Genomic DNA, 106013 nt, shown 5'->3' on the forward strand with positions numbered 1-106013 from the left:
TAGATGGCTGCAGTGATATATATCTCGTAAGTATTGGCCAAACAAATTGAGACTTGTGATCGTTGGAAAAGTGATATTCCGCAGTAAAAAAAATTCTTTTACGATTTTCTGGCTGGTCGATTCGGCTGTGAGTTATAGGGTGTAAAAGATGGAAGTTAACAAAGAGATTTCACGATTTCTGCTTTGATAAAGGCGAAAGTGCAAGTGACTTTTGGTTTCGTTGATTTTGTTTCGGTATTTTCGATGTTAGAGATGCACCGTCGTTGGAAATGTCGATAAAATCATGGAAATGATCGAAGTAGAGCGACATGTTAGCAGTCGTAGCACCGTCTAGGAGCTAAAGATCGACCATTTATTTTAATCAGTGATTAAAATATAATCATTGGTTTTAATCATTGATGATTTAAGCCATTTGCATAAAGCTAGATTCAAAGAGAAGCTCGATGTTTGGGTGCCACACGAATTGGCGCAAAAAACATGATGGATCGAATTTCCATCTACGAAGTCTTTGTCAAACAGAACGAAACCAACAAATTATAAAACAAAACGGTAGATATTTGAACATGAAAATAATGGATTTCTTTTTCCCCAACCTAATATTTGGAAAAGGAAATTTCCAAAAATCACCAGGTACCAGAAGTCTTAATTTAGGAAGAGGAATTATTCAATGAAGATATTTCTCGTTGTAAAAGAATCGCTTTCGTTTATTTACGTGTCGCGAGCCGCACGAACTTTTCAGCCAATTTGCTTTTAATTATTGCAAAAGGATATTTCGTTGTTCGATCGTTTACGTAAGTATTGATTTGCGATGTACGAGGCGATCCAGTTTAATTAAAATACGATTTGATAAGAGAAGTTTTGGGATCCCAGAAATTTAAAAAATTATGAAACTTTGCGTAGAGTACACTATCCATAACACATCCCTATTTTTCGTTTTTCCTATAATTCGATTTTGGGGGATGAAATCAACCTTTAAAGAATGATAAGTGATATTGGAAAAAATTTTCTAACAAAGGCTACCTATTTTTGTTTATGTTCATAAGATCACTTGAATTTTTTGATTTATCGAATTTTACGATACTCGTCTTTGTTTAATTTATTCTACCTACTCTACTTGTACGTAACGTTCCATAATTTCAAGAATTTCCCTTGTCTCGTGTAACATCGAAAATACAAAGTATCGTATTGTTTAAACAACAAATTTTCTCGCCGAGGTAATCCCCACAGTCTTAAAAGATTGTGAAAATAATAAATTTTATTTTTTTTCATGTTGTGGTTAACACTAGATTTACGGACTGAACCAATTTGACTCATTAAAAATTTGATTACTATACATACAGAGTGTTCGGCCACCCCTGGGAAAAATTTTAATAGGGGATTCTAGAGGCCAAAATACGACGAAAATCAAGAATACCAATTTGTTGATGGAGGCTTTGTTAAAAAGTTATTAACGTTTAAAGTTCCATCCGTACTGAATTTTTTTCTCGCAAATCCGCAGGATTTCGGGGGTATGTCTATTCACCAAAAATAATTATAATTGATCCCCATACCTAACAATATTTTTTTCAGAACGATTTGAAATATTTTAATTTCGACGACAAATTTCACACCTTCTCGAATTTTTTTCTAGAAAGTGGGTAGGATTTCGGGGGTATGTGTAATGGCTAAAAATGCTTGCAATTGACTCCTGTAATTAAATACAATTTTTTTGGAATGATTTGAAAATTTTTTTTCCCGTCAAAAAATTTCACACCTTCTCGAATTTTTTTCTAGAAAGTGGGTAGGATTTCGGAGGCATGTCTATTCACCAAAAATGATTGAAATTGACCCCCGCAACCGAAAATAATTTTTCCAAAATGATTTGAAATTTTTTTTTTTCGTCGAAAAATTTCAGCATCTACCCCCTGTCGATTTTTTTTAAAAATTCGTTTTTGATTTTCAATAATTTTGCTTGACGCCCTACAGAAAAGTAGTCTAATACTTTTTTGTAGGTACCCATGAGCTCTACTTCAGAAAAAAGTTTCATTGAATTATATTCACTATTGTAGGAATTATAGCTGTTTGAAAATTGGACCATTTTTATGGGGTTTTCCTAAGTTTACGGGGTCAAGGACCAACCTTTCGAATATTTTTGCGATTTGTACATATTCTCTACCAAAATACGCGTAGTTTGCTTTTTTAAACATTAAAATCGTCCAATCCGTTCAGGAGTTATGGCGTTTTAAAGATTCGCATGAAATTTCGGGGAAGTATTTCTGACCAGAAATTATATTTTCGGTAAGGAATTTTTTTCTCGAAACTGAGTAGGATTTCGAAGGTATGTGTAATGACCAAAAATGATTATAATTGACCCGTGCAACCGAAAATAATTTTTCCAGAATAATTTGAAATTTTTTAATTTAATTTTTAATAACTTTTTAGCGAAACTTCAGTCAAGAAATTAATTTTCTTGATTTTCGTCTTATTTTTGCCTCTAGAATCTCCCATTAAAACTTTTCCCAGGGGTGACCGAACACCCTGTATGTAAAACTTAAATATTATTTTTTAAAAATTTATGTTAGTTTTTAGTTACCTAATGAAATATATGTAAATGTTGATTCGTCTCACCCGCAGACCCCTTTATTTCGCATTATCGAATGTCGTATACTTATTTTTACTGTTATGAGCCAATTTGACTCATAAAATAATTTAACAGTTAATTGTTTTAAACACATCAAATGTATGATTTACATGAAGAAAGTTCTTATCAGAATTCTAAAAACGCCAAATACGTAAACATTCATGTTCAATCTTGTCAATTTATTAGTTAGATGAGACCAAGAAAAGCTCATTCATATTTCCGACTTATACATTGCGCGTTAATAGAGCATTTTTAGTGAAATAATATAATTTCATAAAATCAATTTTTTGTCAAATAATTTGGTCCACCAAGGTAATTTCGATATTTATTTGGAAAAGGTATTTCTGTGGCATGCTTATGGCTGCACGATGGCGTTTTACGTTGGAGTACTGGTCGACTGTAGGGGAATCCCCAAGTAAAGCTCGTCAGTCGGTCGCGGGGAATACCCGTGCTTGTGTATTACTATCGAAACAATCTTATAAAACATCTCTTCTTCGCTACCTTTGTAATTTCGCTGTATGGTTTACTAGACCTGAATAAATTACATTTTATATTACTATCGGATCACAATTTCAATTGATATTTATTTTACATCTAATTACGCAGGGTTGTCATTGTTGGAAAAAATCAGAAAAAATTTCTTTCGCTAAATGTATTTTAAAAACAGAGTGTATACGTAAAAAATATTTTCAATGAAATTTTTAACAATAAATCCTTCATTTAAATTGATTTGGGCCTGTTTCTTTTTACGAACAACTTGAATTTTGTTATATGAGTCAAATTGGCTCACTTCAGTAAAAGTAGGTATATAATCACTATCCGTAAATCTAGTGTTAATAAAGGGTTCATTGTCGAATTACAGGGCGGAGTAGTCCTACTTTTAATTAAAACTAGTCTCGAGATGGGCGGCCATTTCCATGTGGAAAATCTCCCCGATGGTCTTACGCTGATACATTGGAAAATGCAAACTCCCCATATTTTCATTAGCGGATAAAATTTGAATTTCGAGCACGTGGCTGTTGCCTCGAGCTATCGGACACGCGAGTCGAAAGGTCGATTGTGCTGAATAAACAAAAACAGCGACGAGGATGGCCTCGATTTATTTATCGATGGCGAGAATTAGTTCATGTAACGAGGGAATACTGCGCGCATTTCGACGTCCGTTCGTTATTTATTCCTGTTGTCGATTAAAGTCGTGGCCGCAGTTAATTTAACCGTTTCCAAACTAATTCGCTATCAATTTTACGCCAGAGAGTTATGGGTAGTTTGTTTTATATGTTTCGTTTGAACTCGACACTCGGGCGCTTACAACTTTCAGAATTCGACGATAAAATCGTAATTCGATCGTCGTTTACGTTTTCGTAATAGAGAAGCATCTCCATCGAACGTTCGATATTTATTATAGGCGTCGCGTTTGTTTTCATTTACCCCTCATTACACGTAATGGTTGCACCGGTTTACGGAGACGTTGTTCGAAGCGAAGGAAATCGTTACGGATATCGTGTTGCTTTTAACTTCAATTTGAAATTTGATACGTCGGCATGCAAGCCGTCATTATCGTAAATTGCGTAGTACAATACGCTGTGAACGCTGGCGCATAGATTGCTATGTGCGCATTCGAATCAATAAAGGTAAAAGTTCGTAACACCATGGTTACCTGAGAACATTGAAAATCATTGTTTCCACTCGAGAATCTTTCGAAACGGATGAGGGACGATTTCTCGTATGTTCGATTAACTGAAAAAAATTTCGATTGGAAGTTGTAGCACTTTACTCAAAGCTAGTGTCATTCGTTTTGTAAAATTTGATATTCGATGGGAAAATGGCGTCAAAGCCATGAGCAGATCGAGTCTAGGTATAAATTTTTGTATATTTTTAGGTCTTCCTAGACACTTGTAAGTAACAATTGAAATAGAAATAAAATACATGTACACATTACTTATTATATTTTATTTTGTGTATCGAAGAACTAAGTTACGAAATAATGTTTGAGTATATTTGATCGCAGGTTTTGCTATACTAGAAAAATTACAAATAAATTAACGTGATTGTTAATATGTACAGAAAGTATACACGGTGTTCGACCACCCTTGGAAACAATTTTAATGGAATATTCTAGAGATCAAAATGAGACGAAAATCAAGAATATCAATTTCTTGACTAAGGCCTCATGAAGAAGTTATTAAAAAATTAAATTATAAAAATTTCAAATCATTCTGAAAAAATTATTTTTGATTGCAGGGGTCAATTACAATTATTTTTGGTGAATACATATACCCCCGAAATCCTACCCAGTTTCGAGAAAAAAATTCGTTACCGAAAATATAATGTCTGATCATGAATGAATGATTCCCCTGATATTTCACGTGATTCAAATCGTTCTAAAAAAATTATTTTTAGTTGCAAGGATCGATTACAATAATTTTTAGTGAACAGACATACCTTCGAAATCCTGCGCACTTTTGAGAAAAAAATTCCTAAACGAAAATATAATGTATGGCCAGAAATGTACCCCGGAAATTTCATGCAAATCTTTAAAATATCATAACTCCTGAACGGATTGGACGATTTTAATGTTTTAAAATACAAACAACGCGTATTTTGGTGACGAATATGTGGGAATTTCAAAAATATTCGAAAAGTTATTCCTTGACCTCGAAATTGAGAAAACCTCCATAAAAATGGTCCAATTTTCAAACAACTATAACTCCTACAATAGTGAATATATTTCATTGAAATTTTCGGGGGAACTAGAGTTCATGGATACTTACAAAAAAGTATTAAACAACTTTTCTGTAGGGTGTCAAACAAAGTTACTATAAATGAAAAACGAATTTTTAAGAAAAATCGACAGGGGGATAGGTGCCTAAATATTTTAACGAAAAAAAAAATTTCAAATCATTCTGGAAAAATTATTTTCGGTTGCAGGGGTCAATTATAATCATTTTTGGTCAATAGACATACTCCCGAAATCTTACTCACTTTCGAGAAAAAAATTTAGTATGGACGGAACTTTAAATGTTAATAACTTTTTAACGAAGCCTCCATCAACAAATTGGTATTCTTGATTTTCGTCCTATTTTGGCCTCTAGAATCTCCCACTACAATTTTGGTGGTCGAGCACCTTGTATAGTATCTCTAGAAGGTTTCAAAATAAAAATTTACGATGAAATGTCATTTATACCTAATTCAGAGCTGCTTATGGCAGAGTTCGATGCCATATTAAAAAAAACTAACGAATATCACATTTTTCCTCGTTATAGTGTCGAGTATTACAATTCCTAATGGAAATTTTTTCAAACCTAACCTTGGAAGCCTCTTTTGTGAGATATTATAATTCTCACTAAAACAATATATACTCTAATATATTATGTATTAGATTATATTATATTATTTTATATCATATTCTTATATATACTTTTTAATATATTTTCATACTCTTCCAATATATTTTAAAAGACACGAAGCATAGGTCTTGCAAGTACCTAATTAAATTCTATTTCTCAAAATATAGATCATTTTCAAACGTAAAGAAATTTATAATTATATACATAAAAAAATACTAGAAATTCCAAGCTAATGAATTGAAGTCAGTTATGTGTAATATAAGAATGTACGATTTAAGTTAACGTCATAAAACCTTAATAAATGATTATAATTGAGTTTACTATTAATGCATGAATAAATTGTACGATCTTTAATGCACACAATTTTCCATGCTCATACAATCTGATCTTGCATCATTCTTTATTCATGAAAAATATTTGAACAAAATGTAAACAATTTCGTTTATAATTATAAATTACATCAAACTGTACAATGAATGCTTGCAAGGCTTATAATCCTTTTATTATTTAAAAATAGAAGCGAAATTACTACCATTCTTGACATACTTTAAAAACATTCATTAACCGTAAACAAATTCTTTTTACACGAAGCAGCCAGAACACAGTTTTCTGGCATTCGTAAAAATAGGTAGATTTTTAAAAATAATTTTATCGGAGGAAATAAGCCATACTTTTAAAGTAATGCTCTCGTTTTATTGTTCAATGCGATTGGACCACACTGAAAAGATATTTCGAGACTGGTAAATACACAGGGTGAGCCAAAATTGCGGTATACGTCGAAGTGTGCGTATCCGGCGTGTCAGGAACAATAGAAAAGCTACGGACTGTTTTATAATCTGAATATTCGTTTCCGACGTAAAAGCAATAAAAGTTTCAGAGTTTGACTTCCGGCTCGTACAATTGAAATATTGAGTGGCGGAGCGCGTGTCTACGCTAACACATATTTAAAGTCACATTCTCACTCGTAAACACAGTCCGTTTCTTTAAAAACACGTCGTAGATTTTTTCAAACAAATAACATTCGACGTTTCTGTGTATTTATATTTATGGAAACTGATAAAGTTTCCATTTTTGACACGCAGATAACAGAAGTCATCAACAATTCTTTATTTGCTAATCTTTTCGTTTCACTAATATTCAAGACCATAGAAGGAAAATTGCAATTATTATTGAATAAATAAATTTGTCTGAGAAGAGAAATAAAAATTCAGCGGATTTATGTTTCGGGAACGAGTAGACCAAGGCAGTATGTCTTCTGGTTCCATTTCTAATTAAAAACTGGTTAACACATATTAAAATCACATTCTCACTCGTGAGCACAGTCTGTTTCTTTAAAAAAACGTCATAAATTTTTTTCAAACAAATAACATTCGACGTTTCTGTGTATTTATATTTATAAAACCGATAAAGTTTCCATTTTTGACGCGAAAATAACAGAAATCACCAACAATTAATTATTTGCTAATCTTTTCGTTTCACTAATATTCAAGACCACAGAAGTGAGATTACAATTATTATTGAATAAATAAATTTGCCTGAGAACGGAAATAAAAATTCAGCGGATTTATGTTTCGAGAACGAGTAGACCAAGGCAGTATGTCTTCTGGATCTATTTTTAATTAAGAACTCGTTCGTTGGGGATGTATTTGGCTATCAGGCTAAAGTATAGCGATGCAGCGTGATGTTTAAATTAATTACGACGTACAGCATCTAATGGAACTTCTTCCGATAATTTGTGCAATTGATTATTCAAGAAATTGACACGAGATTGACTCGTTAATCTCCCATCGAGGAAAGCTGGTCCGATTACGTTATCGTCAATTATCCTTGATCACGCATTTACATCGAATATCTATCGGTGACCTAATCAAAGGGCAGCATTAGCAATGCAAATAATAATTATAATTATAATAAATCGATATAATTTTTACTTATTCGAGTACGAGCAATTCAAATGATTCGGTTGTATGTATGGCTACGATTATGATTTGGGAACAAAAATTAAATGGGGCACACGTTTATCGGTACATTTTTAATTGGATTTGTATTTCCAGTTCGAATGAAATATCTTCCACTTGCCGTGGTACACCATATGTGTTTAATTCGATAATATTTTCTCGTACGCGAAGAATTATAATTGGTATATCGATAAGTTCCACTTTGAGAAATTGTATACAGGATGTTCGGCCACCCTTGGGAAAAATTTTAATGGGAGATTCTAGAAGCCAAAATAAGACCAAAATCAAGAATATCAATTTCTTGACTGAGGCTTCGTTAAAAGGTTATTCAAAAATTAAATTAAAAAATTTCAAATCATTCTGAAAAAATTATTTTTGGTTGCGGGCATCAATTACAATCATTTTTGGTGAATACATACCTTTCAAATCCTATTCACTTTCCAGAAAACGAATTCGAGTAGGTGTGACATTTTTCGACAAAATTAAAAAATTTCAAATGGTCCTAAAAAAATTATTTTCGGTTGCAGGAGTCGATTAAAATCATTTTTGATCAATAGACATACTCTCAAAATCCTACGCATTTTCGAGAAAAAAATTCATTACCGAAAATATAATGTCTGACCGTATCTGTCTGGTTACCCTACAAAAAGACAATATCAAATCGTTCTGAAAAAATTATTTTTAGTTGCGGGGGTCAATTATAATCATTTTTAGACAATACATATACCCTCGAAATCCTAACCACTTTCGAGAAAAAAATTTCTTATTTAAAGTATAATCTTAGGCCTGAAATGGTTCCCCGAAAATGCAAATCTTTAAAACGTCATAACTTCTGAACGGATTGGACGATTTTAATGTTTAAAAAAGCAAACTACGTGTATTTTGGTGGAGAATATGTAGAAATTCTAAAAATATTCGAAAATTTGATCCTTGACTCCGCAAAATGAGAAAAGCCCCATAAAAATGGTCCATTTTTCAAACAACCATAACTCCTACAGTAGTGAATATATTTCATTGAAATTTTGGGGGGAACTAGTGTTCATGGATACCTACTAAAAAGTATTAGACAAATTTTCTGTAGGGCGTCAAACAAAGCTACTAAAAATGAAAAACGAATTTTTAAGAAAAATCGACAGGCTGTTGAAATTTTCCGGCAAAATTGAAAAGTTTTAAATCATTCTGAAAAAATTATTTTCGATTACAGGGGCCAATTACAATCATTCTTGGTGAATAGATATATCCCTAAAATCCTATCCATTTTCGAGAAAAAATTCAGTAATTGGACACATTTTTCGTCGAAATTAAAAAATTTCAAATCTTTCTAAAAAAATTATTTTTAGTTGCAAGGGTCAATTGCAATCATTTGTGGTGAATAGACATACCCTCGAAATCCTGCGCATTTTCGAGAAAAAAATTCACTACTGATGGAACTTTAAACGTTAATAACTGTTTAACGAAGCCTCCATCAACAAATTGATATTCTTGATTTTCGTCCTATTTCGGCCCCTAGAATCTCCCATTACAATTTTTCCCAGGGGTGGTCGAACACCCTGTATAAAGTGAAAGATTTCTCAAACTTTCCACAGACATTTTTAGTCAAAGTCTATAAAATTAAATGCTTGTTCGTTTAACATTTCTTAAACTGTTTCAAAAAAATATATATGTGTATATTTTGTAACAATTTTCATTTAATTTTGATTCCATACCCTTCGAATTCAAATTTTATTCTATGCTGTTTATTGCAAAGATGCATAGAAATGAATAATAGAGACACAGTGTATTCGCCATGAATTAAATCTTATCGAGTAGTATTAAAGTAAGCAATATTATTTCTTTCACACGAAAAATCTGATAGAATTTACCAACTTATACGCGTATAATGTTCCCGATAAAATCTAAATACAACGAGATAGGAATAAAATATTGCAGTTTTCACGTTACACAATTAAAAACGAAGTTTAAGCAGCACTGTTTTGGATTAATTATAAAATTAGCATGAGACGTTGTTAATATGAGTGAAAATGTGCATATGGAACAGTAACTATGGACGATAGTGTGCCAGGTGTCTCGGATGAGCTCAGCCGCTTGATATTTCAATCGGCTTTGCAGGTAATTGAACATCGAAGTTTTAATTGCTTTCGACTCGAAGGTTGAACCCACGACTTCAAAATATTAAATGACTTCTGGATCTCGGTATTTGCATATTCCAGCCTACTACACGGTTTGGGACACCCTGTATATTGTACGGATGGGGAAAAATAATTAAAATGTCGGTTTGACGTAAACTCAAGACGTAAACTCAAACACGTAAACGCGCGACGCATGCCTACGTTAATAAATATTTTGGCGATATGTCAATATGCGTTTAACTCTTTCGGTCACGATATTATTTCTTTGAGATTATTATATCACAGCAAAATATACTTTTATAATTGTCGAACATGAAATCAAATAACAAGGTGTTGTAATTCGATTTCATCGAATGGAAAGTTTGTTTAAAATTAGAAATTTCGTGGAAAACCGCAGAAGAAAATGGGAATTTAATCCTTCGTAACTAAAATTATATTTGGATAACTATAAAAAGGCAAGCATAGCGGACGATTTTAAATATGATTTAGGGTACACAGATGTCTGAAATTTTTATAAACATAATTCTCCAACTGTACCAATCCTGACATGGGAAATACTATTCACTTTATAATAGTTGTTACACAGAGATTATTTATTATCCGTAGGTACTATTGTTTTAAAACTATGATAAGATTAAGTCGAACCTTTGAAATGTGTGATTTCAGTGACGTATGAAATTACAAAGGTTTAACAGAGCAAACTATCAATAAAACGTAAAATATAAACAATGGAGGAGTTTGAAATTCCTTTATGTCGAATATAGTAGATATTTACGAGCATAAGTGCCGAAAGGGTTAAAGATTACACGTAACTTCGTTATGGTAGTAGATGGGACCTGCAAAAAGAGGATACAAACTATTTTTCCAGGTATTTTATCATTATGTAATAGGAGTATATATATATTTAATGATACTTATCAGTATTGTGGACTTATGCTGTTAATTATCAAAGGGCATTCTATTAAAAACGACGCCGATAAAAATTAGTCGATGGAACTAGTAGTTTGAAAATTGACCAAGAAAATTTGTGACTGAGATATTTCACTCTTAAATGCAAAGTGATTCGCGTATTCATTATGGTTACTTTTTGCGAGGATACATTAGACGTAATGTAATTTGCATGTTAACTGTACTGCAACGAGAAATGTAATCTGCATTAATAAATTCATGGTAGGTTAGGCACCATACACAGAAATTAATGAGACGATCCATGAAATTATAATTCGTGTCAATCAATTTAATCATTGCTCGATAAACTAAGTACCAAAGATTTTAATATTTTACGGTGAAAGTAGGAATAGATATTAATTCTAATATGAATATAATAATAGTTAGTATATTAGTCTGAGTTTTAAAATTAAATTTGATATTTCATTTCCGGGTATATAATTTTAGATAATTTTATTCGATGGAATTTTGAAATATTTTTAATGTATCCGCGTGTATACTACAAATGAATTCATGTATTCTTTTACTTTCTATTTCTTCATTTGTTCAATATGCAATTTACCTATTTATTCATTCAAGCATATTGCAGTCGCAGCCTATAATAATTATTCTAATAACAAATTATTTTTTCACAGAATATATAAATATATACAAAATCTAAATTATCTATTCATGTATTCTTTTACTTTCTATTTCTTCATTTGTTCAATATGGAATTTATCCATTTTTTCATTCAAGTATGTTGCAGTCGTAGCCTATAATAATCCATTGTTCTAATAACAAACTATTTTTTCACAGAATATATAAATATATACAAAATCTGAATTGTCTATTCATGTATTCTTTTACTTTCTATTTCTTCATTTGTTCAATATGCAATTTACTTATTTCTTCATTCAAATATGTTGCAGTTCCATATAATAATTAATCCATTATTCTAATAACAAACTATTTTTTCACAGAATATATAAATGTATACAAAATCTAATTCAACCATACAATTATATAATTTTAAATTTTCAAATGAAAATGTAATTTTTTTGAAATACTGGTAAAATTGATCTATTTTATATTGTAAAAAATATGCAAATATAATATACAAAATACACGTAAAATAAATCCATCGTACCAGCATATAATATGAATATAATATATATATGTATTTCATTTGAAAATATAAAATGACAGAATACACATTAAATAATCCCACTAAACAAGCATATTATACTCTTTTCGAAGTAAAAATTATATTTCTCACATGTAAAGGTTATTATTATGTTCTATTCTTACTTTTTTTCTAGGGGTAGTAATTATAGTATGTAACGAGTAGGGTTAAGAATACTGAGTCAATTGTCTTTTACTATGAAATCTAAAACACAAGCGGGCGATGCACCGAGGAGTAATGTTTGAGTTTAGTCAGCCGAGTTTATTCTTAGGACGATTGGCATTCGAGTGCAACGGCCTCAGAAAATGCTATCGATCTAAAATTAGTATCTTTGGAAGTGAAACTACAACTTTAATTGATGTTGGAAACGGTACGTAAACGGTATTATAAACATTGATGTTGAAAATACAAATTCTTTACTGCAATGATTGAAATTCCTTTTACCATATCAAAATTATCTCCAGTCGAATTAATTAAACTGTCATCTTCGTCAAAACTACATGTTTATATTAATGTATACGATTTGTTTATTTAATATCGCATTAGCTTGAAACCCATTAGTGAATATTGTGATACTCTTGTTTACAGTATTTCCATCCTTAATAAATCGAATTGTCATTTTCATTTTAAAATTGATTCAATTTATCCAGTGATTTAAAATAGATTTCATATTAAAATTTCTCGTATATTATGCTATTTCCTTTCAATAAGTTTACTAAAAATGTATTATTAACCTGACATTTAATGTACAATACTTTTGATACCTGCAATTAACTATGTAAAAATGTTTCTATTCAAATTTGATTTCTGTGAAAAATTACAGAATAATATCAATATTTTTACTAATCATTAATGCTAAATTAGAGCTCTAATAAACTGAAATTACATCTGGTTGTAAAATCATTTAATATTCAGCCATAATGAAAGAAAGTCCAGTGAAATTCGTTTGAAATTTTTTAATTGACAATGTTTTAGCCTAGAAATTACGCTGCATTGTTGCAACGAAATAATTGACGTTGCAGTATAATTATTGGATTTCGTCGCGGAATCCTCGATTCAACGTAACTTAAATCGAGCGAATTAAAAGCAGTTTACTCGAAAGTAGCGGCATCAAATTAGCCCGGCAGAAACGCAATTACAGAATTCATGATAATGTACAGCGTTATCTGAACAAAATGGAACGCAACTTTCCAACGAGTCACAGTATTTGCAATAATTTAATTTTACCTGATTACCGCGCAGAAGTTTACTTTACGTTAATGTGATTTGTTTTCCTCCGGAACTCGTTACGATCGAGTTTATTTTAACATTCAGAAATTTGTTCGCAAAATCAAAGCATTCTTTAATGGAGAAACTATTCGCAAATACGTTTCGTATCGTCAGAGGAAAGTTTTTCATTGGAGTAGCGTTAATTATCTTCTCTCAGTGCGTCGCTGCGATGGCGGGGAACGACAGTCTGGGGAATTAATTCAGCTACGCGGCGAAGAAAAATGGGGGGAAAAGTCATTTATCGATTCTCGATCGCCTTTTCAGAGATTGAAAGGACGGAAACATGAAAGGAGCAAAATACGAGGTGCATTGGAATCCGTTGCATTGTACAAAAACGTGCTAGCACTCCTAAAACAAAACAGAGAAAAAAGAAACAACAGCAAAAGAAAATCTACTAATGATCGCGTCGTTTTTTTAAGAATGGTCATATTTTTAATACAGCAAAGTCTCGTTGTTAAAGAAATGTCCAATCTTCTACCTCTCTTACTAACATTTCTCCGCTCTCTTACTCTCATAGACCTAACGATAAGTATATATAATTCGATTCTCCAATTTCCAACCTCTCTCTATTCAACATCTTCACTTCGTTAGAGATAATAGGTGCAACTTTGTTCTTCGAAGGCGATCGACGACTCTTACAGAATAGTTCCCCTTAGATATAAGAACCCTTGAAATTCTCGATAAAGTACAATATAATGTTATAGTTAAGGAGACCATTTGTTAACGCACTCGACTCGTTTGGTTTCTACGAGTGTCGGCCATCGGCATCGAGCAACGAATCGATAGTTGAAACGAGAGGAAAAAACCATTGCATGCTCAGGGATTATTCGAAAAATCTGTTCCATAGCACCATTGTACAATATTATGTTCGTACGTAACCCTCTTCAAATATTAACGGTTTATAGATGAAACCTACAGACGTCTGTACGAATAAAGAACACTACATATTTTGAAAGCTCACCGTGTTTTTATTTATCTACGTACAATCCACGAGAAATAATTATAAATGTTAATGAAAAATCATCAGATTTTTGGCGGTTCTCAAATTTTGAGGGAACCTCTTTTTTTATATGGCACCATTTCAGAGGAATTATAATATTATAAAGTGGAGAAAGGATTTCGATCGATCGTGACTTCCGAGACGAATACATGCAATTGAAAGATTTAAAGAACCCACAGAAATTGTGATTTTCGTTTGTTTTGTGGAATAATTTTCTCCATACGACGATGGAAGTTTAAGTCAGGTGGAACGATAATTACGATGATGTATAAAAAATTTTTAAAGGAATATTTTCAAACGAAGCTCGCGATACGCCGAACAGTCTTTAATTATCTTCGGATCCTTTAATTACGAACTTCCGACCTAGAATACGAGGCGAAGCAAGCCATTTTTATCCGAAACACTGAAACTTTTAATTCTGGAAAAAGACGAAACGAACAAAGATCCGTGGAATAGAAAAAGAAATAAACGAATCGGATATGGAAGTATCGAATTAAGTTTCCCCAGCTTCTTTGGTTAATTATTTAATTTTGAACGAGTTACGTATTCTTTAATCACATTACGTCGTTTTAAAATTCTTTTTTTGAACTTATTGGAAAATTGTATAAAACAGTAACGTTACGCCATTTTTAAATGCGTTGAAACAATCTTGGCCAATTTTTAAACTAAAAGTGTACTTTTAACTAACTTTTGCTTTAATATTAAACTGTAGAGACATGTGTTATTACGATCGAGCAATGTTTAATTTAAAATTCTGCAATTCTAGGAGAATCTCGAGTCATATTGCAGTGTAATTATGCCTAATTTTATCGTGGCAAATCGGATTACATTTTGCTCAACTCTGAAGGATTAGTTTCAGAAGAAATTGCGAGTGGAATTGGGCGAGACGTTTCAGTCTTCGTATGGTCTGTGTCTGACAATGAGAACAAATTGCTCGAGACTGTCCACATTGTACTTACTGATGGCACCGCATTTCCCTTAAGAGGACTTTCTACCTTATTGAGTAGAAAGAATCGATATGGGGAAGAAAAGTATTGCAATCGAAACGAATTTCGGAAAACACATTTTCAAACCACATCACTTACCTTCTCTATCTCTAGAGAAAGAAAATTATTCCAGAGAATAGTATTATAGAATATCACTATATTAATAATTACATAAGCGTCCTATAATTTATATTTCTTTTTTCTCCATTATTTATCTTTTCTATAGGGTGTTTGGCCACACCTGGGAAAAGTTTTAATGAGGGATTCTAGAGGTCAAATAAGACGAAAATTAAGAATACCAATTTGTTGATGGAGGCTTCGTTAAAAAGTTATTAACGTTTAAAGTTCTGCACGTACTGAATTTATTTCTCGAAAATGCGTAGAATTTCGGGGATATGTCTATTCACCAAAAATTATTGTAATTGACCCTCGCAACTAAAAATAATTTTTTCAAAATGATTCGAAATTTTTTAATTTCGTCGAAAAATTTTACACCATCTCGAATTTTTTTCTCGAAAGTGGGTAGGAATTCGAGGGCATGTCTAATGACTAAAACTGATTGTAATTGACCCCACAACCGAAAATAATTTTTCTAGAACGATTTGAAATTTTTTAATTTTGTCAAAAAATTTCACACTTTCTCGAATTTTTTTCTAGAAAGTGGATAGGGTTTCGGAGGTATATATATTGACCAAAAAATAATTGCAATTGACCCCCGCAATCGACAATAATTTTTCCAGAACGATTTGAAATTTTTGAATGTAATTGTTAATAACTTTTTAACGAAGCCTTCATCAACAAATTGGTATTCTTAATTTTCGTCTTATTTTGGCCTCTAGAATCCCTCATTCAAATTTTTCCCAGGGATGGCCGAACACCCTGTATACCTTATACCCTGTATAAAGCTATCAGCTCGTTGAAAATAAATAATATAAATATTCTACCATACCTAAATTTCAACCTTTAAATTTATTCAAATTATATTCAAAATTAAATAGTGGTGATTATTAAATTATATAATTAGGTGGACGGTTCTTAATACAGCACTCTCAGTAATTTTATATATAATATAAAATAAAATTTTGTCTGTTGTGTGGTTAGAGTCATGTCGATATAAAAATCGAGGTTGATACGGAATAAACAAAATTAACACTAAACCTACCGGCACTGCATGTATACCCATTTCTACCATGACCGGTCAAATGACCAATCTTTCTTTTTCTCTTTTACGAGGCAACATACTTCTAATTTTTACATTATATGTATAGAAACTTGTGTTTTGATGTTTATTCGTAAGATGTTCTTTTCTTTTATGTGAAAAAATTTTTTAATATTCATTGGAAAGAAGATAAAACACCCTTGAAAACGAATTTTGTTCCAAGTCGATACCGTAGTTAGTTCTAGAGAAAAGAACTATTTAAGAAAAAGTGCTGCCTAGTAATTACGCAAACATCCTGTATTTAAATTCATTTTCAATTAAATAAACAATTTATGGTCCAGTTTTATCGTACACTAGTCGTACGATCAGTAGAAATTGCTGAAACTTCTTTGGGTATGTAGCGTCAAAGTAAATATCAAAATAAACATAGAAGATAGCAAAAATTATAGTAGGCGATATGATCATTAGGTAAAGGATGAAAAGCCCTTTAAAATGAGCGTTTGTACGAGTCGATAGCTTCATTAGTTCCGGAGATATAGCGATTTTAATTTCAAGTCGATGCGGTGGCTAGTTTCGGAGATAGGGTTTGTTTACGTTTCGTTGCGCGCTCGCGAGTTCATTGATAACGCGCGCGTAACAATAGTAAATAGTGCGTAGTAAATTCTCGGAAATACTACGCCGGACTAGGTCACGACAGTCACGTACGCGGGGTAGGTCAGCACCAAGCACGTGCGACAAAGAGGTCCGACTCCGTTAGACGAAGACAGAGATAGTCGAATTAAAAAAATTACCATTTACATAAATTACGATATCTCTAAAACGGAAAGTCGGATCGACAAAATTCAAAAACCATTTTAAAGGGGAAGGTTTGCCGCCGCTAACAATGGCTTAATAATTAACAAAATATTAGTAGTTTCGGAACTGCACGCGTCTAAAGTTTTTAGTATTTTTAATACGCGTGAATAGGCTTTCGTAAGGCGGAGAGTCAAACGTCGCGGAATTTTAAAAATTACGATTGTCTTTACACGATGATACCTCCGAAACGGAAAGTCGGATCGAGAAAAACCAAAAGCCATTTTAAAGGGGAGGCTTTGCCGCTTCTAACAGTGGTTCAATTATTAATAAAACACTAGTAGTTTCGGAACTGCACGCGTCTAAAGTTTTTAGTATTTTTAATGCGCGTTAATAGCCTTTTCTAAGGCCGAGAGCGGAATTTTAAAAATTACCTTTTACATAAATTACGATATCTCGAAAACGGAAAGTCGGATCGACAAAAACCAAAAACCATTTTAAAGGGGAGGTTTTGCCGCTTCTAATAATGCCTCAATAATTAATAAAACACTAATAGTTTCGAAACTAAACGCGTCTAAAGTTTAACTATTTTTAATACGCGTTGTTAGACTGTTCTAAGACAGTGGAAACTGTAAATTCTCTCCTTTCGTCTTTACTATACATATATTTCCTATTTACATCGGAAGCTAACCAGAATTTGGTACCAAATGTCCAGCTTTTTACAAAAAAACATAAATCGTTCAACCGGTTAGATGACCGATCGTGGTAGGCAAGACAGATTACATATTTTTCTCCGAAAATAAACAATAAGATTAGAAGTGAATATTGTAAAATTCATTGTACGTATACTATAAGAAAAGTCGTCAAGTTAAATGGCGCTAAAATAATATTGTGTGTTAGAAATTCTAAACGAAATTTTAAAAACGGTCATTTGACCGGTCGCGGTAGGTTTAGTGTTAAGAGAGGCCTCTGCCATAGTAAAAACGACTGCTTTCATCTCGTTCTGTCGTTTTGTTCGACAGTTTCCAATCTCGTGACAACAAGCATTTTCTCTATAGCAGCGAGTGTATTTTCGCACTGTCATCAATTCCGTATCTGCAATAAAGGAAGTCTTCAAGTTCGATAGCTATACTTTGCTGGCACTGGCAAGGCATCTGTAACCTCTTTGAAAGTCTGCGTCTTGATGAAAAATACGAAGACTTTGTCGTACAATACTCACAGAACAAAGCCAATTATAGAGCGTTCTAATTTCTAAATGTATTCTTTGTGGCGTGCTAGTAATCATGGTACAACTGTAAAGGGGATGATTCCACGTTAAAGAATAAATCTAAAACTTGGTTTCCATCGAATAAATCTTTTACTATATGATACAAGTAAAAATCAGACGAGGCAAGATCTGATAAATATAATGGTTAGGTTAATCGATCCCGATCAAGCTGCAATAATTTTTATCCCGTCGTCGAACAGTATGGGATGTAATTTATCCAGTTGTGAACAGTATCTTTTACTACCAATCGTCTGATTAACACTTTTCAATGCGTTGTAATATACGTATACTCGAAAGTTCGTATTGAAACTATACCTATATTTGAGCCGTTTATTTTGAAAGTGGCGTAAGTCCATTTTCCAAAAAAATCGAGTTAGCTACCTTAATAGTCACATGCTTACATGATCGTTTCATTCTGAAGCAACTTGTTACTAATATATTTAAAATCATTAAGATTTTGTAACACGAAAATTTGCTGGTTAATGAAGTGATGAAAAAGTTTATTTTGAAAGTGGCGTAAGTCCCATTGTGAGAGTTTGAAGTTGGATATGGAAAATATTATGCAATAAAATTTTATGAGATCCCAGCTTTTTTATTTTGTTGCATAGTGTTATCAAAGTAGCAGTTGAATTATTAATGTGCAATGAATTTGTTATAAACGCAGAACAGTGCCTGTCCACAGAAAGACAGAAACGCGACTTTTTAAAGACTAAAAAATACTAACGGTGAATGAGTAAATTGGTTTAAAATATGTTGGATGAGATTTTTGAAAAGCGATCCATATAAATTATTTTACAAAACGACAACAAACGAGGATGCACCATTCAAAACATTGGATTTACTATCGCAACGGGAAGCCCGAAAAACTTTAATAATATCAAGTTGGCACCACTATACAAAAATAACGAGACCACTCACAAACCTAAAATACAAGGACTTAATGAATTTATTACATTATATACCACCATAGTTATTTTAAATCCCTCCCTTATACACAAATTGGAGAAGACTGAATAATAATTAATAAAACAATATTAATTTTAATGTAAAAATTATTTAACAAACAATTAAAGTTGAATATTTTTTTGATTTTATAACATAAAAGTGTATACATTTATTTTTATTTCAAGAGAAATTTACTTTTCTTATGGATTTGTGCTTTCTTAAAAATTGAAAACGTCATTTCATTGATTTTTAAAGTGGCGTAAGTCCAATCATAGCCATCAAAAACATATTATTTCTTAAATAATGTTAATTATGCTAGTTGGGATAATAAATTTGACACTCTTAGAAACCCAAAAACATTATTCTACTATGACATTTGTTACCCATATTTTTAAATTTAAGGGAGTATTGCTGTCTAGGCTGTCATTTCTTCGGCCTTTATTTATGATTTTTTTTTTAACGACAGGTAGATTGTTTTGTAGTGACATTTTGCAGATATATTTATTCGTTTTATAGGTATGTACAGTATTTTTTTCATCAAAAAATATTAAAAACTGCGGGAGATATAGCTTCTTATTTAAAAAAATGCATTTAAACTGGCTTACATGATATTTCAAGATCTAGCAGATCGATTGACTTCAAATTTGGAGAGAATATTCAGCAGACACGCCTTTATAGCTGGAACTAGAGATTTAAAAAAATATTGAGTTTTACTATTTTTTTTGAAACGCTGAAGACAAAAGAACGATTAACAAATAGAAATTCGAAACTTGAAGCGTCGTCATTTCTTTATTTATCAGGATTTTGACTTCTCCCTAGTTCCTGCTATAACTACAACCTTCCTTATGAAGATGCTTTAACCCCCTCTGTTTCAAATTAGCGGCTCGATTGGAATCCTGGAAGCCATTGGAGCACCTTTTCCAAAAGAGCCATTAAATATGAAGTTATAATTCCCACGATTTTTAATATTTTTCCATGAAAAAAATTTTGTACGTGCTTATAAGATGAATAAATATATCTACAAAGTCTCAGTACAAAACAGCCTACCTATCGTTAAAAAAAAAATCACAAAAAGGGCCGTGAAATTGACAGTCTAGACAGCAATACCTCCTTAATCCAACGCAAACCCTTCAATATCTCGATTCGAACATAAATGGATTTACGTCACTTTCAAAATAAACAGCTCATTTAGTGATAACTGTCAGCCATCTTGGCATAAGTCCCAATTTATGGGCATTGCCAAAGTACGTGATTGAGATCGTACTTGATTTCATTTTGAATAGCAAATCGTGCTATAGTTACTGGAATATATTCTCAGATGGTTCTCGATAGCGATCGAGGAAGCAATAAATAAGATTAGAATTGTGGGATAAATGCAGAATCACTTCTACAACGCCATCTTCGAATCGGTCGATAAGAACGATCGATAGCGTCGTTGCACTTGTCGGAGCGGCCGTCTTGTTCCCGGAATAACATTTTAGAGCTTCCTACCTGTTGACATAACCGTTGGCGAGCTTGCAAGGGCCAGCAAATTAATAGCATAACAGCTTTCCTTGCTCTAACGCTGTTCGGCTCGTTTACTTCTACGCTTAATCATAAACATCGCTTGGAAGGGAAGAAACAGCAATGAGGAAACTTTGAGAGAACTAATTGCGAGAAGAAAAAAGAAAACTTAATAATAATGAAATGAAATGTTAGCTCGTTTGCTTCTGTGCTTAAATGTAACATCGCTTGGAAGGGAAGGAGCAGCAAGGAAAGAAACTTTAGAAGACTTAATTACAAGAAAAAGAAGAGAAAATTTAATAATAATGAAAAAGAATGGTGGAACTGTTCGAAATTTCTGACATAATATTCCCTTGAAACAACGTGTACTTATAAGAAGAATTAAAATCCGTATTTTTATTTGTAATTTTTATTACAGCATTTACTTATAATGTGTCTTCGAGAATTATAGTAACCATGAAACATACATACTTTGGCTCCAGAATAATTCGAGTTTCCTGCATCTTCAGCGAAGGTTTTGACTCAAGCTTACAGGTAATAATTACTCATGGACATAGCAATCGCCAAGGAAACCTGTAATTATGCTCAACGTCGCGAGGAACGTCGACTATACTACGTCGAAGGCCATGTCGATGTCGTCAAGAGAAAGACGAGAGAATTCTTAGCTTAAAGAAACAGGTTCAAAATGATAGATAAGGTGTCGAACAAACCTGATAAATTTTTGATTAATTGTAAGTTTAAATAACAGAAAGACCCATCGATGTAAACTTCGAATATCTCAAAAATAGTTTCCTAATAAGTGAATTAACGTAAATAATTTTTTTAAATAACTTGGGAAGAGGATAGAAAGGTCGAAGAATATTTCTGCTCCCAAGTGATATTCTTGATTCTTAAAATTGTTGGTTTCACTAATGTAAATTAATAATATTTAATTTTATTATTGCCTTCAACGTTACTGGTAGTCGATTTTCACCCAAATATCTATTCTTAAAAACCCTAAGATTTCATCGGAGACAGATGCTCGGTATTATGTGACAATTTTGGGGTAAATAGAATCGAGAGAAGTTTCGTCCTCATTCTCGTGAGTGCTGCTTTTTGTCAAATGGACCGTGGCATTAAGAATATTTTTTCCAAATCGTCCGGGGCCATTTATCAAGACCGTCTGCCAAGACCATACGTCGAATCTTCAGGGACAGTCTGTTTGATATATTTCTTACATGTCGCCAACGTGACCAAATGATAGATGATGGTCGAGAAATATATATATATATATGGATAAAAGGATCAAAGATCATTACGTTTTATCGACTCCAGTCGAGGGATGTTCACTGTGAAGAAAAACCTCTATCCATCGAAGTCTTGATGGTTTTTTCGTATTGACCTTTTATTATCTTGAAGTTAAAATCTATCTTTGGTCATATTTCGATATTAAAGCATCCTAGAAATAGAATATTTTCATTTCTACGAAACAGTTACGCGAGCATTTTATTGAACGCTTTATCAAAACAACTCTGTATCAAAGAATTTGGTGTGAAATAAATTTAGTTTTTTGGGTTAAATACGTGTAGCGTAAATTTGATTGGTCATGGATTCAGTTATATTTCCAGTTAATGTGTTTCGAAATATTGGAAATTATTTAAATTGATTTCATTTTATTTTGTAGACGCAGATCCTATTTTTGGAAACTTTATTAATTTGATTGTGTTATTTTTATAATGCACAATAGAGAGATTAACGTATTCCTAAATTACTTTCAGTAGAAATTCCTGATGCTGACTTGTATTTGAGATAATTAGTAAACTGTTGTTTCGTAGGGAATATAAATTTATCAGGCGATCTCATAGGTTTGATGAATTAAACTTTGATCCACAAGTATGTAAAGGTTGACTTTACAAGCAATTGCAATTGTAGAAGTTCCGGAAGGTGAACCACAGATTAATTTTCGTCACCACAGACTGGCCACGAATGGAGATTACTTCCACATTCACTTTATAACACTATCGATAGTTAATTACAGTAAAATATCGATTATCCGAACTGATGGGAAGACAAACACATCCGATAATCCGTTTTTCAGACAGCCAGCTTGGGAAAATCAAAGTTGAAGCTATAGATTGAATAAAACATTCGTTATTTTGTTATTCCCTACATATTTATTATTATCCATGAATTCATGCATGTTTCAAAATTATTTTACTTTTTATTATTTTCTTATACAGGGTGTTCGGCTACCCATGGGAAAAATTTTAATGAGGGATTCTAGAGGCCAAAATAAGACGAAAATCAAGAATACCAATTTGTTGATGAAGGCTTCGTTAAGAAGTTATTAACGTTTAAAGTTTCGCCCGTACTGAATTTTTTTCTCGAAAATGCGCAAGATTTCGGGGGTATGTCTATTCACCAAAAATTATTGTAATTGACCCCCGCAACCGAAAATAATTTTTCCAGAACGATTTGAATTTTTTTTTTCCCATCGAAAAATTTCACACCTCGAATTTTTTTCTAGAAAGTGGGTAGGATTTCGGAGGTATGTCTATTCACCAAAAATAATTGTAATTAGTTCCCGCAACCGAAAATAATTTTTCCAGAACGATTTGAAATTCTTTTTTCGTCGAAAAATTCAGGCACCTAATTAGATTTTCGGAAAGGAATTTTTTTCTCGAAAGTGCGTAGGATTTTGGGGGTATCCGTAATGACCAAAAATGATTATAATTAACCCCCACATCCGAAAATAATTTTTCCAGAATGATTTGAAATTTTTGAATTTAATTGTTAATAACTTTTTAACGAAGCCTCAATCAAAAAATTGATATTCTTGATTTTAGTCTTATTTTGGTCTCTAGAAAATCCCAGTAAAACTTTTCCCAGGAGTGGCCGAACACCCTGTATAGATAAAAAAAATAACTTAATTACCTGGAAATAGAGAAGTATTTAAGGAAAGAAAATTATTTAGTTCAAATGGAAAAATATTGTGGTGATCAAAGATTTTTCTCACGGTCATATTTGTCACGATTTCAAAATAATAAATGTTTTTTAACACTAGGTTTACGGACACTCGTTGCGCATATTTTTATTATAATTCGCTACGTTGACAGTTGCATTAAAATGCAGTTTTTCTCTTAATTAGAGGATACATCCATATCATTACATCAATTCAATTCAACATAAATTGCTAACAAATAATATTTATGAGTCCTATAACGTTAAGTTTAGAATCTGAATGCGTCAAATTGACGCGTACCGTAAACCTAGTGTTAAATTGGGGATACTTTTATTATCAGGACATGATAGCTATGGCCAAGATCAATTCGATGATCTATGTTGCCGTAATGTAAATGATTAAATAACAGTTACATTGGAAATGCTGTAAAATATTAAATGAATTATTTCCTTGTTCGATATTTCTAAAATTCCTCCCCAATTTTCATCATCCCCGTCGTCCGAAAATCCTGTCCGTCTAACTTCGTTTCGCAGACCGGAAGTCTTCATCGTTTAATATTTCACAACGAGCAGTCGAATTGGATTTATCATGCTCTGATTTTGTAATTCTTTCGAAACTCCTCGGTAATGAGATAAGCGTCTTTGCAGGACTCTTTAAATCTTTCCTGAAGGATTCGTCTAACTGAAATAAAACTCCGATATTTAGGTCAAAACTGTCCCCTATTTCAAAGAGTCCAAAGTTACACTTCTAAACTCGATCTCATCCCCTTTGTTAAGAATCTGGTCTTTAAACAATTCTTAATTCACATTTGTATCTTCCAATAATTATCTAAATGATAAATCTATTATGCCATTTGGCTGGGTTCTATATCTGCAAATGGGGAACAAGCCTACTCTAAAATTCAATATAAAAAACAAAATATATTAATGTAATACGAGTTATGGACCTGTTTTTCAAAAGAACTCCCCTATTAATATAATTTTGTCAATATACAGGGTGCTCGGCCACCCATGGGAAAAATTTTAATGGGGGATTCTAGAGGCCAAAATAAGACGAAAATCGAGAATACCAATTTGTTGATGGAGGCTTCGTTAAAAAGTTATTAACAATTAAATTCAAAAATTTCAAATCGTTCTGGAAAAATTATTTTCGGTTGCGGGGGTCAATTACAATCATTTTTTATGAATACACATATCCCCGAAATCTTACCCTCCTTCGAGAAAAAAATTCGGGTAGCTGGTGAAATTTTTCGACAAAATTAAAAAATTTCAAATCGTTCTAAAAAAATTATTTTTGATTGCAAGGATCAATTATAATCATTTTTGGTCAATAGGCATATCTCCGAAATCCTAACCATTTTCGAGAAAAAAATTCCTTACCGAAAATATAATTTCAGGCCAGAAATGCTTCCCGTAAATTTCATGCAAATCTTTAAAACACCATAACTTCTGAATGGATTGGACGATTTTAATGTTCAAAAAGCCAAACGCCGCGTATTTTAGTGTAGAATATGTAGCAATTATAAAAATATTCGAAAAGTTGTTCCTTGACCCAGTAATGTTAGAAAAACTCCATAATAATGGTCCAATTTTCAAACAACTATAACTCCTACAATAGTGAATATATTTCAATAAAACTTTGTTCTGAAGTAGAGCCCATAGGTACCTACAAAAAAGTATTAAACAACTTTTCTGTAGGACGTCAAACGAAATTATGATAAATCAAAAACGAATTTTTAAGAAAAATCGACAGGGGATAGGTGCCTAAATATTTCGACGAAAAAAAAAATTTCAAATTATTATAAAAAAAGTATTTTCAGTTGCGGGGATCAATTATAATTATTTTTGGTGAATAGACATACTCTCGAAATCCTACCCACTTTCGAGAAAAAAATTCAGTATTGGCGGAACGTTAAACGTTAATAACTTCTTAACAAAGCCACTATCAACAAATTGGTATTCTTGATTTTCGTCTTATTTTGGTCTCTAGAATCCCCTATTAAAATTTTTCTCAGGGGTGGCCGAACTGTATATATTTTTTCTGTAATTTTAATCCAAATTTTGTTAAATCAATTCCATGTTAATTTAATATTTTGCCAATTATAGTTTAATTCGAAACCGTGAAATGGTTTGACCGAAATTAATTAACAATTTACACTCGACCTTTGTCAATTTACGTTTTCTTCTTTCACACGAGTTGACTCAATGGCGTTAAAACCGCAGGAATAGCTGCATTATGCGTGTTATACCCTACCTCAATGGTACAATGATTATGTCAGGAAGAGAAGCTCGTATTACGGTGCACCGCATATACACATGACATACAGGGTAAACCACACGACATGGCCATCCAAATTATTTTTATTGTTACGAAACGATAAAATTATTATTATTATATGAACATGGTATTCAGTTTTTGAAATTACCTTCCATTTCTATTTGCATCAATTTTGTTTTATTAAAAAAATCGTTTGCCTATCATTTTCTAAACTTCGACAAGAAAGCAGCGTAGTAATGATGCGACCTTCGAATGATTTTTAATTTCCATACTGAAAGGTTATTTGAAGGTCATATTGTGATAAAAACATTACAGACTTAATAATTTAGGTAAAGAAATCGATACAAGATTTTTTCTATCAAATAGTAACTCGATAATTATTTAATCAACGGTAACTATTAAATATAGTTCTGAGAAAGAAATATTATTCTTGAGTTATTAATAATATTAAACTTTCTACAGTGGTGAGATTGAAACTTATTTCGAAAATTTACAACATTTTGATCGTATTGCCTTGAAGTGTCTCTTGAAACCACTTTGTCCACTATAACAAATTTTTTATCGGATCGTTAACAACAAAAGTAACGTGGCAAGTATGTGGTTCGTCCGGTACAAGTGCCAAGTAGCATTGACAGGTTATTGAGTTACGCGGCTGCGAGGAAATTGAATCAACACTTAAACAAACAAACGTATTTCCGTTACTATAGTAAAACCACCGTTATCCGAACGTATAGGGGGTCACGTCTGTTTTGTTAAGGATATTTTCAGATAATAAAATACTTACTTCACCGACATTTAATCGAAATAACAAAAATATTGACAATAAACGATTCTCATCGAATCAAACCAGAAGAATTAATTTTTTTCCAAACGAAATGATACCAAAATAACTGTAGTATTTAATCTTGAATTAAAAAGAAACAAAAGTGCAACTATATTAAATATTTATTCCCCTAAGAAAATTCTTTTGTCAGTAGTTTACAGTTTATAGTTTGTACAATTTTTCTAGTTCGTTTGAAATAATTTCTTTGCCTCGAAAATGGGAAGACTTTTGCTTTAAATTATTAAATTTATTTTCTCGATTTGTTTAGAATTTACGAACCTTGTATTTTTTTAATTACTGAACCCCATAAACTTCTTTGTAATAGTTAAAATTTTCAACAGATCAATAGTTTGACGTTAATAAAATTAAATAATTCTTGAATACAGTATTAACTTTCTCGAATTCGGGGAATAGAATACAGGGGTTCAAGAAAATATTAGAAAAAACTAATTTATCAGAATTACATCCCGGTTGAATATTCAATTTGTTCAAAAATGTAATTTATAACCCACTTTAAAATGCGACGTTTTTAGATCAGAAAAATGGGTTGTAAGGAACATTTGGAGGAAGAGCTGACAGCAAATAGCTATAAGGGTGCATAGAAGCGAGTACGAGATGTTAAGCTCCATACCGGAAATGCTCGATCATTGTCAGTTAGCTTGCGCTATCATTTCTTCCACGCGAAAAAATCGTAGAAAACTCTGAGACACCGAACTACCAATACTAAAGAAATTTATTCGTTACCACCTACTACAATTTGTATTAAATATTTTCGTTATTCGACGTTTTATAATATTGCTCAAGCTAACAATAAGAACTTTAGTACCTCTTCCTACGAATTTTGGGGGTTGGTTTCACCCTTCAGTAATGATGGAAGGTCGTAAACCCATAATTTGTCATCACAAAAAATGTTATATCTAGCTATCAGGATACTTAAAAATTTACGACTTCTTTCAAACATTTCTACCCCTCTTCCACGCGTATTTAAGTTACTGAGGATACTTTACCACTTTGATAAGGGTGACTGACGGACATTTGTACAAATTAAATTTACGTCATGGTTTATTCAACACAATATTATAATATTAAGTTAACATTATAATAAAAGATTCTGCACCTCTTTTTATCGACCATGAGGGTTGGTTTCACCCTTCAGTAATGATGGAAGGTCGTAAACCCATAATTTGTCATTACAAAAAATGTTATATCTAGCTATTAGGATTCTTAAGAATTTTACGATTTCTTTCAAACATTTCTACCCCTCTTCCACGTATATTTAAGCTACTGAGTATAGTGTACCACTTTGATAAGGGTGACTGACAGACATTTGTACAAATTAAACATCATGGTTTATTCAACATAGTATTATAATATTAAGTCAACATTATAATAGAAGATTGTGCACCCTTTTTATCGACCATGAGGGTTGGTTTCACCCTTCAGTAATGATGGAAGGTCGTAAACCCATAATTTATCATCACAAAAAATGTTATATCTAGCTATCAGGATTCTTCAAAATTTACGACTTCTTTCAAACATTTCTACTCCTCTTCTATGTGTATTTAAGCTACTGAGGATACTTTACCACTTTGATAAGGGTGGCTGACAGGAACGTCACTTGTACAAATTAAATTTACACCATGGTCTATTCAACACAATATTATAATATTAAGTTAACATTATAATAAAAGATTCTGCACCTCTTTTTATCGACCATGAGGGTTGGTTTCACCCCTTAGTAATGGTGGAAGATTGCAAACCCATAATTTGTCATCACAAAAAATGTTATATCTAGCTATCAGGATACTTAAAAATTTACGACTTCTTTCAAACATTTCTACCCCTCTTCCACGTGTATTTAAGCTACTGAGAATAATTTACCCCCTTAATAAGGGTGACTGACAGACATTTGTACAAATTAAACATCATGGTTTATTCAACACAATATTCTAATATTAAGTCAACATTATAATAGAAGATTCTGCACCCCTTTTTATCGACTATGAGGGTTGGTTTCACTCTTCAGTAATGGTGGAAGGTCGTAAACCCATAATTTGTCATTACAAAAAATGTTATATCTAGCTATTAGGTTTCTCAAGAATTTTACGACTTCTTTCAAACATTTCTACCCCTCTTCCACGTGTATTTAAGCTACTGAGTATAGTTTACCACTTTGATAAGGGTGACTGACAGACATTTGTACAAATTAAACATCATGGTTTATTCAACACAGTATTATAATATTAAGTCAACATTATAGTAGAAGATTCTGCACCCCGTTTTATCGACCATGAGGGTTGGTTTCATCCTTCAGTAATGATGGAAGGTTGCAAACCCATAATTTGTCATTACAAAAAATGTTATATCTAGCTATCAGGATTCTTCAAAATTTACGACTTCTTTCAAACATTTCTACTCCTCTTCTATGTGTATTTAAGCTACTGAGGATACTTTACCACTTTGATAAGGGTGGCTGACAGGAACGTCACTTGTACAAATTAAATTTACACCATGGTCTATTCAACACAATATTATAATATTAAGTTAACATTATAATAAAAGATTCTGCACCTCTTTTTATCGACCATGAGGGTTGGTTTCACCCCTTAGTAATGGTGGAAGATTGCAAACCCATAATTTGTCATCACAAAAAATGTTATATCTAGCTATCAGGATTCTTCAAAATTTACGACTTCTTTCAAACATTTCTACCCCTCTTCCACGTGTATTTAAGCTACTGAGGATAATTTACCCCCTTAATAAGGGTGACTGACAGACATTTGTACAAATTAAACATCATGGTTTATTCAACACAATATTCTAATATTAAGCCAACATTATAATAAAAGATTCTGCACCTCTTTTTATCGACCATGAGGGTTGGTTTCACCCTTCAGTAATGATGGAAGGTTGCAAACCCATAATTTGTCATTACAAAAAATGTTATATCTAGCTATTAGGATTCTTAAGAATTTACGACTTCTTTCAAACATTTCTACCCCTCTTCCACGTGTATTTAAGCTACTGAGGATAATTTACCCCCTTGATAAGGGTGACTGACAGGAACGTCATTCGTATAGAAAGTTACTATGCAAATTATATCAAGTTTCTTCACATTAATAATATAATAGTAGCTTTTTTATCTCTTTCCATAAATTTTTAAAGGGTTTCACATTTTTTAATTTGAAAACGGACCAAAATAGAAATCAATCGGAGAAGTTTGTAAGTACTTTGTCAACTCATAAAAATGTTCGAATAAATAGACGATTTGTTATTGCAAGATAATCGCACTCGAACGGCCTAGTTAAGGGGGAGTATTATTCAATCGAGTTGGACTTTCACTACCTGTATTATATAATCGAGTCGTTCTAGGTCGTCTTCCACAGAAAACGATCGCTTCACGCAGCTGACCACGAGCGCAAAGTAGCCTCAATGTAATGGGTCAAGTTTAGTCATCAGCCTTGTTGGCCAGTTATCCGAATATCGGGTCAAGGTTGTCGGATGCCAGACGAATGAACCCGGCTTCATGTTTGCTTAGTTTTTACGACCGACCCGGGTGACACTTCGCTCTAACGACTTGCCATTTTTCTAACGCTCGGCGCCTCTGAAAGATACGAACCGAAGATAGGATATTTACACCATTCGAATTAATTAGAACGATGACTCGTTGTCACATGCATTCACAAACTATTTTCTAGGCTATTTAAACTGTTTTCTAGCACTAGCAAACACGATGACTCGATCTTTCCTGGAGTTATTAAGCATGGGACAGAGATATCAGACGGGGCCCCGGGTGCATCGAGGACACAACATTCCACTTTCTCACACTATGCCGGATCACACGTACGTGAGCTCGTAGTATTTCGGAGAGTCGACAAAGGCAAGCTGACACATGTCCTCTTTCTCGATTCTCCGAAGTTGCCCGAAGTAATTTCGGACCGCCTCGTGAGAGTCGGGAGAGAAAGGCTCACATTTGCCTTCTCGCTCTTGAACAACTAATATCCGACCTCCCGTCAACAGGTCTCCACTGGCCTCTGCTGACCGCTGCTGACCACTCCTGGAATTTCTGACAACGGATATCGATTACTACTGACTTCTGACAGTCTCCGTTGGCCTCTGCTGAAAACTGCTGACCACTCCTGGAATTTCTGACAACGGATATCGATTACTACTGACGTCTGACAGCCTCCGCTGGCCTCTGCTGACCGCTACTGACCGCTCCTGTTACTTCTGACAACGTATAACGATTATGACTGGCTACTGTTAGCCCCCCCCAGCCTCTGCTGACCCCTGCTGACCACCACTTATATTTCTGGCAACGTATAACGATTACTACTGACTTCTGCTTGCCTCCGCTGGACTTTGCTGACCGCTACTGACCACTCCTGATACTTCTGACAACGTATAACGATTACAACTTGCTACTACCTGCCCCTGCTGGACTCTGTTTGCCACTGCTTGCCACTGCTAGCCTCTGCTGACCACAGCTGACCACCCCTGATGCTTCCGACAACGTATAACGATTACTACTTGTTACTGCTTGCTCCTGCTGGACTCTACTTGCCTCTGTTGGCCTCCGTTGGCCTCTGCTGACCGCTGCTGACCACTGCTGACCACCGTTTATATTTCTGGCAACGTACAACGATTACTACTGGCTACTGCCAGCCTCTGCTGACCTCTGCCAACATCTCCCGACGTCAGCTGACCATCGCTGACCATCGCTGACCATTGCTGACCGTTGCTGACAAATTGTGACACGATGTAATATAATATAATATATTTATATGTATTAAAGTGTTGTATAATGTAAATCTATGGCAATAAATGATATAATTTCAAAGAATTCTATGTGTTCTCATCATTTTTACCCTTCTTTTCCTATCCAAATCATTCCCTTAGTTATAAGACACTCCGAATCTTTTAAAATTTTCTAAGTTCCCCGGAAAGATTTCAAATTTCCCGCCGCCAGAAATTTTTGCGAATTCCTGGAAATGACGTTATTACGTAATATTACGTAATATTACGTAACATTACATAATTTTTGCCGAAAAATTCCGGCCGGAGAAATTTCCAAGAGCTATTACGTAATATTACGTAATATTACATAATTTTACGTAATATTACGTAATTTTTACCGAAAAAATCCGGCCGCGAAAAATTTTGAAGAGCTATTACGTAATGTTACGTAATATTACGTAATATTACGTAATAGCTCTTTAAATATTTTGCCGAAAAATTCAGGCCGGAATTTTAGCCGCTGCCTGAAACTTCTTGGAAATTTCAGGGATTCCGAGAAGTTTCAGGGACGCCGGTAAGTTTCAGGGATCCGAGAATTTTCAGGAATTTTTAGAAATGACGTCATTTCTAATTTGGGAAATTTAGAGAGGGAAAGAGGGGTAAAAAATGATGAGAATAGATAGAATTCTTTGAAATTATATCATTTATTGCCATAGATTTACATTATACAAAACTTTAATACATATAAACATATTATATTATATTACATCATGTCACAAGTTGTCAGCAACGGTCAGCACTGGTCAGGGATGGTCAGCTGACGTCGGGAGATGTTGGCAGAGGCCAGCTTAGGTCAGGAGATGCTGGCAGAGATCAGCAGAGGCTGGCAGTAGCCAGTAGTAATCGTTGTACGTTGCCAGAAATATAAACGGTGGTCAGCAGTGGTCAGCAGCGGTCAGCAGAGGTCAACGGAGGCCAGCAGAGGCATGCAGAGGCAAGTAGAGTCCAGCAGGAGCAAGCAGTAACAAGTAGTAATCGTTATACGTTGTCGGAAGCATCAGGGGTGGTCAGCTGTGGTCAGCAGAGGCTAGCAGTGGCAAGCAGTGGCAAGCAGAGGCCAGCAGGGGCAGGCAGTAGCAAGTTGTAATCGTTATACGTTGTCAGAAGTATCAAGAGTGGTCAGTAGCGGTCAGCAGAGTCCAGCGGAGGGAAGCAGAAGTCAGTAGTAATCGTTATACGTTGCCAGAAATATAAGCGGTGGTCAGCAGCGGTCAGCAGAGGCTGGTAGAGACTAACAGTAGCCAGTCGTAATCGTTATACGTTGTCAGAAATTCCAGGAATGGTTAGCAGCGGTCAGCAGAGGCCAGCGGAGGCCTGTAAGAAAATTCAAAAGTACATGTAGTCGTACTTTATACCTCGTACTTTTTACCTTATACTTCAGGTAAAAAGGGGTATTACTGGGTAAAACAGTTTTATGGCATTACCTGCTAACTCAAGTTAGCCACCAGTAGAGGCATGTGGAGACCAGCAGTGGTCAGCAGAGGCCAGCGAAGGCTGGCAGAAGTCAGTAGTAATCATTATACGTTGTTGGAAGTATCAGGAGTGGTCAGCAGTGGTCAACAGAAGCCAGCAGAGACAAATAGTAGCCAGTAGGTATCGTTATACTTTGCAGATATATCAGAAGTGATATCTGAAATAATATACATATGTAGGTTCATACATAGGAATAATAAAAAAAAAAATTTCTTTTTTTCAATAATTGGGAAAAATAAAATGCAGAAGTGTCACGCATGGAATCGAAATTCTATTACGATGACAATTTCTGCAGTTTAATTTTAGACAGATTTTCTGCTATTATTCTCACGAGTACATTGTACTGTCCAGAACAATGGTCCTTAACCTTCCCGAAAGCAAAGTTTGAAAGATGCATAGCCTGCTTGAACTCAAGGTACAGCCTCGGGAAAGAAAACCTAGCACGATTCTTGTTCATAACTATTTATAGCGACAACGATAAAAAATATTAAAACGAGGATTCGACGGATTATTAGATGACTTGTGGATACGTTGCATCACAGCATAACGATTGCGAATGGTTTAGAATAATGAAAATGTGTTCTCCGTAATCATTTGTTGTCCAAAGTCTACAATGTGATCTTCTGGATCTCAGGCGAATATTAGTAGAATATTTAATAATATTATATAAAATTTCCTTTTACTTAAGAAAATATTTTTCAGTAAAATTACATAAATCGATCGTTTAAGTCATTCTGCGTATAAAAGTGTCAAGTCATAACTATTCGCGTCATTATACTGTAAAAATAGAATAATAAGCATTAGTATTTAAACTTGACAATAATAAATTCAATTATTTTTATATTTTCGATTGAAAAATAGTTACAACATATCCCAGTTTTCAAAATCAGCCTCTACATTTATTTTTTATTTTTTCTAAAAATTCAACGAAATATTTCAAACGAATATTGAAGAGAATTAAATTCTAGATTAAAAAGTTGTATACAAATTTTCTCGATCTTCTCTAATAAAGGAGAAATTAAATAAAATTCATTGCATGTTTAAACTACATTAATAAAGTACATCATAAATTTCCTATCGACTATATTTTTAATAATATCGTTTTAATGTTCTGTTAGAAAGTATTATCACTTTTCATTTTTGTTAATATTTAAATAGAATGGTATATAAAAATTTACTTTTATTTAAAAATGATCGTAAAAGTGAATTAGAGTTCACTGTAATACTTCACTGTTCTCTTCGTATTATACATCTCTGTATGTTAGTTATGTATACGTGTCCACTATTATTGCTGTTCCTATTGTTATGCCCATGGCCATTTCTACCGTTACTGCCACTAACATTGGCATTGGAATTACCATAGTCATTGTCATTGCCACTTACTTTGCTATTCTGAACAGCATTACCACGTTTATTGCTATTGGCATTTCCACTGTTCCATGAAACATCCCCTAACCCAAGAGCGTTAGTTTTGGATAACCAGTTGAATAAATCGGAAATTTCTCTTCAAGTATTTCAAATTATATAGAAAAAAATTCTTAAAGATTTCTATTAATCGTAACGAACTGTTTAATATTACTTCATTCACCATTTAATTTTCACTAAATTTTATTATTTAATTTTTAAGCCTGCTGTTCCAAATACTCACCCTATTCTCTAATCTTATGAGTATAAGATTATCGAAATCTACTGTTCTAAATACTTATCATGCTCTAGACTTATCAGTATAAAATTACAAAAATGGCAATGTAATTATATTGGACTGAATAATAAGAATTCTTTATTTCCAGTATAAAAATTCACGATCTTCCTAGGTGCTGTTTCCCTAAATCTTCAGAAACCATTATTCTATTTAATTGTTGCAAAAGGTGTATCACAAATGTCAATATTATGCTTTAGAATTCCAAGGGAAATTAAACGGAAGTCCCACGCTATTATATATCGACACTATTATATTTATTATAGACGTATTTATGTGTTCCTTAATTAGAACGAAGGCCACAAGATTGTAACTCCCGCGTACGCGCTATCGCGTCAGTATACTTGAATCGGACGCCTTATATCGGATTAAAACTCCAGAATTAATACGAACGGAGATTAAATATCGAATGGATTAACTGGTTCGAAATATCAATTACAAATAACTCGATTCTAACAAAGCAATATTTCTCACTCGTCTATCTAGATTTATTAATTATTGCTAGCTGTGGCACATCTTATAGATGCAAAAGAAAAAAGTTATAAGAAAGGAAAGGACATGAATGAAAGTCAATATGAAATTGAAAGCAATAAGAAGTAAGAAACAATTATTTATTAGATATTACTTTCAACGTTTTTTACGGAACGTTTCGTGTGTAGAATACACACATAATTGCTATTAATACATTCCTAACGGAGGAAGTTGATTTACGTCACCCGATACACGTTTACCGCTACCATCTTGTAAATCTTGCAAGGATTTATTTCCTTTCCAAGACTAAGTTTTCCAGAATCCAATCGTGTCAGATTTCGATTAAAAAGCTGTCATTCGTTTCCGAGGAGAAACAATACATTTTTCATTTCGCAATAAACGCGGAACAAATTGTCCTTGAAAAGAAGAAAACATGGTTATCGTCAAATTTTTGCGAGCATGGAAGACTAAACTATGTTGGCGAAAATTTAATTATCCCTTATCGTAATTATCGTTTCATTGTCGGTGGGTCAAAGTTGATCGTTGCTGATTGGTTATGTTGGAATGCTAGGCCGTTCTTCCACGTAAACATCGCGATTGTCACGCTATTCTGAAAAAAAGGCACGTCAGATTCGCGCTAGAAGTCGTGATGCAACTGTCAATCGCCAGACGATCGGTTGAGAATCGTGTGGATCGTGTTGTAGTCGTATTGGTGACAGAGACAGGTGTGTTAAAGTTCGACGCGCAGGTGAGTGTCTTTTCTTCCAATCGCGTCGATTAGGCGTGAAAAAACTAACAACTCCTTTTTGGATATAAAGTATCCTGAAAGAAATACGAAATTTAACTTCCCTTTAATATGATTTTCATTTAAATTTGGAAGAAACATCTAACTTCACGTGGTCCGTATTCTGGAACAGATTCTGCTTCTCAATTCTGAATATAAATTCACGTTGAAATTATATACAGGGCTCTTTAAAACGATGGGACTGGAATTTCTCACGCGAGAAGAAATCGAAAAGTCCTGTATCATTTTGCAATCGGAAGCTTCGTTTTCGAGATGCAAGCGTTTAAAGTTTCCATGTGGGAGAACGCCATGGACACGAGTTTCCCGTGCGTGGGTGTGGACATGTGGCGCCACGCGATCAGCTGATTGATATAAAAATGGCGCCTAGCGAGAATCACACTATTAAATTATATCTAGTTATATCTGGAAAACGAAGCCTCAGATTGTGAAATAGTAAAGGACTTTTTCATTCCTTTTTGTATAACAAATTTGTATATTTTAGTTTGTTACATCGTTTCAAAACGATTTAAACGAATTAATGGGAAAATATAACTATATTATATAATTTCATTTAGTGGAATGAAAAGAACTCTTTCACAGAAGAATTGTCGTGTGTCTGTGTGAAAGAAGCCTCAATTTTGCATGCACCAGAGAGCTCTGTTGACAGCGACTTGCTGATGCATAACTGGTCGGTGGAGACCAGACCTTAAGGCCATGCATCGAGAACAGGTTGAGTCAGGATGACGCGACATAAATTCTCAGTCGTGCAATGTGTACTTTCCATTGCACACATCATGTTAGACCGCTTTTTCCGCGTCGTTACTCGTTCTATATCGATTGTTTACCAACTGTGAAGTAGCATTTATCGAAAATTCTGTCCATTAATTCTGGAATGGTGCAACTTTTTCGGACCGTCAAACGACACACTGTGTTCTTCCAGATTTGGCATTATTTGCACTTTAAATGCATATAAAATTTTGTAAAAATTCTCAGAAACACATAAAGGTATGTAGCTTAAGCGTATGAAATTAGAATGTTCAAAAAAAGTTAAAGAACCTTTTTATTTGCAATTAATTTCTTAGAACAGTAATCAAAATCAGTATCATATGGAACAAATTTTACTCAATGGGATATAGTTTTAAATAAAAAACAGTTTTAGGAATTTGTATTTATGACTTAAAGCTTCCAGAAAAAAATACCACTTTAACAAATATTTAAAAAGGTATCTTTATTCAAAGAAATTAATGTTTAAAATTTTTGTGAACATGAGGCTTATATAGAATAGACACTTTTTCCTTTGATTTGCAATAAAAGTGTGATTGCAATAATATAACAATATCCTGTTATTTTGACTTATTGACTGTTCAAAATAAAAAATTCCACGGTATAAATTAACAATTTATTTTAATTATTTCATTACATTGGTAGAATATGTCTGCCAACCAATTGTTCAAACAGAAAATCATATGAAATATTAAGAATCTCGAACGAAGCGAAATAGATTACAAATGAGAATTTATTTCGTTGATTATTCGCGTCGAAACTTTACTTTTACTCTATTGTTTAGCATTGGGACTGTTACATAACGATTTAGGCGGATAATATTTTGCAATGTGTACTGTTATGTGCCACTGAACTCAAAATACAGACTAGCGGTATAAGTATTCCGAGGATCGCTGTGTATGGGTCGATGTTCTCTTGACCACCTGATGGGCGTATAAATACACAGCGAATTCACGACACTCATGATCACTATTAATAGTGAGGCATGTATGAATAATAATAAGAAGAGTATTATACAATCTCAAACAAGCGCTTTTATTACTTCGACGACCACACGGGATCGATCAGGCTATCCATTGCTTTGTTTCCAACTTGTTAATTTAATGGAATTTAATTTAAATATAGTTTTACTTCGTACGAAATTACTGAAATAAAGAGAAGGCAGGAATAAATTATTATTTAAATTGGCTCGACTGAGATTAAATAACGAAACCCCACTGTCTTTCCTCCAATATATTAATTTAATTGAATTAAACTTAAATACAGTTTCATTTCATACGAAATTACCAAAGTAAAAAGATGACAGGAATAAGTTATTACTTAAATTGAATCGACTGAAATTAAATAACGGAACCCCACTGTTTTATCTCCAATATATTAATTTAATTGGATTAAACTTAAATACAGTTTCATTTCATACGAAATTACCAAAGTAAAAAGATGACAGGAATAAGTTATTATTTAAATTGAATCGACTGAGATTAAATAACGAAACCCTACTGTCCTTTTCCCAATATATTAATTTAATTGAATTAAACTCAAATGCAGCTTTGTTTTATAAGAATTTACTTTCAGAATTTAAGGGATTTTCTTTTATTCCTCGTGAATTAATCTACCTGTTTTTTCCACATCATACAGTTAGAGTTTGCGTTCATTAACACTAGATTTACGGAAGCTGTCAATTTGACGGATCTCAGATTTCATATAAAAAATTGCAGAACGCGTAAATATTATTTTTTAACAACTTATGTTGAATTTGATTGATGCAATGGCATGAATATATATTCTAATTAAAAGAAAAATCGTATTTTATGGTAATCGTCAACATGAAAGGTATCAATAAATATATGTACGATCAATGCCCGTAAATCTAGTGTTAAAAAGAACTTTTCGATTTCTAATTTTACTTAGTACCTAAATATAATCTGTTACCTAAATATAAGTTACAGGGTAATAGTTAAGAGCCCTACTGGACCAAAGTTTGTACAAGTCGTGTACAATAATCAGAATGTTTCCACGAACAAACGTATTAAGCCTCGTTTGCTTTGTACCAGTGCAACTCCCCTGAATTAGCATCTCTTGGAACCCATGACACGCTAAGCGCTTGGAATACCGCGGGTAATTGCCTTTGTTTCCCCATGAGACAGCGAGACAATTTATTCTCGTTACTGGAGGTCCTCTTAAATTACTTACTGCCTGAATACAAACATTGAACACGTACAGACACGAGCAACTATTCGAATGTTTTCGAACCAAACATCGAATACTTCCGATATGCAATCGCATTACGATTTTAAAAATACTTTTATAGTGACAGTAACTGTCTCAGAGAGTATTGGAATGTTTGTTACTTCACTTGGTTTTTAAACTGTCAAACAAAATGTATTAATAATTGTTTTAATCACAAAAATACAAGATGAAACACCTAAGATTAAATTACAATCGTTAGGAGTTCATCCTTTAAGGAATTTTGCTTTTTAAAATATTTAGAGAAACAATTATACAATGATTCGATCACTTTTAATGTAAATTATATTAATTTTAAAGAAAAATTGTAATAGAAACTATACTCGAGGCCTCATTGTATTGGAATTGTAATGTTTGGACTGCTATGTCGCGTGCACATCGCATTGCCTTGAATGTTAAGAAACAATAGACAGTTATTTCTGACCTCACATAGTGTCCTGACACTATTCTAGAAGTCACATATCTAAGAAAATCATCTGATCGAAGAAGGACAGTTTTAACGACCACTTAATGCCATTTGCATTTAGTTGATAACTATTTATTTTTGGAAGTATTTATTTCAAGATAGGCAAACCTTAATACTTGGTAGTTTTATTCGATTCTGAGGCGAGCATCCAATATTTGCCTTGGTTTTAAGTAAAAATAAGTCGATCTATTTGATTTTGCTGATGCACTTTGGAAAGATCGAACCGACACGAAAATAAAAGAATCTTCGTACATGTTTGTTCTATTTCTGTTCTCTTAGATAAAACTTTAAGAAAACATAGATACGGATTTCACCAAAATTTGAAATAAAATATGAAATTTAATTCTCTCAATTTGCTCGTGACAGGATTGAATAATCTCGATACTTTTGGTCGGAAAGACCAAATTGACCTCGAATAGAAAATTCATATGCCGAAACTATGCAACTTTTGTATATAAAGATTATTTATATAATGCATGATTTATCATACGACTTTACTCTGAAAATTTTGCATTTATTTACGTCTTCGTTTCGTTCGATTTCTTTGCAACTTATTCTAGAAATGGCACTTTGGTTTCTTTCCAACTTATTCTAGAAATAATTGAAGGTTCTGCGCCATTGTCGTAAACAAAACTGTAATTGTATAATTGAAACTGCAATGCATGGGGTCAGTGTTTAATCTAGACTTTGCTCCTATTACCTTTTCCGAGCAATGGCGCACTTTGTGAGCAGAGAAATGATTCAACTATTATGACGCCATTGTACGTGCATGCCCATAGTATAGTATGCACATTGTATGCAAAGAACCATCATAGTATTGCAGAGAAATGTTTTGACTCTTTAAACGATCTCAGACGAACGCTAGATCGTCGTGTTTCGTTGTAACTATTGCTTCATGAATTAGGGTTGAATATTGAGACTGCAATATTTTCTGGGACACCAGTGAAACAGTTTTCAAATAGATTAATTTTTACTGATTATAATAGTGTTTATAGAACATTAAATTATTCTTATACTTTTTAACTCTTCTAATGTTAATTTTCCTATAAAATTTCATAATTATAATTTCGTGTTGTCTCGTTTAAATTTAATGACTCGAGAAACAAAAAGTTCAGGTATTCTCAAACTATTTAAATATGATCCTATTTATGTATGATCCTACATTGAAAACAATATTTCAGATGATAAGTTTAATTGTATTAATTGTACGAGCATTTCAAGAATTCTTTTTAATACGATTAATTAAGAATTTTAATGCAATTTTGGAGTACAGCTTCGAAAAATTACATATGTTTTTTTTGCACAATATTTTTAGACTGCTTATGATTTAAATTTCACATGTGTATTTTATTAATTTTGTGTTATATTGGATAAAACTGAGGTTTGGAGATACTACTGTATGTTAAAAAATGTTTGAGAATAATTTGGAGAAACGAATTTGATGAATATAACAATATTTTAATAGACACATAAGAAAAATTTAAAAAATTTAAATACACTAATAGAAAGATATACATATGTATGTGTTTCAATAGAAATTCTTTTTAATACGATTAATTAAGAATGTTCATGCAATTTTGGAGTACAACTTCGAAAAATTAAATATGTTTTTTTACACAATATTTTTAAACTGCTTATGATTTAAATTTCACATGTATATTTTGTTAATTTTGTGTTATATTGGATAAAACTGGATAAATATAGATATAACAATATTTTAATAGACAAATAAGAGAAATTTAAAAAATTCAAATACACTAATAGAAAGATATACATATGTATGTGTTTCAATAATGCAATTTTTTAATAATAAAACGACAGCTTTTTCCGTATCAAATACAATTTATTTTGACACTAGATGTTTAAAAATTTCACGAACACGTGTTAAATGTTTCCACTACTGTAAATCTAGAAAAATGTCAGTAAAAATATCGCGTAAAATATGTTTTGAATCCCATCTCGAAGTCCCCTACAATACAAGAATACACTTTGATTTATCTATGAAAACAGTTCTCAAAATTTGTATAATTCAATAGATACCAATAAACTTTTCTCTCAAAAGTTTATTTTGTCAGAAAAAACATCATATCACAGGATACTTTACGTTTGCATTTTCGTTCGTCTGATGCTCGACGACACTTCAGTTAAAGAGGTCGGGAGAAGTTCAGTAATCCGGGGACCGATGAAAATTTCGTTTCAGTGAATTCTACCGTGCACGGTGCATGATTTTGGCTCGTCAGCTTCGAGGAAGGCCAAGAGCGGAACGGAAACGGTGCATAGCCCCCTTCGGATCGCGGCGATCTCGTCGATCTTCGTTGGAGACTGATCTTGGGGCATCTGCAGTCGAAGGTGAACGAGTAGGAGCCATCGTGACTCCGCGATTCACTACGCCCGTGATCCAGGTTGAGAAAGGGACTTAATCGAAGCGAGCGGCTTATAAGAGCGCTGGCGAACGAATCGTTCGTTCAGTTCAGCCAACGTGATCTAAGTCAAACGAGTACACGCAGCTCGCTCTGTCCATAAATCGTGGGCTGCACATACGCGCGAACCGTTTTAACGTTTCCTGCTTTCGTCGTACCGCCCAACGGAATTCAACGATTCTGCCAGTGTTGAGCCCGGTGACAGTTTTCGATACGAGAAATAACATTCGGTGGAAATTTGTTTCCGGTTTGTTCGAGTTTCGAGTGCCAATACAGGACTTATATCGTACGAGCATTACCGGGGGAATTGTATTTCCCGACAGAACTATAATTCGAGAAAGATACGAAGATAGAGTGACACAGAAATCCGGATAATACCCGGATTGAACACGCAGCGATTAAGCGAACGCAACTTTCGCCACGAGCTTTTGAACAAGCGTTGCGAATAATTAGAAGAGTATTCGTTACGAAGTATCTTTTATACATTCAACGCCGAGGAAACGGGATATACTTCGTCAAGGATTCTTCGTATTTTTTTAGTGGACTGGTGGAACGGGCCATTAGAAAACATTTTATAAATATTTCTATCCCGCTATTTGCAGGCGAGAAACGGTACATCGAACTCGAAGTTTGCACCAAACGTTTATCGATATCTTCTGACAAACCTTTGAGGAGTAGCAATAACGCGTAAAATTTAATATACACGGACAACTGCATAGAACTTGCATATCCTTGAACGACAAACGATAAAATGAGAAATAAAATTTAATATACGCAGGAATATTTGTCGAGGACGGTTCCAGAAAAGGTGGGATCATCTGGGGGAATATACAAACTGTATCAAACCAGAAGTATACATAATTCAACGTGCCAAAATAAAGAATATATATACACAAATAAATATAGAATTTAATATTGAATAAAACTATTAAAGATTGCTCCAGAAGAGGCGGGATCTTTTGTCGAATATACAAACTATATCAAACTATATCAAACACACATAATTGAACGTACCATATTTATCCAGGAAATTTTCAGGGAATTTTTCGGTTCTCACAGAACAATAGAGAACCTATAGAAATAAATATAGAATTTAATATACATTGAATAAAACTATTACAGCTCCAGAAGAGGTGGGATCTTTTTGTCGAATATACAAACTATATCAAACCACTTCAAACATACATAATTGAACGTACCATATTTATCGAGGAAATTTTCAAGGAATTTTTAGATTCTCACAGAACATATACAAAATAAATATAGAAATTAATATACTCTGAAGAAAATTATTAAGGACAGCTTCAAGGGAGGTCTGTTTTTCGAGATACAAACAATACAAAAGATTTTCAGAGGGAAATTCAAAGTCCTTGGTGGAAGATCTATTCTTCAAAGTTCATAAGAGAATATTAGAACCAAAATTGCGAGCTCGAAGGAATATAGAAACTATATCAAACTATATCAAACACACATAATTGAACATATTATATTTATCGAGGAAATTTTCAGGGAATTTTTAGATTCTCACAGAACATATACAAATAAATACAGAATTTAATATACTCTGAAGAAAATTATTAAAGACAGCTTCAAGGGAGGTCTCTTTTTCGCGATACAAACAATACAGAAGATTTTCAGAGGGAATTCTCCAAAGTTCATAAGGGAATAGTGGAACCAAAATTGCAAACTCGAAGGCAATTCCATCGCGAGAACACGGTCCTCGAAGCATAAGGGAAACGTCCTCGGTCGAAGGCTACGCGGTGTAAGTTCAACACCCGTAGGGAATTAAACAGCGTCGAATCGCACGCAAAGGCATTAAGGCCGGGCGATTTGTTTGCAGCCGCGTCAACCGACGGAATTAACAGCGATTCGGTCCTCCAGCCACTTGGCGGAGGCGTTAGGCGCCGAAGAAGCGTCTCTTTCGCGAAGAAATAACTCGAAGCGTCCTTTCCACGGAACGAAAGCAAAGAGTTTTTATCGAACGAAATCCGCCGGAGTTTAGAGCGTCGTTAGCCCGTTGATTGCATTTCCTGGGAGGTACTTTCGCGCGACGCGGTCTTTTCACGGTCGAAACCGAGAAAACTCAACTTCGAGGGAGTCGTTAGAAACGGATCCCGACCGTTGAGAAAAGTTCGAAGGAAATCGACTTCGTGGAAACTGTGGACTCTTCTGTCGAACCGAAAAGTGGTCTCGCGGAGACGTGAAAGTTGAATAAAAAATATAGATGAGGGTAATTGCGCGTATCGCACGTACCGGATCAATGGACACTCGCGATCGAGAGAGGTTAAGTTAAACGAACTGGAAGAAATCAGAAACCATAGGACGCTGGTTTGGGAAATATCGAAACCGAAAATACGGAGTTAAATGAAACGCGATTTGGCAGATGTACGATAGTAGAATCAAATAAAACGATCCACTGTGTAGATTTGGACACAGATATAGTAATTTTGAAGGAACTGTGTCGACTGGAACTAATTCTGGAGATCGAGAAATGCTGGAACGCACCGGGGACGTAAAATTTGTATAGATACGTTAAATCGCGCGGACGGAGGACTGGAACATTAATAAAAACGAGATCTAAAATTTCATTGGGCCCATTTCGACATGGCGTTGCCGGAGAGGTAATTGCTTTTAATATTTAACGCGAGAAAATGTGTTTAATATTTTGTTTGGGCTGTCCTAATTTCTTGTAAACTGAAAACACTGTAATCAATAGTCTCACGCGTTCTTATTTGCTTTGTTAAAATTTGAAATTTTATCGTTTAGTAATATATCGACAATTTTTTACAAATTTGCTATTTTAATATCTCCGTGACAAACGTTCAAGAAACTATATTTAACTGAAATTTCCAATTGAAAATATTTCCGTGCGTCACATGTTTACTCGTTATTAAAATTAGAATTTTTTAGAATTTGAATTCATAAAAAATGTGCTGCTTTAATATCTTTAATATCTAAAATTGCCAATTTAGAATATTTCCATGCTGTACATTTTAATCTGTTATTAAAATCGTAAGCTTTATCGTTCCGTGCTATGTTTGCGAACAATTGAAATTTGATTTTAGCGAAGAACGGCATTCTATGCTGGGCCATCAACATGTTAATTACGCGAAGGTGATTAAAGGAAACGATGTTTGCGAAGATATTGAAAACAACAACAAAGACGACAATTTTGACAATAAAAATGACGCGACGCAATATTCATCGAACACGAAGGGTGTATTTGCGCAGGTAAGAGTGACAATAATTACACGTAAATTAACCTTTCAAAGAGGGTGAGTATTTTATTTCGAGGACATGGTATCGTACTTTTTCAATCTCTAATATCAAATTGGTGCATTTAAAAAAATGCTTTTCTATTTAGAAAATAACTCTTTTCCCACCCTCTTATCGATTTTTTGAAGTTACTAAACAACTATACAGGGTGTTCGGCCAATCCTGGGGAAAATTTTAATGGGAAATTCTAGAGGCCAAAATAAGATGAAAATCAAGAATACCAATTTGTTGATGGATGCTTCGTTAAAAAGTTATTAACGTTTAAAGTTCCGCCCTTACTGAATTTTTTTCTCGAAAATGTGCAAGATTTCGGGGGTATGTCTATTCACCAAAAATGATTGTAATTGAACCCCGCAACCAAAAATAATTTTTCCAAAACGAATAGAAATTTTTTTTTTCCATTGAAAAATTTCAAACCTTCTTGAATTTTTTTCTAGAAAGTGGGTAGGATTTCGGGGGTATGTCTAATCACCAAAAATGATTGTAATTGACCCCCGCAACCGAAAATAATTTTTCCAGATCGATTTGAAATTTTCTTTTTTCATCTTTAGGCACCTGATTAGATTTTCGGTAAGGAATTTTTTTCTCGAAAGTGCGTAGAATTTCGAGGGTATGTGTAAAGACCAAAAATAATTGGAATTGACCCCTCCACCCAAAAGTAATTTTTTTAGAACGATTTGAAACACGTGAAATTTCAGGGGAATCATTCATTCATGATCAGACATTATATTTTCGTTAACGAATTTTTTTCTCGAAACTGGGTAGGATTTCGGGGGTATGTGTATTCACCAAAAATGATTGTAATTGACCCCAGCAATCAAAAATAATTTTTTCATAATGATTTGAAATTTTTATAATTAATTGTTAATAACTTTTTAACGAAGCCTCCATCAACAAATTGATATTCTTGATTTTCGTCTTATTTTGGCCTCTAGAATCCGCCATTAAAATTTTTCCCAGGGGTGGCCGAACACCCTGTATAAATTCTTGCACAGTCTACCCCCTCTAATTGAAAAATTCTATATTCTTTATTCGTTTGTCCACTTATTTATTGATTATTCGGACAAGCTGTCCGTTTATGGTTGCTTCGACACTCCCCTAACGAGTCCGTGCCAACCGAATCGCTATAGACGACACGATTTCGCGGACAACACGCTGGAATTTGAGTTGTCCGGGTCAGTGCATCGGATAACTCACGCAGCGTGTAATCAATATAGCTTGTTGACATAAATGACCTCATCAATAACATCAGGAATATCAACAAACAGTTTGCTTCCTTTTTACGAGAAGAATTGAATGCTCTCCGTTTATACGCGTGCCACTCCAACCAATCAGAACGCCCAACAAGCACATTCGATATTTTGAAAAGTTGTCGCTGCGAAAGATATGCGATTCGATATAAAATTTCAGATTATACTCACGATTTTAATGTTCAAAAGTACTGGTTGGCGTCGTTCATATTTGAATCAATTATTGCGCGAAGGATTGAAAAAAAAAGTAATATCGTGCAAGATATTGAAATAAACCAAAGGCAAAAGATGATATGTATAGTTTATAAAATATCAACTTGATCAGCAGAGGGCGATTTTATATTTTAAAATAATATAACCTAAAATGAAGAATACATTTTGTTCGTAGGAAATTTCATTTTCGAGAATATCGAACTTAAGCTTGACTTGTTTTTCCATTTAATAAATTCACATTTTCATGTTAACGAATAATGATATTATTGTTTCCGGTTACTGCTATATTTATGCGTAATTTTTCAATCGTTATCATTTACATAGCCAAGTGACACAGATAATGGAGAGTAGATTAACTAATTATAACTTCGAAGTTTTTTTAAAACCGTAAACTAGAACTATTGAATTTTTGAGAATTGCCGATATTTATTCGAAAATAGAAAATATTGTCTGTAGACAATGAAAAGAATATTTCAGAATTATTGCTTACATTTAATTACTCATATATTACATATAAATTAAATTACACAAAATACATATTTCAGAAACAGTAAATTTATTGTATCACAAATCTTGTCCCAAATCTATTGTTTTTTGTTTTATTTCGTGTGATTAGATCGTTACATCCAATAATTTAGGTCCATAGACATTAGTCTATGGAATTCTTTTTTAAATTATGCACTTTGCAGATTTTTAAAATGGTCTGTAATTTATAATTTTTTACTACGATCGTGCAGTGCTTTGGACATTCGTACAATGTTCCGATAATGTATTTCTAGTTTATGGTATCCGGGGCCATTTTGCTACTGGCCGCTGGTGGAGGAATGCCAATTGGTTACAGTGCTGTTCTTTTACCACAATTGGCCGAAGACAATGGCACAATGCACGCAGATCAGGAACTTGGATCTTGGATAGGTATGTACATAGTTGGAAATCAATTTCTGCCGCAATGGAAACGTGCTTAGGTCATTTTAACATTATTACAAATCGAAGTTTTTGTCCTTCTTAATGTATCGTATTCGAAATGTATTTCGAATCGAAAGAAAATAAATGGTAGGCCAAATTTCAAGAAATCTGCACCACGAAAAGATAAATTCATACACAGAATGAAATTTAAAAAATAGAGAATTTCTCTATCATGAGGTAATATGTTAAATTATTTATTCGTTAAATTCTTTGCCACCAATTCTTTGCGATAATTTCAATATTTCACAAATCTATATACGAGTGTATATTTAAATAGAAAAAACAATTAGAAGTTGAAGTTATATTACTCAAGAAATTTCATTGAATTCTTTTTTCTTCAAGATTATGAATTATTCACACTGAATAAGGGGGTGTAACAATATTATGTAAGCAATTTGTAATCTTCAAGGTATTTCCTGGTATTTATAATACTAAACAATTTCGAAGAACAATACGCTGTGCGATAAATAAAATCATATACAGCACAATCGTACTAGTTTCATATACATATACTCAGAAACAGTTTCTGAAAAATATACATTGCTTCCAAATGATACGTTGCTTGAACTAATCTTGCAAGTTTTATAAATATAACGATACTGTATCACACTAAAAATAATTATCAAGCAATAAAAATAGCCCAATATTTATTCCATACATTAAAAAATTCTATTAAATTGTCGAAAAACACCGAAGAGTTGAATAGATATGTATCTGGACTTTGCAGTAAATAAATTAATTACATCTTACAGATTTTCAAAATTATTTTACTCGGCAATAAAAGTTTCTCAAAAATAGAATTTTTACACTCGGTGATGCTACGAGGTTCAATTAATTCCGAATTAATAATAATATTTCAGGAAGTTCGATAAAAATTTCAAATGTCTGTCGAACATACAGTAGTCCCGCGCTATATGACGAAAAATCAGCTCCCCCAAGTTGTCAATCGAAGAGAGCCTGAATCGAATTCCATTTTTATAGATCTTCTTCACGAATTTAGCAATAAAAAATATAAAATACAGATACAAATACGAATTTTTTTATTTTTAAAAGTAGATGTTATCCTCAATTTCAATTATTCTTCCACACTTCGTACCAATCTTATATTTTCGATCCAGGGATTCTACGAGGCAACTTTACCAAATTAATTCCGGCTTAATAACAACATATCAGAAAGTTCAAAGTTTCGAATTTTCTTTTCAAAAGGAAAATTCCCCGGTTCACGTAACTCGCGATTAAAGTAGTTAGAAGAAAGTTCAAGAACCAGCTCGCAGGTTCAAGGGTACTTTGCAATCATCGTAGTGCAGATTACTGCTGAGACCGTCTAGCTATTTGCAGTGAGGCACGTGTTGTGATTGACCTACATACCGTCGATTGGGTAATTTTTATCAATGAGAGTCTCGGCCAAGTGTAATCACCAAGGATTTCACCTTGTCATTGAGAGATCTTTTTTAAGTGGTACATACACCTTCGCGGGCCAATCGCGGTGTATTAAGCGATTAAATTCTATGGGGAACGATATTACTTTTACTCCAACCCGAAAGCCTTCGGGTAATCACACTTCTAACCAAATTGAAATAATTTTTTATTTTTTTTTTTTTAAACACTTAGCGTGCCGAGACGAAGTCACGAATTTTTATCGTTTATTTTGCAGCCTCGGTTCACAGTTTAGCCACGCCCGTGGGATCATTACTGTCCGGTCCTCTTTTGGACGCCATCGGAAGACGTTCCTCTTTACAGTTGTCGTCCGTACCATTATGTGCCGGGTGGATCGTTATGGGATTCTCCAATAACATAACTTGGCTCTTAATAGGGAGACTCGTACTGGGTTTCGCTGTTGGTCTCATGTCCGTGCCAGCTCAGGTACGATAGAAAATCGACATCGAGTTTCTTGGACAAAACTTTCGATAATTGGAAGTAGTTTTATTTAACTAAGAACGAAACGTCAAGGTCTTATTTTTTAACAAAAATTTTTCGAAATATTTTGAACGAACGAATCCTAATATTTGTAAAATTTTTACAGTGAACATAAAATATTTCTATTTTTTCAAATTACCAAATATCGAGACCATATATCATTGAATTTTACAACTGTCATTTGCAAGTTAATAGAAAATGTATTCCATGATATGTTTTAACTTTTCCAGTTCGTGTAAAAATAATTCCACTGCTATAATAAATTAATTTCCTGTCGTTGAATGGCACGTATCAATCGTGTGACGTCTCGATCGTTGTTTGACGATTGTAAATTTCGGTTTAGATTTAATTTTAATTTGTGTTGAGATTAATCAAAGACAGTTGCACGTTGTTTTTACCGAAGAATAAGTTAGGTAATTGTTTTCGATCTCGTCAAAGTCTTATTTTTTAATATAAATTCTTCAAAATATTTTCAACGATCGAACCCTACAAAATATTTCTATTTTTCAAATTACAAATATCATTAAATTTTGAAACTATCATTTGCAAGTTAATAGAAAATGTACTCCATGGTTTGTTTTAACTTTTCCAGTTCGTTTAAAAATAATTTCACTGCTATAATAAATTAATTTTCCTGTCGTTGAATGGCACGTATCAATCGTGTGACGTTTCGATCGTTGTTTGACGATTGTAAATTTCGGTTTAGATTTAATTTTTATTTGTGTTGAGATTAAACAAAAACAGTTGCACGTTGTTTTTACCGAAGAATAAGTTAGGAAATTGTTTTCGATCTCGTCAAAGTCTTATTTTTTAACAAGAATTCTTCAAAATACTTTCAACAAACGAACCCTAATATTTGTACAATATTCACAGTGAATATAAAATATTTCTATTTTTCAAATTACCAAATATCATTAAATTTTGAAACTGTCATTTGCAAGTTAATAGAAAATGTACTCTATGATTTGCTTTAATTTGTACAATTCGTTTAAAAATAATTCCACTGCTATAATAAATTAATTTTCCTGTCGTTGAATGGCACGTATCAATCGTGTGACGTTTCGATCGTTTTATGACGATTATAAATTTAGGTTTAGATTTAATTTTAATTTGTGTTGAGATTAAACAAAGACAGTTGCACATTGTTTTTACCGAAAAATAAGTTAGGAAATTGGTTTCAAACTCGTCAAAGTCTTATTTTTTAATATGAATTCTTCAAAATATTTTCAACAAACGAACCCTAATATTTGTACAATATTCACAGTGAATATAAAATATTTCTATTTTTCAAATTACCAAATCTTATTAAATTTTTAAACTGTCATTTGTAAGTTAATAGAAAATGTACTCTACGGGTTGCTTTAATTTTTCCAGTTCGTTTAAAAATAATTCCACTGTTATAATAAATTAAAATCCCGTCGTAGAATGGCACGTATCAATCGTGTGACGTTTTGGTCGTTTTATGACGATTGTAAATTTAGGTTTAGGTTTAATTTTAATTTGTGTTGAGATTAATCAAAGACAGTTGCACGTTGTTTTTACCGAAGAATAAGTTTGGAAATTGATTTCGATCTCGTCAAAGTCGTATTTTTTAACAAGAATTCTTCAAAATATTTTCAACAAACGAACCCTAATATTTGTACAATATTCACAGTGAATATAAAATATTTCTATTTTTCAAATTACCAAATCTTATTAAATTTTTAAACTGTCATTTGCAAATTAATAGAAACTGTACACCATGGTTTGCTTTAACTTTTCCAGTTCGTTTAAAAATAAATCCACTGTTATAATAAATTAATTTTCCTGTCGTTGAATGGCACGTATCAATCGTATGACGTTTCGATCGTTGTTTGACGATTGTAAATTTCGGTTTAGATTTAATTTTAATTTGTGTTGAGATTAAACAAAAACAGTTGTACGTTGTTTTTATCGAAGTATAAGTTAGGAAATTGATTTCGATCTCGTCAATGACTTATTTTTTAACAAGAATTCTTCAAAATATTTTCAACGAACGAACCCTAATGTTTGTACAATCTTCACAGTGAATATAAAGTATTTCTATTTTTCAAATTACCAAATATCATTAAATTTTGAAACTGTCATTTGCAATTAATAGAAAATGTACTCCATGGTTTGCTTTAACTTTTCCAGTTCGTTTAAAAATAATTCCATTGCTATAATAAATTAATTTTCCTGTCGTTGAATGGCACGTATCAATCGCGTGACGTTTCGATGTTTTATGACGATTATAATATTTTCAACGATATTTTCAACGATCGAACCCTATAAAATATTTCTATTTTTCAAATTACCAAATATCATTAAATTTTGCAACTGTCATTTGTGAGTTAATAGAAAATGTACTCTATGGTTTGTTTTAATTTTTCCAGTTCGTTTAAAAATAATTCCACTGTTATAATAAATTAAAATCCCGTCGTAGAATGGCACGTATCAATCGTGTGACGTTTTGATCGTTTTATGACGATTATAAATTTCGGTTTAGATTTAATTTTAATTTGTGTTGAGATTAAACAAAGACAGGTGCACGTTGTTTTTATCGAAGTATAAGTTAGGAAATTGATTTCGATAGGTTTTGTTGGGCGAAATGGCCGACCCGAGGCTCCGTGGATTTCTAACGGGTGGCTCGCTCACTTTTTATTGTCTCGGTATCCTTCTGGTATACGCCCTCGGAGCCTCGTTTACTTGGGACGTGGTAGCCTTCTGCGGTACTGTACTTCCGGTCCTGGGGCTGATTGCGTTAACCATGATCCCTGAAAGTCCCGTTTGGCTCGTGAGGCGAAAGAAACACGGCAAGGCCAGGAAAGCTTTGCTGTGGCTAAGGGGAGGGAACATGGAACAGGTACTGTGCTTGCAATAATTACAATTTCTATTAAAAAATAAATAAACTTGATCATTCTTCCTATCTGGAATCTCTTGAAAATTCAACGTTTCGACCTTCGCTGTAAATTCTCTTCAAAAAAAATTAAAAATATAACAGTTAAATATGTAATGAACATCATATTAATTTTAGAAGCAAATAATAACACTGAACAGAGTAAATATGGCAATAGTTTTTAAATTGAAAATTTTACTGTAATGCTTTACTTTGACTTACCTTATTTTCGCTAGTAGGTTTTCCATTTCGTTTAAAAATAATACTCCTACCATAGAAATTATTTCACCGTCGTTGGATGTTTCTCGTCCCACTTGAATCTAATTGTAAGCAGAGATATTTAACAGGCGGAATGACAAAAAGATATTTCAGGCCACGGTTAAATTCTAGAGCTAACGGCAAGTTACGAGAAATATTTCATTTTATAGGTTAATGTTGAATTAGCAGCGTTAGAGGCTCGAGCGAAAACGGATTCCGCACGAAAGGTTAAGAACTTGTCGTGGCTCGAACAGGTTTCTTCAGCGATCTCCACGATCGTTGATCCCAGCATTTTAAAACCCTTGACGATCATCAACGTCTTCAACATTCTTCAACTCGTTAGTGGAACCTACATCGTCGTATTCTACGCGGTTGACATCGTCAACGACATTGGTGAAGATAATTCTTAGATATAAAATTAATAAATGTACAATATTCCCTCGTTTATTGATCGCGAATTAGGCCTGGATTAGTCCCTGTTCCTTCAATCCATTCACTGGTTTACTCAATGTTCCATACTTTTTTAAATAAATCATACATTATAGATTCCATTTAAAAAATTCAAAATATTCTTTCAGCCATATTCATTGAATTTCTAACGACAAAACATAGTTGCACAAGTTGTACATCACTCTGTATAATAAAGAAGCAGATATGGGAAACGTCTGTGCACTAATCGAGGGAACGATTCGATCAGTTAGCGAGGGAATACTGTACCAAAATAAATAGTTGATCGTATACCATTTCAAGCGTATGATTCTTTTCTTTTTGTCGTGTATAGGAGGTGACACCATAAACAGCTATTTAGCGGCCGTATGTACAGCAGTTATCAGAACTATATTTAGCTTCATAGCGAGCCTTCTGTTGTTGAAACTGGGCAGAAGGTGCCTGGGGATGTTATCGGCTTTCGGAAGTGCCGCGGCCTCATTAGCCATCGCAGGATACATGATATTCAAGAACGAATCGTCTTTTCTCGACGTAAGTTCCACACTCCCACGTACAGCCTAAAATACCAAAACAGTGTTAGTATAAAATAGAAATTATGCAATGAAATTCTTTTCTTCAAATACTTGTCCATCGCATGTACAGTAGTCCCGCGTTTTATGACAAAAAATCGGGTCCGCCAGATGTCGAATTCTATTTCTATAGGTTCCTGTTCTTTACGAATGCTTATTTAACGATAACAAATATAAATACAGGCACAAGTAGAAAGACGTAAAATAATTTGAGCCTCGAAAACGTAAAATAGCCGTGTGGTTCAAATTATAATTCTTGTCTTTCCAATTTGGACCCAGTGTCTTATTTGTTTTTAAAAAATTGGACAAAGAGTCGAAAGTAGTCCCAATTTAAACAATTTCGACATCTCTTTTCATGTTAAATTGCTATATTTTAGGTTTACGTCGTTGGAATTTGTTTACTGATATACGTGGGAGCAAACACTATGGGACTGATGATACTTCCGCCCTTGATGATCGCCGAATTGCTTCCGCAAAGGGCTCGCGGTATCGGCGGCGGATTCACCTTCTTCCTTTTCAATCTGCTCATCTTTTTCGTCACGAAAGTCTTCCCCATGGTACGTTTGCAATTTTATATAACTTAACAGCCGAATCTGTTCGGCAGAGCTATTCGAAAATCTTACCATTTCGTTATTCTCAGAGATCCTTGAAGCTCTTTATGACTTTTACTGCTTGGGATCTCGTTCTTAGTACCGTTCAAGGCTCCAGAGTGCTTATTATGTCCTTTTAGAAAAGGACACATCGCTGATACTGTTTTAATGTGACCCCCGAGGTTTCTTTATAGCTTAAAGCTAGCCACAATGGCGGTTAAATGGCGAACGCCATTTCCTATGGGACGTAAAACTTTCTCCTGAAAGCCTCGAACGGAAATATTACTTTTTATTGTCACCGATTCGTTTATTGCGTGCATTCAGACGTATTTACGCAAGGTGTTTTGTTTATTATAAACGTCTAATTAACGTTCTAATGCACGATGTGGCTGATCGACTGCTTAACGAAAATTAACAGAGAAGAATACATCGGGATATAAAAGAACAATATTTTCGTAAACATTTCTAACGTGTTTTTAATTTATTATTAAATAAGATTGAGAAGTTTATTCGATTCTTTTTCAGATTTATCTAAAATATTTTCTAAATTTGTACAACTAACGAACATACAGGGTGTTCGGGTGACCCCTGGGAAAAATTTTAATGGGAGATTCTAGAGGCCAAAATAAGACGAAAATCAAAAATACCAATTTTTTGATGGAGGCTTCGTTAAAAAGTTATTAACGTTTAAAGTTGCGCCTGTAGAACGGCAATCTGCGAACAGCTACGTACGCGTGATAGTGGTTCTCACTCAGAAAACTGTAAAGCTGTCGTTACGTCACTAAGTAGTCTCTCATGCTGAGTGAGAACCACTATCACGCGCACGTTTTACAGGCGGAACTTTAAACGTTAATAACTTTATAACGAAGCCTCAATCACCAAATTGCTATTCTTGATTTTCATCTTATTTTAATCTCTAGAGTCTCCCATTACAATTTATCCGAGGGGTAGCCGAACACCCTGTATATCAGAAAAAATTGGTAAGGGATAATTATCATTATCCATGGATGAATTTTGTTAAAAAGGGAATCAAGTCTTGAAATGAGAAATATAGTATTTATGCAAGGTGTTTATAAATTTACTACGAATTTTATCGACTTGTAAGAATTTTAGTTATATTAGTTTTCATTCACAAGATACTATCCAAGGGAATATGGTAATTATATATAGTTTTTTCATTTATTCGTGAAAAAGGTGAACGACATTGTGGGGATTACTGGGATTTTCACAATTTTTGGCGTCGGTGCGCTTCTGGAAGCCATATTTATTTACGTTGCTGTACCGGAAACGAAGAAGAGCACATTAGAAGAAATCGAAGACTATTTTCAGGTAAATGCCCTAATCGTAAATTTTGTTAGTCATTTGCGTAAGTAAAATTAAATATTATAAATATATTAATGACCGTGTTATGTAAGATTTCACTTTGTTTGGTTTTTAAATAACGGAAAGAATATCTCTGAATCAGATAAATTTGACATTGGCACATTGCTCGACACTAGAGAATTTTCTATTTCCACATTTATCATTTAATAATTTTATATTCTGTTTTTCTTGCAGCAAGACAATGTATTTTGGATAACACGATTAAGAGAAAGGAGAAAAGACGAGCCATTTATTACAAACAATCCTTAAAGTTGCACGTCGCGTGAATGCAAGATTCGTATGTGTATAATTGTGATCGAACGAATGTTAACATAATTTTATATCGTTTAAGTAGCATATAATATTCGCTTATCCATGTCATTTAAGTACATAGCGTCGCGACTAATTTATTTTAAGGTAATTCAATTGTATTATATGAAAGAATTGTATAAAGCGCATCAAATATGATAATTATTATTGTAAGATATTCTGTGCTTCTCTTCTTTATCCTCAGTAGATAATATGCTTTACAAACGATCGATTGTGTCCAAAAATATTTGTGGCAATGTTAAAAATAAAATTTTGTAGATACTCGAAGAAAATCTGTTCTGGAATTTATTAGCAAATTAATTCTGAAATTTCCCACGTAAATTCAATTCCATTTTATATTTTTATATTTTCTATCTTTACCAATTGAAATAGCGATAACAATATATTAGAAAGAAAAGAGTGTGAATAAATTAAATATTTGTTGTTCTACTATATAATAGTTCTATTTTGTTCATCGTTGACTTTACAAGGGGACGAAGAAGAAACAGAAAGAAATGCATTTTTTGCATTTACTCCTTTTACTCCGTAGAAACGTAATTGTATTCGTTAAACTGTAATATCTACATAAATACACCGCGAATAGTTTTTTTTTTAGATGCACATTGTCTTGGTGATCGCGATGACAAAATCAACGCCCGTGGATTTCTCTGTATCAAATACAATCGTACACTCCTTCGAAAATGCAAGCAAAGGAGAAACATCGTCGCTTCTTGCATACTTATACACACTGTATATATTGTTGCGACGGATTGAAGATGCATCGTTGCGGCAACGTGAAGGCTGTTCCGCAACGATGTAAAGCTGCCCCTACGAACGAGCGGAAGCGAGATCCCGTGCCTTCCGGTTGCTGAGGAACCGGCAACGATTTGAAAGAGGAGAACTACGACAGAACTCGTAGAGAACAGACGTTTTAAAGCATTGCCAATAAAGTTCATAGTTTGTGTTAATAGTTTGTTATTATAGTGTTATTATGAGTTATTTGAAAAAACGCCTCGCTCCAGCGCAACAATATTTATATGTAGAACTACTTCATGCAATTCAGCTCGTTTGAAGTTCGTGATGCAACTATTTGCGGTTCTGCTTCAACGTTAAATTCCCCTCTTCTTACAGGCTTATAAATTAATATGTACAATATCGTTGTTTAAACAAGTCGCTCCGGATTATGTTTCCGATTGATTTTGCTCTTTTAGGATCGATAAAAATTGCACAACAATAAATTATAATCGTATGAAATTGTACAAGTTCGAACGAGGAACATAGAAATTATTCTAAATTGCTCGAGAATAATTATAATAAATTGTATCCTTCTCTATGGATGTAACATCATTAAATTAATCATGTCAGACGTATTCTACAAATAAACACTGAGAGCATAGGATTTTGGAAACTTGAGAATCACGATTTCTTTGTTCGTAAATTTATCACGGTTCCTTTTATACAAAACTATTGTACAACAATCGACACTCGTTAATTTCAAAAAATATTTAACATTCAGCCACTTCGTACGTTTTGATACTTTCGTTTGATCTTTTTTTTCGACTTAAGTTTAGACGGTGGCAGCATCACGGTAGATTTGTATAATTCGTCCAAAATTTTAGCAACTTTCTGTATCCTGACAGTTTGGAACGTGTTTGGTATAAAATGTTCACTTATAATTTTCAAAGATCATTCGATGAGGCAGAAAGCTTTTCCACGGAACATAGTTTGCAGAATGTACTGGCATAAATTTTGGCACGATTGTAACAATTTTCATCGTCGTTGAATTTCCTGGGTGGCCAAGATTTAAGCCGGCGCGGTTCGCTTTTCGTCATCGAATGTGAACACAGTTTCGTATAATCGCGTTTAAGTTCTAGTTAAAAATTACTATACAACGATCGCGTTCTCCGCGAGAAAGGGACCCGTTTGTTCTCGCGACCCTACGCTAAAGGCTAAAGTGAATGATCTGGCGCGAAAGAAAAATGACCTCGGCGAATGATTGACAAATACGAACGGAATAAAAAATATATTACACGACGAAATAATTATTTTACCAACCGACGAGCAACGCGATGAAGTTTACAATGGGACGTTCGTTGCTCTCGTTTCATTAATTAATGTCTGTCTTCGTTTCAGCGCAAAAGCCACACCTTTGTTTAATCGAACAGCTTCTCTGTTAAATCTGTAAACTTTCAGTGTTCGTAAAATTCTAAAAATCATACTCGAATATTTCTTGCTATCGAAGACCAGTTCGATGTCGTTCGAGCAATGCAAAATCATATTAAAATACATTTTTTAAATAGACGTTCTCCGAGGAGAAATTGCTTAAAAATGTATAAAAAATAGGTTCAACGTAAATTCGAGCCTCGGTTTAAAACTACAGTATATGTACAATTATAGAGTAGGATTGATTTTTGTACAGGCAGCGATGGCGTATAGCTATTATCGATTAAACAAACCGTACTCATGCTTCGAGAATGTGTAAAACGACGACGTCGATGGCTTTCCAGTCTGGCGGGGTTGGAAGATTTATTCGAAGGTCAAAATTAGATCTTCACCCTCTAATCTCATCCCCTGAGTGACTTCCAACGACTTGATCTTTCCTGCTTTCGATGCCTGCACCACCATTTCCATTTTCATCGCCGACAAGACCACCAACGGTGCCCCCTTTTCGACGGTGTCGCCTACTTTTACTCTTATGTCGATCACAGTACCAGGCATCGGTGCTCCAACTTGGTTCTTGTCTCCCTTGGTAGCTTTCGGGTGAACGTGGAGCTCCTAATTTGAAAAATAATACCAAATTAGATTCGTTGAATATTTTTTAAACTATGAAACTTAATATGATCGTTGATATTCCACGAAACAATCTAACGACACAGTTAAAAATATGATCAAAGCTATAAACAACTTTCTGTTCCAATACAATTCCCACTTTAACATTGTTTTTTAATAACCAATGCTATCTTGGGGCTTTAAAAATGGCGTCTGATCTATGTTTTGGGTCCCACAGTAATCCAACGACACAGTTAAAAATATGATCAAAGGTATAAACTATTAAGAGTTATTTGTCTAATAAATTCGATGCAAAATTAGGAACACTTAAAATAAATAGTTTGCAACTTTCTGTTCCAATACAACTCTCACTTCAATCTTGTTTTTTAATAACCAATGCTATCTTGGGGCTTTAAAAATGGCGGCTGATCAATGTTTTAGCCCCCCCAGCGACACGAAATGCTGTTTTTGTCGTTTAACGTCCTCCTTCGACCTGTTTGTTTAATCACGATGAAATGTGATAATCATAGTCGTACCTTGACGGCTTCCTTGTCTCTGATGAACACAGATCTGAGCTGGCCGTTCATCTCGAAGAAGACCTCGCGTTCTCCCTGTGGCGTCAGATCCTCAGCGACAGCCAGCGTCTTGAAGGCCAAGGTTTTTCCCTTCGCGATGGTCACGTCGAACTCCTCGCCGACCTTCGGCCCCGTTAAGAAGAACCTGGTCTCCAGTTTGTCCACCGGTCCGAACTCTTCTTTGAAGGTCAAGTAATCGTTCGTTACTTCCGGGTAAAGAGCCGCCGACATGACGTCTTTGTCCGTGATGTGAGGATAAGATTCTTGTAATTTTGTTTTCAAAGCGTTGAAATCCAACGGGGCCAGAGTCGCACCTGGCCTTCCCTTTATTCTTGGCATGTCTTTCAGCACCTTCGATCTGCAACGGAAAATTTGATCGTTTAACTTGTTTTCCCGTCAAGAGTAATTTAAGACATTTGTAAACGAGCGCTGACAAATTAGATCGCCCGAAAACTTAGATTCTTTTAAACTTTATGCGATTTTTTGGAGACTTCGAGCGTGAAAATACTCCTTCCATGTATTTATTTGATTTCCCATTCATCCATGTGTCTTTAAATCTGGAATACTATGAGAAAATATGAGTCACTATGTTTTAAAAATTTTCTGCAAGAGTGAATTTTACACGAAAATAAAAATAAAAGTAAAATGGGGCATAAGATTTTATTAAGTTCACCCTTGGTGCTTGCAACGCCTCGTATTTATAATGAAAATTTTATAGATTTTTATGATTCTTTCGTCTACTTTATCGTTTATTCGAATCAAAAATTCATTAATGACACTGGATATTATTTTAATCCTTTCCATCGTGGGAAACCTTATAAATGCACATGTATATTAGAAGTTCAACGTAGCTTATGAATAATGCTAGCTGATAATTATATCGTGCATGCCTACTGTTGCACTTTGAACGAGGTATCATCCATTATTGCATGCATTATCAATCGTACCATGAGCTTTCTCATTCGCATTAATGATCATTTCCTATTACGATTCGAGAAGCGTCGTTATTTTAGCTAGTTCACGTTTTCTATGCTAGATGAATAAATATATAAAAATCCAAAATTAGTTTTAATACTAAACCTACCAACATTTTGTATAAACCCATTTCAACCATGATCGGTCAAATGACCAGACTTTTATGTACCTGCATACAAGTTTAAATTCATTTTCAATTAAATAAACAATTTATAATTCAATTTTATCGCACACCAGTCGTACGATCAATAGGAATTGCTGAAACTTCATTGGGTATATAGCGTCAAAGTAAATGTCAAAATAAACATAGAAGATAGCATAAATTATAATAGTTGTTATGTTCATAGGATAGAAGATGAAATGCCCTTTAAAATGAGCGTTTGTACGAGTCGATAGCTTTATTAGTTCTGGAAATATAGCGATTTTAGTTTCAAGTCGATGCGGTGGCTAGTTCCGGAGATAGAAGGGTCCGAAGCGTTTGTTTACTTTCTTACTACGGCCTTTCAAGGTCATTGACCGGCACGTGACTCGGAGAAAGTAGGTCACTCGGCCACTCGGTCACGAGTCACGTACAAGAAAGAGAGGTCCGGCGCGACGCGTCAAACGGAGACAGAGATAGTCGAATTAAGAAAAATTACCTTTTACATAAATTACGATATCTCCGAAACGGGAAGTCGAATCGACAAAAATCAAAAGCCATTTTAAAGGGGAGGCTTTGACAGTTCTAACAGTGGCTCAATTATGGAGAAAACACTAGTAGTTTCGGAACTGCACGCGTCTAAAGTTTAACTATTTTTAATACACGTTAATGGGCTTTCGCAAGACGAAGAGTGGAATTTTAAAAATTACCCTTTTATATAAATTACTATATCTCCGAAACGGGAAGTCGCATCGACAAAAACCAAAAACCATTTTAAAGGGGAGGCTTTGACGCTTCTAATAGTGGCTCAATAATGGAGAAAACACTAGTAGTTTCGGAACTGCACGAGTCTAAAGTTTAACTATTTCTAATACGCGTTGTTTAGTGTTAATGTCATAAAAACTCTGTGTAATAAATTAGAAAAATTTGTGTTTCATTCCCCTACGCTTGAATTAAATAAATCAAATCTTCGAAAACAAATTTTTCAGACCGTAGCCAAATAATTTTACCCCCTGTTATCTCCAATCTTAGCGTACAAAGAATACAAACTATTATTTACAATTTCTCGACCAATGCAATTAAACTCCCCTCTTTAACATCGTTTAACATCAAAATTATTTGATTATCATTCCAGTACCAATAATTTTCTTCTAATTTGACGGATCAGTTAGTAAATCAAAACATTTTCTTCCCAAACTTGCCAGGGTTCAGTTGTTTTTAAAAAGTTCGGTTATTTTAGGGTCAGATAGCGTAGATAAGGTGAAATTAAAGTACCTAAGGGGTTCAGGGAATCCTCCATAAGGTTCACCGATGGCGCCCTGCAGAAACTCGACGACCGATTTCGGGAAAGACAATTCCTCAGCCTTGTTTAGAACATCGTCGGCTTTCAGTTTATTCTGGACCATAAATTGGGCCAAATCTCCGACAACTTTCGAGCTTGGCGTGACTTTAATGATATCCCCGAGCAACAAATTGGCCTCCCTGTAGGCTTTCTTAACGTCCTCGAAGAATTCTCCCAAACCAAGAGAATAGGCCTGGAATTGCAAGTTCGTGTACTGGCCTCCGGGAATTTCGTTCAAATAGACGTCCGCGTTTCCGGATTTCATCGTCGTGGTGCACTCGAAGGGTGCATACAGAGTTCTAGTCTGTTCCCAATACGCGGAGTATTCCGAAACGTCATTGAGATCAAACTTTGTGTCGAGTTCCGTTCCTGAAATTCGTGGAAACATTGTTGGATTTTATGTAGCAATTATTGTGGATCAAACGAGTGCCTATTAGTATACAGGATGTTCAGCCACTCCTGTGTATTCACAACAAATAATCGTAATTGACCCCCGAAACTAAAAATAATTTTTCCAGAACGATTTTTGCGGGGTCAAGGATCAACTTCTCGAATATTTTTGCGATTTCTACATATTCTTCACTAAAATATGCGTTGAATGCATTTTGAAACATTAAAATCGTCCAATCCGTTCAGAAGTTATGACATTTTAAAGTTTTGCATGAATTTTCGGAGAACCATTTCAGGTCTCAGATTATATTTTCGTTAAAGAATTTTTTTCTCGAAAGTGAGTAGGAATTGGGGGGTGTGTCTATTCACAAAAAATGATTGTAATTAACCCCTGCAACCGAAAATAATTTTTCCAGATGAATTTGAAATTTTTTAATAACTTTTTAACGAAGTCTTATTTTGACCTCTAGAATCTTCCATTAAAATTTTTCCCAGAGATGGCTGAACATGCTGTATATATTTTGAATAATTTTAATTTCTTCTCAACTGACCTCCTTTATAAAAATTTTCTTAACAATTATTTCTACAGTTATACAAATTCAAATACAAAAGCGTCAAATGCACCTTTTGACCGAAACAGATATTCATAAGAAATAGTATTTATACTTGCAAATTTTTGAATAACGTTAGGTACACTAGTGCTCCATCGAACTATAGAATATTTTTATATGTTACTCTATAATTTAAAGAAAAAAGTTGAAGGATATTCCCCAGCCAGAGAAGACTGGTATTGAATATATTATTTAACTACTTCTAAGATTGCACGAATATTTTAAATAACTTTACCGATAAGGGACGCGACCACAGCACCCATGGAAGGTTGACTCGTCATTCCAGACATACTGTCAACGGCTACGTCAACAACGTCTGCTCCGCTTTCAGCGCAAGCTAACATCGACGCAACGCCAGCACCAGCAGTGTCGTGGGTGTGAATGTGGAGTGGAACATCAGGATGTTTCTGCCTGATCGCGTCGATGAGCAATCTGGCGGCTTTGGGCTTCAAAAGACCCGCCATATCTTTAATCGACAGGACGTGGGTTCCGGCCTTCACCAACTCGTCCGCCAAGTCCGTGTAATACTTCAGGTTGTATTTAGTCTTGTTTGGGTCACTGACGTCCCCCGTGTACGAAATAGCGGCCTCGATTATACCACCAGCCTTACCAACTGCATCCATTCCTGAAAAGTTTCACAATTTCAATGTTTCAATTTCTGTCGAGCGGAGGAACAAATGATCCTACAGATCGAAATAGCTGACAGAAAATTGTGAAATTCGCCAACTTAGCAATACTGTAGCTTAGGGAACCTATTCAGTTTGGAGAGTAAACAATACCTTTTGAATTCTTTTATTTAAATTCAAAAACTTGGCAATTTTATAGAGTCTTGTAACGAACTCGATGCGTATCGAAACACTGTAGAACTCGAGGAGGTTTGCTTAGTTTGAAGATAAATAAAATCAGTTTACCATAATAGAATAGTATACAAAGAATGACAGCTCCATTAAAAATAATCGAGACTACCCTGAAATCTTTACTGTGAAAACTATAAATCAACCAACGTATCCTTCTAAACCACACAATTTCTAAAAATTGTTTCCGTCTTCTATTGCTTTAGAGAAACTTCACTAATGATTTCGCGACTCCTCTATATACGTTTAGCAATCGAGTAAATAACCCAAACACTAAAAACTAAATGTCTACAATAGCCAAAACTTTATTACAGTAATTCTCAATGAAAGATCTCCCACATTATTTACAGGAAAGAAACAATCGCTTACCAAGGACCAAATTTGGCAGATAATTCAACGAGTCGAACACTCTGAAGACGTCCATCCCCGTCTGCACAGCTAGCTCGCAGAATTTGAACACAACATTGTCCGGATAGTTGGTGTACCCGACAGCGTTTGCGCCTCTGAGGAGCATTTGGAACGGAATATTGGGTATGGCTTTTCTCATGTCCTCCAATCGTTCCCACGGGCACTCGTGTAGGAATCTCAGGGCTACGTCGAAGGTAGCTCCGCCCCAGTTCTCCAGAGAATAAAGGCTGTTGAACTTCTGGGCGACGAAGGGCGAGATCGTCAGAAGATCGTACGATCTGACGCGAGTCGCCAAAAGGGACTGATGGGCGTCGCGGAAGGTGGTGTCCATCAAGAGCAATCCTTTGTGTTGCCTGATGGCCTTGGCGAAGGCTTCCGGTCCCTGTTCTTTGTAGATGTGACGAAACCCTTTCGGTGGTTCCAGAATGTCTGAAAAATTTTTAACGATTCGTTTGAAACATCGTAGCCTCGAGGGAAACGCAATTTCCACGTGTAATTTGTTAGTAAGCTTGCACGTTGTCTGGAAAAAAAATTTTAATAAAGATCGATCAAAGAGAGAATCACGAAGGCGAAACGTTTCGTTTCCATTTTTCTTTCATTAACCCCCTGCCATACAACGATGAGTCTGACTCTTGTTCTTGATGTCAAGTTTCACAATTATGAGGCCACTCACTTGTCATCAAGCTTTATAAATTAAAATCAACGCATGTTTACATTCACGAGGTATTCGTAAAACAAATCTATTTTTTTCGTGGCCATTCTTTGTACGAACAAATTTAAATGAAATTAAATAGTATACGTTTGAAAAATTATTTGAAATTAAATCGTATGTCAAGGGGTTAATAATCACCTACGATCGAAGCAGTAGCAATTACAGTTAAAGCATTTGTGGTTAGTTTGTATTGGCCCCCCGTTCCCCCAGTGCAATTTAAAAGCTTCGTGATCGATAGTCACGCTAACTCTAATTAACGAGTGAGCTCTGCATCGTAGGATTTTTCGTCTCGTCTCTTTGATTGCGAGTGAAATCGATCTTTTCTTGTATAAACAGAGTTGGATTAAGGTACTTTTAGGGTGAATTATTTTAAATTGTACATTTGAAAGGGGGATCGCTTGCGTTCTGTACGCACGGTGTTTATTTTAACCGATATCTTCGATTATTTGACAGATATGGCAAAAAACAAGGAGGAAAATTGGAAAAGAATACTCTGATAATGGAAAATATCTTTTGGATTTATATTTTACGATTTCAAAGTCGTCATTTTGAACGAAAGAAAAAAACAAATTCTACTAGGTCTAAATTTGTCGATATTAACACAAATTAATTTGTAGAATTATTCCATTATCACACACATCCATTATTTTCATTGTTCTTCCTTTCTCATATTCTTGTTCTATAATTAAATTTGTTACAATAGAAAATTTAAATAAGAAATTTACTTCGTTAATTGAATATTTCAGTTTTTTCGAAAACATCACTTGCCCAATCAGCAACTATTCTAAAATGGAGAACATTGTTTTTTAACAGTTTGACATATTATTGTTAACGCAATTATACAAAAATTTTAATGAAAGATGCCAGAGGCCAAAATAAATGAAAATCAAGAATACTAATTTGTTGATGGAGATTTCGTTAAAAAGTTATTAACGTTTAAAGTTCCGCCCGTACTGAATTTTTTTCTAGAAAGTGGGTAGGATATCGAGCGGTAGGTCTATTCATAAAAAGTTATTGTAATTGACCCCCGCAACCGAAAATAATTTTTCCAGAACGATTTGAAATTTTTTAATTTTGTCGGAAAATTTCACACATTCTCGAATTTTTTTCTAGGAAATGAGTAGGATTTCGGGGATATGACTCTTCACCAAAAATGATTGTAATTGCCCCCTACAGCCAAAAATATTTTTTTTAGAACGAATTGAAATTTTTTTTTTCGCCGAAAAATTCAGGCACCTGTCGATTTTTCTTAAAAATTCCTTTTTCATTTTTAGTAATTTTGTTTGACGTCCTACAGAAAAGTTGTCTAATACTTTTCTGTAGGTACCCATGAGCTCAACTTCAGAAAAAAGTTTCATTGAAATATATTCACAATTGTAAGAGTTATGGCTGTTTGAAAATTGGACCATTTTTATGGGGTTTTTCTCATTTTGCGGGGTCAAGAACCAACTTTTCGAATATTTTTGCGATTTGTACATATTCTTCATCTAAATACGCGTCGTTTGCGTTTTTGAAAATTAAAATCGTCCAATCCGTTCAGAAGTTATGACGTTTTAAATATTCGCATGAAAATTCGGGCACACATTTCTGGCCAGAAATTATATTTTCGGTAAGGAATTTTTTTCTCGAAAATGCGTAGAATTTCGGGGGGGTGTGTAATGACCAAACATGATTGCGATCGACTCTTGCAACCGAAAATAATTTTTTTAGAACGATTTGAAGTTTTTTTTTTTCGTCGTAGAATTTCACACATTCTTGAATTTTTTTCTCGAAAGTGAGTAAGATTTCGGAGATATGTGTATTCACCAAAAATAATTGTAATTGACCCCCGCAACTGAAAATAATTTTTCCAGAACGATTTGAAATTTTTGAATTAAATTATTAATAACTTTTTAACGGAGTCTCCGTCAACAAATTGGTATTCTTGATTTTCGTCTTATTTTGGCCTCTAGAATCCCCCATTAAAATTTTTCCCAGGGGTGACCTAACACCCTGTATAATAAGATAATTAATTTGCTTTAATATTTTCCTCAGAAATTTTTTCCTGCCATGGAAGACGAATATTACATACATACTAGGGGTCTATAAACCCTTAATCCAGCCCTTTATATAAACAGTAGAATGATTGCAAAAATAAATTCCGTGCATTAAACAATACCATGCTGAAGTTGGATGCTGAAAATACGAAATACTAATTCATTTATTATCTAGTTTCAGAGTCACAAAATACACATAAATGGAAACAAAAAATACAAACATTTAATTATGAAACGTATCGAAATGTATATTAAATAGAAACAAGATTTCACTGTTAGAAACAATACTACATTTCCTACACAGCCATTTTCCCTTACTGACATTTTTATCATACTCTTGCTTTTTGATCTGTAGTTCATTCGTGAATAAGTGTATTCCTGAAAAATATTATTACCTACCATGTATATATTCTTAAAAAGTTCTACATTCTAGCTACTTTAAAATAGTTCGAATATTCGTTGATCATTATCGTATACTACGTTTATTTGTATTTTTTGAATTTCTCTTTAAAGTTTATTGAACCCTTTTACTATTCGCTGACAGAAATTAATAATAAATGTTCTATTTAATAATATAGTTTAAATTTTAATCGTGCAAAACATGCTACCTTAACATTGTTAGTAAGTATAATTTCGAAGAATTGAATTACAATATTTTTATTTTCTTCTTCTTTTAAGTCTAATTTCGATTACTATTTTTACTTTTGAAACCGAAGTAAATTTTCTAAACAGTTCAAGTAATTAATTTCTTTTATTTCACGAATATTTCCAAAAGTTATTTAATTTCCATTAGTAGCAAATATCATGAATTACATTTACCTTTTCTTTTTCAAAGGCATTCGTGAAATGAATTGACTTCGTTTCAAAATCGCTCATGCAACGAATAATAAATTTATCCTGACGAAGTTACATTTCATTTTACAAATTGGATATCAATTATGAATTGAAAATTGTGAGTTGTTTACAAGAGAATCAAATTAAAACCAATAAAACGGATTAAAAATTCACGAATCGATATCCCATTTTCGCTGTATTTAAAATTACAACCTGGCTCCATAGAAATGAAAATATAATCGCTTAAAACAAAGTAAAAATAAAACAATAAATACAATATAAGCGTACCTGGCAAGTCCGCGTCACTGTTCTCTCCTGCAGCTGCAAGCTTAGCAAAGTCTAAAAAAAAATTGCCAAACGAAAAGATAAAAGCATGCGATAAACAATAAGATATAATTACCAAAGGTCATTAATATCTATAAAAAAAAAAAAATGAAACATAAAGGAAATTATTTAACAACAGAAAATGAGGGATGGAAAGATTAAAACACTTTCAAAGAGAACCCACTAGTCATTAATAAACACAAAGGAGCGATTTTACCATTACAAATATTCGAATCGTACGTTGTCCGAATAAAAACATAAAAATACACTGTGTAAAAACGTGAAAATACCATGCTATGTGATAAATAATGAATTTCTTATGATCGTGGAGAAATAATGAAAGTAGTGTGCGTTTAGTGCAGCGACGGTGTTTCGTATAATATTTTAATACTACAAAATAGAGTGTAACATAAAATTTCTAATAGTGTGATCCCATCGCAATGACTGTTTTACCCAACATAGAAGCGTGAAAAATTGTTTTACCGTGCTCATACTAATTCAGGTTTTCACTGAAAAATAAAAATTTACGATTTTCTACGTTCTACGAACAATAATAATTATAAGAAATTTCTGACAACGTAACTTAAAGTAATTTAATGTAAATTCGAATTTTTTTTTATTGAATTTTAATGATAACGTTGAAATTGGAGAATTAAATTTTGAGCAAAATTACGAATAAACTTATAAATATAAAATAAATATAAAAAAAAATGTTATAAGAGACTCGACGCAGCCACCGATAGCATAGGCACCCAATGACAAATAGAAAAAGAGAATCGAACCCATCGATTTGCTAATTGATCAAGCAGTCCTCCCACTTCACAATGGTACCCAAACATCACTTTCGTCGCGAGGTCAGATAAGGCGTTTGAAACTCGATTTAGACGCGGGGAATAGTGATTTGAAGAGAGATTATTCGTGATCGAAGCTTCGATACTGTACCTCTGGCGATCTGGGGAATGTGTGGCTTGATTTCGGCCGGTTTGAGATCCGTCGCCAATGGCGTGCTGGGACCGTTTACGAGAACGGTACCCAGGTAATTTAGCAATTTCTGGGCACGATTCTGACTCTGCTGGAACTGAAAGAGCTGCGGGTTTTCGTCGATGAAATACGTGTCGACGTTCCCGTTGAGGAACTTCTGGTTCTCCAGCACGTTCAGCAAGAACGGAATATTCGTTTTCACCCCGCGAACACGGAACTCTCGCAGAGCACGGTTCATTTTCGCGCAGGACGATTGCAGATCGGCCGCGTGGGCTATCACCTGGAAACGAAAATTATTTTTCGGGTCACACGATGCTTCGTCGGCTGGAAAAGATCTTTAAAAGATCAATTTTCAAGTACAAAGTCTAATCGAGAAGTTTGGGAATTTGTAATTTGGCAGTGTACTTTTGGATACTTTTAGGAATATTCTACTTGTGTTTAATGAATTTATTATCTTGTTTCATTAATATATTTTCTTTTAGTCCGCGAAAATAGGAGATATTCAAAAATCGATAATTGAACTTCAAAGTGTCGCCATTATTTTAATCATCGATTTTTTTTTATAACTCATACTAGAATTAATTTACTGTTTTATGTGTTTTATATATCTTTTTCGATTCGCAAAAGTGATAAGAAATTCTATTTCATTTTTCGTTTCAAACGTGCACAATAAATAAGACGTCGTTTTTCTTTACGATACTTTAAAATATAGAAAGTGGCCAATTATGATTATATCACTTCGAAAAAATTTCTACGTGTTTCATAGGTACCAGAAAATGTATGTAAAAAAGTGCAACAGGGAAAGGTGCATGATTCTTTGCCCAAGAAAAATAAAAAGAAAGCCAAGAATATAGTACACGAGTTTTACAATAGAATATTTCCTCGATTACAGGTGTTTATCATTATTAAAAATTGAAGAAGAAGACTTCAAAGATATAGAAGAACGAAAAGGAAGAAAATTTACTAAATAAATCCTCGTTCAGGCTATATTATAAGTTGTCGAGAGAACCAAATAAAAATATAAAGTCCCAGTTATAATCAAAATTCTATATAGCGAATTTGCTAGTTTACCTTCACGAGAAGAGAATCATAGTAGGGTGAAATTATGGCTCCAGCGAAGGCGGATGCACTGTCCAATCGAATACCCATACCTTCACCGGAACGGAACACTTCGATCCTTCCGGTGTCCGGTTGGAAGTTTTTCGCGGGATCTTCCGTGGTTACACGACACTGTATGGCGAATCCTTGAGGAACTATTTTCTCCTGCGTCATACCAAGCTCGGGCAAGGTCATACCTTCAGCAATTCGGATCTGAGATTGCACCAAGTCGATTCTAAACGAAATTATCTCGAATTAATCAATTAATCTTTCACATCGACCATTCAAGAATCAGATTTTATCATTTCTAGCTTCCATTTTATCTTATCGACTCTCAACAAAGTTACTTATCACCTTTAGTCTTTGTTCTACTTTATTAACTTTTAACGAAGTTGCACAGGTGTTTACAAACTTTGGCTAACTTTGTTTTCGTGTATATTTTCCATCGATTGTTTATATTGCACTGTGCAGAGCTGGGAAGATGCGCTGAAGGCAGTGCTATGCTTAGACATTTTAGTCCCAAGTTTTTTAAATAAATACACAAACTACACTTTTCAATCAATTACTTATAATTGAATGTGAAAGTAGTCTGTATGATAAACTTTGTTTCGAGATATTTAACACTATTTCTACCGATGATTTTATGCACATCTATTTCGACCAAAACCGCTTACATTTTGTGTGGAAATAATTGTCGAAGAAAAATATTTTTATTAAGTCGATAGAGATTAAATTTAGAAAATAATTTAAAAGCTAAAATTTTAAAAGATGTCTTATATATGGTAATAAATTTGAAACTTCCCTCTGTTTAAAAATCTGGGACACTGACGAAAAGCTTATACAGGGTGTTCGGTCACTCCTGGGAAAAATTTTATTACGAGATTCTAGTGGCCAAAATAAGACGAAAATCAAGAATACTAATTTGTTGATGGAGGCTTTTTTTTAGAAAGTGGGTAGGTTTTCGGGGGTAGGTCCATTCACCAAAAATTATTGTAATTGACCCCCGCAACTGAAAATAATTTTTCCAGAACGATTTGAAATTTTTTAATTTTGTCGAAAAATTTCACATCTTCTCGAATTTTTTTCTTGAAAGTGGGTAGGAATTCGAGGGTATGTCTAATGACCAAAAATGACTGTAATTGACCTCCACAATCGAAAATAATTTTTCCAGAACGATTTGAAACTTTTTACTTTCGCCGAAAAATGTAGGCACCTACCCCCTGTCGATTTTTCTTAAAAATTCGTTTTTCATTTTTAATCAATTTGGTTGGCGCTGTACAGAAGAGTTGTTTAATACTTTTTTGTAGGTATCCATGAACTCTAGTTTCCCCCAAAATTTCAATGAGATATCTTTACTATTGTAGGAGTTATGGCCGTTTGATAATTGGACCAGTTTTAAGGGGTTTTTCTCATTTTACGGAGTCAAGGAGCAACTTTTCCAATATTTTTAGAATTTCTACATATTCCTCACTAAAATACGCGTTGATTGCTTTTTGAAATATTAAAATCGTCCAATCCGTTCAGAAGTTATGACGTTTTAAAGATTTGCATGAATTTTCGGGGAACCATTTCAGACCTCAGATTATATTTTCAATAAGTAATTTTTTTCTCGAAAGTAGTTAGGATTTCGAGGGTATATGTATTGACTAAAAATGATTATAATTGACCCCCGTAACTAAAAATAATTTTTTCAGAACGATTTGAAACACGTGAAATTTGAGGGGAATCATTCATTCATGATCAGACATTATATTTTCGGTAACGAATTTTTTTCTCGAATCAGGGTAGGATTTCGGGGATATGTGTGTTCACCAAAAATGATTGTAATTAATCCCCACGCCTGAAAATAATTTTTCTCGAATGATTTGAAATTTTTTAATTTAATTTTTTAATAACTTTTTAACGAAGCCTCAGCCAAGAAATTGATATTCTTCATTTTCGTCTTATTTTAGTCTCTAGAATCTCCTATTAAAATTTTTCCCAAGGGTGACCGAACACCCTGTATACAAATGTCATTATTGCAAAAGAATATACCTACATACGTGCAAATACTTCATTTCTACAAAGTACAAGAGGTGCTTTGACGTCTGTTTCCGGATATCGAAGGAATTCTGTTTAAATTTAATTACCCGGTAATTTCTTCAGTCACGGTGTGTTCTACTTGAAGTCTAGCATTGACCTCAATGAAGTAGAAGTTTCCGGACTCGTCGGCCAAAAATTCGACGGTCCCAGCGTTTGAATAACCGACGTATTTCGCCAATTTTACCGCATAGTCTGTCATCCTATTCCTAGTTGCGGGATCCAACTTTGGCGCAGGGGCGATCTCAACGACCTAAAAGTGACATAATTATCGATGATTCTTAGAATACGTTTCACGGTCGGTTGTTCGCCCAGCCAGAAAGAAGGTAGTCGTTCTAAATGATTTCGGGGGGCCCATTCTCCCTAACGTTTCGCGGCAATTCGACACGTGCAGTTTCGTGTTGGAATTTTTTAATTACTCCATATTTTCTACCAGTGTGCAACGACCTCGTTTTGTGAGAACCGTGCACTCGAAAGCAATTCTGACGATTGCGAGCAACGTTCGAAGGCTGACTACTTGAAAAAATGCGAAAAAGTTTCCCACATTTATTATTAATTGATTTTTATTTTATTTTATTTCGATTTTAAATGAACGCATTCGTTCGTTTATTTTTTAACGCGAACAACTTCACTGCAGAAATTTATATGTAATAGTAAAAAATGTAATATCCTATAGTTATTCAACAGTGCAGAATTTAACTTTACACGAGCATAGATATATGTTGACATATTAAACTAACTTCTGTGTTTTGTCTATTTCCTATCAGAGTTGATATCTTCAAGAATTTTTTTAAATAATTTCTGGCATGTAATTTGTATTTAAATACAAGACATTTGTATCGTTTGTCAAAATTAAATGCTAGGTATATTTATTCTAAAAATTCAAAATTCTATGATGTGAGAAATTTATTATTCAAGAAGAAGGAAAGTATTAACAAACAATTTTAAGAAGAAATAGAGTGACACTTTAATAAACGTATAGCAATAAATTTTAATAATGCAAAGAGGTTTGTGTTATATTTAAATTTATATTTGACGTGCCAGATATTTGTACGTATTTATAATATTTACTATCGATCCTATTGAAACTCGACCATCGTGGATCTGTATAAAATATGCAGTGTATAAGGCTTTGTTCGGTCGAGTAATTAAGATTCGTGCAGGAGGAGCAATGAAAATGAACGAGTTATTGGCGCTTATTGGGTAACTTAAATGGAAAAAGTTGCTCTTATCGAGGACTGACCTTTTGATGGCGACGTTGTACGGAACAATCACGTTCGTAAAGATGAACGACATTGCCAGCTTTGTCGCCCAACAATTGAACTTCTATATGCCTCGGTCTCTCAATGAATTTCTCAATGAACATGGCTCCGTTTCCGAAAGCCGCTTTTGCTTCTGACATGGCACGTTCAAACATTTCTCGCACTTCTTCCATTTGCCTAACGACTCTCATACCTGGAAAAAATATATAAAATAGTTCTTGTCTCGCGAAAAAATTATAACAGAATTTCTAAAAAAACATCGATTGCCTGTGAAACAGTTTTCAAACCTGTCGGCAGAAAAAGAATATATCATGGAATGAAAAAGATAATTTTTATTAAGAGGTCTGAATTAGATTTTTGAATTTATCAGAAAAAAAAGAAAATATTAAATCGTGGAATTAAAAAGATTTTTGAAATATTTTATTTGTACTGAGCTATTTATTTTTTGTGACTACTTAGGTTTAAAATTTCTAGAAACAATTTTAAATTGTATTTAAGAAATTAAAATGTATTAGTTCCACTCTGAGAAGTCCACCAAAAATGTTTAATTTGAGGAATTCAATTTACGAGATTCAGAAAGAAATTTATTTCACTTAAAATATTCACTGTATGGAATTGTTATTAAAATATTCTATTATCGACCCCCATGACGTTGTTAAATAATAAATTCGGGTCGCAATTGGCGTCACAATGTCAAGGTTTAGCATTCATTACGAATTAGGTAGCTATGATAAATCAAACGAACGCACAGAATTTTATAATAAAATTTTTCATATCGTATCCTGAGGGCCTATTGACAAATTTGTAAACGATAGAAAGGGAAGGGAAAATACCCGATAATTTTTTCTTATTAATTCAGTGTAAATTCAGTAAAGAGTCTTTGATTCAATTTTATGATAATAATGGCAAAAAATAATGTATAAAATATATTATTAACAGGGTTGCTGGGCTATTAAAAAAATCTGAATCAAAAGAAATTTAAAAGATCAGAAATACTAGATAATTTTTTCTTAATAATTCAGTGTAAATTCAGTAAAGAGTCTTTGATTCAATTTTATGATAATAATGGCAAAAAATAATGTATAAAATATTAACAGAGTCACTGGACTATTAAAAAAAATCTGAATCAAAAGAAATTTAAAAGATCAGAAATACCAGATAATTTTTTCTTAATAATTCAGTGTAAATTCAGTAAAGAGTCTTTGATTCAATTTTATAATAATAATGGCAAAAAATAATGTATAAAATATATTATTAACAGGGTTGCTGGGCTATTAAAAAAATCTGATGCATAGTAATTCCTGGAAAATGAACTCCCCAAAATTAAATACTTGAATTAATATCATTAGTTAATTATTTGTTCGTGTCGATTAAGTCGACTATAATTTTATTTTCGAGGGGAATTCGACGTTTGATATAGAAATTTTTGAAACGTCACCTCTTCCTCCTCCTCCGTAGGCGGCTTTGAAAATGACTGGCAGTCCATGTTTCTTGCAAAACTCCACAGCTTCGTCGGACGAGGTCACTGGTCCATCTGTTCCCGGAACAATTGGAACTCCAGCTCCTATCGCAGCTTGTCTTGCAGCTACCTGGTGATCCACCACAAGGAAAATGTAATTTTTTACCAATCAATGCATTTAATAAAATGAAATAAACACGCAGGTATGTCTGGGTTATAATATTCCATTTTATTACAAACTGACAAAATAATTCAATAGTTAATAATTGATATGCAAACCTCCCATAGATTCATATTTTCGTTTTCAAATTATCAACAATGGAACTCGGTTATCAGGAACACAAGAAAATTAATTATCCTTGTTATAATCATTACTTACTATCTCAATGATAAGTTAAATGTATCTCTTATATATCTTTGAGTTTTTTTTACAATAGTTCCACAGTAGTACGCACATTGCTTACTATAACTGTGGCTTTGCTATACTCACAATAAGTATACCAAGATATATTTGATAGTACAACTGCACTATAATTATTTGATCGTATGAAAACTACAATTACTTCAATTTCTGAAAAAGTTTATTTTTCACTACTTGACAGAATACAAAATTTTACGATAAAATCAAATTTGTCGTGCAACAATAAGTAAAAGAAGATATATTCGATAATGTAACTCTCTACTTGTTGCACTATAATTATTCGATAGTAGGAAAAAGGGATGTTTATTTCTGAAAAATTAAAATTTATTATTATACCTTGTCTCCCATTTGTTGAACAACTTTCGGACTGGGACCGATGAACCTAATTCCAGCATCGATTATTGCTTGCGCAAAATCTGATCGCTCAGACAGGAAACCATAACCCGGATGAATGGCGTCGACGTCGTTTTCTTTGGCGACTCTTATGATTTCTGGAATATTCAAATAAGCCTGAACAGGTGGAAGCCCTTTTCCGACCACGTAACCCTCGTCGGCCTTTTGTCTGTGCATCTGCATTTTGTCTTGTTCCGAATAGATCGCCACCGATCGAATCCCAAGTTCGTTGCATGCTCGAAACACTCGAATCGCGATTTCACCTGAAAAATATTAAATCGCTAGAACTTTCGAACATTGCCTTAAAGATCGAACGTCGAAGTCTGGATCCATTTTGACCCCGTAATCTGGATTTTATTATCTACCATTTCAGCACAAGGTCTCTAATTTATAAATTCTTTAATTTATGCTTTATTTTTAAACACACGTACTCATTCGGATAAATAAAACGAACGTTGATAAATTTTTATTAAATTTATATTAAATGATACGTAAATCGCTAGAACTTTCAAACTAAGCATCGTTTTAACGATCGAACGTCGAAGTCTGGGTTCATTTTGACCCCGGAATCTGAATTCTATTATCTACCATTCCAGCACAAGGTTTCTAATTTATAAATTCTTCAATTTTTGCTTTATTTTTAAACATACGTACTCATTCGGATAAATAAAACGAATGCAGATAAATTTTTATTAAATTCCCCAACCATGAAATCCAAATATTTTTTCTCTGTTTATTTCTAGTCAGAATCAGGTTTGCACAAGTTCTACGCTCGTAACTCGTCATGTTCACTTAAGAGGTTAATTAAGAAACCCAGAAAGTACATTGAAAACGAGATATCACTGCAGTCGAATACATCGTGAGAATGCGAGTCGCGTAATTCATGTTAAGGAATACGATGTAATTAAGTGGAGTGCTCGCTATAGCGCCTCATCCTAAAGTAGAAAAACCGCTGTTTGATTAATTGCTCGTCCTTGTTCCATAAAATGATACGTTACTTTTAAAGGTACCCGAACGATTTATGAACGTGAATTCGACCGCGATCCGTCCAATCGCGATTTTAAATCTTCTATATCGATATTCAATTATGCTACTACCTGTACAGGTGTCTCCAAGAAACCGGGATAAATGAGCAATGACGCGTGTTTTTCAAAATGGAATTATTATTCTGTGCAAGTAGATCCCTATCGTTCCGCAGATAAAATAATTAAGCTTCCCAGAAAAGTTATGAAATCTTAGAACAGTGTATTTATTATCTAATTTCATTTTCTGCAAATGAGCATGAACTTGTATAAGTAAATAAATTATTAGCAAATTTAAAATTGTGGAAAAGAAGATTAAAAAATATATTTCATTATTTATGTTTCGCTATTACCTAACCCTTTTCTGGATTTAATTTTAAGGGATTATTCTACTGTAAACTGAACAAAAAAATATTAAAATTCTTTCAGAGAATACGGTTTGAAAAATATGTGTGCAAACTCCAAATCCAAATGTCCAAGTTTCCAATTTCTTATTTAGTCCATCGAAAATAATAAAAAGATTTTTACACGTTTTTCTTGAAACTATATTATTTTACAAAGAAGAATTTGAATAGTATAGCTAATGTGTTTTAGATAATCCTGTTATTGCGAGGCGAATTAGAACTTGGAGAACAAATTTCAAAAGAAGATATAGTAAAATAATTTGTTTATATATTACAATTAACAGAAGTAGACAATTTCTTCATGATTCTGACAATATTAAGTTTTCAACTCAGCCCAGAACAATCTCTGTCTGAGTGTCTCGAATCCCTCATTTGTAATAGCCTGTAAATTGGCACGAAAAGATTGTTGTAAGTTACGCTATTGATTGAATATTAATGGGCGCCGTTATCGAGGGCAGACATAAGTAATTGAACATCTATTGCAACATTTCGCGTTATCATTCGTCTCAGCTCGACAAGTCAGTCTGCTTCTTCTGATTTACGCCTTTTCTGTTCGCGAGGGCTGCGTAAGGTCGTGAGCTGAATAACTATACTCCGTATAATGCAGTCGAGCATGCACTCGAGAGCTCAATCTTACGTCCGATGTATAGAGAGATTATTTTTCAAGAACTTGATTAGATCGTCGATAAACGTAACATAGTGTTCAGGTAAAATTACTTTGCACTTTTTTAATCACGCGTTACGTTCGACGTATTCGATAAGCTTACCGTCTTTCATTCTGTTATCTCGACGCATATGTGTACGAATTAATTCTCTAATTACAAATACATTTCAAGCTCTAAAAGGCAAAGTTCAAATCAACAAAAATATTTACTTTAAACGTGGTATTAAAAGCCACGTTCGAATATTTATATTCAGTCTCATTGTTCGAATTAACGAAAACGAAAGAATTCGAGGAGTTACGACTTTAAACGTTTTGTTAAATTATATTCTTTCAATGGGAGGAGAGATGAATGATATTATTATTGTTAATTCTGAAGAATTATTTTTTATCTTTTAATCTCGAATTCAATTTTAGTTTGTATGCAAGATTGAAAAAGATCTTTTGGATAAATGGTACCGAGGGGTCAGTTTATATTAATTGATACGAGATATAAAAATCATCTCGTGTGAGACTTAATATAGTAATTTAAAACGGTCACTGAACGCTGAGTAAGAGATTGTTAAAGTATATGAGTTCAAAAACCCAGTAATAACCGAGATACTCCTTGCACGATTTTCGAAGTAAATCATGTTGAAAATGTCAAGTACAATAGCTGCAGGCGTGTAATCATCAATTAGCATGAATTATATACACGTGTGAATGTACGTGAACTTGTACGAATACATTTTACGCTCGCGGATGTAAAACTGGTTGTTGCTCCTACGTAATAACAATTTTGTAGATCTTCGAGTACACTAGACATAATTTTTTGGTGAATTTGCTAATTCAATTTTAGGAAAATTATTTTTCTAATGAATTGTCATTCGAAGAAGTCGACAACGATTAATGACAAGAAATATTAAAAATTCAACAACGAAATTTCTTGTCTCTATTTTATGTATTTTACATTTTTTTTGATTCGAAAAAATGGTGATATTAAAAATTCGATAATCAAATTAATCTTTCATTTCAAACGTGTGGAATAAGCTGTTTTTCTCTGCTACGTTCTAAAATACACAAAATGACCAATTATGATTATTTTACTTCGAAAAAATTTGTACGTGTCTCATAAATATCAATAAATATATATAAAAAATTGCAACAGAAAAAGTTGAATAATCCTTTGCCGAAAAATTATTAAAAAAAGAATTCAATAATTTTTTACAGTAAAATACTCTTTGAAACAAAATTGGCAAATTTCTGCGGTCGAAAATAACAAGAAATATTAAAAATTCAATAACGAAATTTCTTGTATCTATTTTATGTAATTTACATTTCTTTTGATTCGAAAAAATGGTGATATTAAAAATTCGGTAATCAAAATAATCTTTCATTTCAAACGTGTGAAATAAGCTGTTTTTCTCTGCTACGTTCTAAAATACACAAAATGACTAATTATGATTATTTTACTTCGAAAAAATTTGTATGTGTCTCATAAATATTAATAAATACATATAAAAAATTGCAACAGAAAAAGTTGAATAATCCTTTGCCGAAAAATTATTAAAAAAAGAATTCAACAATTTTTTACAGTAAAATACTCTTTGAGACAAAATTGGATAATTTCTGCTGTTGTAATTTGAAGGGTTCAGAGAAACAGTAGCAATAAAATTTCACGTAGCGAGACAAACGATTGAAAAAAAAAATAAAACCGAGAAAAACTCACCTCGATTCGCGACGAGCACGCTTCTGATCGGTTTGTATTGGACATCGGTGCCGAAGAACCTCGACGCGATTTTGTACACTTGCAGCACATTTCTGTGCCTGACCAGCGCAATTTTCGCTCGCGTGGAATGCATTTTGGAGAATTTTATTACAACACTTTCGCCACGAGTGATCGACTGCAACACCGCACGCAGTCTTTCAGAAACAGAATAACTTGAACGGGCTCGTCAATAAATATAATATTCCCGTTCGAACGGAAACTGTATTCCCTGTGTTTCGAATATCCAACTGGTTTCACCCGCGCTGTGCGTATTGGACGCGTCGGAATAATCGCGTAATATATTTATCTTCGACGCTCGTTGCAAAAATATCGTTTGTTCCCTCTGTCGAGCAACAGTATCGCCCCCGTATGGAAAATAACTATTTTGTTAATCGTGGATCGCCGTGACTCGCAGTCTTGTTCCTGTTGCTGCACGAGGCTTACTGATTTCCGTTGGTTCCGCTAGAGCTGCAATTCGTTCCTTATCGGTAGTCCGGCGCGGTGCGATTCTCGGCTTTCTGAAACAAACGATTCGAACATTCAAGGCCCGTCACGGAGCATTTTCAACCCTACGAATCGACGCGTTCGAAATATTTCCAAACGTTTACGGTTTTTTCTGTCACTAATCTTACATAAGAAGATATTAAATTTTAAGGTAATCAAAAGATACAATTTATGAAATATAGGTAAATGTATTAAAATATTCATAACGTTAACGTTCGATATCTGAACAAAAATTTGAATTTATATCTAAGAATGATTTGAACATTCAACCCTACGAATCGACGCGTTCGAAATATTTCCAAACGTTTACGGTTTTTTCTGTCACTAATCTTACATAAGAAGATATTAAATTTTAAGGTAATCAAAAGATACAATTTATGAAATATAGGTAAATGTATTAAAATGTTCATAACGTTAACGTTCGATATCTGAACAAAAATTTGAATTTATATCTAAGAATAAACATTCAACCCTACGAATTGACGCGTTCGAAATATTTCGAAACGTTTACGGGATTTTCTGTCACTAATCTTACATAAGATGACACCAAATTTTAAGTTAATTAGAAAATGCAATTTATGCAATGCAGGTAGATGTATTAAAATCTTCATAATGTTAACATTCGATATCTGAACAAAAATTTGAATTTATATCTAAGAATGATTTGAACATTCAAGGCCTGTCACGGAGCATTTTCAACCCTACGAATTGGCGCGTTCGAAATATTTCGAAACGTTTACGGGTTTTTCTATCACTAATTTTACACAAGGTGACACCAAATTTTAGTTAATTAGAAAATGCAATTTATGCAATACAAGTGGATGTATTAAAATGTCCATAACGTTAACGTTCGATATCTGAACAAAAATTTGAATTTATATCTAAGAATGATTTGAACATTCAATAAATTCAAATATTTCGAAACGTTGACGGTGAAAACGAGAAATAAGAATTTGTGAAAGCTCAGTTTTCTGTTATAAAATTATGCTTTATAAACAGGAAAACTCTGATGTTATGAGTGTAATTAATATAATATAAAAGACAGCATTCAATTTTTTCTGTCGCTAATTTTACATATGATGATTGTTGGATTTTCTAACCGTCTCACGATGTTACAAAAATCATCTCCAGTGACGGCTGTATATGTCTAAAGTTTCGCCACAGTTTTGGCCATGGATTCTACGAACGCATCTTCACGCTTATGATAAAGAGAAATTGTACAATTAAATATTGTTGTTCAAATTAAATGATACGTCCCATAATCCTACAATTCCAATAATGTCACCAAATTTTAAGTTAATTAGAAAATGCATTACAGGTAGATGTATTAAAATATTCATAACGTTAACGTTCGATATCTGAACAAAAATTTGAATTTATATCTAAGTGGATCTGATTTTAATACAAGGAATAATTTTACCTCAAAGTTTTATAAAATAATCTTTGTATTCGATGCAGAAATAAATGAAAATTCGCTGCAGAAATTTTAGATTAAACCTTACAAATTGAAAGAGGATAAAATATCGAAATAAAAATTGCAATTTATATTTAACAAAATCTGATTTTAACATCTAAAGAAATTGTATCTCAAAGCTATTTAAAATACTCTATGCTATATTCCAAAAACCAATCTAAAATTTGCTGTAGAAATTCTAAATTTAGCTTACAAATTGAAAGAGGGTAAAATATCGAAATAAAAATTACAATTTATATTTAACATCTAAAAGAAACTCTATCTCGAAGCTATTTAAAATGGAAGCAAACGAAGAGTCACAGCAGAAATGTCGAATCGAGTTTATCGTTTAAAATAGAATAAAATATTTGTGTGGGTGAAGTTTTCTGAATCACTGATTGACAATACGTGAAAATAAGTGATCCTAACTAATCCAAATGTGTCATCGGACCAGCTGATGTTTTTCATTCACACCATTATGTAACAACGATATCGTATTAATTGTGAAATATTTTTCAGATAAAAAAATCATAACAATTTTGAACGAACATTGAACTCCCAATACATTGCGCAGTGTTGACGAGATTAGAGATTTCGATCGCTTCCGTTATCGCGAGATTATTGATCTTTTATGAGCTTGATATCAGAACAAAAGCAATCGATAGAGTTTTCCGGTCAACCATAATCGAAATCTCGCCATAGTGATTTCTCTTTGTGTCGAGTTTGCGCCACGGGGAACATAGTCAAGGACAGGATTCCACAAACTAACGATAACCGTAGCGGATTAAAGATAACAGAGTTTTTTTTTTAACTCATTATCATTATTTACGCATTTATGAATAATTTTTTAACCGATTCTGTGGCACGATTCGACTAATTTTGAGAAGGATAAATCAAAAACAAATAAATTAGAATAGAGCAGAGATCCTTAGAGATTCACAGATATGACAATTTTGTTAATGTCACTATTATTTCAATAACGATGTAAAATATTTTAAAAACCCTTTTTCTGTCGTATCAACGCTAATTATTCTCTCGTATCGCAAGGAAGGGTGTGTACATTGAAAAAAAAAATTTCCTTGTAAATAAGCAAACAGATGAAATTTATTTATAAAGCGTGCATTATATGTACTTTTATGAAACTTATTTTTTTCCATTTTGTGTCCCTGAAGCTAAGAAGAGAATAACGTAGAATTTGTTTAATTCTGCATTACTACAATGACATACAATTTTTAAAGAAAAATTATATCTATTATTTTATACTTTAAATAAACGAAAGCTTTGTTCCTTTTCTAATGACCTCAGTGTTATTATTTACGGAATAAAAATTCCACTCTCCGAAAATAAACCAAATAATCGAAATGAAATGATAATCAAGAGATCAAATTAAAAATCACAGCTAAAATAGCATGTATGCAATATATTAATATTACGACAGAAGTGCTCTAAACAAATACTTGTAATAAAATCTAATTGATCAAGAAATGGAATTTGAAATTTTCATTACAATATTGTTAGGGATTTTTTGACATAATGAATTTCATTCAAATTATTTCAACGTTCCATATTTTTTATCTTTTTCGTTCTGTCTTTGTCAGTTTTTGAGAGAAGCTAAATAAGTGTTCCATTCATAACTTTAGGAGTACTTGCTCGCTTCTCGGGCGTAAATATCACCCGATAAAAAAGGAAAATATGCGAGTAATTGTTTTGAATGCTTTATCTGTGTGTAATCAACATCGTTTCATCAAAATCGGCTTGTTACAGTCGGGTGATGTTGCGAGTGGACTTTGTTCGTCTGACAAGATTGTTGAATGTGGCGACAAATCGTAAATTTGAACGGCATCTTAGCGTATCGTAAGACTGACATAAATATCTCTACTCAAATAAAACGTCCACTATCAGGAATAAGAAAAGCATGAAGCATCACGGACACGAGTTTTCGTGTAATCGATCAATGGAAACAACAATCAGAAAGAACATTCAATCCATTGAGCCCTTGCATCGATGCACCGTCTTTCCTTTTGCATTGTTTTTTTCAGGCAATTTACATAATTCGATTCTGCTTTTAGAAATTTTTCAACTTAAATGAAATTGTGCATTAATACTAGACTTTTGAACGATTTAAAACATTCGTGGACAATTTAAAAATCATTGAAACATTAAACCTTTAAGCTTCAGAAACGTACATTTTTCTAGAAAGAACGAGTTAACATCAGAAAATTTTGTTATGATATCACTCTTTAACCTAAAAGTCTATTTATACATGAATCGATAAAAGTAGCAGTAATAAATGAAGTTTAATCTCCTAGTTGATAATAATGTGACAGTTCAGCTGAAACGATATTAGTGTTTAGATTATATTTATCTTTCTGTTAATGGAAACTTGTATTTTTAATCATAAAAACGTGTTATAAAATTTTTCTGAATTTGATTTGAAAATGTTTCAAATCCCCTGTACAGTCTCGTCGGTAAGCTTTCATATAATAGAGAATAGCAATATTAGAACGAATGATAAAATCGAAAAGTATTTAAATAATTACAAGAGAATCGAAGATTCATCATTAAATATTCAGAATAAATCCAAGTTCTTCTCTATGTCAAATTGATAAATTAAATACAGAGAAAGAGAATTCTGGGCTCAAAAATATCACAAAAATAAATTACATTTCTTTCGTTACTCGAACAGTTAATAAATGTCGAAATACTTTCAATACCTTTGACACAGAATACTAATATAACGCGGGAGAATTTAATCAAACTAAAAAATAAAAATAATCAAACTAATTTAATCAAACTAAAAAATAGAAATAAATTTCTCCAAACGTAATGGAAAAATAATTTCTTATCAAATCTCTAAACAGAATCTGAGATCGAATTACTTTTCTAAACGTACATACGAACATTCAACCGATCGAGAATGTTTAAAAATTCAACGTCCCGACGAAGAAAAACATTTACCAACGAAAGTCCGATTCGATCTCGGATAAGTCACAACATGAATGATGTTCACTTGAGTCACAGTGTGTTTAAATAGTACACGCCGTGATATCAATCGGCAAACTTACGGCCAGATAACGCTATCAATGTAGGAAAATATTTTGAACTTATGGCGTTCGATTGATTTGCAAGTTAAACGCAATGACGGAACAGATCCGAATGCGAAAACCGACTCGTTCCCCGACCTTCGTCAGCACACTTTGAATCCACGAATCGTCTCGGTGGTTAACGTTCTTATTCCATACGCGTCTCTTATAAATAAATAAACCGCGATTACAGTCTCGTCGCGATGTTTGTCGAATAAATTTTAACAACGAGCATCGTATTAGAAACAACGATGATGCATCGTGTGCAACGCAATTATTAACCTAATTTATGGTTCAATTTTCCAATTAAGTTTCGATTTGACAGCAGTTTATCGTGGAATCGGTGTAATTTTTATATATCAGACTGTGAATTTTAATTAATTTTTATGAAATTCCTGTGTAGTGAGTATAGACTACAAGTTTTAATTAATTTCTGTAAATTATATATGTATTGAGTAGACAGAGAATTTTTATTAAATTTCTACATACATACGTGTTGACTAGACTGTGAATTTTAATTAATTTCTATGAAATTTCTACGTAGTATCTAGGCTAAAAATTTTAATTTATTTCGACAAAAGTAAAGAATTTTTACAAGTTTCAATTAATGTTTATTTCAATAAATTTACAGCATAAATTATATATATATACAGGGTGTTCTAAATGAAGATTCTAGAGATCAAAATAATACGAAAATGAAAAATATCAATTTGTTGATGGAAGCTTCGTTAAAAACTTATTAACGTTTAAAGTTTCACCTGTACTGAATTTTTTTCTCGAAAATGCGTAGGATTTTGGGGGTATGTCTATTCACCAAAAATTATTGTAATTGACCCCCGCAACCGAAAATAATTTTTCCAAAACGATTTGAAATTTTTCTTTTTCGCCGAAAAATATGTCCATCTTCCTGAATTTTTTTCTCGAAAGTGCGTAGGATTTAGGGGATATGTGTATCCACCAAAAATGGTTGTATTTGACCTCAGAACCTAGAAATAATTTTTCCAAAACAATTCGAAATTTTTTTTTTTCGCCGAGAAATTTAGGCACCTACCCCTTTTGATTTTTCTTAAAAATTCGTTTTTGATTTTTAATAATTTTTTTTGACATCCTAGAGAAAAGTTGTCTAATACTTTTTTGTAGGCACCCATGAGCTCTACTTCAGAAAAAAGTTTCATTGAAATATATTCACTATTGTAAGAGTTATGGCTGTTTAAAAATTGGACCATTTTTATGGGGTTTTTCTTATTTTACGGGGTCAAGGAGCAACTTTTCCAATATTTTTAGAATTTCTACATATTCTTCACTAAAATACGCGTTGATTGCTTTTTGAAACATGAAAATCGTCCAATTCGTTCAGGAGTTATGATATTTTAAAGAATCGCATGAAATTTCAGGGAAGCATTTTTGGCTCACATTAGATTTTCGGTAAGGAATTTTTTTCTCAAAAATGCGTAGGAATTTGGGAGTATATGTAATGACCAAAAATGATTGTAATCTACTCTTGCAACAGAAAATAATTTTTTTAGAATGATTTGAAAAATTTTTTTTCCCCCCAAAATTTCAGCATCTACCCAAATTTTTTTGTCAAAAATGCATAAGAATTCGGGGGTATATGTAATGACCAAAATTGATTGTAATCGACCCTTGCAACCGAAAATAATTTTTTCAAAATGATTTGAAATTTTTTAATTTAATTTTTTAATAACTTTTTAATGAAGCCTCAATCAAAAAATTAATATTTTTGATTTTCGTTTTATTTTGGCCTCTAGAATCTCCCATTAAAATTTTTCCCAGGGGTGGCCAAACACCCTGTATACAGTAGACAGTAAATAGCAAAACAAAACACACACACCGAGTTTTAACATAAATAATATTTTATGCAATTTCTGAGTATGGATAAGTAAAAAAATTAAATACGTAGTTATATGTACAATGATTCGATTTGCTATGAAAAATATTAAGTTCGTATTGCAATCGGTTTTGCGTCTCGTCCGATTTTGAATAAACCGTCGAGTTTTTGCAAACTCAATATTCGGTCCACGTAGCTTTGGCTTTAATAATGACTCGAACATGTTTAGCATAGTCGATGCTGAATTTCTGTAGTACTATTGACGTAATACTATAGCACTGCAGCTGCACTCCTTATCCACGTGTCGATTAATGACAATGAAGAAGCATTACACTCGTTTGTAAATTTCATTTTTAAACATACTCAGATATTATCTTTTGGGTTTAAGTTTGTGCAGACAATGCTAAGATTTTAAACTCTTATAAGTTTTCACACTTTTCAAAGTATGTCCCTTTACTTTATGTTTCTTTATGTTTTCAAATAATGTTTGATTATGATAGAAATATTATTCATTATATCCAACGAGTTTCTTTTCTCCAAAATATTAATAAAATTAAATTTTGCAACACGTAACCCTGCATTTTTCATAAAAAACTCGAATGATTATTCTTCCTCTCCTTTCTAATTATTTGAATATTTACAATACTTTCAATAATATTACCCATACTCTTAAAATAATTAAATACAAATCTGTCAACAAATACATATGATATCTATTAATACATAATAACGTGTTAAAAATTGGATGGCTATTTAAGAAAATGAAGTTGACTATCATTTGACCCTGATGCCCCCCCCCTCCGTCTCCCCAAAGGGTGACTATAAATTACAAAATTCGAACGATTTCAAATTTTGTTCCTGCTGGTTTCGAAACGATATACGAAAGTGCCTGCGTTCTGCTCGCATAATCTTGATTAATGAACGTTTTCATCGGCTTAGAATGCCAACCGTTTAGCCAAAGCCCATTTAGAAATACATGTATCTGACATTCGAACCCTAGTAATGCTCCAAAGACGATTATGCAATCCTCTTCGACGACCTTGTCCACGTTTCCTCAACTGAAAAAGCAGCTACCAACTAATTTCAAAATCAAGATCGTAACCACGACATCAGATTAGAATTTCGTTATGGTCTTCGACGGCCTAACGCTGCAACTCATTAAGCTTTTTCACGTGACACGTCGGTCGGAAAGATCAACGCAGAATGTATGCTCGGTGCACACAGATCAACGCTATGTTTTGAACTACTTACGTCGCATCTTAAAATCCGGCAAACTGATAAGTATGCTCGAGGTCGTTGAAACGTACGATAATACGCTAAATATGTAATTTCTGTAGCTTAGAAAATATAGAATACTTCGACAATAATTCTATTCGAATAAGTAATTCCTTGCTGGGTTTACCTAATTTTCTTTTTGTTAGAATGTATTTGCAAATGAGTTATCAAGTTCGAGTTGTACCTAGTAAATATAATTTCCTTTCTAATTAGAATTTATACTCAAGTCTGTACGTTAATCAAATTCGATATGAATTGCTGACATATTTACGAACTCTGTGACTCTGAGTGTGTAATCTGAAATCGAGGATTAACTCTTTGTTTGCCACACCCACGCATTGTGACAGGATTTTTCACTGGGACACTAAAAGCAAATTTATTTTCAAGGTGAAGTGTTAGGGAAATTAAATCTGAATACGATTGACGGATTTTAGAAACATTAGAGAATATAGGTACTTCGATTTTTAAATTGTCTGGAAAGAAAATTTGTTGGGTATTGTTCTGGGCAGTCAATGTTTTAAAATTTTTAGAGATAGAAAGAAATGCGAACAGAACAAAATTAACTTGCATTATAAGTTCTAAGTATCACTCTTGTAAAGTATACCACTCTTATCTATAATCGTACCCTATTCTACTGTGTTCTAGATGTTTAAACAATATCTAGAAACAGAAACAAAACTAAATTATAGGTGTTATGTATTTCATATTTCTCTACTATTATGTATAATTATACCCCTTCTTTTAGACTAACTTTTTTTAGAATAAAATTTTTCTTGCATTAGTTCATTATATTGACCACTTTGTACATAAAAATGTTCGGATTCTATCGTAATAAATTAAATAATACACCAGATATTACAATTTTGTTAGTAATAGGTGCTGTCAAGCGTTTTCTTATCTCTGCGACCTTACTCACGCTTAGTATTCTGAATAGAGTTGAAATACCTAGTGAATCGTTCAGTGTACCGCCATTTTACTACATCAATTTTATACGCATAACTAACCTCATCAGAATTACAATTGATAAATTAGTTTTTTACCAATGTAAAATACGTTAAAAGCAATTCTATAGTAATGTACAAATGATTTACAGCAAATAAAAATTTAGCAATCGATATACAACAAAATTTCATCGAAATAGTATTTTCATTCTCTATTATAAATTTATAATTAATTTTATATTTAAATTGAAATGATTACACTTATTAACCATCTAAATGGAGTCAACAGTAAAAGAAGAAAATAAATATAAAAAAGGTATGGTAAATAAAACTTTCAATTCATTTTTTCTTGCAAATCGTTTCGTACAAATTTTCTTCGGACTCAGATGGATTTATAATTTGAATTCACGATTATATAATTAACCGTGTCGTCGAAAATAGTTTTAATAGTTGGGTTTTCGACCGTCGTGGCGTTCGATCAAAATTGATAACTGAAATAATTAAACTTATTAACCATCTAAATGGTGTCAACAGTAAAAGAAGAAAATAAATATAAAAAAGGGTATTGCAAATAAAATTTTCAATTCATTTTTTCTTGCAAATCGTTTCGTAGAAATTTTCTTCGAACTCAGATGGATTTATAATTTGCATTCACGATTGTATAATTAATCGTGTCGTCGAAAGTAGTTTTAATAGTTGGGGTTTCGACTGTTGTGGCGTTCGATCAAAATTAATAAGAAGTCATTTACATCGATGGTCGTATCTAACGTACAGCTGAACTTCAATAGACCGATAAGAGGGAAAAATCGTATCTTTTGATCTTTTGAGGTCGATGCCAGTTAATGACAGCGATGATTTTTATCGTTCTTTGACATCGATCGTTTTCTAGAGCGGTTTTTGTTATGTAACACGCAGACTATGAACCTCAGACGAGCATCATTTGCAATTTTATTGCATTTGACTTTGCACGAGCCTGTGTCCTCGCGCAGAAAAAGAATCAACCAAGGTGTCGTTTCATTTTTGCACGCGTCAAAATCGAAGTGCCAATAATTTTTCGTTTTTAAATTCGAACAACACTGTTTGTTACGAGGAAACCTAAATTCAACGGTCGAATACGCGTGAAACTGACCGAAAAAGTTCATCAAGTTCATCGATTATGTCATTTTCCTGCCAAGTATTTCATTTAGCAAACTCAGAAACTTTTGCTCGAAACGCATATTTCAAAGTTCAATATTCGTTTGTCGTTAGGCTAGGTCAGTGATTCTCAAACTTCGTTTCCTTGATTACAGAATATTTTTCGTAGAGATTTCTTAGAACAGAATTAAATTATATTTGTATTTTTATATACTGTATTCAGTATTGTATTTTAAATACATTTAAAAATTGTTTTCCAAAAAAATATCTCCATCTTTAGTCAAATTAAATTATTTCGTATATACATTTATATTTTTATATATTGTATTATAAATACATTCAAAAATTATTTTGCAACAGAATATCTATATCTCTGTTATTATTTGTATTTTTGAATTTTTTATGTATAGAGACACGAATAAGTTTTCTTAGAATTTATTTAATAGTGTTTAGAACAGAATCATTTCTTTATTAAAGTATCAAAACCAGCGTAAAATATCGTGTAGATCGATTTACAAACCCACCCTGTATAATATGCTTCTTTCTCTTTCTAAGGGATCGTAGACCATCGCCAATACGTTCGAGGACCCCCATGGGGGCCCATGATAAACTTCAAATTTGAAAACATTACCTTAAATTTCTAAATGCCACCCATAAAAATCGTACTTCGTTAAATCCCATTGTTATGGCTAATCGAATGTTATAAACGATACGGAACGAGTTACACGCGATGTCTACGGAAGTGAAAAAGCGCTCTGCTTTGCTCTACAAATTTAAACCTGGTCGAAAGCCAACGAAAGCAGCACATACACGAATAACGCAAATAAAATATAAATAGTTGTACGATTTGGTACACTTTTTTGGAAACAATCGTCCACAGTAATTTATTCGATCGATACCGTCGTCTTCGTCACTAAGTAACACGACACTCTTCGGGGAAAAAATATTGAAAATGCAATTCACATGAAACATATTAGTATTATGATTATTTTTAATCAAATCACGTGATCCTTTTTTGATAATCATATTTATGTGGCTCGTCTTTAATAATTTTTTGAAACTTATAACAAATCGTTAAATTATTCTTATGAATACGATTCTTGATTCTTTTCGAAATTTTCGAAATTTACTGTGTATCAAATTCACCATGCTATAAAGCTCTTAGGCAGACTGGTCCCGAAAGATCATAATGCAAAAGAAACTATTGGATAGCGAAATGTTTGACTCAGGTAGAAAGATGCGCGCGCATTCGATTTAAAAAAAAATCGTCGTGTGTATAAGACATACACGGTGTCCCAGAATACGAGAAACAAATTAACAGAGAATAGGTCACAGTTCCTTTCTACGCACGGATAAAATAATTACTTAAACCGAACATCGTAAATGTTATATAAAAATATTTTTAAAGTTATGACAGAAAGATTAATATCTGTAATTAAATAATTTTGGCTGTTAACAATTACAAAGGATTAAATTTCTTTTAGATTTTATAACTGACTTTCATCGAAATAAAAATTAAGTTTCGTTTGATGATCTTTTTTTAAACAAATTTTGAGAATAACATGTTTGGGATTTGAAGAAAACCGGTATTTGGTAAATATTGATTTTAGGCGAAGCTGGTCTGACAACCTTGACAGCTGTCAAAGACACTCTCCTATACGTATAATAATTCTTAAGAGGTTTCAGCCATCGTCTATAATTTTTTAAAAAGTTGTTAATCATCAGAATACAACATCTTCCATGCGAATATTCTACTCTCGTATAATATGTTTCAAGTATAAATAAAGAAAGTTTGTTTTGGTCGAATGTCAAATATTTTTGTTTGAATTTTTGGCTGTGTCTATTTTTAAACGGCAATTCGATTATACAGATCGTATTAGGTGTTCCGAAATTGTAGCTAATTCCTATCCATTGAATAAGAACAATGGCGAATAAACTTGTGAGCACCGAACAAATATATATTCGAGATAATCTATTCGATGATACAACTGAAGTTAAATATTTATAGGATACGTGATATCCTCTCCAAGATAATCCAATCTAACCTTGCCATGAATTATTTACAGAATACAATAATTTAGTTTAAACGAAAATAAGTTAGATCAAATTAAATTATCTGGAGGAAAAACTCTGTCCACGGATTTATATCAGTAAATAAATTTTCCATTAAGCAATAACCAAGTTAAATGTCATATATTAATTTAATTGCAAACTGGATCCTTCTTCGTGCTGAATCTTTAATAAATAATAACGTTTCGAACAATAATGAGCGACGGGTAAATCTAGTGGAGGTTCCTCAGGAGAATGTCCTTGGCAATATATGTCAAGGTCATCGGAACTGCCTTCCTTAAAGCCAATAATTATTTTCATAAATATAATAATTATAATATTTACATATTTATTAATGCAGTTTAGGCATTTAAACATTTAGTTTTTTCATTGTTAGGGAATGTTAATTTCTGTTTAAACATTTTTCGTAACAATTAGTAGCGTCCGTTAAAAAACTATTTGTATTGAATACGTATGTTTCATATAAGAAATTATATTTTGGAGCAATCCTTTTTTCGTGATTTATGTCTCAGGTTATTACCCTTACAAAATTGCACAATTTCATTAGAAATAATAAATAAAAAGTTAGTCCCATTATTTTTCTGACCCACGTACAATCAAAATTCTACAATGTTTCCACTGTAATTTGCACAGTATTATCAAGGTGGAAGTATTTTGACACTGTAAAAAAATATACGAACGTTAATAAAAATGATTAAATTAATATTGCCTTCAAAAAGAATTCTATACTTCAATCACAACGCTATGATAAATTACCATTTCTGAAATAGAGTCTGATGCTTCTGCCAAAAATACAAACGCATAGAGTTGCTCTGTTAGATTCAATTTCCCATTCTACCAAGAAAATCACAATAATTCACGTCGTCGAACTAAACGAAAGTACTGTGCCGGACTTTCTTGCGTTCCGATCAGAATTATTGCGCAAGCTGACGTTGAATATTCCAAATTGCAAAGTATACGTTTTATAGTAATATTATGTAACGAGTTAAAAAATCAATAGCACAGTTTACAAACGAATGATTCGATAAAACATAATTTCTCTCGATTGTTTTTTTTTTTTATATCTTTATCATGCTTTTATCTTTCCGCGTGCATGAGAATTTATTTTCGATAACAACGTATCTTCCCAAATACAATAACAACGACTACTTTATTTAGATACAACACAAGCTAAAATATGTACTTTTATAATTTTCAAAGAACCTGGAATATCTCGCTTATCGACGCTTCTACCGCAAAATTGTATTCAACAAAAGTTATTGAAAATTAAATTTCCCAAGTTTCTTCTTCCTTGTGATTTTTCGATAGAATCGATGCTGACCGAGTTAGGTGCCTGGATATCTTCCACTGATACTCGTTCCCAGGAAAACGAGACAAATGTTGCACGCGTCGACATAATCGTTGCACTCGAGCAATATTTCTTATTCTGGGCAAGGTTGAGTTATTCAGCTATATATAAATCGCAATGTAAGAAGTAAATTATATTATTATACAAAGTGAGCCATTGAAACGTGTCGTTAGCCAGCCTTGAACGCGTGTCATAGAACTGGCTGAATAAGTCTAAGTGCACGCTGTTGCCTGCTAAGCCAGGGCCCGGTTCCAAATTTCGCCACCATTTTGTACGACGCGATACGCAATGGCGAAACCGGGATTCGATTATTATTTCACAATAATCAAAATTGCCCCGTGGAAGTTTTACAATTTTCAATTACGCGCGACCGTACTTGGACGCGCTGCAACAACGTGAGAAATATTCATAAAATGCGCGCTACGAGGTCGTCGTATACCGTTTTTTCAACAACAAAAAATTATGCTCATTCTCTCTGTACGGATGCATAAAATTGTAGATTTCGCTTGCCTCGATTGCGTCACAAAGTCGCCATGCAATTTGAAAAGAATTGCTCCTTACGTAATCGTGAATCATTTACGAATTTTTTAATTGCAATTCAGACGAGTTGATAAACTTTCGCTGAATATAATAAGACTGTGGTATTTTTTTGTTAACCTGGCAGAGGACTGCGTAAACTTTTGCCTGGAATTCGATGAAATAATACGTTGCATTTATTAGCAGGTTTTATTTAGAATGATCAGGGTCGGTTGTATTACGATCGCAAAAAGGTGACGGATTTTTTGTGCCTCGTAAAAATTTGTTCTTTTTTGTATCGGCGAGTTCGCGCGGCTTAGCAACGGGTAAAGAAATATTGAAAAAAGAAATGAATTATGAACGAACGAATTATTATTTTTTTTTTTTCGCGTGTTCCGTTTCGACGCGATTGTCAATCCGAGGTCGTACGAGCATTAGTTGCCGCAATAACTGTGCACATTCGCGGAGAATGTGCTTATTGGTCGGCGATCATTCAATAAACGGCCAAATTAGTGTTCGTTGAATACGTCACGAGCATTGTTGAAATTTAAACAATTTTTTTCTTCTCGTAATCCTGGGTGCCAATGAAATTTACAAAATTATATATTATACGTATTAAAGTTCCTTAACAATGCATAAATAACATAATAACACAGGATATTGTAATAGTGAAACTATGAATAATGCAAGATATATTAAATATTTCTTGTTATTCGATTGGAATTGCAGAACACTGTGTTAAAAACTCTAATTAGGATATTTGAACACTTTATTATTATACAGATGAATTGTTAAGCTACTTCAAACTTTGTTGAAGAATAATATAGAAATACATGAGATATTGAAATTAATAGTATCATATTTTTTAAATGACAAAAATCACGAGTCTCAAACATTTCGATATAAAAATCATTTCATACGAATAATTACAGGCTCAGTAACAGAACGTACGAACCAAGTACTTCCAAGTGAAAAACAATATTCAAAGTTATACAAATTATTAAATACTCCAAATTTAATATTGAACTCTATAAAATATGATATAATAATTATGATTGCTTCCTAAAAAGTGAAAGTTTTCTTCCAAGGGTAATGGTTTTCCCTTCGAGTAACCATAAATTACCTAGACAGTTTCGTTCATTGAAATAGCTTTTCCTGTTTGCAGTTCGCCAGATTTTAAAAATATGCAAACGGTTTCGATCAACCTAGAAACCGAGTGAAAAATTCTCTGTACAACGATTACGCAATTTCTGAACGTCTGGCGGATAATCTTCCGAACTACTGGCCTTTGAACTTCGCTGCAGACACTGACCTCTTTCTGTTTTAATTGTCAAGAAAGAACGACGACACAAATACGAGCGTTGCATACGTCGCAACTTGTTAGGCCATTTTTTAAATTTCTGACACATTTCCAAATCCGTAAACTCACGCTTGTAATTCTAACTGGGCCATTTTCTCTTTAGTGAACTTTCTCAATTTTCACTGCGATTTACTGTTTAATTTCAGCATTAAATACCACAACAAGGAATCCATCGAATAAAGCTCGAGAAACTAACTCTTCATTATTTTATCAAGAAAATTTAAATATTTAAATTTGATTTTATTTCGTAAAAATAGTTTTGCTTTTTTGCTAAACCCAAATTTAAGAGACGTTGATTATGACATTTAAAATTGCGAATAAAATTATAACCTGAAAATCAAGCTAGCGAGTACAAGCATAAATTATAAAAATGCCTCGTGTAGTATAAAGTTTCCGATGATCGTAGCTCGACACTGTTTGCGCGGGAAGATAACGAGAATCGATTTAATATATTTTTAATTGAACAATTACGTCCCTTCTCGGTCGTTGAAATTCTTTAATGGACTCTTTGTGCAAGCAGATGTCTCCGATATGCGGAATTTCTGCTAACGCTGGATTCCTCTATTTATAGCTGATATTGATAATTATATAATTGACAAACTAAGCAATTCGAAGCGTACAATAAAGTAATTTTCCATTTATAGTAGATCGAACTTCGTGTATTATTTATAAGGTTATTATATCTAATGTCTTTATCAATCTGATAAATAAAAGAATCGGTGTGTTATTCATTACGTTCTATGATGATCATAAATAGTTTTATAATACGCATTTTGACGTAAGCTAATTAACAAAAAGAGAGAACAATGTTTATAACGATTTATGTTGATTCTTTAAAACTATTACTTAGAAATATTCCTTTTTTAGATAAATATGTTTAGACAAACACCTAATTCATATAGTTCTATCTTGGCTCTGATCGTAGTTACTACAATCGTCAGCGACTGGTGCGATAGCATTTATCATTTATCAGTATTTGTGCCATGGGAAATATAGATCCCGACGAATGAATGTTTTTCTTAGATTAGAAGAGTAATTTTCCAGGAGAATTTAAATATCTCGTGACGACAAATTTTCTTTCCACTCCTTCTTGCGCCCGAAATAGGAATGAAATAATACAGGGAAAATAATTCCAATAATTGTTAAACTTTGACGAGCAATTCATAAACAAAAAAAAATATTCTTCCTACTCTAAAGAAAGAATAGAAAATCTATGCACCCTTCAGTTATGAGATTAAAATAATATATGGAAAATAATTCTAATAATTGTTAAACTTTGACGAGCAATTCATAAACAAAAAGAAATATTCTGCCTTTTCAAAAAAAAATAGAGAAGCTATGTACCCTTTAGTTATGATATTAAAATAATATATGGAAAATAATTCCAATAATTGTTAAACTTTCACGAGCAATTTATAACCAGAAAGAAATGCTCTTCCTTCTCTAAAAAAAAAAATAGAAAATCTATGCACCCTTCAATTATGATATTAAAATAATATATGGAAAATATACTTCAACGATTCTTAAAGTTTGGTGATTCGATGGTGCATTAGTGTGAAGAAATGTTTTAGCCTTTTCGCGTTAGAAATTTTCTTTGAGCGCCCCCCTTAAACTATAAGACGCCCCCTCAATTTGTGTGTCGCGTGCCCCACTTTGGAAGCTGCGTCAAAATCGTCGTCAAATACATCGCGGATGTCCCTCGTTAGTCACTGTTGCGTGTAAATAATGTCAAGTTCATATTACCACTTCCGTGTTCTACGACATCACACCTCACAGTTGTCACGCGTTGTTGATTTACTAATTGAATTAGAATGTGGCATTATTTTAGAAATACACTGTTGTCTGGACACTCAACCACGATCCTGCCAAGTATACACATAGAACCTATCAAACATTACATTGATATATTACAAAATCTCCATTCTGTCATTGACCAGAAGTTTTTTTTTATTTTTTTTTTTAGTTTAATTTTTTTTCTTTATTATTTATACAAACTTCATATATATATTCCAGGATCTCTGCGACATCCCTGTTTTTCTTTACTTTATAAACCAATGGGAGAAATATGAAAGGATGAGGAAATTCAATAATTTCACCAGCAAAGAGATTTTTGCACAAAGAAATGAATAAGAATGAAATAAATTATTCAAGTGCTCACAGGCATCACGAACGGTCTCGACTTTCATAAATCTTTTCCTGAAATTTCTACCCTTTGCAAGGAAGGGTGATGGCTTCTGAATTAATCTAGGTCTGCTTCCCACACGATACGTCTTCGTTAAATGAAAATTGCTAAACGTCGACACCGACGTGATTAAATTTCAATTAAAGCAACGCGTCGTTGCGTCACGGTGTAAATGTGTTAGTGGAACCTGCGAAACAAGTATCAATCCGAGAGCAGCGTCAGACAAACAGTCGTGTCGAAAGTCGCGAGCGTGTATCCACCTTTGTTTGTACGATTGTTTCCTTTCGAAATGGAGTTTTTGCTTTCTTCGCGTCGCGCCTAATGATAAATTCGCTTTTGAAACAGATCCACGCGATAATTAAATTGGAATTCGATATATCATGAGAAGAATACAACTTGAAAATGTTCAAATATAATAAGAATTATGTATTTAATTCAAAAGGCAAGAAACTATTTAAAAATTTAATAGAAAATTATTTTTATTGCCAATATTATTCGTTTGATAAATAGACTGTAAGAAACAAATATCGAATGGCATTGTTGTTGATATAGTCATCGTACGGTTTAGGTTAACAGTGACGATGTGTTTGCTCTTGCACAAGGCGGTATGATTTCGTTTTAAATGTTAAAAGTGATAAAATTTCGAATTAAATTAGTGCATGTTTAATGACTCTAACAGGAATGTCTACAAAATTCAAAATGTTAATTTTCTTAAAGAAATTACTGTATTTAATGATCGTAAACAAATTGAATATCGATTTCATTTTGTAATAAATGATTTACGTAATAAAATTTAATCTTCACTAATATTAAAAATAATCCAAACTAACACTTATTTGCATACAAATGTACAGCTATCAAAGGACACCTTTCGACCAAAATAAGAATAATGTTAAAATGGCTCACTACCATCTATTCTTTTCCAATTATATTGATTAAAAGATATTAGCTATTTTTCAAATGGAACAATGTTAGAATTCTATTGGTAGCGTTGGAATATCTATGAAGTAGTATAGTAAACTATTTGTATAGATCCAGCTTGACTAGTTGAAGCATTTATTAAGCGTTTGAAACGTGCTAGCGACCAAATCAAACGAACCCTTTACTTCTCGACGTTTAACCCCTCTTTCACGCTCTCTGCGCTCGTCAACGATCGTAGCTACATCACAAATCTAAACACAATCAACCATAAGGCTGAGAGGGGGGTGCGTAGAGCACATCGTAGTTGGGTCAAGGGTCGAAGAAAAGGCCTGGTATCTCAGAATGTGTTTGCATAATAAAAGAAGTAAAAAAGAACGTCGTTTAACGTATGTCTATATATTCATTAATTTTCCGGGTGTGCACGATTTAAGAAAATGTTTGCGTCAATATCGAAACTAAAGAACATTGGACATATGTTTCTTAGTGTATAGATTCATCCCACAACTCGTGGTGTAAAATCATAGCAGATGAAAAGAAAACTAACCCCTAAAATTGTATATTTACAATTAGCAAAGTTGATTAAACGTTACATCATATATTATGTCACTGATTTTTAACATTTTTAAATCCGCGATACTGATTAGAAAATTGTAATATTTTTTAGTTCACATCATAACGTAATTTAAACGAGTGTTAAAGATATTAAATGTTGGGAAAACTTCGTTGAAGAGAGCAGTGTTTAAAATGCAACGTGTGATGAATAAAGTTCTATCTGCGGCAACGACAAAAATAAATATCCTTTACTATGAATGTACGCGTCGAACCATTGAAACACGATCGTGTGACGTCAAACTACGCATTATCGTTCTTATATTTCCTCGACAGTGTCGTAATTCCATTAACTGCGATTTGATATACTTACCAGAAAGAGGTATCGATTTTTGATATTAAAAGCATCGTTGGAATTAGAACAGCTGATCTGACGGTCTCGTAACCGCTCGATACAGTAGCGCGCCCAGAAACATGACAAAGTGGTGCAACCAAAAATGTAACGGACACCAACGAGCCACGATAAAATTATTTATTGTACTTTACGAAACTTTAGAGAAGGCAGAGAAAAATTTAATGTAATATTGATACACGAAATATTACGTCAACGTAATATTAGTGCAGGAAATGAAACCTGGACGATAATATATTTTCAGCTTTCTTATTACCTTCATTTTTTAATTTAATTATTCGATAATCTATGTAACAAAAGTATTTGACTGTAATAAATTAAAAAATATTAGTTGTTTATTGAGGTATACTTGAATTTATTATTCTATATTTTAGTTCTTTCATTAATTTATATTGAATGATTCTACAATAAATTGAAATATACAGGGTGTTCGTTCACCCTCCGGAAAAATTTTAATGGGAGATTCTAGAGGCCAAAATAAGACGAAAATCAAGAATATTAATTTCTTGATTGAGACTTCGTTAAAAAGTTATTAAAAAATTAAATTAAAAAATTTCAAATCATTCTGAAAAAATTATTTTCGGTTGCAAGAGTCGATTACAATCATTTTTGGTCATTACACATACCTCCGAATTCCTATGCATTTTTGAAAAAAAAATTTGTGTAGGTACTGAAATTTGGGGGAAAAAAATTTTTCAAATCGTTCTAAAAAAATTATTTTCGGTTGCAAGAGTCGATTACAATCATTTTTGGTCATTACACATACCCCCGAATTACTACACATTTTCGAGAAAAAAATTCCTTATTGAAAATCTAATGTGAGGCCCAGAAATGCTTCCCAGAAATTTCGTGCGAATCTTTGAAATGTCATAACTCCTGAACGGATTGGACGATTTTCATGTTTCAAAAACCAATCAACGCATATTTTAGTGAAGAATATGTAGAAATTCTAAAAATATTGGAAAAGTTGCTCCTTGACATCGTAAAATGCGAAAAACCCCATAAAAGTGGTCCAATTTTCAAACGGCCATAACTCCTACAATAGTGAACATATTTCAATGAAACTTTTTTCTGAAGTAGAGCTCATGGGTACCTACAAAAAAGTATTAGACAACTTTTCTGCAGAACGCCAAACAAAATTATTAAAAATGAAAAACTCATTTTTAAGAAAAATCGACAAAGGGGGGGGGGTAGGTGCCTAAATTTTTCGGCGAAAAAGAAAAATTTCAAATCGTTCTGGAAAAATTATTTTCGGCTGCGAGGGTTATTTACAATCATTTTTGGTCATTAGACATACCCTCGAAATCCTACCCCCTTTTAAGAAAAAAATTCGAGTAAGTACTGAAATTTTTAGACGAAATTAAAAAATTTCAAATTATACTAAAAAAATTATATTTAGTTATAGGGGTCAATCACAAGCATTTTTGGTGAATAGACCTAACCCCGAAATCCTGTCCACTTTCTAGAAAAAAATTCAGTACGGGTGGAACTTTAAACGTTAATAACTTTTTAACGAAGCCTCCATCAACAAAGTAGTATTCTTGATTTTCGTCTTATTTTGCACTCTAGAATCTCCCATTAAATTTTTTCCCAGGGTTGGCCAAACACCCTCTGTATTGATACAGTCTCAGTGAACGAAAAACTTTTTTGAGTGTTCTGCCTCCTCATAAAAAGAAACTACAATCGTTAAAACCAATATAACATGACGTTTATATTAGAGTATATGGAAGTACTATCGTAAAACATAGTAAGACATTTAATAAAATGTTACTGTTGCATTCAAAAAATGACCTAAAATAAATATTACATATATTATTTAAAGTTATTCAAAAATTATAAAGGATCAAAGGCACGACTATACAGTTACACCTAATTTTTTTAAGCTGAGATTCTTCAGGGGACTACTAGAATATATTTTGACCAATTTTTAATATGCAAATAGAATTAACTATATTTTCAAATTTAAATGCTTGTTCGTATCCATAATACTATTCATAAAAACTAATTTTGTAAATGTAGTGTTCAAAGCACAGCCCCAACTACGATTCTATACTTTATTTAAACGATTAAAATTTACAAGGGACTTTATTTGTAAAGAGTAACATCCATTTTGAAAATAAATTTGACATTTTCTATTTGTTTTTCCTTTTGCGTGTTTTGTTAGGTATGGGACGATTTCGATGATTAAAAAGTGGATGTTTTTAATATTGGAGGGTGGAAGTATCCCCTTACACCCCTCCTGGATACGTCCCTGGACCAAGATAGAAAGGAAGCCAACGAAAGCAGTATTGAAGCACGTAGTCTACAACTTCTACATAGCCCCGAAAAAGGAGTATTAGTCGAATAGATACTTTTCACAGGGAAGTACCCTAATCGGTTCTCCAAGGGCTCTGATAAACACACCCTATAAAGAACTAAATTTGTTAACGGAAATAAACGATCGAGATTAATTCTTTTCACCCAAGTAACTATCGACATCCTAGGGGATGAAAACGATTTAAAAAATGCCAAATCAGAAATCTAAACAAATTTACCCCACTGCCTACCATAAATAATGTTTCAATTTATACAATTATACAACTCACCTATCATCATGAAATGCAACAAGGATGTTGTTTCACGTTTCTAATAAACGCTTCCTATTTCCCTCAATAATATCCAAAAAATTTATAGAGGATCCAAAAATAATTAAAAAAATAATCCACAATTAATTAGGATACACTCCCAAGAAATTCGAAAATCCTAATAGGGTCTCTATTAAATTTTAATACCGAACCTTACGCTATAATTACAAACAGTAATTGTCTCAGAGACCAACGTAACCATTGCGATAAAAATTGATGATAAATACAGAATAAAAATCATCTGTCTATTAAAAACAAAAGTATTTTATTGAAATTCTATGATGGAATAATTTTTTTTTTTTTAAATCAATTTAATTTAATTTTAAATAAAAATAATTTAAATAGGTCTCGATGACCCATGTTCTATAAAAATACGTTAGTTGCGGAGGGTTAAACGATAATTGTTAGTTCCGTGGGGTTGTTTCACAGCCAGTGACGCGATACGAGTGTTGAATGATAATACAACGCACGTTGTCATACGATAATCGTTACAACTCGACGTACGACTCATCGTGGAATAAATCGTTACGTCTACGGCCCCTATCGGGCATATTCTTTCATAACATACTATGCACGTTCTACGATCGCTTATTAGATAGTGTGCACTAATACTAATACTCCGACACGTGTGCACGTGTTGTGCTTACTCGGTGATGACTAATAATTGTTCAACGACCGGTATTACTCAACAGATTTCATACAGATACAGGATATATGGCATTATTGTGGTACTGGCCACCTGAATGGAAATTTATCTATCATAAATACGAAAACAATAACTTCTACCATGTCTATTCGGGCTCTTATATTTACTTATGGATGCAATACACGATTCTAAAGCGAGATTTCGTATCTTTTCGACGAACATTCTATTATACATGTATACATACACCGCATTATTGTATAATCGTCCCAAACGTCATTTGGAGAAGACCGATGGGCGGCATATGGCTCACAAACAACATTTGTTATTCTGGAATTCGAAGTGCGTATTAATGAGCGGACACCTATTAAGAAAAAAACAACTCGAGAATGTTCCTTCCTCGCTTTTCCGCGGTTTTCGAACGTTTAAAAGAATCGATTGAAATCTTTTAAAGAGGATGTTTCAAATAACTGTTCGAAATTTTCGCGAAAACTGGCAAAACTATTATTTAAAATACTCTAAATTTGTTTGATTGGATCGCGTTAAATTTGTACGATTTTCATTATCCTTGTCAGTTGTATTTGAAACTACTTCCTTAAAAAAATTGTGTCGTAAATGTCGACCCCCCACTGAGATGAAATATGAATATGATGAAAGCACTTGAAAAGAGAATTTCCATTTTTAAAGTAAGACGAACGGAATTAATTCTTCAAACGTTAACGTTCTTATTTATAGCAGTGATTTAAATCCTACTAAAGAAAAGTATTAAGCATAATTGATACGAGTTACGACGATGATTTTTAAATCTTGGATAGTGATTTAATGATTTGGTAAGATGTTTCAAATAGAAATTGTGAAAATTAAATAGAGTTAATTTAGAGCTTGTTGAAATTAATACAAGTTTATATATTAAATTCAATAAAGTTATCAATTTTCACTCAAATGAAAAATTTCGAATGGGTGTATATAAACAACTTTGAATTATATAATTTTATTTAAACGATTGTTTAATCGAATAAGCATTACAAATAAATCGCTACACGAAGTGTTTTTGTTACTTTTTATTTGGAATAAAATTTTACCAATCTCTGGTTTCAAGCTTTGTTGAAGATTAAGTCACTAATTAATAGTGTAAGGAGTGCATTACAAAATTGGATGAATCAAGAGATCGTATTCCAAAGAATAATCGCGAAATTGGAAGAAACACTTATTTACGAAGATCTCTTTTTCAAAAATCAAATTAGTGGCTCCTCGATTTTTGCCATACCTTGAATCGATATTTAGACTTTTCGTATGGTTACTCTACCTAATCGAAGCAATTTCTTATAAGCTATAATTCATGAAAAATAAATTTTCTGTTCATAACTAAAACACGATTTATTTTAGAGTAAAATAGAAGAGAACTGTATATATTTAAACCTATGATAATTCTAATAAATATTTTCTAAAACGTACATTTTTCAAAGTAATGGTATACAGAAAAATTGCCAAGAATACTTTGAGTCGATATTTCAATTTTTCATATACTAATTCTTCCTAACTTAAACAATTTTTTATAAGCTATAATTCATGAAAAATTTAAACCACGTTTTTGAAAAACTGTTCGATGGATCGATATGAAATTTGATATACGCGTAAAGTGGAGATCCCTTTTCACCGGAAGTACGGAAATTGAGGAATCATTACCCTTGGAATGTTACAGTAGGGTGCTAATATTCCCCATTAATTTGCTATTTCCATAAAGTGTGTTCGTGACCTTATTCTCAATAAACAGATTATATTTCTCATCACACAGTTAATAATTTTACGCTGTTAAAACAAATTTTTCCAACAACCCCTGCTTTCATTTAATTTAATGATTGGAACACATAATTACAAAGCGTAGTATTAATGAAATATACATCGAGTATCAGAATTCGATGAAATTATTTCGTAAACGTTAAACAGGAAAATGTGTGTGGAAAACTCTGCTACTTTCCCACTTATTTACATCACTAATCCTTTCTGATCAAGACCATATTAATACTCACACAAACAATTTCTTTTTCTATTATTCGATCCACTAGGACTCCCCGAATGCACTCTTCTTTTTTTATAGCACACAGAACAAGTATCCTATATCTCCAATACTATTACGTATTTTTCAACGAAAAAATTCATGTACCTCGCCAAGATACGTGCAAACAACCATGCAAATTCTCAACTCGATATCACCGACGGTTTTCGTTTAAAAAAATATCAAAGACGCTTCGTTCGCGCCCGGTACTAGAATATCCCTTTAAGTAGCCCCCGTAGGTCAATTTTGCAGCTTGCGCACAATTAACGAGAAGCTGCACGAGCTTGCAACACGTTGCATTACGGGGAAGAAAAAAGAAAAAGAAAAGAGTTCGTTTTCCGTAGCACCGATCGAATTTACTTCGATTTTTGTCTGTCACTTCGCACAGTCGCGTATAATTGTCAATGATTAATTGTCGAGCCGGAAAATGCTGTCGCTGGATAATTGTTGCGGTGAAACGAAGACGTCACCGCGTTCGCGACGTGACACGTCGAAATGACGCGAAAATTCGACAAGTTTCAGTCAGTAATTCGAATACTTACGTTGTCGCACGCCAAGAACAAGATAGACCAGACCCCGTCCGGCTGAAGTCTAAGCCGTACTGAAAACTTGGAGCAACGCGTACCGTTCACACGCGTTCGACCTCTACGAAAATAGAGGCGGACGCGATTGGTGTACCAACGTAACTCTGCTCGAATCACGATACTAGTTCCAAACGACAGTGTTGCCATCTGACGGCCGTCCAGAAATGATACGTTATCAGAAACCTGTCAGCGTGGACGAGAAATGGTGCGAGGGAGGAAAATATTTAGAGAGGATTCTCGCGTAACAGGTTCGAAAACGAATTTTCCGTTTTTCCGCAATTAAAAAGCACGTTTCAAAAATACACTCTGGAAGTTTTGAGATCGTATTCCAAAAACTAACGTAGTTACAGTCTATTTTATGGGACAAAATACATACGAAACTTTAAAGGGGTAGTTTAATGGACATGACCTGGATGCGGATTTGTAACTCATTGAATTTTCTATGGAATGCTTTGGAAAAATTTGTGATAGTACTTTGAATACGTAGGAATATATGTATGTGCTGAACAGAAGCTTCGTAGATTTATTGGTTCTCTCTTAATTAAATCGTACTGAAAACGCGCTGTTACAGTGGAATATCCTCTTGAATGTGTTTTTCTCGAAACCATGTTTTTCAAATTGGCGTTAAGAATGACTCGACTATTTGACCGATTACTTTCAAAAGCTGGTTTTGTTCGTTATATGTATATTT

General features: G+C 33.2%; 2 protein-coding genes across 5 annotated transcripts; one reads left to right on the plus strand and one right to left on the minus strand.

Moving 5' to 3' along the window:
- Window positions 1–42370: 42370 nt before the first annotated feature.
- LOC143348798 (facilitated trehalose transporter Tret1-2 homolog) lies at window positions 42371–56684 on the plus strand. Its single transcript, XM_076779412.1, has 10 exons — window positions 42371–44890; window positions 45335–45500; window positions 47788–47923; window positions 49629–49837; window positions 52485–52754; window positions 53216–53438; window positions 53827–54023; window positions 54439–54618; window positions 55846–55980; window positions 56209–56684. Exons 1-10 carry the CDS (start codon window positions 44874–44876, stop codon window positions 56281–56283), a joined length of 1608 nt encoding a protein of 535 aa, XP_076635527.1. The 5' UTR covers window positions 42371–44873; the 3' UTR covers window positions 56284–56684.
- On the minus strand, window positions 56250–105428 carry Pcb (Pyruvate carboxylase). Of its 4 annotated transcripts, XR_013080788.1 has the most exons (15): window positions 105281–105428; window positions 79780–80336; window positions 75928–76247; window positions 75150–75300; window positions 73693–73904; window positions 72500–72702; window positions 70344–70605; window positions 69234–69552; window positions 68256–68306; window positions 64347–64814; window positions 63359–63748; window positions 62056–62491; window positions 59628–60024; window positions 58259–59097; window positions 56250–58224 (listed from the first exon to the last, which is right to left on the minus strand). XR_013080788.1 is itself a non-coding variant. In XM_076778900.1 (14 exons), exons 2-14 carry the CDS (start codon window positions 79910–79912, stop codon window positions 58849–58851), a joined length of 3591 nt encoding a protein of 1196 aa, XP_076635015.1. In that variant the 5' UTR covers window positions 79913–80336; window positions 105281–105428; the 3' UTR covers window positions 56250–58848. The 4 variants fall into 4 exon arrangements, 3 of the variants coding, with proteins under 3 accessions (XP_076635015.1, XP_076635026.1, XP_076635041.1); XM_076778900.1 differs by having other exon boundaries at window positions 56250–59097; XM_076778911.1 differs by having other exon boundaries at window positions 56250–59097; window positions 79780–80332; window positions 105281–105364.
- Window positions 105429–106013: the final 585 nt, after the last annotated feature.

The sequence above is a fragment of the Colletes latitarsis genome, chromosome 2, assembly GCF_051014445.1.
Source record: "Colletes latitarsis isolate SP2378_abdomen chromosome 2, iyColLati1, whole genome shotgun sequence".
Lineage (NCBI taxonomy): Eukaryota > Metazoa > Arthropoda > Insecta > Hymenoptera > Colletidae > Colletes > Colletes latitarsis.

Coding starts and splice junctions, on each gene's coding strand:
- Pcb (XM_076778900.1), bottom strand. CDS start 79,912: ATGCATTCCACGCGAGCGAAAATTGCGCTGGTCAGGCACAGAAATGTG. Junction 64,815..68,255: donor CAGTGACGCGGACTTGCCAG/GTACGCTTATAT, acceptor AAAATTTTTCAG/ACATTCTGGAACCACCGAAA. Junction 63,749..64,346: donor TCTGCCAAATTTGGTCCTTG/GTAAGCGATTGT, acceptor GAAACTTTTCAG/GAATGGATGCAGTTGGTAAG.
- LOC143348798 (XM_076779412.1), top strand. Junction 47,924..49,628: donor GGAACTTGGATCTTGGATAG/GTATGTACATAG, acceptor TTTATTTTGCAG/CCTCGGTTCACAGTTTAGCC. Junction 55,981..56,208: donor AAATCGAAGACTATTTTCAG/GTAAATGCCCTA, acceptor TTTTTCTTGCAG/CAAGACAATGTATTTTGGAT.